Source organism: Poecile atricapillus, chromosome 3 (genome assembly GCF_030490865.1).
Source record: "Poecile atricapillus isolate bPoeAtr1 chromosome 3, bPoeAtr1.hap1, whole genome shotgun sequence".
In the NCBI taxonomy this organism is placed as follows: domain Eukaryota; kingdom Metazoa; phylum Chordata; class Aves; order Passeriformes; family Paridae; genus Poecile; species Poecile atricapillus.
Window position 1 is genome coordinate 13,525,865 of NC_081251.1, and position 144,179 is coordinate 13,670,043.

Genomic DNA, 144,179 nt, shown 5'->3' on the forward strand with positions numbered 1-144,179 from the left:
TTATTTTTGTTTTATTTTCCTCTATATTTTTCAAACTATTTAACATTTACGTTGTTATTATTACACAATTATTGAAACTATAATTGTATCAATGTATTTTATACCAAAATTATTAATTGAAAATAATTTGTTTAATCTGATGGCAGTGATAGGACACAGCTATAGAAATGTGATATTCTTCTCTAATGAGCAAGCAGATTCTGTATCCTTTTGATGTCTTTTTCCTTCATTACCTTTATTGCCACCACTTCTTGTGTTAATCTCATAAGATTTTGGCAAAAGTCAGGCATTTTCCTCAAAATGAATTTTTTGTGTTTGCATGGCAAGCCTCTGGAGGCTCCAGGGGTGGCTTCTATTAGAAGCTGCCTGAAGCTTCTCCCACCTCACAGCCTTTGCCAGGCAGCTCCAGGACAGACCCAACTCTGGCCAAGGACTAGCCCCTCACCAACAGTGGCAGCACCTCTGAGATAACACAGCTAGAGAGAAAAATCTGCTGCAGAAGGACAAGTGGAGAGAGGAGTGAGAATATGTGAAAGCAACAACCCTGCAGACCCCAAGGTCAGTGCCGAAGAGGGGTCAGGATATGCTCCAGGTGCCAGAGCAGAGATGGCCCTGCAGCCTGTGGTTCAGACCATGGTGAGGCAGCTGTGTCCCTGCAGCCCACGATGGTTCACAGGGATGCAGAGATCCTCCTGCAGAAGTCATAAGGTTAACCCTATCACACCAGAAAATGAAACTTTGATACTGACACTATCTGGGGACATAATAAAACAGACTAAAAAAATCCAACCTATTCCAATTTGTAAAATTGTCTTGAAAATTTCCCAAGCATAATTTTTATTTCAATTGATTTTGAGGAAGAAAATTCATTTTGTGTGTTGGTCAGGAGCATTAAGAATTAAAGGTTAATTTCTTCTTGTTTAATATTTTCATACTAAATACCACTTTATTATATTGCCACTTTCATCTCATGGCTGTTAGGCGTCCCCATGTCTATTTCACCTTTTAATTATCACTTATACTATTTTTCCTGTGTAATAGGCTTTCTGTAGATTCTCCATTATCTCCTATCTTCTCCAGTGACCTTTATTACCCCAAATTAAGAAAAATGTTTTATTGTGTGGATGACTGAACACTGAAACATTCTGTTGGTGAAGTTTTGGTGTCTCCATCCATGGAGATTTTCAAAACTCAAAAGAAAATTCCTCTGAACAACCAGTTTGAGTTGACTGCTTTGAGCAGGAGTGAGGTAAAATATTTCAAAGACTGTAAAATAAGGCTGTGAAGCTAGCCTGTGACTGACTGTGACTGGCTGACTAGTTCAAAATTACTACACTAGGAAGAAGAAAGAATCAGGCAGATAAACATAATACAAAAAGTCTTTCTGTAGCAGATTGGTTGGGGACACCTTCAATTAAACACTACTTCCTCTTTCTGCAGGGCCTTCCCTTTAAATCTGGACTTATATCTCCTGTTTAGCAAAAAATAATATGTTTAGTTTCTTTTGTAAATCACTTCTCAATCAGATGATGTAGCAGGCGCAATATTTCAATTCACAGTAGAAAGGAAAAAAAATCAAACTGAGACATAGTCAGAAAAAGATCAGATGGAATTCTGGCTAAAAGGGGCACTGAATAAATTATTTATTCAGATCTACATTAGCACTTAATTCATATACTTCATGTACAATAGTGATAAATTTCTGATAAATTTGGATATGGTAAACAAAATGTGAATACTGTTGAACATTTTTTCTCTGTGACTACACAGCATAATTTTTCCGTATTGACAAATCACAATGCCAACAAAGGCTTTAGGTTAACTAGTTCTGGTGATATAAGTCAGCAAAATGCAGCCATTGCTGATTTCTTCATCTGTAGCTGCTCTCTTTTGCTTTGTATCTCTTTGTCTATTTAGGTAAAGATTTTTAGAGCTTTTGGAACTGCATAAAATGAGTAGAGAATAACCTCGGTGTCCTTTCCATTCATGCTCTCAATATAAAACCAGGTTGCAATTCTACATCTGTGTGTGAACAATTGTTGTAACATAATAGAAGCTCTATTTGCCTAAAGGGCACAGCACTACCCATATTTTAATTCATTACTTTGTAAAACACCTTATAACATCCAACGTCTGAAAAGCAGCATGAACAATTTAATTTTATTATGTGAATGTAAAAGAAGATTAAGCAATTCCAGGTATATTAGTTTTCTTCCATATACTTGTCATGGTAGAAATTTAGAGGTACATGATTAAAGTAGAAGGGCAGAAATAAAATGCTAATTGAGAATAGCCATCACTTTTCTAAACAGTGAAACTAATTATAACTCTAGCCTTGCTCATGTTCAAAACATTGTCGATATTGACAAAGTTCCAAACTGTGGTCCTGAAATCTTATGCTTGGAGTAGAGTTAATTTTCTCCACAGTGGCTGGTACAGGGCTATGTTTTGGATTTATCCAGAAAACAGTGTTTTTTGTAATACAGAGATGTTTTTGTTATTGCTGAGAAATATTGCTTTTCTACTTTTTTACTGCCCTTTGGGCAAGGGGGCTGGGAGTGAATGGGAAGCTGGGAGGAGGCAGAGCTGGGACAGGTGACTCCGATTGACCAAAGGGAAATTTCAGACCACATGACATCATCCTCAGTCCATAGAATGGGGGGAAGAAAGAGGGAGGGGAGATCTTTGGAGTGTTCGTAGTTTCCTTCCCAAGTCACTGTTATGTGTGATGGACTCTGCTCTCCTGGAGATGGCTGAAAAGCTGCTAGACCTTGAGAAGCAGTAAACTAATTCCTTGTTTTGCTTTGCTTGTGTGCACGGCTTTTCTGTCCCTGTTAAATGGTTAATGTATCTCATTAAATGTTAAATGGTCTGTATCTCAACCAATGAGTTTTCCAGCTTTTACTCTTCTGATTCTCTCTCTGATCCTGCTAGTGGGGGAGTGAGAGAGCAGCTCAATTGGCTACTGGATGGGATTAAACACAACAGAGAGTAAGGAAGAAAAGCACACACTTGTCATTAAAATCATTGGACCCATTCAGATCAAAGTTCGAAAACACCACACAAACATCTGGTAATCATAATAACAAGATACTTGAAGTAAAAACCTTTCTAGTATTCATAAAACTGCTTAACTAATTAGCATGGAGGAAGCAAATAGAACACTCCTTCAACACATTTTCAAGCAAAAAATAAGTTTTGAAATGAAATAATTCTTTTTGGAGAATGTGGGAGACTTCATTTCTATGTAAGTCTTCAGAATAAACTTATTGGCTGAATCTGCACTAGCAAGCATGAATATTGAGCTCTCTGAAAGCAGACTACAAGGGTTATTTCCAGACTGCGTATTGGAATTATCTCTGCCCCATTCTGAATTTCAATCCATGCCAAGGAAGTTCTCTGAAGAGTAGGAAGTGATTTAAACCAAAGTTATGCCAGAGGCTTTTTTTAACAATTTAGCTGTACAGAGAAATTGAACTCAACTGCCTAAGAATGTTGCCCAGTAAAGAAATGTTTCCTTGGTATAGGTGAACTCTGTTTCTTGATATTTATGTTGATTGGAATTTATGCTAAATATCTGCATATATCCATCATTTTCGCAATTAAATTTCTCAGTTCTGTTTAATAACAATTTCAAAAATTCATTGATTTCAGGTATGTAAAATTTTTTTTCAGAATGTTTAGTGTTCTTGCTTGCTTATTATCAGCATTACTTAAATGTTTCATTGTTAAGGCATTTTTTTTCTTTTTACATTTAAAGTTGAGGTTTATTTTATACTCTACTATTTCTACATATAATTTATTTAATTATATATTTATACATTCTTATGGAAAAAACAGGTTTTGCACTTTTAAAAGTAAATATTTCTATATTTTTAGACACCCTTTTTTGTCACCCTGTGACACTGCTAGCTCTATAACTGGACTTGATGTTAAAAGTCTTTTCAAACCTAAAAGATTCTGTGTAGTGTTTGTGGCTATGCCTTTTTAAAATATTTTTCTATATTTGTTTTTTCTGTTTTCCAATGGATAAGCAGCTTGACTATATTGATACTTGATTTTATATGAATGTTTAAGTGTCAGGATGAGCCCAGTAGTGAGACAATCTTGTATCTTATGACTACATATTTAAGAGTAGGCTTAAAAAGCAGAGGAAAAATCCAAGAATAACAATAAAGCACAGCTTTGCAAGAACATCTTTTTTTCCCAACGTTAGCTCATTTTTTTCTCCCATCTTAATAATTTGCTTTTGCATTATATTATTCTGTACTTATGTTGACAGATTATTTCTTGTATTTCTCCTCTACCATGTATTAAATTGCATGATTATGTATCTTGTTTCATTTTTTATCCCTAAGGCATATCATACTTACTGAAAATGTAGGTGTTAGTGAACCCTGCTTTGCTTAAACTGCTGAGCTTTGCATATTTCAGCCATGAAAAATGATTTAACATTATTTATGTAATCATTTTATAATCATTAGTGGATGAAGAGTATATTTTTCTTCATATAGCAGAGTTCACCTACATACACTGGAGTATTAAAGAATTCTCGGTTGGCCTATAAGATGCATGAGGACTGTGCCCTTTCTCACACAGACTGTTCATGAAATAATTTACAGCATATCTTATTCTTTTGCTCTTTGGCCCGCATCATTATTGGTTATTAATTGCCAGGTCACTTAGGAATTGAATTATAGCACTAATATATTTCCCTTAGGGTACTGATTATCCACTTCTCTTTCCCCTGGTAGCAATAAAAGTCTCTCATGAAATTACTGACTGCCAGTGCTGTGTTGTTACTACACTTGAACAAACTCATTTTTGTCAAGATATCACACTAAAAAAATTGCTTCTGCATTATTCATGTAATAACTGCATACAAAGTAGAGATAAAAACCTGATAAGAGTAAAGAAGCAAAGCAAGGGTATATATAATTGTATTAATAACAAAATTACTGAACAAAGTAGTAAACAAAGTGAATATATATATAAATACATATATTTATATAAAATGTATATATTGTACATATATAAGCAGTCTAAATTTGCAGAAGGAATTATATATTTCTGAAGATGTATACAATGCAAACTCTAGACTTTTTTCTCTACTATGACAAACAGACTGACTCCTTTTAGAAACATTTTCTTTTAAAATAGGTAAGTTCATACTTTTTCAAAACTTAGTAAAATTCACAGGACATAGGACCTCATTTAAGATAGAAATAATTTTGCTGATAGCCTGAAGTCATCATGCATAGGCAGAACAGAACAATCCTCTCCCTTGACCAGCTGGTGCTGGTCTGTCCAGTGCACCCCAGGACATGTTTGGCCCTCATGGATACCCTGTCTCTGGAAGTGTTCAGGGCCAGGCTGGATGGGGCTGGGAGTCCCTGGTCTAGGGAAAGGTGTCCCTGCCCACAGTAGAAGGGTTTGAACCAGATGACATTTAAAGTGCCTTCCAACCCAAGGCATTCTATCAATCTATTATTGTGTGATCACAGACTAATAGCATTTTTAATAGATGATGATGATGATGATGATGATGATGATGATGATGATGATGATGATGATGATTAATTAATAATAATATTTATTTCTTTATTTTTCCCCTAAAGGAACATTTGCCCCTTTCTGTTTTGTGGAAGCTGGGACATTCCTACTTCCATCAGGAAGCATGCTCCCGGGCTTCAGATTTTTGTGAAGTTCATGGGAGAACTTGATGTTGCCTCAACATGCAACAGATGAAGCAGCCCTGTGGCTGTTGTTGCTCTGTTAGTGTCAGTACTTTCCATCCCAAATGTGATCTTCATAACTAGGTCCAGTAAATCTGTAGGTTTTACCCGTGGAGGAATGTGTTAATATGTAGTTAATAATGTGAAAATACAAATTCAGTATTACATGAAGTATTCTATACTGTCAGGACATTCTGCAATGGTAATAATGACATCTTTACTGAAAATGTATTTCTAGATATTCTAGAAAACCATTTAGTTTTCCTTTTCACAAAATGTTAATGCTGATGTGAAATTGATCCTGTATTTGACTGTCCTACATAGACCTTTCTTTTCTGCAGTAATTTCCAGCCATGGCTTATCGGCACACAACAGAAAAGGAAAGTATATAGAAAATAGTCTCCTTTGGTCTGAGTAATAACCACCTTGTAACTGCACAGAAAATTCTTTACAGAAGTCCTATTAGTTTTATGACTTATGCTATGCTTACAAAATAGGGATAACACATTAATCTATCAGGATCTTTAATAAGCCCTGTTGAACCAAATTTACTTTTGAATTATGTATGTAACAATATTTCTTTTTGATATGTTTTTAGATGTTACTTACTAGTAAAATCAGATTATTTGGACAGATTAAACTCAGACTATTGAGGAAAGCAATATGGTCCTACTCATCACTCATGTCTTGAATCAAGCTTTGATTCAGTGCCCAGGACAGGCACTTAAGTGTAACATTGTAAAGTTTTTTTTGAGAACACAAGGATTGGCTTGTGTTAAATACTGCCTGTATAACATGTGCCATAGCTATCACAAGGCAGAAGAGAATATGAAAATAACCTATAGGTCAGGGAAGAAACAGTTTTGAGGGAACAAGAGTAAACCCCATTTCAACAAATACTATCACCTCCTAGCCTTTAGGAGAGAGCACCACCCTCCAGTTTGAAAACTGTATTAGGAACAAAATTTAAAATTTTTTACTAACTAATCTGAATGTTCTCAGAAACAAAAGTTTCTCTTTAATTCTTGTAATTTCTTTTTGTATCTTAGTCCATTTGATTTATCTGATTCATTAAAAGTTGCTAAATCCCATAGATTAGATTACTAGGCTCTATAGAGGAATAGCTATTTAAGAGTAGGTCATTTCTTCTCTAAGTGGGATAGCAATAACACAAAGAATAATTTATACCCTGAAATTAATCAGGAAAGTGATTTTAAAATCACACTCTTTTAAAAAGACTTATTTTTATTAATGACATTCATCTCTTCCTCTTCAGTAGCCCATATCCTTACCTCAGAACATGGAAAACTAAAGGAGTGCATTTTTTAAAAAAATATTTTTCTTTCATCCTTTATAAATATTATAATTTTATTTAGTTATAACATATATGCAGATTATATAACTCTCCTCATGATAGATGGGTCAGGATATATGCACTCAAGAGGTATTTGAGTTTCCCCCTTCAGCTAGGTTTCTTTGATCAGAGATTCCTAATCTGAATTGTACATCATCTCCCATTGATTTCAATACTTGGCTAGTGACAAGTGAACATAACAGGATTTATCAGAAGGAGCAATTATCCACCCCATTATGTAAATGCCATTAATCACAATGTCAAACTGGATAACCATTGAGTCAAATGATAACTTCTGACCTCTAATCATCTTTATCTCTGGAAAAATGAACAGCTCATTAATATTAATACTTGGGAAGTTTAATTATATATTCATGAAGATTCCATCTATGTATTAAATCTTAAAAATACATAATAAACCAGTATTAGAAACTCACATATTTATTTCTTGTTTGCAATAAAGCAAAAAAATATGAAAGGGTCTCCAGAAATACTTTTTTTGTAGAAATAGTCATTTGGCCTAGAAAAAATAGAAAATAATCCAGTCAATTTAAGTTTCAACATTTTTCAGTATAGATTAATTATTTATATACACAAAATTATCACCTTTTAATGATTTAATGATGCTCCATGAAAAATTATTCTCAAATATAATGGGTTACTATGTCTTTTGTGTTTTCTTGGCATGTGTTCCTTTTAGAGCATATATTCGATTGAAGTGGCAGTGTGGCACATCCTTAAAGGAGCAGTCAATGAAATAATTTTCTGAGGTCCATCTAATGACCAAAAAAACTAAATTAAGCTGATGCCTGATAACAAAGGTCGGTGTCTCAGTTACCAGCTTTTCTCAGAAAGGAAACAAGGGAGCCAACCTTTAAGCATGTATGAGTCAAAAAATTATGTTTTTCCCTGATTTGCACTGTATGATTGAAGTCCAGCCTTAACACTATTAGCATCATCAGAATGCCACCCTTCAAAATTGCAAACAGAGACAAATATTTATGATTTATTCCTACCAGTAGAAGAGTTGCAGCAAAAATAGATTAATAATTTACCTATATTTAGCTATCTATGTTTACAGTCTCATATAACATCTTTGTTTATTTGTCATGCTCTAATTTTGGCCTCTTGCAATATGAGATTAAATAGGGAAAAAAACCCCGAAACAAGCCAACAAAAAAAACATCTCAGAAACAATGTATGCTTCCATATGTAATGTAACACATTACCTCAGTAATTTTTAGGTCAGTATCACATTGTTGGATGATATATTTGGACATGCACAGGAGAATACAAGGGGCAGTACTGGGTCTCCCGTATGAAAAAGGATTAGAGTAACCTAATACAGTGATTTTAGAAAACTCAGCTATTTCAGACAACAGTAAGAGTGAAGAAGATTAAAAAGCAGAAGTTAAATATTTTTTCATATGATTAAATTAGCTATGGTTCTGTGAGATCTTATAAGTTTGGCCATACACTGAAGGACACCATGAAAGAGTGGTGAACACTGGACTGGTGATAACATTATAGCAGTATAGATATATGTGCAAGTGTTTTGTACTGAGATGGAGAATGGTTTTAAACTTGTCAGGTGGTCACACTGCCAATGTGTCTGACTCTGGCTCTACTCTCACTTCAAGGTTATTGATCCATTTTTTAACATAGGGGTAAAAGTCTGCGGTAGTTATTGCAAAGCTAAATCATGGTAAGAGATTTGTCTCATCTAAACACTGCCTAATCCATCAGTTTCACCTCCCACACAAAGCATAGAAAATTTGGTTCTTAGCTTGACTCGTATCAATGAATGGATATGAGAAAAAATTTCTAAGTGTACTTTAAGTATGACATTTAAAATAAAAGTGATCTAAAAATCAAAGTATCAGCTTTTACACTACAGTGGTAGTGAAGGAAGAATGCAGCCCCAAAACTACTTTCATAACCTGAATGAAACGTCTTTTCCTTGGACATGCCCAGTCTTAACATTTATTCTAGTACCCAGTTTACTTACCAGTAATAAAGCTGCACTGTTCTCTCTACTTTCCCTAAGCAGTTCATCTCACTCCATGCTCACCTTGGCATTTCTTTGGCAGTTGCAGTGTCCCTATAAGCCTTATCACTCTTTGAATACTAATCTCTAACCTTAATTTGAAGATAAAATTACATTTCCCCCCCCGCCATATTTTAAGTTTCAACTGACCCTTCTCAATTATTCTGTTATTATTGCATTAAATTTTTCATATAAATTACCAAGCAGAACTACAGATGTGCGACATTTAAGAAAACATGCTGATAAGTCCTTAGGGTTCAAAAATTCATTATTTCAAATATTTTTGAAGGAAATTACATGCATTATGTATTTAAAGTATATGTACAGCATAAATATACTAGTAATTTTCTGCATTTGGTAAGATCAGGTATTGGGTTTTAATTGTTAAATACTTGTAAAAAAAGATTTGAACACTTTTAGATACAGTCTAGCTGAATTAGCTATTTAAGCTGTTGATAAACAGGAATTAGTGTTAACCAGTACATTTCAAAATACTGGAAAAATCTCACTGGGGGCAAAAATTATCCACCTGAGGCTCACTTTCAGTTCATGTACAGAATGATAAAAGGTAATCTAGAAAATAAAAATAACAGATTATGTAGACACTTCAATTTTTAAAAACAGATATTGATTCTTTCTTTTTAATCTTTATAGTCATCAACAGCTGTCCTACTCATTGCTATACACTTTAAATCTCAGAACTGAATCAATAATGACACTTTACACACAAAGGCAATCAGATCATATCCTTGCTGTTATATACATCTGTAACAGTTAGATTGTTTTCAAGAAACTGCTGATCAAGCAATAAATCCAGAGGGTATTCCAATCTGATAAACATGTTCTATTTTCTTGGATATCCTGACTATATTCCCAGAAAATATAATTTACTATAATCCCAGAGTATGAAGAAAATACAAATCTTTTTTTAAGCAGTCATAAACTTTATTTTTCACATGAGGAAAAAAAAAAAAAATCAGCAATAAATTACTGATTACATTGCTGTATCAGTTATAAAAACACAAAGAACAGGGGAAAGAGGAAAAGTGACATTCAGTTAAGAAAGAACTTCCCTCTTTCTTTGGCTCTAAAATTTCTCTTTAAATGACATTCAGTTATTCACCTCCCATATGTCTATGATTTAATTATAATCAAAGCTGTCAAGGAGGTATTTTAAATCACAAGGCTTTGCCAATATTTTCTGGCACAAGCACAGAAATTTTCTGTGCTAATCTTTGCTTTGAATTTATTTATATTAATGGCCATCATTCCTCAGATTGCCTTCCTAAGAAGTACGAGGGATCGTGATTGAAAGAGAAATAAACAATATATTGCCTATAGCAGTGAGCAGCTGGTGTTTAAACTGTCTGAATATAAACTTAAGATAAGCAATTCTGGCTTTATATGACATGGACCTTTATGGCTCAGACACTGACAGCACCTAGTTTGTCCAAGTCAACCATAAAGGTTGACATGAAGAGATGATCGTAAGGCATTAGAAAGAACATCTCATTAAGTGGGAAAGCTCAAGCTAAGGAGGTTCCAAATGGTCACTGAAAAGATTATTTTCTCAAGTAGAGAAATGAAACAATAGAATGTCATCTGTCTTAATGCTTATATAACTTTTAAAATTTCTCAATTAGAACAAAATAAAACTCAACCTAGCCTGTACATATATTGACTATTCAGAGAGTTCTATTTCTGATATACATCACTGAGCTATCAATCTTAAGCCAATATACTTGAAATTTCCTGTTTTACAGCCTCATCTGCTTTCTTCCTCGCAAGCTTCTGAAGCCTCACTCTGTTATGCCTTAGACAAATGGACCCACCATCCATTCACCACCAGGCAGAAGGAGGGGACCTCCGACATGGAGGGGAGTGGAAATGGGTTTCTGCTCAGGGTGGATGGTGAAACCCCTCCTGAGCTCCCTCACCTCCCCAGGTGCCCTTATACAACAGGTATGAGGGCCTGGAATCTGAAAACCAGGGAAATAATGCAAATGAGTGTCAATCTAGGTTGGAGAGATTGTCTAAGGTAAAGTAATCCATTCTGTGATTCTGTCACTCTGTGATACGAAAAAGGGAAAAAATGCTTCTGTTATCACTGTTGTAATTTTTTTTTTCTTTTATATTGGTGCAGATAATGTCTCTTGAGAGCTCTTTCAAAGAAATTGGTAAAATTATGGCAGATTATCTCACCCTTTGTACTTAAATTGTAATGAAATAGCTTTGAACCTCTACAATGATTAATTTTGCAGACATTACAAAATAAAACATCCAAGTGGAAAATTGTAGAAAGACTGAAATGTACATTGCTTTCAGAGGTTTTAGTTGTACTCAGTTCCTGTAAAACTTTATTTCCTTCTTTTGTCTTTCCAAAAGATGAGTTGTATCACATTCTCTTTTAATATCCTCAGGTTTTTGGTCCCATTTTTTGTTAATTATGGCCAGTCTCCTATTTACTTATATTTTCCAGCAGATATTTGCACAAAACATCTTGACAGAGGTACAAATGGTGCTCTGCTGTCTGCAAACTTAGTTCTTTTAAAACTGGACAACTCACTAATCACCATGTAATTGCAGAGCTGCTGCTGTAAGATGTCCATGAGTGCAAAATAACAGTAACTTCTTGTAGGAGGCAGATGCTACCTCCTAGTCCCACAAAATAAAAGCAGCTTGTAGCCTTTTGAAAAAAAAAAAAATCTAATTTTACAGAAAGCTAAAAAATAGTTTTAGTGCATTCATTCTATCTTATCTACTAGGTTCTATTTATGCATTTAAGAATATGATTGACACTTGCAATTTTTTCATCAGAGAGAGAAACACATACAAGTGTATTATTGTTACATTTGAAGCAATATACCCATATATATTTAATGCAAATACTATTTCTGCTGTCATATGTTAGATAAATTAATTTCACATTTTTAATCATCCTTGGCAATCAAAAGGTTTGTAAATGTCACTGCACTTTGTACATCCTTCCAGGTGACTCTGCAACAGTGATGGTTTCACTCAAGTGCTAAATTCTCTTGTTTGACCTCCAAATGCAGCAAACATGAAGAGTAAAGGAAACTGAAAGCTGGCATTTTCACAAAAAAAAGTCTTAATCAAAGTTGTCAAATGTGTTTATATTCTATAAAGATAGGTTACCCAATACATTTTAATGAAAATATTTGACATTTTTCTCTACTTCATATGATTCTACCTTAATAGCATTTTGGGACCAAGGTAAACACTTTGCTGAGTCTTATTGCTAATGAGCATTGTAAACTGTAAGCTGTATCATATTTAGAGACAGACAGAACTGATTTTCTTCCAGAGTACAATATATCATCCTTACCATGGACAAAAGTGAGCTTTATAATTTGAAATTTTTCTTAGCCTTTTTTTTTTTTTTTCCTCTGAGGATTTTTCTTTAAAATGCTTTTTCTACTTTATGTGACCATATTGTGTTAAAAATGACAAAGAAAATTTTAAATATTTTTTTGTTGAGTCACTGCCAGTATTCTATCACATTTCTGCCTTTTCTCAAAAATTATAGATAAAAAAGCAAACATATGTATATACTACCATTTTGGTTTCCCAACAAAACAATATGAAATTTTGCTGGATTATTAATAACAGAAATCAATGTTTTTGTCTACCTTTGCTGAAATTCAATAAAGTGTGGGGTTGAGGCCCAGAAGATGCAAACCAGAAACGTCAGGAGAAAAACAACACCAAAGCAAAAATTCAGAGTACATGTGTGGTGCTGAACTTTGCAGTGAGACTTGTGGTCAGATGTTTAACTACAAGAGATTTCTACTCCAGAACTGACTGTCCAGGCACAGTCCAGACACACTCTCTTATACAGGGAAAAATGGATATGGCCTGGGCAGGATTCTTGTTACCATCTACAACAAAGTTGGTGAGATCAGTCATGTCTCATGAATGTCTGCTTTGTTAATTAGCTAAAAAACAATCTGCCATAATGATATCAAATATATATGCACATATACACATATATATACACAGACATATGTATACATATATATATGCACATATATACACATATGTACACATATACATTATATATTCATACACAAAAACACACACACACACATAAATATATATACACACACATAAATACATACATAGGTACACTGTGGTTGAGTTTAGCTCATTTCACACAGCTGGCAGTCTGCAATTTAAAGAAAATAGCATAGCTGGTTTTGTTTAACTTAGAGGCAATAATGGCCTGTTTGCATAAAAAACATATCAAAACATTGTGTTAGTACTACATAATGACCAAAAAAGCAAACTAAATTTCATCATTGAATTGGAAGTATAAAGAAAGTTGGGATTTTTGGTATGAGTCTATTGTCTGCATGTTTCTTGCTTGATTTTGAAATCTGTCTGGACTTTCTACCTAAAAAATGCAAAAGAATCAGAAAGACAGAGAAGGGCAACAAGAACGGTCAAAATAATGGAATATCTTTGGAGTGATGAATGAGTAATAGACTAGAATGTCATAACCTTGAAAAGACAAAACTGAGATTCTGTAACAGACTTTAAAATGAGTGGCACACAGAAGGTGAGGAGATATGATTATTTACTTCTCATGATATAAAACTTATGCAATTTCACATGAAAATAACACTGATGGGTTTAGAGCAATAAAAAGATAGATGAGAGACACTAGATATTAGACAAAAAGTGCTTAAACAAATTCATAGAAGAAGAAAAAAAGTAATGTGTAAATAGCAAAATTAGTTTTGTCTTTGTTTTAAAGAGCTCATTTATGAATACAGAGTTTGACAGTTTGAGAAAAAGTCTAATAATAATCTTTCCTTTACAGGTGAAAAGCAGGAAACAAATTCAACAACTGGTTCAAACTTGTTCTATAGGACTCCTGAATACAAATCTTTTAATACGAGTCTGAATATGATCTAAAGAGGAAAAAGGTGCAGTACTGGAAGTCTAGTTATGTCTATTCTTAAAGCTTTTGCACATTTTGGTGCCACATTCTCAAGAGTCAAGTGTAAAACTCTAAATTCTGTCAGCTCACAAGAGATACTACTCCTTAGAGGCACTGTTCTAAAATGAGATGCACATATTCAGTGTTTTTACCTACAAATAAGGAGTAACATTTCCATTTCCAAGGCTGAAAACATGAACTAATATACTAAATCACACTGACTATTGCACTGCATTCCTAAAGGAACTGGTAACTTTTTCAGCTTTCACTGCAGAGGCCATACATTATTTATGAGCCAGCCAAGTAGTTTTATCTTCAAAGAAAGACCAGAGATTCTCACTGACATCCCTGAGAGATGGTTTGGTTTTTTTTATTTTCTTTTTTAATTGAGTTTTATTTTAAAACTTCATCATGAATTTAACAATGTCATTTCAAGCATATTGATTGGAACAACCCTGGTTTTCTTCAGCAGATTTTCAGCAAGCAATAGAGTGAAACCTTGTCAGGTAGAAAAGGTGGAGCTGATGTGATATTTCAAAGGAACACATCTTATTATAGAGTTTTTGACAGTTCAGAAGTGTGAGTTTTGGTGTTTCTGTACCAGGATAATTAAGCCCTGACCCTGAAAATCTTATATATATAAATAGCTCTAGGTAGACTTAATATACACTAATTTTAGCCATTAAAAAAATTAGTATTCTGCTAATTATCCAGCCTTTCTATATAGGGACCAAAGTGTGACAGAAGCTTCTTTTGAAACAGTTATCTGGGATTAATTGTCATCTGTAGAATTCTGTTGCTCTCATTGTCTCAAAAGGAAGAGGAGTTATTATTTAGAAGAACATCCATACTGATACTTAGGTGTCCACTCTCTCTAAATCTGATCTAGTCCTGAGGGCTACTTTCTTTAAAATGAATGTCACAAAAACCAATTTCTCAAATATGCAAATGGAAGGTAGCTTAAATGAATTAGCATGTGCAGATGCCTATATGTCTGGTTTGACTGTAAAAGTAACTACTTCAGAACTAAAAATGTACATTTTCCTGTTAAAATTAGGTATGTGCAAGCCATTCATCCTTACCTTTTTATAGCTAAGGTTAAATATATTCAATTAAAGTGCTTCCAAAAAATCTCAACATGCCTCTCTTTGCATCTTATTCTGTCTAAATATATTTTAAAACACGACTTAGCCTCTCTTGTAAAATAAAGGGATTAGGATTTTTCTATCTCTCAAGGATAATGGAATTTAAAATGCACTCAGGATTTTAAGATTCCATTCCTACCAAAAAGGAAAAGAGTCAACATGATAAATCAACAGAATTAAGGTTTTATCATTGTACTCGATATAACACTGGTGAACACAGCAGTTCATTACAGATGTATATACAAGTAATTATAGTGCCTTATTTTTTCATCTGTCTCTCCAAAACTCAGACTATATTCCAGAAAATAAATGAGGGCTGGCTGTACTTTAAGACATATACCAAAGCTGTGTTAATATCTCTTCCACATATGGAAAATCATTCAATTGATTCAAAATGACAGTGACATTATACCTAATAGATATAATGAAATAATGCTCAGTCCCACTTTGATAAATGTTCCACTCTTCAAATTTGTACATTTCTACAGGTTTGTCATTCTGGGGCAGGAAAAAGGACCTTTTAAAAAGAGAAAACACTGTTTTATTTTAGACCACACTTGGTCTAACGAGAGGTGTTCCTACGCATAGCAAGGGGGTTGGAACTAGATGATCTTTAAGGTTCCTTCCAACCCAAGTCATATTCTATTCTGTTGTTTTGGTTTGACACTGGCCAAACACCAGGCACCCACAAGAGTCGCTCATTCACCCTCTCCTGCCACAACTGGTCAGAGGAGAGGAGAGGAAAAATTAACGAAGGGTTCATGAATTGAGATAAAGACCAACAGAAAAGCTGAATTTTTTTGATAGCAAGTAAAAATACAGGCTTTCATTAATTTGTACAGTTGTCACATCTCTATGCATGCTACAATTAGAAGTTTTGGAGTAGAGAATAATAACGCATAACCTATGGAGTTTCCTCATCAGGAGATATTGTACAATGGCAACTGTGAAAGTATTTTAAAGGGGAACACAAAACAACTAAGAATACGATAGTATTGTGTTAGACAACAAAACCTAATTTAATGCACAAAATAAATATAGCCTCCCTAATAACTTTTTTTAGCTTATTTTTGTATTTCAAAGGGTATAGATTTAAATCTCACCATAAACAGACACTCTTTGTTGATTGTGTTCTACTCCTTTCTGGTTCTTTATACCTCTTACCTCTTACCTCTTTCAGTAAACATTTTCTTCCAACTGTGGTAAAAAGGGAACTTTTAACACTATTACTATCACCTATTTGGTTGGCTTTGGTTCCCTGTGATGAAACATAGTGATTTTGCCTGGGATAGAGTTAATTTTCTTCACAGTAGCTGGTATGGTACTGTGTTTTGGATTTGTGCAAGAAAAAGTATTGATAGCAAAAGGATGTTTTCATTTCTACTGAGCAGGGCTCACTCAGCAGCAAGGCTTCTTCTGCTTCTCAGCCCACCCCATGATTGAGATGGTTGGGGGTGCACAAAGAGCTGGGAGGGGACACAGCTAGGACAGCTGACTTTGACTGACCCAATGTATATTCCATACTGTATGGTGCCATGCTCAAAAGATAGAGCTGGGGAAAGAAGAAGGAGGGGACATGTTCAGAGTGATTGAGTTTATTTTTCCAAGTCACATGATGGAACCCTGCTCTCCTGGGGATGACTGAACACCTGCCTGCCCATGGGAACTGGTGAATTAATTCCTTATCTTGCCTTGGTGGCATGCACATCCTTTATTTTACCTACTATCTTTATTAGAATCCATGAATCTTTGGTTTTGCCTTAGTGATTCTCTTCCCCATACCACTGAGACAGGGTGAGTGAGTGTAGAGCTGTCTACTAAACCACAGTGCATAGGTTCCTAACCTTTACTTTGGAAAATAAGCTTTTGCTCACAAGAGTGATTATTCTCTGTGCTGGTTTTGTATTGGTTGACATTTAGTGAAGAGGGAAGAAACCACCCATGAAATGATTTTTCTGAGAGAAGCTGCTGAGAAGCTTTCTCTGTGACTGGAAAAAACCAATAGCTGTCTAGCTCTGAGAACTGACAACCTATTAAACCATTTAGAAGCTGTGTCTACCTCTGTGAAATCAACATTTTAAAAATGGGCAAGCCCAAGAAATCTCTCTCGTTTCCGGCTTTGAAGAGGTATCGGTGCTGGTGGGGCCAGCTCCTCTCTGCCTCAGCCTGCAGAGCCTGGTGGGGCTGGGCTGGGCCCCAGTGGTGGCCAGGGGAAGGAATGGAGTCCATGCGGTCCCGGCTGAGGCTGGGCCATCCCACAGCTGCTAACAACTTGCCAAAACTAAGCCCTGTCCTGGCCCACGCTGAGCCAGGGTCCCTGGGCCCCAGGGGTGGCTCTGGGCTGGAGCAGGCCCCCTCTGCCACAGCCCCACCCCGGCGGCTGGGAGGGGCCCAGCACAGCCTGCAATCCATCAGCCACTGCCCAGCAGAAATCATCAATGACCTTCTGCAGGCATGGGTGAGATATTAACTCTTTCAGTGCACAGATGAGACCTGCAGACCACGATTCTCACCTCGGGTGAGAGAAAAAGATAGAGTGAGGACGTAGAAGACAATGTGAAGACCCTGAGGTCAGTAAGGAAGGAGTCAAGTCGCAGATGGAAGGAGAATGAGGAGATGCCATAGTATTGGGGCTGAAAGTTCTTTTGGTGAGGACATGGAGATGGACAATGATACACTAGAATATCCCCTTTAATTAGTGAGAAAGTATGGGGGGAATGGAGTGTTCAAACTGTAGATGTGAGCAGAGGCATCCATTGATGAAGTAGAGTGGATGCTGAAGTAGCTGTGATCTCATGAGAAGCTTGAACAGAGAGAGGGATGAGAGTGATGAAGACCCTTTGCACCCAAGGAGAGAAGAGGAAGACCTCTGTTCCCAGAAACAATGATGATTGCAGAGATAGATGAAGAAAACCTTTGATTTTGAACAGTTCATCCTTAAAATAATACCCCATAAGTTGACATGGCCCATTAATTCAGCTATGTGACAGCTGTGAAAATGGGAGAAGCATCACGATTGTAGATTTTTTTCCACTGCATCTGCTATTTGTGAAAATGGAAGGCCACGAGAGAACTGTTTCTTGTGAAGAAGTCTCCATGACATGGCCGGAGATGTTCCTCTCCCTACAAGAACTGATGAAAGACTCTTGTGTAGAGGTGGTAACTGATTGAAAATCCCAAGTTTTGTCTGTACATTGTCAACTGGGGAGGAAGTGAAGTCAGGCAGGGGGAGGAAAAGTGTTCTGAAGGTTTTAGTCTGATTTTTCTCATACTTTTAGCTCTGATAATAAAGTTTTCTTTATGCCTTTTAAGTTTTGAGCCTGTTTTGCCCTCCTCGTAATCCATATCTCATATCAGAAGGAAATGAGTAAATGCACTAATTTTAGCCAGTGCTAAAACCCACCACATTGTTTGGTGCATTGCCTGGGAAACTCAAATTGGCAAACCTAAACCACCACAATCTCAATGGCTAATAATTCTGTACATGGTATATGTTGGAATCAACTGGCTTCTTTCAGGCTGAAAAAGAGGGTGTGGTGGTTTCCTAGGAATATCACTTCAAAGACCTGTCAGGGAATGTGATGTCAGAGACAGGACAGGTTGTTGAACTGGGGACTCTAGATACAATTTTTATTCAATCACTTTTCTATCTGCCTGTAGACAGCAGATGACTGTTCTATTGTACTTAAGAGGCCTCATTCCCCATTATGGATGTAATGATAATTGCTAATAATAGGAACTCTTACATTCACTGCTATAAAAATTGGAAAGCATAATCATATTCACTACCAATGATAATCAGCACTAAGAGCAAAAAGTTCTTAACAGGTAGATGTATCTTAGGTGGAATAGCTAAATTATTTCAAAAGCTAAGGAACAAAGACAACTATATCCTTACAATTGACATCACATTAACATTTTCCAGGAGTCTTCCAAAGAGGTTGAAATTAATAGGATGAGTCCTTTGTTAAAAGTAAATAATATGCTTAAATTCTCACCTATCTGGAATGTCATTACAAATCCTTTCACATCTAAATTTCCCGATTTTTCCTACAAAAAAGCAATATAAAGATGGTTTAATACACTGTGAGGGTGTCAATAGGCATATGAAACTAGGTTTGGCATTTTTCTGTGGAAAATAATCAAAGAAACTCTTCAAGAAGATTAAATAAGTAGCTTTCAAACAGAGGTTGCCTAGGATCTTGGACAAATTTTATTTTCATATTACTGCACTCTGAAATTTTGGCATGATAGGTCTTTCATATCAAACAACTTAAGAGGAACAGTACATTTAACAGGAGTTACAAATAACTTTAGGCAAATTCCTATGTTTACAGTGACTTGACAAATTTGTGTCTTGACATCAAGAAAAGAAGTGAACCAGATAAGCTTTGATGTGTAGAGAGGCTTTTGGTAAGCGCAGAGGCATAACAAAGATATGGATGTCAGCAAATCAAAGCACTCCATTGAAATTCCAGAGAAATTCCATTAAATTCAATAGCAGTGGCTTAAGTATCAAGCAATTAGTCATTGCAAGTGAATACCAGGATTTACATTTCTGGTAATAATCAACCATTATGAGATGTTTATTAATTTACCTTTTTGCTTTTTGACTTGACAACAAAACAAATCTAGTCTTTTGAGAATGAAATCTTATTGTCAACTAAGATAGAACTGGTCAGTTCTTGCTTCTGCTTTATTTCAGGCGAAATCACTGCCAATTCATGGCAAGTTTGGGGTTTTTTTCCAGTAAAAATATGTATGTGCTGAATCTGCAGGAAGATGTGGCAGTAACTGAAATAAATTTAACTTTTTAACTTTTAGCTGCTAAGTTAAAAAAAACAGTTGACTATGACTGCCTTTTTTCTTTTCTTTTTTTTTTTTTTTTCAGCATGAAACTTGTTTACTCAAACCTGGCAGAAATTCTGTTTTACGGGTCAAAAATGTATTTCACTCCCTACAGAGCTTAATCCATTGCCATAGAATCCTCAAGCAGGTTATGCTTTTGTGAACTTGTTCCTTATCAGCTCTTTCTTTTTAGTTCAAATGCAAAATGCTCTTTTCTCAACAAATGCTGCGTTTTGTAGGTATATTTATTTCTTTATATTTCCTTGTATAACAGCCTTGGCTACACTCTTAAATTATTCTCATATAGATATGTTCAGTAATTACAAATGTCATGTATGTACCTAAACAGCAATCATAATCAACCTTCATCTTAGAGGTTAACTGGATAATGCCAAATCATTCTACACTTTTTCACGCTTCCGAATGAAAGCTTGTGTTAATCTAATCTCATCAAGCTTCTGAGAACTTAATTATTTATCAGTGCAACAGGAAAATATGATCAGACATATTAACCTTCTTATTAGGTTCTGAAATAGTTATTGATGGAGAATAAATATTTCTTTTTGATTAAGTAAACAGCATCACATAGTGTCCTTTAGTCATAGAATTATTATTTTTTTATGTAATGTAGCTGCATTTGTTTCAGGAGTTTGTAGGTTTTCCACCCCTGGGACTAGAGTGTGAATTCTATCTCTGAGCCTTGGTTGAATCAATATGAGGTATGGGTTTACTCATTGCAACCGTTCCCAAAATACTGGTCTTGGCAATTGCAAAGGTCAATAAACTTTCAGCACTTTCTTTCATCCTGCACTCATTCCTCTGTGTGCAGCACAGTTCCCTGCCTCACAGTTCTTTAAAGTTAAAACTATCTCCATTCACTCAACATCTTCCTGATGCAGAAACAGAAGAGAAAATTTTCTTCATGGGTTTTTCATGTACTCACTGAAATGGAAACAAAGTGGAAGGGAACCTCTGGAAGCTCTAATTAATCTTACCTGCAAAAGAGCACTTCTTTCTAGCTTCAGCATGTAATTTATCCATATACACATGTCAAATTATTTATACAATTTCTCTACAATAGTCTTTATTCCTATCTATGTCGAACATCACTCCTTAATAATTTTTTAGTCAGTCTTATAATTAATGACAAACAAAATTTAGTCATTCCTCTATGAATTACTTTTAAGTTCCAACAGCACCCTATCAAAACAGCCAAATTACATAGAATTAACAGAAAAATTGCTGACCATGACTAATGACTGGCAGCTACTACACAAGTCACTTCCTACTACTGAGGAACAGTGGAAGGAAATCTGGAGTCTCATTTAAAATTGGAATGCAACAAAAGTCTTACTGGTCTTTTTGTAATACAAACCCTATTGTGTATTATAGTGCTTCTCTTGGATATGTGACAGTATATGGACTGGAAAAAGGTACTTGATTCCTGCTTTTTTTGTTTGTTTGTTTCGGTTTTTGGTTTTGGTTTGGTTTTGGTTTTGGTTTGTTTTTTTTGTTTTGTTTTCTCTGGTTTCCAAAACCTTTTTCCACACAGACATTTATCTGTATTTGGTTTTCATCATCTTTCCTCCTCAGGTTTATTATATGTCAATGCAGATTGACATTGTTCTTTGTTAATTATAAACTATACTAATTATTTAACTACACTAATTTGGGAGTATGCCAAAGTTTGCGTTCCCAACATAACATGCATGTTGGGTGTTAGCAAGGGCTATTATCAAATCAATCTTTTCAACATTTTGGATGAAGCTACCCTTTTTGTGGGATAGAACATCTCAGCTGTGTGGATGTATAGCACATATTATATATATGTTGTACTGTCTTTCTTGAGGTTTTGACTGGAATAGATGCAGGCTCATTGGTTCTTTAATTTTATTCAATTTCTTGGCATTCCAGTGTTGGATTGTCTACCAGCCCTGTCCAAGAAGCCTGAAGCTGAACTTCTCTGTTGCTTAAGCACAGTTAAATTTTTATATCTCAGGAACATAGGGGAAAAAGTATTTTTGATTATATTCTTAAGAATTTCCAGTAGTAACACAATAATTCTTCCTGATCCACTTCTATAAGTAGAATGCCCAAGAAAATCAAACTGAAAGGACTCTATGGGTTGCATTTTGCCCCAGTTTTGTCCTTCATCTCAACTACTTTGGTTCCTAACATTTGCATTAAAATGCCTATATTTAATCTGAATATTGATGAAAGATTATTGCAGAAGAAAATATTTCCTTGTAAGTTTGAAAATACCAGATACTTTTTTCTCTCTTCTGTTTACCTCTTTTTATTTGCTTGCTATTCATAGTTAAGCTCCAACAGTTAAGAAAACAAGATAGCAATAAGAGAAATAAGATAACATCTGTGACTCAGTTTTAGTATTTATAATAATCCCTTGTAGAACAGCAAAAGTTGATCTGTTTAGAACCATAAATTGTGTAATGGATAGTGATGTCACTATGTAACACCATATAAGAAGCAAAAACTACTGTACAGTACAGGTCTATAAAGCAGTGCATGATGTACAAACAAAACAAAACCTACCATGTCATGTCTTGTAGGTTAACAAAGTTGAAGACAGAAAAAAAACACCTATTATTTCTTCCTTCCTGGCAAAGTGAGACATTTCCCCACAGTGTAATTTTCTAGTGTTTTGCCCAGCCTCATTCTAAATTATTCTAACAATTGGGCTTCCACTGCTTCCCATAGGAAGTAGTACCATAGATGAGAAGTTGGCATTAACTTTACACTCTAGTCCCCAGATGACACAGTTCATGCAATGTGACATGAGATATATTGTGATGGACTCCAACATTTAACAGGCTTCAGTGCAGTGCAGTGTGCTGTGAATTGTTGATTTAAACAATGTTTAACAAAACTACTATAGCTATAATGTAAAGGTGGTTGAAAATCTTGGAAAAGGAAAAAATGGAAATCAAACCAAATCAAATAAAATCAATCAAATCAAATAAAAAAAAAACTCTCTGAGTGTTAATTTTAACCATAGTACATAGTACAACTATATATATTGCAGGACACTTACACATTTTGTCTCATAGGCTGTAGGCAGAATGAACAGAAGATGCAAAAGTCAAAGATTAAACTTTGAATATTAAGAGACTAAAGTCTGGATTATGAAATAAGATTAATCTTAGAGAGACAAAAAAAGGATCTAATAACATTTTTAAAAGATGCCCGCATCTAACTGTATGTTCAGTTTTTCACTACCTTTAAAAACTCATGTCATAGATTTTAACATGAGGTATTTGTACAGATTTTAACTGCTGGCTCTACAAAGCTTTGTGTCAGCAGTAGGAAGGGGATGAGGAGATGGACGAAGAAAAATCACTTAACTTCTGACAGTAGTGCTGGTAAGGCATTAGTACGAATCAGAGGTTTAGATATGATTGTATTGTAAACAAAGACTGCAAACAAATAATAAATAGGTGAGCAAGAGGAACTGTGCAGGAAACCAATGGAGAGAAAACAGGAATATGATTGGCACCAGTGTACTAGTGTAACAAATGTACTAATTAAAATTAAACAGCTTTACAGGACCATCAAGTCTGCCTCATGTAGGGTCTAATGAAGAAGACAATCATGCTCAAACATACAGCTAAGAAGCTACAATTTGGAAGCCAACTGGTTTTGTCAGAGGAGTGTTTTTATGATACATGACAGCTCTTGAAATCATCTAATCTAATTCTTAGCAAAACATGCTTTCCTCTCCAGCCTACTCTGCTGTTATGTCTCTTTTACCTTGGTAGCCAATCCTCTGCTGTGTCTGAGGGGCTTGCAGTCATCACCCACAAAGTCTTTGAAGTTAGACACTATAAATAGAATATGTCTTTTCCTTATGGTCTGTGAATCCCTTCTTCCACTCGAGCAACTCATTCATCTTCACTTGAAAGTAAATCATTTTGACTTCTTACAGAAAATGAAACATATGACGTTCTTTACAGGTCACAGTCACTGTGAGATTAGGCACAGACACCAGCGGTTCAATCATTTATCAGAATATGTATTCTTGCAATGTAATGGTACTGCATCTAAGCTCTTCCACAGTGGCCAGAAGGTGAAAGGCTCTCCTGATTTTATTTGCCCCTTTAGACCATGACAGTAGACAAATGTCAGTTCCAACAGCCAAAGACACTAAAGAGAATGAGGCTTCAGAGCATTATGTACTCTTGGTTTATCCCCTCAGGTGAGAGGGTGAGTTATTAATTTTAAACAAAGTCAAATGGAAGACTTATTTGCCACCAGAAAAAAAGCAAAGTACAAATCTAAATCAACAGAAAAACCTCTTTTCTCTTTCTGCTTCTGCAATACTTAAGAATTCAGGTGATATTTAGGATTATTTTTATTGTGTTTAAAGTGATAGTAATATAATTTTCTTTTTATTTTTTTAAGTTTTATATACACAAAGCATTCACAGTGAGAATTCTAAGAGGTGTACCTTTTGCTGACTAGAAAGAGAGCAGATTTACAGAGAACCTGAAACTCGGCAAATATTTGCATTTAAACTGTATATCATTACTCTTTACATTTTATTTTGAAGATTGTGCCCAAGTGTTAACTATTGTAATATGACTTTGAAAAAAATATTGAATGGATGATTTTCAAAGCAAGTAGTAAGCCCTATAAATGTCAGACAGTAAATCTGAAGAGCACTGACTGAAAAAATGAATACATAATACATTTATTTTTTTCAAAACAGAATGCTGTGCACTTTTGAAAAATGTCTTTTGTTAAAGACTACACTACAGCTCAAGCAATATGTTCCAAAGTATCTACTTTAGGAAGAAGTTTTGTCTTTAAAGCTGTGAAAATATTAGCCTCAGAAATAAGAAGGAATCCAGAAGTATTCTGTCACCATCATAAAAATACACTGTAAAACCAGTTTGTGTTCACTTGCTTCCTTTTGCAAGGAGAAAGAATTTTTTAATTTTTATTTCTTACTATTTCTTTTTATTGAAACCACCTATCTTTTATAAATCCTCAAAAGTCCTAAAAATTGAAAGAAATATACTAAGGACTCAAAAATTTTTTCAGAAGATGTAATTAGTTTTTGTTCAGTTTCTCTCACTATTTAAAACAGCTGCTTAGTTCTCACATAGTGAGATTAGTTATTTTCTGGAAATCATTTACATTGTTTTAAAAGAACCCTTATATAAATTTATAAAAACTGGTATATGCCTTACTTATGACAATGTCAGAATATTTCAAAATCAAGCCTGAGAACTTATGTATCAATATCACAATATCACTAGCAATATAACACACACTGGAGATTTCTTTCATTTGTATTTCATCATCCTTACATCATGATGTAATTACATCATCAAATGTAGAAAAAACAGAGTAGTTTTAAAGATAGAAAATAACAGAAGAGATTATATCTTTATTTTTCAAGTTTTGAAACTCTTTTCAAAAATTAAATTTAAAAGAACTTTAAAAAAAATGAAGTAATCTATTTAGTATAAATAAATGCTTTCTGAACCTAACTACTTGCAACTAAGTTTCAACGCTTCAGCTTTGGCTAGGAAGAAAGATCTCAGAAATATTTAAAGAGTATGAAAGACAAAAAAACCCTCAGCCTTTTTGTATCAAAAAATAATTTTTGGTCACTAGAAAAGAGCTATTAGTTATTTACAGCATATTGATGAATAAAATTTGTATTAAAACATTGAGATATTAATACAAAGACTAGTTAACCAAGGCAATGAATTGATGAAAGAATAACATTCTCAATTCAGCTAGTCTTGGGAAAATATGGGTTGTTTATTGATAAGCAAATAAGACAGAAATAAAATATAACTAATGACCACCACTGGAACATTTTAATTACCTGATGTGCTTTCATTTCATGAAGGAAACAATAAAATAGCAAAGCAATGAACTGAATGAAGCAGCATTGCTTCTTCATCATGAATGGAATAAGTCTTGCAGCCTGTGTTGCTAGAGGCTATGTCAGAAAAATGATAATTTGTCACTTCTTTCAAAAGCTGACATACCTGGCCCTTGGTCAGAAACAGCTCAGTCATTTCTGTGTTCCAACACTGCACATAGAAATATATCAGTAATTCCATATTATCTTGTACTTTCATATTAAAAAGACACGGTAGCTTGAAAACATTAATAATTTCCTTCAAGCAATAAAATAAATGTAAGCTCCATCACTGAAGAGGCAAAATATGATAGTCCTGGTAAACAAAAGGGAAAAGCACAACTGAAGTTTCATATAAGATGGTTCTCATTAATTTGTCTGTTTCCAAAGAGTTTCTCTGACTTCATAGAATAGGATTTTGTGTTGTCATATGGTTTGTCTAAGATTGTTCACTTAAATGAATTTTGGAACTATTGATATAAGTTTTATTCACTGTTTCTTAAAATGCAGCCTTTCATCTTTAGGGCTAAGAAACACTTCGAAAAATAATTTCTGATTTACCCTAATATTATACCTTAATGTAGAAAATAAAACTATATTTTAATTTTTTAAAAGATAAATTAATTGAAAATCAGTAGGAGTTCTACTACTCACAGTTAAAATAGGTGTAGAGCTGTATATATATATAAAGTGAACTTTTCTACTTTCTTCCACAAATTACAGTGCTGTGTTGGTGTTTTTCTCTGCACGCCAATTTATAAACCAGCAAAGGTCAAAATGAAACTTAATTACAATAGTGACATGGGAATTTGAGCTTTCTAAACCTGGATATTTGTAGATAAAAAGACTCCTTCATACCTGGGAAATTTCATGCAATCTTTTTTGAAATCTTTGTGTATAAACTGCAGGTAAATTGTTGCTTAAGAAAACGGGCAAAGCTTATTCTCAAAGAGTTGCTGCTTCAGAAACACACAGCTTGGCCTTCTAACCTTCACAGAGATGATTGAGGATCTAAGAACATAAAATTGGGTTAAAAATCAGGCATTCTCATTGTAATAGTCCGATTTCAGCACACAAATCTCTCGTTGTAGGCTGTCCAATGTGACACAAGTTGAGCAGATGTCTTGGTTGTGTCTGTCTACAAAATATTGAGTGAATTCCAGTTTCTTCTTCTCCAGGGCAGAAACTGCAGGCTCTCTCTATAATGTACTGCCAGTCACAAGAGTAACAGGAAGTTTATAAAAAATACACCAGTGCATAGATAACAATATAAGTCCTTCATGAAAGGCAAACATGGATGCAAGGTAAAACACGAGTTTAAAATTTGTTTTTGAATTTGGATAAGGACAAGAAGATATTATAATAAATTATAGCCCTTGGATACCCATTCTACTGTCATGGAGCCAGTGTTCTTCATTCTAGTTTTACTATGTCAAAGGTTACTGATTATCTGCATTAGGACTAATGGAGAATCTTAATGTTTTATTTTAATTAATTGCTTTTTTGCAGTATCATTTAATTATTGACTTGAAAGGGAACACAATATTGTATTTCTCTCATCCCCACCCGCTTATGTAGATTGTCTTTTTGCACCCTTTGACCTCATTTAAATTGCTGCATACAAATTTATTTCCTTCACTAATCATATTTCTGACTGTTCGTGCCTTGCTTAGAACTTTCTTTTTTACCTGAATAATCATATGAGGATAGAATCATTGCTTGGAGCTTGCCTAAGGCATCACATCTCAATACAGAGGCTTGCCTGAGCTCTAGTTTCACTGAAGTAGGCATTCTCACTGCAGAACTGACTATACATTTGCTCAACCAGATCCCTCCACTCAGTCACTGCAGTGTTCAGAAAACCAGAGAGCATTTTCTTTGCTTTCAGTCACTTTCTTTCCAATATCTATGAGGGGTTTTTTCACACATTCTCTCATTTCATTTTGCTCTTGAGCCATGCTGTGGCCAAACCATCTAGGAGTTCACTAGATGTAAGTATACCTATTGTTTTAAATAATGCTTTTCACTGTTGTTCAGCTCTATTTACAATGATGCAGCAAGGGCCTGTGCACTGCCCATTTTTCTTTTTTTTAGTCACAACACAATATCTTTCAGTATTATTAGCTCCGTGAAAAAAATAAATTCATTGAGCTTCAAAATAGAATTTACAATCTGACTAAATTTGGATTAAAAAATAAATGACCATTTGCTGTCCACCTTTTGTTTTACTTATCTTTAACCTAAGAATTTACTTACATGATTACTCCACCTAATACTATGAGAGAAGAGGAATTAACCAGGACAAAAACAGAAAACAAAAATATAGTCTTTCTTGGTCTCTGAATAAATTCAAACTTGGTAAGCATCAAATTTTCCCTTAGATTTTTTTTTCTATTTATTGAATTTTGCTTATATGACCCTTTAATTTTCAGATAGTTATCAGAGATTATTTTGTAGAAGTAGGATAAAATGCATGTGAAAATCAAATTGTGTGACTGCCATGACTAGCATGAACAGTCAGTTGCACAAAACCTGATGATGCTCCCAGTAAAATGGATTTTCTGCTGATAGCAGTGATTTTCTTTGTACAGTAGTTGTTTTCTCATGGAAGCACGGCAGATTTGTCCACAAATGTGCATTCAAATTCATGGCCTTTTTATCCCTGAAAAATTTCGCGAAGTTTAACTTAGATAACTTTTACCTTATGTGTCTCTCAGAAGCAATTAACGAGATCATGAGTATACTCCTGACTGCAGAAGAGAGTACTGTAATCTGTGCAGATAATCTTTTGGTTGAAGATCTCTTTGTCTATCAAAGACAGTCTACATGATTCAAGTAAAGTTAAGAACAGTATACAGAAATACCTTAGCACATAAACTTATTTTAAGGCAAGACACCAAAAAAAGAACTTTTTCTAAAAGAGAGTTCATGCAATCTGGCAGCCGAACTCCCTCCCTGGAGAAGAGACCCAGGAGTCTCATCCAAGGTTCTGAATTACTGCTGATATGAAGCTATTAAGAGAAAGTGTTTCAAATGTCAATGTAAACTTAACTGAGTCTTTCCATAACCATATGCAACATAACCATTTGCTGCTAAAGAAAATACATTATTGAATGACAAAAATAGATGTGTTTCCTGGCATGTCAAACATTCCTTCAAATTTGAAAGAAAAGCAACAAACCTAAGACCTAAATGCCAGGTTTTGATATTTTTAGGAAGTCTATCAGTTAGATTATTGACAGAAAATGTAGATTGCACACTTCAAGTGGGGAGGATTTAAATAAGGGGAGAGATACAGTGGTTATTTTCTATGATAAAGGGAGCAAGATATTTTATAGCATAAAGCAAAGAGAAAGATGCAGAGCATAGGGTAGGATGAGAAAGTGCAAGAAAAAGGTTACGGTACGTCACAAACCCATAAGTTTATCAAGGCCATGACTTGGCATCCACAGGAGTGATGGGTTTGAGTTCCCAGGCTCACCTTCTCAAGGTTTTTGTAGCTCTCTCTGAGAGTGAGAGATCTAGGTTGAGCAGTTATTTTTCAATATGTACTTTTCTACTGAAAAATGACTGATCCTTTGATTGCTTGTGTAAACATGTCAGACCCAGCCAGAGTGAAGCCCCAATCCCAGCACCCTCTGATTTTGGCAGCTGGGGCCAGCCCCTTGGCTGCACAGCTGTGTTTTGTCTTCAGCTCTTATCTCCACACCTAGGCACATCCTTCTCCTAGGAGAGGTTCCAGTTGAAAATACGTCTTTTTTTTCCCCACCACAGCAGATGGCTTTGCAAATAATACCAGAACTTTCCCTATTTAAATTCTTAGATAACCAAGACCCTAAAAGTGGGGGCAGATAACATAATTTCTTTAGATGTTTATCTCATAATTACATCACATTACCTAATCAGTTCTGCAGGATTTTTCTATCTTCTTTTTTTATTAATATTTAAATACCAACCTTTGCCTTGAAGTCTCTGTAGACAATGTTCTCCCACTGGAGAGTTTCTAATCAGGTCCCTGGTCTTCTTTACCCTGAACTCAGACTCTCAAGTCATTGCTGTCTTTTTGCTCCACTGAGCCATAGGTATCAGGAAAGGCCATCAAAGCCTAACCTGAGATGTCTCCATGTCATTCTTAAGTCTGTGAACATTCCTCTGAATTTAACAGTCAGTCTCCAGCCACCTGTTGTATTTTGCCTGATTACTGACCCAATCACAAACTGCACCATAATAGGCACCACCTAAAGAACAGAGTTAGAACTTAGTCTTCAAAGAATACTTTGGGCCAAATTAATTCGCAAATCTACTTGCACTGAATTCAATATATATTTTAGGGCTAAATTTGTTTCTATCACTCAGTGACTAGTTAAGAAGACAATTTACAGCTCCCCTGAGATATTGTATTGAAGAAAGTTGCCCAAGAATTCTCCTGGATGTCATTTCTACACTTCAGCAGGAATGATCTCTTGAGAGTAAGATCCATACACTTATGGACTAGCAAACCAAGGTCATTATTTAAACATGACCTACTACTACTATTCTGTTAAAATTGACATCCATGAGGCATATTTTACATGACTAGCCAATCTCTCAAAACATACTATTGGAAATAAACCAAACAAACTGGAAATGGCATATATCAGGATAGGGAACAGAGCTCATTGGGAATGAGTCATAAAGTTGAAGATTTGAGACTTGATGTAAATACCCTGAAAATCTGCAATGTACTTAAGTACATGAAAAAGTGGTCTGTGCCAGCAAGCACATTATTTCAGAAATTGACAGAAAGGAGTCATAAAGCTTGCAAAGTGCTTCTGAAATGGAAAGCAGCCCCTGGTGTTAATGCCTTAATAAGAAGGCTTCTGCTTCTGAAACAACTGAAAAAACATAGATTGATGAAGATGAAAACATGTTTTAAATGATTCCTCTTCTGTGCCTAAAGAGCTGTTAATAATAATAATTATTCTTCTTTTCATGATAGCCAACTGTGCAAAGCATTACTATTGTTAGATATTTACTGTTGTTAGATAGTTATCTATTATTAAATATCTATTATTAGTCGATATTTTGAATAGAGACTCGACAAGGTAGAGGTCTTTTCAAGCCTCTAAAGTGGGGGAATGAAGCCTTAACTTTTAGCTTTCATATTTTTCACATTCTGTACTGCATTGGTATATAACTCTGAACTTCATACAAAGTGTTAGAAAGTTCTCCTCTCAGTTTTTGGTTAGACAAAATAATCCTTTTTCAGCCCAAGAACCAAGGACACCATTGCAGCTTCAGGCCCAAAAAGTATGAACAACAGCAAATTGAGGAGAGCAATCTGGGAGGATGGGACTTCATAACCTGAAGCTGTAATTGCACAATTATCTCCAATATGTAAATGGACCAAAACTTATAAAAGTGTGAAGACTCATGACTCGTTGTCCATCTTGGGTGTAGCCACGGTCGAGCTCTTGTACTGCCCAAGGTGTATCCTCTGAATGCCTTTTAAATAAATACTTACTTCATTCCTTTAACACTGTCTAGCCTCTGTTCTAGGCAGCCTCTCAAAGCATCAGTGCCAAGCAGATAACTGATTCTTAAACAGCTGCTAGATGTTTATGTTCTAGACTTCAGCCCTAATAGAGAATTTGCCACCTAGAGATTGTTAATAATAAAAAAAAATTTAGATGTTTATACATTCTTTCAGCTAAGAATCTCTGTTTTATGCACACTATGCAATGGAGCTTCAAAATTCATTGGCAATACATATGAGTAATTTAATAATTATCATATAGACAGAGAAATTTTATAAAATGCTCAAATTTGAGGTTACAGAACAAATACTAAAAAAATATGGGATCAAATTCCTTGATTATCTATATTTTATTCCAAAGCAACAAGCAAAAAATGACTGCAAAGTATTATCCAAACAAAAGCACTAGTCAGATGAAATGTGGTAGAAAACTTCCCCTTGAAAGAATGACATTTACCCACTGGGTATAAGATTTTCAGCTTCAGATGTATTTTAATCCTGATTTTTTTCAAAGCATCTTGTTTTCTTGTCTATCCTCTCTGTCAGGTTATTTTAATGGACAGTTCTTCTAATTGTCTTTGTATATATTTGTTGCAGTTGTCTTTTAGTGGTGCAACAACAATAATCATAACACTCAGGGTAGACTTAAGCAGTTTTTTTTCTTCCTAGCTGAACACTGGGCTCCATGAATGGCTTCCAAAAAAATATTTAAACACCATTAATTCTGTCTGGGATACTCTGTTAATTGCTTACGAGGACAAGAAGAGTGATATGTTATTTATATTACTGGTCCTTGAGTTACAAATTCTCTTCTCCTATCCATGACATCCATCAGACAGGGCTTTACCAGAAAATTAGTTAAGCTAGGCACAGACACTTCCTTGTCAAGAAAGAGAATAATGTCTTTCCACAGAAGTCATGCCACCTACCTGTACTTCCACCTCTCAGGCCCAAGTCTGTCTATGATTGCAGAGAAATCTTAAATAGACCATGTAAATTAAATTTCCAGGTCATTATGAAAAGATAAATCCTGCATTAATTTTCCAATTAATTTGTAGCAAAATGAAGCACATTCTAACTTTTTTTCCTCAAATGACATCACAAGAGATGATAATATAAATAATGAGAAAAAAATTTGGAATGGAACTAAGAACTGTGCAATTATATTAGGGCTTGTAGAATTACTGTATCAGAAAATTTAGTTGGCTAAGATTTCACTTACAGAAATGAATTACTACAAATTCACTTTACAGTGATCACATTTCAAGGCACCACTGCTAAGATCTTATTCTTTGGTTGCATACAAGGAGAATTTTTAAAATTTACGGAACGGCCTTGTAGACCCATACTCTGATTTTAACAGCTGCAGAAGTGATTTTATTTTGCCTCTATCATAAAAAAGGGGTCACCTGTGATGACCTTTGAACTGCATCCTCCCATTTGGCAAAGTGATAATTTTTTTAGGCCTTCATTCAAGATCAAGCTCAGTCTTTCTAATCCTTCAAATTATTCTGCTTTGTTGTGGACATGGAGGACTGTCACCACAGGTGGCAGTGTAAACAGAACCATGCTTCCTTTATCAAAGTACAAGAAAACCAACTGAACATTTTCCCTTTTCGTTATAATTTTTAGGTCAAGAAATCTCCCATGTTCTGGAATTTTCCCTCTGGTTTCTCTAGGCTTATATAGCGTAATGTGTCTTATCAAGTGCATGCATGCATAAAATATCATTTTTTAGACAAAAGACAATTTTATAAATAACACAACATAGAAACATAAATATATGTTTATACTAGTGTATCAAGAGGGATCAATGCTAACAGAAAATCCACATGAATGGAATATTAGGGTGGGTTCAGTACAACTTCTTTCTAATTAGATATGTCCTATATGTGTACACATGGACTTTGTAAATGGCTTGAGAATACCAAATATTGATGTTTTAATTATAGTAAATAAAAGTAATGTTTAAAGAGTGAACCTTTAATATTAAATTCAATTTAATAGTAAAATTAAATCAGTAAGAGACACTGGATATTTCTTTGTGAAAAGTAAGTGGAATATTATGTACTGTAAAAGTGCAGAGTAAACAATGGAATTCTAAAGTCTGTCCAGAACATCAGAAGAAAAAAAAAATTTTGAAAAGAAACAAAGCACAGTTTAACATGAATATTCAAAGGTGAAGGTTTTATTTTCTAGTTCCTTTTCTGACCTGATTATCTCATCACTGCAAATCCTGTATTCAGGGAATTACAAAAAGTATGGTTTCTAATGCAATTCTAAATTAATTCTGTCGTACATTTTCCAAGCATATAATTTAAAATTTATACTAATATCATAGATCACATCATATATATATAGCAGTAGTGTTGAGCTTTGGTTGTATAATAACTTCCACATAAAGGTCTTTTTCAATATTAACGTTATATATAACTCGAAAAACCTACCTTTTTTCCAGGATTTAATTTTCTATATGTGATCTCATCTTGTCATGACCCTTTAACCTTTCTTTTCCTCTTTGTGATCTGGTTAAATTTTTGTTTTGTTTTGTCTTTGCTGTGGGTTTTTTTTTGGTTTTTTTTGTTTGTCTGTTTGTTTGCATGACCTAGTTTTTGGTAGCAGGGGGACAACGGAGGTGACTTCTGGAATCTTCTCCCACGTCTGGGAGATCAAATCCCTGATGGCTCCATTGATACATGTGCCACTGATGGCCAAGGCTGAGCCAACTGGAAATGGTGGTAACACCTTTGTGATAACATGTTTAAGATGAAATCAAAACAAAAGTTATGGTGCAGTTTTATTTCCAGTCAGAGAAGAGAAAGAATATGTGAGATTAATCACTCTGCAGACACCAAGGTCAGTGGAGATGGTGCTCCAGGTGCTGGGTCCAAGATTCCTCTGCAGGCCATGGTGAGACCATGGTGAAGCAGCTGAGCCCTGCAGCCCATGGGGATCACAGGGGATGCAGGGATCCACCCACAGCCCATGGGGATCCACAGGGGATCCAGAGATCCACCCATAGCCCATGGGGATCCCAGGGGATACAGAGATCCACCCATAGCCCATGGGGATCCCAGGGGATCCAGAGATCCACCCATAGCCCATGGGGATCACAGGGGATACAGAGATCCACCCATAGCCCATGGGGATCACAGGGGATACAGAGATCCACCCATAGCCCATGGGGATCCCAGGGGATGCAGAGATCCACCCACAGCTCATGGGGGAGGTGCCCACACTGGAGCAGGTGGATGCCTGGAGGAGGCTGTGATCCAGTGGGAGACCTGGTAGAGAGAGGAAGCCCTGCTTCCAGGCTGGAGCAGCCTGTCCTTGGAGGACAGACCCTGTGGAAGAGTGACTCACGTCTCAGCAGTTTTGGGAGGACTGTGTGCCTGTGGGGGGGACTCACATTGCAGCAGTTTTGGTGAGGATTCTGTGCCTATGGGGTGGACTCACGTTGTAGAACTTGCATAGAGCTGTTGCTAACGAGATGGACTCACAGAAGTTCTTGAAGAAGTGTCTCCGATGGGAGCGACCCCTGAGCAGCAGGAGAAGCCTGGGTGATGAACGGACCGTAACTCCCATTCCCTGTCCCCTTGCACTGCTGGGAAGGAGGGAGGGGTGGGGGGAATTTGTTTTTTAAGGGCTTATTTTCTTCTCATTATCCTGCTCTGATTTTCTTAGCAATAAATTCGCCTTATATCTCTAAGTTGAGCCTGTTTTGCCTGTGATGGTATTTTATGAGTGATCTCTCTCCCAGTCCTTATCTCAATTCAGAAATCCTCTGTTAATTTTTCATCTTCTTGTCCAGCTGCAGAGGGGAGTGAGAAGATTTCATGGCTGCCTAGCATCCTGCCACTGTCAACACATGACAGTTTTGAGCAAGTTTTTACAATACTTTTCTGAAGAGAAAATGAGGAATTAATTAAAGCTGAAAAGTTTGAAGTCTTTTCTTCATTTTTTCTTCTTCTTTTTTAAAGTTACTTTGTCTTATTATTTTCTAAAATAAATGCATTTTTCTAATCTGGGTAAAAGCATTTAAACTTTTGAAATAATTTTGCCATGATTTTAGATCACATAACCGTTGAAGATGTAGCTACAAAACAGGAGATATAATTGAAACACAGGACAGTATTTTTGTTTAAGATCATTCAGAATTTCTTGTCCATGAATATGTTCATTCCCATTTTGTTTTCTTTAACAGGAAACTTCCTTTGTTTAGATAAAATGGTTCTCTCAAAAGAGATAATAACCAGTTTTTAATCCAACAAAGATGAGGATGGTGAGGGTACATAGTAAAATTATGTCTTTACTTTCTGGAAATAAAAGTGAAGAAATTTTGATCCAATATGTCCTGACAACTAGAAAAGTTGGCAGCTGCCCAGTCTTGACTGGTTTATCTAGAAGTGTAGTGGCCCATTACAGTCAGTCTCTACACTGGGCCCTGGAATGATTTTCCAGGCACTAGTATTTGGTACACACCTCTTCCGTGCTGTGGAATTGTCTTGGGATGCATCCCAGCTACATTTATCTGTCCCTGCCCTGCACCCATGTCCTTGCATATCTCAAATAAACTCAGGCACTCAGATTGAAAGGCAGCTATGACATAGCTATGACAGCTATAAGTGTCTGTCCTAGTCCAGATGACCACAATAATGGAATGGATGTTGAAAAGGAATTGTTCTACATATAGAAGCAACCATAGAAATGAAAGAGCTGTTGTATTTTGTCTATAAAATCTATTTTTATAACTCAAGAAACGATGCAATGAATGAGACCTTATATACAAGGTATTTATATTATTCTGTAGAGCTGCACAATGTGGACATACTGAATTCTGGAGTAGAGTTAAAAATTAATTTAAATTCTCCAGGTGCATTCCCTCAGAATATATAACCAATCTCCTTTGTAATTCAGAAAATGCAGTGTTCCCAAATGCATTGAAAATGTTGATTGAGATTTTCTATGGGAGAAATCTCAAATTTATCTTCCTCCTCATTGTTACTCCAGAGTCCATCAAAGCCCTAAGAGGGAAAATTGCCAAAGTTTGCAAGCCACAAAGGGACAGGTTTTACTGATAGATAGTAAATGCAAAGTCCTCATTCCCATCCATAATGACTACAGAGGGCCATTCAATTAGTCATAGTTTTTAATTACTCCAGCACTAAGATGAGCTGCAGCTTTGCCACTGAATGATGCTCCTCCCTTTATGTTCTGCTGATGGGACAGAGCAGAGAAAGCCATTACCCCTCAGCATGGGGTAAGTCCTGGGAATTTGTGAGCAAAGGATAGATACCCTGTTGTGTGACGATCACTGAGCACAATGCCTGTGATCCTGAAAGAGTGTGAATCATTGAAAACAGTCTCTCTGTCAACATGTCATGTAATTAATTGAAAGTATTTTCTTATCTCGGTTTTAAATCCCAATCTCTTAAATTTAGCACAACTGCAATACATTTTATGAATGGTAAAAAACACTATGAAGTATTTTCATGAACTGTATCGCAAATTTACAAAAAGCAAACAGCTTGGAACATTTTTTTTTTTTTTTTTAAATTGATGAATAAGTGTGAACACCCATGCCCATTGGCTCTTCCCAGGATAGTTTAGCAGAACTGAGGTAACATACCTGCACCCCTGCCCTCTTTGGTTACTAATACAGGTAGTTCTGAACTACAGCCCACATTTTCCCATTAATATAAACTATGGTTTTAAACCAATAGTCAATAACCTTGGTTTTTTGTCAAGAGAAAAAGTATTTCTGATTTCCCAAGAAGCTGAATCATTCTCCTAAGTATTTATAAGGGCATCATCCTGAAAGATTTCTGACAATATCTAAGGTATTTTTATGAGGGATTCAATATAAGTAATTTCAGCTGCTGCTGAATCTTCCCTTGAACTGATGTATAGTGCAGTTAAGTTTATTAAAATGAAGACTATGATTATTTGCCGAATACTGCAGAGCAAAGTTTGGTCTTATTTTCTCAAATGTCCTCTTAGGAATAAGTAAAATTAAGAATAAGTGTATGATGGAGGAACTCTTGAATGATGCTAATAAAAACATTTTTAATGATAAAGTTTATTTATTTTTAATAAGTATTTTTAAGTATTTTTAATACTTCTGTGGACCCTTAAAGTTCAGGGTTTTATTTACTAAGTAATAAGCTATCTATTAAAGCAATACAGGCATTACTTTACAGACCAGTGTAAAATGAGCTACAGTTTAGCTGTAGGTTAATAACGTAGACAGTGTATTATGTATCCTGTATAGCAGTAGAGTGAAGAAGAGAAAGAAGAACAGATGAAATGGAAAGAAATCCAGGAAATTTATATGGAAGGGAAATATATATGAGGAAAGTACACAATAGTAAAATCCTCAAATGCATACCTGAACCAGAATCAAGTCTTATACCACCACACACTGGAGTTGTAGAGCAGTTTGTATTTGTGCTGATTTGATTTGAAATAAATGCTTTGCTTTATTCCTTGACTATTTCCCTAGAGACACTGAATGTATTTATTTTAAGCAAAAGCACATTAATAAACTGCAAGTATGCCATATGGATGGTTTTAATTGTTCTCCAAGTGTGAGAGCACCCTGTTGAACTACTTGTGGTGTTTTAAGTACGACAAAGCTATGAACTACAAGGATACAGCACAAAACAATATCAAAACACACTTGAATTGTAGGGTTTTTTGTTGGCTTCAGGACTCTAGATTTTATATTTTTCTAAAGAGGTCTTAGCACATGGCTCCCAAATGCACCTTCAGAAATGTTCTACTGAATGCAGTCCAGTGACAATATTATCTTATGGTTTGAAAATTGTAATTCTGCATTTCTTCAGGAGGCTTTATTGTGAAGGATCCCAGCTCTTTCAGAAGTAGCTTAGAGGTCCCCCATGGAGCATTTTGTCCACAGACTTGCACCTAAAATGGAAATGAGACAGAATGCTGATGTCTAAAGACAAGCGATTTTTCCAGAAAATGCAGCTCTAGTATTTATTGTCTGCTATGACATCCTCAGAAACTTCTAAGTTGCTGCAAATTCCCAGTAACATAGTTCTCACTCACTGTTTTCCAAAGATTAAGTAAAATTGTGTGTGAGCATTCGACACATAGCCCTGGTAAAGGCATTGTGTGCTGACAGCTGCTTTTATCTGAGGCAGTGCTGATGCCCCTATTCAATCCCTTACAAAGTCCTGTTGGCAGATTTAAAAGCTTGGGAAGCTGGAGGGAGAGGTTTGGTGCCTTCCTCCTCACAGAACTTTGGTCCATGGTGCCCATTGCACAAAATGTTTCTCCACTCACGGGGTAGAGCTTGGTCTGCACCCATGCCGCTTCCTCCACTGCTTCTGACGACACTAGGAGAAACAGAGTATAGATCTCTTTGCTATCTACAGGGCTAAAAAAAAAACCTGTACGTTGGTTAAAACTGTAAAGAAATAACCAAAAAATTCCATCTTTTTTTGTGTAAGTTCTTGTGTGTAAGTTCTGTTATGAATATGCATTTGTCTTTTGCATTATCTCCTTTTCAACAGAAGAATATGAAATTAATCATTGTTTAGATACAATGCTGTGGATGGGGGATTGTACAAGACAACATAAAATATAGATATAGATAAGGATATCACACTGTGATGCCACAAAAAAGTTAAAAAGTAAATAAACCCCAATTTTATCTGATTTCTTCCACAATGACAGGTTTTTTTAATCACTTGGATGTGATTAATAACATAATTTGAAATCAAACTTCTGGTGAAAAGTGAGTTTAACCTTGCTTGTGCTCCTTTTACTGCTGCATAAGGAAGAATTCAAGCACTATCATTCTGGCTACAGAAATCACCATTCAATTACAAAGCGAGACCTGTTCAGAAGTGTTGTGAGCAAGAAATACCACTTCTTATTTTTCAGTTTATTCTGGAAATAAATCAATCACAGAAAGCACAGAACTCTCTAACCAACTGAACTAATCAGAGGGTCCCATGTCTGATATGACTGGAATTTCTGGATTCTCTTTTATTGCTGATGGTTCATCAAAAATGGTTTTGTAGCTAGGTACTCTTTTATGAGGAAACATGCCTGAATATATAGGAGCTTAAATTTACAACTTTGTTCTTAGTATCTTCTTTCTTAGCTTCTTGTGAAGCTAATTGCCTTTGAATGCCCTTTGAAAACTTATTTAGAGATGTTCAAGTAGTAGAAATTATAATGCTCTAACACAAGCAATATAAAGTATAAGAAAACTCAGTCATGATTTCTTACTTGCCTATAGACAAGGAGATAGCAATATTCTGTACATGAAATGCCAGAGACAAGTCATTATCAAGACAATTTATCCAGGGACTTAATGAACTCAGGGGTATCTTATTCCTGTAAAGTTTATTGGTTAAAATTCTGTTCAAATATTTTGGATTATATAAACATATTCCAAGATTAAGATGCTACTTATTGCTTCCCAGAATAACTTCTTTAAGCAGCACATATACCAAGATTAATATTTTTTTTAAGTTTTGAAGACAATGTGGAAAAAGATTCTGAAAGATTTTTAGGTATACAGAAATGTCTGAAATTTTGGAAGGGTCTTACAAGGATCATCAACATCCAACTCCTGACCCTGCACTGGACAGCCCCAAGAATCACACCACATACCTCAGAGAATTTTGAAACCACTTCTTGAACTCTAACAGAATAAGTGCCCTGAACACAATTCCCTGGGAACGCTGTTCTAGTAACCTAAAATCAGTTCAGGGTGAATCTTTCATTTCATGACAGACAGAGTTTGTGATCCTGAGTAAATCACCAAATTCAAGGCGGAAAATCTGAAGCACAAGTAGAATCTACTCATCCAGTAATAACTGTAGAAATTATAGAAAGGTAGCAGTCAATAAATCAACACATTATTATAGTAATACTTCAATACCACAGCTATTAGAAAACTTAGGTAAATAAAGATTGTTCTCACAAGCTACCTCCCAAGTTTAGAACTTGTAATTTATTAAAGCTTAGAAAAGACCATATAAAATGCCTGAACATTTTATTATTTTCCACATAGAACTTTAGATAAAAATAACCAAAAATCAAAACCAAAACCAAAACCTACTAAAGAAAGAAATATATTCTCTACTTATTTGCAAGGGTTGAAAAAGAAGAAGAAATGATGGCTTAGATCCTGATCAAATAAAACATGTTTCTGGTGGCACTTCACTTGCTAATACAGAGGTGCTGCCTAATTTATTCTCAATCTTTTTACAAAATCTAGGGGGTTTTTTTAAGCCATGATGAAAATTCCAGTATTTAATTGCCTGACAGTAAACCTGAAGATACACCTGGTATTATTCTGTTCAAGGCAAAATGGAGAATTCTGTGAACCTGGATTAGAATAACTGTGGTTTCAGAAAAAAAAAAAAATGTTACAGTGCATATATTTGCAAGAGCAAATCAGTTTAATTGTTGGTTTTCATAACTGATCAAATACTCTGTAATACTCTACTAAACCCATTATGATTCTACATGTGATTGTAGATTTTTTCTATAGCAATAGAATGTATGTTATGGAGGATGAAGAAAAAACAGAACGTGCATTAAGTGTCCTGTGACTTTATCCAAAAACACTAAGCAGTGAAAAAATAAGATGTTCTGCAAAAAAGCAGCAGAAACCCCACTTTGTCATTCTTCCCCACAGCTGATATATACAGCTTACATACAGATAAAATCAGGAAGCTAAGATTTTCCTGGAGTAATTTTTTGAAATAAGTCTCGGTTTGTGCCAAAGAATGAAAAGGATATGGACTTTAGTCAGTAGGTTTTGAAGTTTGGTTTTTGTTTTGTTTTTAAACAGTGCTACTGATTCAACAACTGTGTAAGAAAATACTTGCCTCTATAGCTGAACTTTTCTGATAAAACAGTTCTTAGTTTTATTGCACAGAATAAAAGTGTTGTGACTTTGGATCAAAAAGAGTGTGCTTATGAGCATGTGTTTATGAATTATATTCTTTCCAATTACTTGCAAAAGTAACTTTATAAACAGATTTATCATCATCTGCTTACAAAAATGGATCACCTGGTATATGATTCTGGCACTTAAATATTCTGAATTAACATGCAGAGGTATAGTAATTTCTTCTGAAAGTTAAGGGAGAAAGAGCTGCATATTTTTATGTGAATATATGGTCTGTTTGATGAACATTTGTGATCAAATACAATAGAATTCTATCTCCATCTTTGTGGTTCAATGCTGCCATATTGTGCTGCTTGATTCTAATGAAGTAATTAAAAGAAAAGTTTCAGCAAGAAGAATCAGAAGAGTCTTTTTTTTTTTTTCAGAAAATTAATACAATTCTGTGTGGAGGAAACACCTGTAGCACAGGTATGACAGACTCCCATGTGTGCTAAATACAGCTTTATCTTGACAAGAAGAAAAGCACAGAGTACAGAAAGCTACATATGCGTAAATAACTCATGATTTTGAGTACACCCGCTTCTAGATATGAAAATATTCTGACTATGTCTTATTAAAATGGTCACAGGTACTCATGTGAGTTGGAATGTAATTGATGCTGTACTGCATTTGGGAACTTCAAGCTGTAGAACAGACTTTCTTAAAGCACACAATGATTCTGTTAAACTGGGATAAATTTATTCTCCTTAATATTCCATTTGTTAATTTATTTTTGTTCTCCATATTTATTACACAGATAATCTTTCTATTACTACTATTTGGCTTGATAGTTTTCATTAAAAGAAGATGTCTCTCTGTGCTGTGTCCAGAGGCTGAGTAGAATGAGATTTTAGACAGTGATAGTTGACCATTATAAACTAAATACAAAATGGAAAAAGCAAAATTTAGCTAAAAAACTCCAAACATTCCAAATAGTCTCTCTTTCCCCCAAAGCCTTCATTAATACTTCCAAGGTGGTACAAATCAAGCCACTTTGACAGGTTTTCAGTAATGCAAAATGCTCCACACTTCCCACTTGATTCTTTTTCAAACTGCTTCTGCAATGTTTTTGTTCATCAGCTCTTGAGTCAACACAATGTTATGCAGATGAGGATAAAGTAAATAAACCAACAAAAAAACCCTTTGGATGCAATTATGCCATAGCCGTGTGTAAGAGCTGGTGGAGAGATGGGGACTTCAGATGGCACTTCTTTATAATGCTAATATAAATATAATATATTTATATATATATTATATATATATGGAATATAATATTCCATAAATTACACCATGGGTATTCCTACAGCTGCTGGCTATAGGCAAGCCATGTGTCCTACAGCCCATTTAGTTGTGGTTACAATGTATTATATCTCCTTCATTTGCTGTGCATATTATTATATCACAACCAATCAGCATCATACACAATACCTTTACATTTACATATGTCCTATCAAAACTGCTTGAATGACCATACTATGTTAGTGACTAAACAATCATCTGAGTTAGTAATAACATGTTGAACTTTGAAACGTGTTTTGCTGTGGAAAATTCTTTTTGCTTTGGTAAAAAACATCTTTCTGTCTGCCTATGCTTTTTTACTTGCTTTGAAGACCACTTAACCTGTTGGACTTTATCCATAAAACATCCTTCTAACTGACTAAACCTTTGTTCTAAAACCTCCAACTCGACTAAACCTTTGTTCTCTCAGCTGTTTCAGCAACAACTGGCCCTAAAAACATCTTTTTACATATCAAAGCTTGCTTTCATTTCTAGAGAACCTTCTGCTAAGCATTCATATCTGTAAAACTTTTCTGTTAAATTCTCATCCTTCCCAGCAGCCATGGAGAAAGTCCTTAGAAAGGAAGTTCTTGATAGTTTACAGGCCTCTGCAAAAGGGTAGGAGTTGACGCTCATGAAAATGGTTTCTAAGCAAGAAAACCTAAAGGAATAAAAAACCCAGCAGCACATGTTTAGAGAGATTCTAAAATATTTTACAATCAAGAGAGGAAAAAAAGGATTTTAAAACAGCAAAGAATAAAATTTTCATAAAATCACTGGTTCTTTGATGTTAAAGGAAGATTTAAAATACTACTTGTGGATAATTTCATTTCACTTGTTACAGAAAATTTACAAAAATTCATTCTTTCCCCTATGCCCTCCCAGCCTGCAAGTAGGACAGAGCCCACTGCTTCCATTAACAGAGAAAATATGAGTTTTTCCCTGTAAAATAAGTGTTAACATCAGTGTACAAGAGGTAGGAGTACTCTACATAAACAAAAGGTAAGAGCAGAAATGTGGGTTGGTTATATGGCTTATTTACCGCTCCCAGAATACAGTTTTATGTTCCTAAAACCCTATTGCCAGTTATGGATATAGTTGAAAAAAACTAAAAAGTAAAATAATTCTATCACTGAGTGTGAAAAGAATTTTAATCCTCAATCATTAATAGTGCATAAATATTTCCCTACTAAGTGACTGGTAACATCAATACTGCAACAATGACCCTTGATTTTAATGTTGTTACTTTTTTTCAGTTTTCATTCTAAATCAGTCTCTAGGTATCTTTTCTTGCAATACAGAAAAAGAAACAGAAATTCATTCTTTTTACTACTAGCCATATTTAACTAAAATTAATTTAAAAAAGGATGTAAAAAAGACAAGCCTTAGTTTGTGAAATTATGTTTGCATTGAATTTCATAAAATAAATAGCAAAATATAAATGAAATGTATCTAGAAAATTGCATAGGGAAAAATAATATGGAGGAAAAAGTAACTCAGAATGAAATGCATAAACAACTAAAAATTTGATATAAACAGGGAGATATCAACAACATGTAGAGAATAAAGAGAATGAAAACAAGTTTACATTTAAAAAAAAACAAAAAACAAATCAGAGTTTCAATAGAATAGCAGAACTCCTTTTAACTTGGCCTAAAGGTAAGACAATCTTTGACTTTTTAAGTTGGCTTCTTCTATACTGGTGCACCTTAATAATTTTTCATTTACCAAAACTGTTGATGCCATAAAAAACTCTGATGCACATAACCTTTGAAAGTGAGTCTATTTTTTATTCAGGAACTTCAATAAAACTTATGGATTTTTGCCACTAGGCAATCCAGTTTGAAGTTTTGGGCACATGCAAGGCTTTGTTTGCATATAAATCATTACTATTTACAAAGATTTATGGAAATAATTAAACAAAACTTTCAAACACTGAGAACTAACTAACTGCATATATTCACAAAATATGTATAAGTCATAAACTTACCTTCCTTACCACAGAAGAGTGTATTTTAATTTCTTTAGGCATATTGATTATGTTGATACAGTTGTGACTGCTCACTCTTGGAAGAACTGGTAACTTTCAAAAGATACTGTGCAGTTCTCTTTTGTGAATGACTGAGACAGATGTTCCTGCAAATGAACAACTTCAGTTCTCACTGTAATTTTTGGAGGAAACACTAGTCTATTTCACAAACTGAAAGCTTCCCTTTTCTTTTCAACTTACACTGACTAAAAGGCATCAAACTAAATGTTAATGTTTCTTGAAGTACCTCTCACTCCTTAGATTGAAATAATGTAACATTTTAGACTGTTGCCAAAATGCTTGTGGTGTCAGAGCTCCTCCAAACAGCTGCAATGACACTATAATTGTGGTAGCACACAAAACTTGACAGAGAGGAGTAGTGACATTCTACCTAACACAAAAAAGAGAGACATCCATGTTCAAAGTAAAAAGACCAGTAACTCAGAATTACTTCTGCTGTGTCTATTCTTTGGTGGAACTTGAACAAATCATGAACATCAAAGGTACTCCTTTGGTAAAGAAACACAGATATATATTTGCTAGCACACACTGAAAGGCTAATTTGAAACTCCTGGGATCATTTAGGGGAAGTACTCATAAAGCTCAGCTCAAACCTAGCCTAAACTGCCTCTGTACTCAATTTTAATCAATGGAGAGGAGTCTAATTTAAAGTGGTTTTTTGTTTTGTTTTTTTCCCTGACTAATTCCTAAATTTGTGAAAAATTTTGTGGTGCATTTAATATAACTACTGATAGAGAAAGACAGGTGTCTTCATAGGTTTACAGGACACATCCTAAGCAACTTATCTAAAATGGGTGATCTGGCTTGCCTCAAGGCTGTCATGAAGGAGTGAATTGGTGTCCCAGCACACAATAAACCTGTGGAAGTGCTTGGTTTGCCAGAGGCATTGGAGACAGCCAGCATATTCTGACTGAACAAATTTGCCTGTTTCAAGACCATTTTTAACCATTCCAGATGTGATTTATTAGAAGGTGTCTTTTTCTAATGAGTATAATGGAAGTCCAGCCTCACTGGACTAAATGTATAAACACCTGTTTGAGACTCTTTCTACTAGCACTAGTTCCTCTAGAATAAAGCATAGTGTAGTGTAAGACTTTAGAGCACCACTGCCTTCTCTTTCCCTGTCCCTTCTCTTTCTCTCTCCTATACATAATAAAGTTATTATTAAAAGAATTCAATTTCCAGTAATTATCTGGACCCCCATGTGAACAGCTAATAAGTGGAAACAAAAGTAAAAAACAGTAAACCCTACAAATGTAAAATTAGAAGCATTCATTTCAGGAAAGTTCAGATATTTCACAACTTGACCTAATTTACTGATAAAAAGTGCAGTAGATACCAAGGTTACCTTAGAATAGGGCAACAAATAATACCTGTAAAAAAACTTAGAGTAACTAGAGGAAATAACATTATTCCCTTTGATATTTACCTTATGTTTAATAGTGAAGATAAAATAATTTTATATTAATATTATGTATCATTAATAGAATTTGAAGGATTATTACTCACAATTAAATACCTTAGAAACGTAGGAACACAAATCAAGGCTGGAAGGGACGCTGCCCTCTAGCGATGTCATGCAAAGTTAATCAAATCATATATCAAAAAAAATTCTGGTGGTGTTAAAGAGAAATAAACACAATTCTCAAACAAGACCTAGTGCATTAAACTTCAAGAGATCCTTAATTTGGGAGGCTGATTTTCTCATCCATTTAAAAAGTAATCCTATCAATGATATTGTGCTTCAGTAGGAGATAATCTGCTTATACAGAGACAGACATATATCTCAAAGCAACTGTAATATTCTCTTAGAAAAAAAGCCTTGCTGAACATAAATATACTTATTTTTTCTACAAAAAAATCAGGCAAATATAAAAGAAAATTAATCAGGCTAAACTAATAACAATTATACATAATTGCTTCACTGTTTGCTCTGGACTCTAGCATCTGTGCTACTGTGTTTTGCTGTTATGATATTATTGCACACAAACAATGCTGAAATGCTCATCAGGATATGGTGTTATACCTGTTAATCTGACTCCACTCCAGGGCAAATCATCTCTGCTGCTCTATAAAAAGAATGCATGGATGAGCTGCTAACCAGAGCACTCTTTTACTTTTCACAAAAACAAACTATCAGGAATCTTAGGTAATGCTATGTGGTGCAGGCATATATTTCTTATTTAAAGAATGTAACCTGATGGATCAAGTAGAACATCTCTAGAGAGTTCAATACCTGTATAATAATGACACTTTTTAGTTTTGGTTGCTTCACTGCTGGTGAATACAATGGATACATACAATTTTTATGTATTCACCAGTAGTGAAGCAGTTAAAACTCAAATTATATAATATAGTTCTGAGGTCACTCTTTGATTAAATAAGATTCAGAACTTATTAGGAATGTTGTACTAGATCGATTGAGAATTCATTCTATGAAAGTATTAGCGCTACTGAAAGAGTTAACTACTATTTACCTGAGAAAGGAGAGGATTTGAGATTAAAATTAACTAGGGAAAAGCAAGGATGTCTAGAACAAAAACAAATATGCTGCACAATAGCATAGGTTTTAGATATTATTTTATGCCTAATAGAAAAAGAGGAAAAAAAATAAAACAAGACACAAGGAGCGAGGGAATAAATATTGATATTGCTGCAGCAATTGACTTGACATCATAATCTCTTGTCAAGCTGCACAGTGTCTCTTGCTCTTGTATTGAAATGCAGCAGCTCCAAATGTCATCCTAATTATACTGGTGGAGCAAAATGTCCTTAGGGAAATACAAAATGGAAATAAACAAACAGTTTTCCCATGCTGTGGGAATGGCACTAACACTTCCATATTAGTGTCAAGGAATATCATGTTCCACTTGGATTTAAAACATTAGCTATTGTTTATTTGGCTGCTTTTGTCTTTATTATACTTTATAGATGTTTTCATCTGTGATGATGATGATGTTTCTCTGAAATAAAGATTTGCTATTTTTCAGAATCTATATTCTAAACAAACTATATGCCCTATTAAGTTCCAGATGAATTACTTAAAAAAAAAAAAAAGTACGTCATTATAATTCTCAGGGTTTTTTTTCCCCCCTTACTGAATATGAAGCCCTGTTTTCATGACCAGTAATTTTTTTTTTTCTAATATGAGTCTTATGAATCAGGAACATATGGTCCACTCCTTCAAACAGATAAAGAAAAGAGGCCCAGAAAGAAAAAGGCTGGAGTTTCAGAAAATAGCCATTACAAGAGCAAAATAGCTCTTACAACATGAGAGAAATGCAACACAATTTCTCCTGGAATGAGGATACACATAAATAGATATAAATTTCCTTACAGAGGTCTAAAAGGACACATTTCCAAATGGGGCAGTGCTATAAAACCAATGTATTTTTCACCTTTAGAGAAAAGAAAATGCAGTAGTCATAAAAATAGAAGCAGCAGCAGTAGTAGTAGTAGTATTACTAGTAGTAGTAGAAACAATAGTGATAACAGCAGTAATAGTAAAGATTGTGACTTCAAATATTCCCTGGAGCAGCTCTTCCTTGATTGGAAAGAATTGCAGTGCTATAGCATAGTTCGCTGAACAGAAATTTGCTGGAAGGGACATTTTGATGTTGACAAGCATGCAGAGCAGATCATCATGTTTTTCTTTGCTAAATTCTTGCAGAGGAAGTTTCTATACCTGGGACTCACAGATGCTCGTTTTCATACATTGAGCCACCACACAAGCTTTTATCTTTATTCTAGCAGGGCAGTTATTTTTTATTCTAGGGGAAGTTTTCCACAGAAGATGACTGTCCTCTCCATATTATGTACAACCTATCATGCTTTATAGAGTAGTTCACATTCACTTTCATCATAAAGCTTTCAAATCACACAGGAAGGAAAGTTGTTCTCAAAAGTGGAACAAGAAGGTTATGTCAAAAGATGCTATCTCCATATGTCAAAATTATTTCCTTAGTGGAAAAGTTGGGAACAAATGAAAGGTTGGGCTGGAGCCAGGGGATGCACAACATCCTCTTTTCCTTACAGAAATTGCATAGTGTGGTTTGGATCAACAATATTTTTCCTACAAAATCTCCTGAACAATAAGAAACATTTTTACATGGTTGCAGTAACTTCACAGATGTGCAGACCTGGGTTTTTTGAATTTATTTTGTTGGTGAGCTTTATTTTTCTCTTATGACTTACACTCTCATTCTTACAAGATTTTATCAGACCAAGAAGCATGAAAAGAATTTTTAGGTTACCTTGACTTCTATGACATAGCCTCAAACCCATGTTTATAGTTTTCAGTTCTGCTTTGTTTCACTCTTCTCTTAGTGCTCAGAATAACCTGAGCCAAAAGAAACCTGTGTGTTGGGAAATATATGTAAAATATAAACCTTAAAACCATTACCATGTGTTCTGGTTTTGTATTAATTTATTTTTTGGTGAGGAATTTTCTAAGAGAAGTCGCTAACAGCTTCCTCCATGCCCAGCAAAACCAATTGCTGTCTAGTTTTGAACACTGACACACTGTTAAACCACTAAGAAAGCCAGGAACGCCTTTGTGGAGATCCATGTAAAATGAGCAAAGCCCGGGAATCTCTCTGTGTTTCCAGCCTTGAAGAGATAACTAAACGCGGCCAGGCCCTTCTCCACCATGGCCTGGTGAGGCCTGACAGGACCGGGCCGAGCCCCAGTGGCTGCTGGGCAGGGGCTGGGGAGGCCATGGGCCACTGAGTCGTAGCTTGGCTGCTGAGATCCCGGCCGCCCCACAGCGCGGCGGCTGAAGGATCCTCCACCACAAACAGCTCTGACTGCAGGGCCTGTCCTGGCGCTGCAGAGATCATGCGGCTGACAGCAGGGGTGGCTCTGCAGACCATGCAGAGAGCGGTCCTGCGGCTGGAATTGAACGCAGCAGGGGCCAGAGACCAGCCATGTGGCCAGAGCGGCCACTGCCATTCCGGCCCAGGCCCCTGAGATCCTGGCACAGCCCCCAGCACAGCCTGAAGTCTGTCACCCTGACTGCTTCTGTCACTGCCCGGCAGAGAGGACAGGGCCATCCACAGGCCCAGGCGAGATATTAACCCCTCTAGTGTACAGATGAGATCTGAAAAGATCAACTTTCTCTCAACTGAGACAAGAGGAAAGGGTGAAGATATATATAGAAAACAATATGAGATATGAAGGCCAGACAGGAAGAGAATGAGGAGATGCATTAGTCTTGGGCTGAAATTCTTTGTAAGGCCATGGTGACAGGCATGGCCTAATATACATTATTATAATATACATTAGATTATTCCTGTAATTCATGAAACAGGGGGGGATGGAGCGTTCAAACTGTAGACATGAGCAAAAGCATCCATGAAGTAAGACGATGTTGAAGTAGTTGTGATCAAAATGAGAAGCTTGAACAGAGAGATATAAGAGTGATGAAGACCCTCTGCTGCCAGGGAAGAAGAAGAAGAAGACCTCTGTTTCCAAAGATGAAGATGATCTCAGAGATACATGAAGAGAACCTTCGCTTCTGAACAACTCATCCTTAAAATAATATTTCATAAGTTGACATTGCCCATGAAAGCAGCTATGAGACGGCTGAAAAGCATGGGAAGGATTTTAACCCTACAAACAGATTTTTCCTTTCCCGGGTGGCTGGTTTGCTGTGGTATTGAATTAATGAGAGAACTCTTTCTTGTGGATAAGTGTCTATGGCGTGGTGAGGGAGACTCCTCTCCCTCAAAGAACTGAAGAAAGACTATTTTAGAAATGGTAAAATGACTGAAAGTCCCAGGTTTTGTCTCTTTACATTGTCAGTGGGAAAGAAAAGAGGCTGTGGTGGGGGGAGGAGAAGTGTTCTGAAAGTTATTTTGATTTCTTATTAGTTTTCTTTTAGTCCTGTTAATAAAGTTCTCTTTATACCCTTTAAAGTTTGACACTGCTTTGATCTTCTCCTAAATCATATCTCACAGCAGAGAAATGAGTAAATAATTATAGTAGGTGCACTGGCATTTGGCCAGTGCTAAAGACACTACATAAATTTGTGCATTGTCCAGGAAATTCAAATTGGCAAACCAAAAGCACTACACTAAAATGGTGTTTCTGGCCAGTTTGAACTGAAACTGCCACACCATGCAACAAAATGATCAGCTGAGAAGCCAGTAAATATGAGCCACATGATTGTTATTTTACCTCAGTTAGGAAAGTTTTGAACTACATCTAAGAAAAATATTGGTATAATATTATATTAGAAGAATAATATTGAAAGTAGCAAATAACTTCTAACTTTGCCTTGCATTCACTGATAATAAACTATGGACAGTGGTTTATGATATATCATTACATATTTCCTTTGGAATGGAGGATTATTTTATTTTAAAGGTCATTGAACCTTCTTCTATATGTTTGCGAGGACCATTATAGACCATTGATATGATGAATCTTGTATTCCCTAGTTTTATAGAGAAACAAAGAAAATTTCAACAAGTGTAACTCATTTCCAACCAAGCTCTTGTGTATAGAACAGTTATAAATGAGGTGTTTTGGGACTGGAAACCCCACAGAATTTTTTAAAGAAATTGAATTGTCCAAAAACATGAGAGCCATCATACAAAAGTAACAATTCTATCTCAGGAGCTAGCTGACATATATACTTCTACTAGTTCTCCTACTGTGTCTCTTTATTTTAAATATTTTCTGCCTTATGAACTAGACTAAAATAACATGTGCCTGTTCCAGTAATGACTGGAACTGACATTGAGTACATCTTCACACTGTGTTCCTGATGATAGTAGCCTATAAGCCCATGGTGTGAGTCAGGTTTATACCTCTATGCTCTTACACAAGTACAACAGAGTAGCCCTTCTAGGTCCAGTAATGGACTTGTGCATGCCTGGCATCTTGAAAATGCACCATGTTCAAGCTGGCACACTTGAAATGAGACTTTGCTAATGCATCTCTGGGTCATTGAACTTCTGATCATTGGTATTTCATTTCATGCTAACTGGTATTTGAAGCATGATCAAAAGTTGTGAACAGCTACAATAAATCTGCCATCTCCTGTTCTATTTCTTTTTTTAGGTATATATTTTCAGAGTATTTTTTAAAGTAAAAGTCGAGCACAAGAGATGAAGTGGACATTTTTCCTTGCAATTATGCCCTCTCAAACAATAACATTTAGCCCCCAAAATGCTGTAAAGATTTTACTCTCTACCTTTGGAAATCTGCAGGGAAAATACAAATGCTGTATTTGAAGATTTAAACCCTATTTGTGGCAAACAAATCCAACAACTTATTGTCAGAATGAGGAGTTCATACCCTCATGTTCAGTCTACTCTTAGTTGCACCCATTCCTTTTGCTAGGGAGCCAATTACACTTACATGACCCAGGAAAAATAAACCAGCTAAAAAAGCTTCCTTTTTGGTTACAATGGAACTGAAGCCTTAAGGAAATGGATTTCATATTCAAGATGCTGAAAGGAGGTAAGGGGCTGAAACAGTGAGCTGTTGAGTCAGCTGCCCCCTGGAGCAGGTCTCTTTAGACTGCAGTATATCATGGCCCATATTATTTTCACTGAAGCATTTAATGAATTATTTGTATTATATTACATGAATCACATTCATGAAAGTGTAACTGAAATCCTTTCACACTCTCAAATCTAAATGCCCAAGCTTGAGATATTGAGACTTGCCTCTTCCTTTTTAGAAGTCACAATCCTGAGTTGTTCTCCCTGCCACTTGACCAAAAGTCAAAATGTGTCAACCATTTAAAGTGTGTCCTGAAAGAGATTTTTTTTTAATTTATTTATTTTTATTTTTTTCTTTGTAAAGTATCACTTAAAAGGCTGATGTCAAAATTTCTTTATTTTACTTCTTTCTGAGATATCAACCCAAATCTACTGGTAGCATACTCTTCCTACTGGGCTGTGGAGGAGTCTCTTTCATTCAGGTAAAGTCCTGTTAGTTTATGCAGCATAACCAGTAGCCTTTCTGGTCTAGGTTGCAGAACTGCCTCTATGCCTGGTTGTTAGTATTTATTCTTTTAGTATTTTTTTTCTATATGTTGTTGTTTTAAATGTTTCTAATATTTGACAGCAGGTAAGTGTAGAATCAGAGGATCCAAAATGTGGCTTAAAAATTATAGGCATCTTATATATAAGCATTTATGGAGATGTTTGATAAAATTAAAAGATAAGAAAGAAACACTTTCTTTAGGAAAAAAAAAAGAGAAAAGGAGAAAATGGAGGGATTTCAGATATCCCAGATGTTCCTTGTGGGCTATGGTAGCAATGACAAATTGATAGTTGGGAAAAAGGAGAAAAAAAAAATCACATAATTGTTTTCATATTTAACAACACCAAAAAAATATAGTTTTCTTCTCTTTGTAGATAGTGTTTCCTTAAACTATTCAAGAACTAAATATATATATATATTATTGGCAACATTGGAATCGGGTAAATCTTTATCTGTCATACCTCAGAAAAGCCAAATTCTGTCTAAGCAAGAATTGAGCAAGAATTGAGCACTTTTTGTTTGGTACTTCTAAGCCACTATGTTCCTGAACAGCAGCATTATTTAAAGAGAAAGCCAAATATAGGATTTTTAGGCCAAATGACAATTGAAGAAATAGGCCATCTTACAAGGTTTCATAACCTTCTTCAATCTTTTGTATTCTCAGTGCCTCCTTGTAAAAGCCCTGCACATATTCATACTCTGCAACCTTAAACACATCAAAGGCAGTGAAAGTTGTCAGTCTTCCCATCCATAATCATTTGTCTGACTAACAGATGAATGCAATATGACAAGGGTCTGAGGTTTTTTTTTCAGATCCTGTCAACAGCAATTTAAAATCAGTGAAGCTGGTTAACATTTTTATTTCCTGAGGTAGCCAAAATTATGTCTGTCATCTAGAGTGTCTTTAACCTTGAAGTCTGACAAGTGAACCCCTGTACTTTTGATGGCCTAATTAGCAACCTGTTCAAAATGTCCAAAGTGAGTCTTAGGAGGAAAGGTTAACATAGTGGTTGCTGTGTTTCAGCCTCTTTGGGCAAACTTAAGGAAACCTTTAGTTTATTAGGTATTTTTACATTACCAATTAATCGCATGCTCTGGCATTGTGATTTTAAATGTCACCCAAATGGTCTGAAAATTATATTTGGAAATACTAAAGAGCAGTTGGTTATGAAATTAGATGAAAGGTTATGAAACATTGCCTGAAGTTTTTTTTTTATTAATGAATTCCTTGACAGTGTTAAAACAATTGACAGGCAGCAGGCAAAGTACTTTGCAGAAACCAAATATAGCCAAACTAGAATCAGACAAATAGGAAATGGGCTGGGCATGCTTAGAAGTTCATCTATTTACTTACTGTTTATATGTAATAAAAAATGATAGAATACTTTGAGGGAAGGAACCTTGAAGATCATTTAGTCCAACCCCCTGTCATGGGCAGGGACATCTAGCACTAGAATAGTTTTCTCAGAGCTTCATCCAAGCTGGCCTTGAACTCTTCCAAGTGTGGGGGATCCCCAGCTCCTCTGGGGATTTTATTCCAGTGCATCATCGTCCTCCCACTAAAGAATTTCTTCCTTATTATTTCTTCCTTTTATCTATATTTCTTCCTTATATCTAATCCAAAACTTCTCTCCTTCAGTTTGAAGTCATTCCCCCTTGCCCTGTCCCTGCATTGTAAAAAGTTCTTGCCACCTTTCTTGTAGGCTTCTTTCAGGTACTGGAAGGCTGCAATTACATCACCCTGATTTCTTATCTTTTCGAGGCTGAAAAATCCCAGTTCTCTCAGCCTTTACTCACAGGAAAGATGGTCCATCCCTCAAATCATCTTAGGGATTTGACATCTCAGGAGTCACTCCAACAGGTCCATGTCCTTCCTGTGTTGGATGCAGCCCTGCAGGTGGGGTCTCACCAGGGCAGAGCAGAGGGGCAGAATCCTCTCCCTCACCTGCTGCCCACGCTGCTTTGGGTGCAGCCCAGGGCACCTTTGGCTTTCTGGGCTGCAAAGACACATGGTTGGCTCATGTCCAGCCTCTGCATCCCCAAGTCCTTCTCAGCTAGGGTGCTCTGGGTCTGTTCATCCCCCAGCCTGGATTGATACTGGGGTTTTCTGTGCCCCAGTTGCAGACTTTGCACTTGGTCTTGAGATCTTGCACTGGTCTCTCATGAGATTCCCATGGGACCAATTCTCAAGCTTATCCAGGTCCCTTTGGATGGCATCCCATCCTTCAGATGTGTGAACAGCAGCACTCAGCTTGGTGTCATCTGTAAGTCTGCTGAGGGGGCACTCAATCCCTTTATCTACATCACCAATGAAGATATTAAACAACACTGGTCTCAATACGGATCCCTGAGGGACATCTTGTCACTGATGTTTACTGGGACTCTGAACTGTTGACCATTGCCCTGTGGATCTGACCTTCAAACCACTTTCTTATCCATGTAACAATCCACCCATACTATATATAGTGGATAAGGTGATCTTCATGGATTACTACCTAAAGACATTGACAGTCTCTCTAATATGTTGTCGTGGTTTTGAACCAGTAATTAACAAAAAGGGGAAAAAAGGATTATTTATGTCTTGCTGTGAGATATGGATTAAAATAAGAGCAAACCAGGCATAAAACTTAAAAGGAATAAAGAAAAGTTTATTGACAAACTACAAGAATAAGAACACCAGAATAAACTTTTAGAAAAACCTTTTCATTTCTCACTGCTCACTATTTTTTCATTCATATGACAACAGAGACAAAAACTTTATAATTTTGATGGTTTAAACAGTTTTAATTCTTTCTATAGTCTTTTCCTCAGTTTCTGTAGAGAAACAGAAGTTCCTTTCTGTTAATTTATGGAGTTTCTTACAAGAAAGCTATTTTGTTATAGTTTTCTGTCTCTCTGATATCAGCTGCTCAGAGCTACTGTTATTAAAGCCCACCCCTCCCATTCCACATCACTCTGAAATGTGTTATGGGTCATGAGTTTGAGGATAGCATTTTTAAGGATAAGTTAGTCAAAGGCAAAAAAGTATTCTTCATCTGCTTCTGTGAGCTTCACTAAGAAACAGTTTTCTCATTGCCTCTCAAGGCTTCAAATCTCTCAGCACTTCACTATACCACAATTACTTCACTTTTTACTCAAATTTACACTTTGAACACCTTATTCCTCTCCATACTCTATTATGAATTAAAAGGGTTTTTTTCAGGACTTCATTGTCCATCTCCATAGTTTTAACAGAAAGATATTTCAGCTTAATTAAAGCATCTCCTTAATTCTCTACCTTTCTTGAAGTCTCTTTTCTTTCTTGCCACTAGTAGTTTATAAAGTCTCTTTTCATGTTGATTACTCTCCTTTTCTCTCTCTGGATGAAAAGATTAATCCGCAAGTTTCATCTGGATAAGAAAGAGTTAAAATCTTGCCCATGCTTTTGTAGATGGTTCTGTGATCTCTGCCGGAGCAGCAGCTGGAGCTGTCTTCGATAGAAGATTCTTCATGGCTGCTCTGCAGTGTGGTTGCTGTCTCAGCCTGCCGCAGGTCCAGAGCTTTTCTTCTTTACTCGGCAGTTTTCTGGTAAATTCTATCACAGCAAAACCTGCAGCTAAGCCAGGAACCGGCCTGGCCCGGCTCAGCCCGGGGCAAGCCCCCACCGGCCCCCATCTCCCGGCCGGGAGAACGGCAGGCCCAGCTCGGCCCCCCACCCAGGCCGCATGGCCTGGGCAGGGAACGGGAGGCCAGCCGGAGCTCCGCCACTCTTCACAGCCAGGAAACAAAGAACAACTACAGACTTCTGGGTGTACACTTTAAGGTGGGGTTCACAAGTTGATTCTACTTTTCAATGGCTAAAACTGCTGTCAATTCTCAGCAATGACCGATAATTGGTCAGGAGAAAAGACTCCCAGGAGACCCCAGCAACTTTAACTTTCTTAAAGGTAAAGGAACTCCATGACATATGTACTGCATATAATGTACATAATGTGAACAGTAGGGAAAGAAATATGTAAATGTAAAATGCTCAGAAGAGAAGATAGAAGATGAGTAAAAATATAAAGACAAAAAAATAATCTCAAACAGCAGAATTCAGGTCCCATCATCAACTGCCATTGAATATAACTTGACAACTACAGAGCTGCAGAGTTATATCTCTCTTTTAAATTTAACTCTCCATACTCACTATGATTTTGTCTATCTAGTGGACAGTTTAGTGGAAAGAGTAAAAATAACAATATAAATGTATTTATATTAGTAAATATAATTTACGAAAAAGAAAATAAATCAGTCAACAAAGTTGCTCAGCTATGGCCAAAGTCATATCAGTATAGAATTATACCCTCCTAATTAGTTCCATAAGCATGACATGGAAAATAAGTTTAAGTTTTGAGATTAGATTGTGGTACCACATGTAAGAAATTATTCACATACATGTAATGTGTCAGGCAGAAATGTCAGTTGCAGAAGAGTCATGCTGAGAAAACTGAAGAACAAAGGGCAGCTATGAAGACTTATAAAGGGGAAGAAGACATTGAAAGTGCATGGAAGAAATAAAGCAATGTAACTATAACATAAGCAAATGTTGGTCTGGTTTAGAGGCAGAAGGGTCATGCTGTGCCTGGTGCTATTCCTCTCCCATTTCTCTTCAGAAATTATGATTAATTTGGAGCAAAAGTGAATAGAACTGTTCCAGCAGAAGGCTGGATTAAACAATCATAAATTGTATTCTTTTACTGAAATTAATGGACCTATCTGAGGCTTTTATCTGGACCAATGAATAGAAACATGTGAAGACTTTGACAGCTGACAAGGGTGTTAGAATGAATCTGTTTTCTTTTATAAAAGGAATATATTAATGAGCTTGAACTCTGAATACCTATCTGATACAGTGAAGTCTGGTATTTTCTAGTTTGTTAGTCTTCAAAAACAGACTGCAAGAATACAGAAAATCATGTGTCTATCTTGTCAAGTTTCTGGTTTAGTGATTAGCTATTAAAAATCTTTTACAATTTGAAAGCTGTACCTGTCAATTCCTGGTCTCCCTCTCCCCATCAGCATAAAAAATTGTGTACATTTAAAAATTTTCAAATGACAAAGGTAACAATAGCATTAACTGCATAGAGCATGTTTTTAATTTCATTTATATAGAGTTGTCCAATTGCTGCTGTTTTATTTTAATATATCTGTATATGTTTTTTCCTGTATGCTAAAGACCGTCACTCCATAAGTCATATATTCTCAATGGAATTTTTTTCTTAGTTACAGGGACAATCCTAGACATATATTAATGCAATTTAATAAAAAAACCACATCTAATTTCTGCATGGCCTGATATTTGTTCTTCCACCCATTCTGTTGGAACTGGATGACCAGCCTCACCACAGTCCTTTCCTCTTCTTCCCTTCCTACAATGAATACTTGGACACTGAATTCCAGCTCCTCCATGAAGGTGGGAAAAACACTGCTTCTAGAGTGGTTTTGAGTGCTCCAGCCATGCTCCCAAATTCCCCAAGTTTTCCTGAATCTTCTGCTATTCAAATAGTAGTACACTGAGCACGAAAAGAATTTTCATTCCCATTTAATAAAGCAATCAAATATAGCCCCTCTTGAATGAAGGAAGCAATGCACAAGGTAATGACTTCAAGGTGAAAATAGCTCAAACATTAAACTGCATGAGCCAAACACACTCCCATAATAATTCCAATTAAGACAGAACTCAGTTCAGCTTCATATATGGAATTTCTAGGCCATACAAAATGCGATTATATTTAGTAATGTATTTAAATGAATACTGCTTATAGTAATACATTTCAAGTGAATACTGTCTGCAGATTTTTAAGAGATGGATGCTTATAGACATGGTCTTATTGTCACAATTTTCACTACTCAAATTTTGTGTAAATTGTTCATTTATTCTGCAGAATGGTTGCTAAACTTGTATATCTTAGAAACAGGCTGTCCTTTTTATTTGGACTCTCTTCACAAATAATGCACACAGAAAAAAAATGCTGGTTGCTAAATAAACAATTCACAAAGAAATGTTACTTCTTCCAGTCCTTTTACTTATAACCCTTGCTTCCAGTATATTTTTTTTTTCAGTATTGCAGGGAAAAATATCCAGATATTGTTTGGAATAGATTATGTATAGTTTCATGTGACTCAGGCTGGCTCTTTTTGTGCTGCATATACTCCCAGACTTTTTAATTCATGTACAACACAATTTGTCATTAATTTTATATCATGAGATAAGAAGTAGATGTATTAGGAATGCCGGTTGAGTAAGATGCCTTAGAAGGAAACTAATAGATGTGATAATGTGCATACAAAACCATCTGCAAGGCTAAAGTTTATAGGATTTAGCAGTGATGAAATGGCAAGATAAAGAAAGACAAGTAACAGAACAGAATGATTAGTGAAACACTATTCCATGAAATCATGGCAATAAGAGTGTCACATGAAAAATCAAATAAAACCTTTAAGGTAAAATGGAAGGGCATTTGATAACGCTATTGGGTTGGTAATATAGACAGCACAAAAAAAAAATAGTATCCTCAGTATATTTAGTAGACATTAACCAATCTAGAGAGATCTTTGTTCCTTATCAGAGTTAAATTTTTCCCTAGTTTCTGTAAAGAGATTCTGCCTGGATTTTAATCATCCTAGAGCGTGATGAACTGATTTTATTGCATGAACTATTTTCTTCTGCAGTGGAATGGAGATGATAAACTTTTCAAAATGCAATGGAAAGGTAGTTTCTCTTTATTCAGGATCTGATAAAGCTGCCTGAACACCCAGTTCAGAATAGTAATTTCAAACCCATTCCTTACATCAATTACTGAACTGTTTTCAAGAACATTCTGGATTCTAAGTATGAATCCTTGCAAATTTTAAATATATGCCAAACGAATCTATAGAAAAATGTGTGGATTTTTAGCAAAATATTACGCCCTTGGTTATCCAAACCAAAGTAATTTTGGCCCAGCCCCTAAAGGCGAGGGTAACTGAGGTTCTTGTTAATAGATCCCTTAGGGCAGATAAGAGTGAAACAACACTGAGTGACAGGGGATATATAGATGATAGACAGATAGATAGATAGATAGATAGATAGATAGATAGATAGATAGATAGATAGATAGATGATAGATAGATAGATAGATAGATAGATAGATAGATAGATAGACAAGGTTTCTTTTAGCACAATTTTCCCACAATGGAAAGAGGTGTGTAGTCTGATTATAATTATCCATAACAATATAACAACATAAAAGTAGAAAGATATCACTACACATGGGTCCAGTGACAAGACTTGATTGTTGTAATTTCATTGTCTGCTCGTTGAAGTGATGGTGGCCTCTTGATCCCTTCGGGGTGGGAAAGCCCATGGAGCACAAAGGTCAATGGTTTAATACAGGGTTAGGGTCAGGTGGAATGCCCAGGTGTGCAAGGGATCTTTGGTGGCTTATGACACCTTCGGGACATGACAGCTCCTTCTCACCCAGCTTAGTTGAGCTGGTTATGACCCATTAGAAGGAATGAATATCTTCAGACCTTCATGTGAATGTATAGAACCCTTCCCTGATGGGGACTTTTACACCTGATTCAGTTGTGTAAGAGACAGCTTTAGCATGATAAAGTATTATTCCACCTTCACAGGATCTGCCTCTTCACTTCTCTGCCTCAAAACTCAGCAAGTAACCTCCAGTCGTGTTTGCATAATCCTTCTGTACTTGGGCTTTTACCTTGCACATCATCAGCAAAACACCCTCTGGTTTTGCAAATGGCCAATTATTTGAGTCATTAACCCTTAACATTTCAGTCTCTCACACTGTCATTGCATCAAATGCAAAAAGCTGTGTCTCATCTATCATGTCAGATTGTGTCTCTGAGCTAGAACTTGGTCAGCACAAAAGTTAGCCTAATTCTCCTATTCATGCTCTTTTAAACTACTACTTCCTTGTGAGGGGCGGGATACAAAAGGCACCAAGGGATCTCAAGGCACAAAAATCTATTATGATTTTAAATCATAGTCAAAAATTCATATAATGTCAAAATCTTCTAAATTAGAGGCCACAGATGGAAGAATTTGTAATTGATTGTCTGACAGAAATTAAGATACAGTTTATTTACATTCTTGTAGCAAATATGAAGACAAGAAATGTTGCAAAAAATCCACAATTCTGAAGAAAAGGTTGCTATCCAAAAACATACTAAAAAAGTGGAGGTACTTATTGTTCTACTAGCAGGGATCATTTAACTTCAACTATGAAGGTAGACATAAAGAAACACCACATGCCCAGACTGCAATGCAATTTTCCCAGGGTAATTTTGGGGCTTGCTAACTGATTCTGACCAAAGGGTGCCAACAGAGCTGATAGGCACTAGGAATTGCTAAGGTTAAAAGGACTAGGCCTGACAGCAATTTTAAAAAGGAGTCTTTCATGAAAAAAAGTGAACAAATAACACTTGGCTGCAAATATACTGGGTTTTTTAAACTGATTTGAGTAATTGTAATCAACTCCTCATTGCTTTTAATGTCACTAATGCTGTCTGCATCACAGATAGGTGCCTATATTTCAAGTAAAGTAGCTGAACAGCTTGAGATACATTAAAATCATGGGTTTGCAGTCTTTAACTCCAAGACAAACACACAGGTTTTAATACTGAAAGCAAAATAAATGCAGTGTCCTCCAGGACCTTGTTTCAGTGTTCTCTGCCTTGTTTTGGAAATATTTTCACCCCCTCTTAACAATGGTCCTGTAAGATTTGAAAATATTCAGTTCAAATAAAAAATCAATTGAAGCCAACAGAGCAAACCTTGGAAGTTCCTCCATCACCAGCGAGTGAGGATGTGAAGAGGCAGTAGGCTGGGGGCCAGGACCCTTCTTAAATTGTCTGTCTGCAGTGCTGATTGCAGTCCAGATATAAGTCAGATTTTGTGTGTGATGTTTTTTTCTGGAGGCCAGAAACAAGAAATCAATATCTGAATATTTCTTTGCTAAACCAAATCAGAAAATAACAGTGATTCCAAGTACAGAATGATAAGTGCAAATGCAGCTAATCTCCCCACTCTTCCGTGAAACCATGCTGTCCTGTTCAAGCTAGCAGCTGGGAAAGCTGTTGGTTAACAGTAATTATAGAGGTATTTAAAAGACATGTATTAATGGTGCTTAGGAACATGATTTGGTGATGGTGGGTTTGGGAGTGCAGGGGTAATGACTGGACATGATGATTTTAAAAGTATTTTCCAACCAAAGAAATTCTGTTATTCTATGATTCTGTGATCAGACATAGGGTGAGGGGGAGTTTGTTTGTCCAAGCCAAAACCAGCCATTTTTTGATTAGTAGCTCAGTGATAAGGAAAACCACATACCACTCCTTAACCCGGTATCTTGCTTTTTCACAAGTGTAGATGAAGTCCAAGGCCCTGAACATCCTCTGGAATACAGTCTGAAGAAATGTTTCTAATGTAAATTTGGATGTTTAAAATGTGGATGTTAGGAGAGTTTTGCTGTTGAGGGGAGTCTTGAACTCCAGTTTAATAGATGGTGTATCCCACTGAATTCAGTAGGTGATTAAACAAACCTGTGGAGAAGTAAAACAGAAATTAATTCACATGAACTTGAATATAACTTCCTCAGAAAAGGTTTGATCCACCTCTTTGCAAAAGCCTTTAAGGAGATGTTTTAAAATTACTGAACTGTGGTAAAACAGTAAATATATTTTGTATACCTACACAGAGATATATATGCTCACACCAAAATTATATACACACACACACAGACACACACGCACAGACACACACACACACACACGCACATATATATATATATATATATATATATATTTAAAATATTTAGTCAGATCAATACTATTAGAAAGCATTTAACATGCTGGCCTTTGTATTTCCAATAATAACATTTGTCTAATTACAGATTTGGCACTTTACCAAATGAAAAATCTTTTCTTCTAGAGGTACCCTGTCATAGTTTATCATGTGAGAAACTAACCTAATTGTAAAGTTGAAAAGTATTCCTGAATCCAGGAATACTTGCTGTTTCTGTCCAGGCATCTGTTATTGTATCACAGTTATTTAATTTTTTTAAACAGTGGTATTTTCAATGTACATACAAATCATGTGTACTTATTTGGAAAAGAAAACCTACAGGCAGTAAACAGAAAGACAGTAAACTGATATTTTTTTGTTTGAGAATGTAAAAGCCATAACAACAATTATGTACATTAAAAACATAAAACAACTGCTTTTAAACATGCTTCAAAACAACATTAAAAAACAGCTACTTGGGCTAATATTAAAATTAATCTAGAAAAAAATCTATTTAATACTGTGGTTTTCAATTCCAAAATACTTGAGATTGGAATGAATTCTTGCAATTAAAAAAAAAAAATAAACAAGGTATTTTCCTATTGTAGCTTAAAGAATGCAGACTTTCTTGGGGACACGGGAATGTAGTTGTAAGAACAGACCCTTGTCCGTTAATGTAGCTACAGCCATATTTACAGATATTTCTGCATGTTCTTCAAGAAGAATTTGTGATGAAATTCTATAAAATATCTGATTATGTACCAATAAAAAGTCCAGAAACTACTGGGAATGCATTTACTCAAAGAAGTAACTATTTTACAGTCACCTGAAATGTGAATGAAAAGCTGGTGTTGTATCAGTTGTTCATAGAAATTATAATAGTAGTTCATATTTGATAGTTTGTCCAACTAGCCAAAAAATGGGTGACTCATTTCAACAGGTAGCTAAATTACAGCTGCAGATGGAGTAGCAAGATCAAAAATTTATTTTTCTATTTAAGGTCCTTAATATAAAGGAATGATAATGGATCATTTTGGTACTAAAGATGCATTTCCACTTCTACACCAGTTCCTTTTAAGCTGTTTTATCAGCCTGATGCAAGGACAAATGTGCAATCTCTCTTTAGGTTGTAGCAACAACACAGTTTGGACATTTGGCTTCTTTAAGTGATTCTTGCAAAGTGACAGTTTTGCCTGCTTCAAAATATGACCATAATATGCAGGACAATTTGATCTCTTATCTATGTTATCAACACTTTGGGGAGAGATGATTTTTTCACTTAAATGGGTTATTGAAAAGCAAACTTCCTGAGGCCATTAAAACTGATAACAAACCTTGATCTACTGCTAAAATTAATTTAAAAAAGATCATCTATGAAGAAGTGGGAAGGGGATTTAAGAATATAGCTGTAATATTCAACTATATGAAAGTTAATCTTACATATACAAAACAAATAGTACAAATATGTCTTCATATCCACCAATGGTATATGTGCACAATAAAAATAATAAAAAAGCCTAAAATAATTTAAAATACTTGATATAGATTAGAAAATCATCATTAAATACATTACCTATGAAGATTGTACAATTTGTATTAGACTTTATTTTGAACTGGCATCTTCAGATAATACCAGCCAAAAGCATTCTGTTAGACTGTGTCCAGACTCCTTTGGTTATGCTCCTGACCAGGGATACAGACCAAATCATCATCTCCTCAAGGCACTTTGAAGCATGTGCTTCTATTCAAAAAAATGACAACTTGTGTACAAATTGTGCAATGTAATGGAACATTTATTAATACTTTTCTGAAGCAATTTTTTGAGAAAGAAATATTATCTAAAGTTTTATCTGCTTTTCTAAGACAAAAAAAAAAGGCAAGATGGTTCTGAACACTGTTAATTATTTCTGCTGGTGGCTCTCACATTAGTAACATTCAATATTGCACTGAGACTATATTTTCCCTTGCAGAAATGGTTCTTCTTGTGCTGGGTTTTGGATTTTTCACTTGTTTTATTAATTCTTGTTTATAGTAAGTCTTAAATCACCTTTTCCTTAGCGTTGCTGTCCATTATTACCTATTGCATTTGTGGACAAAATAAAGAATTCTAAGCCTTTGCTTTTCATATACCTCTATAACATGCTGTATTGAATGCTTTATGCTTTACCTACAAAAAAATAATGATGGAACTAGTCGTGGTATTGGCAATATAAAAAGAAAAAAAAATTAATCATTCTAGAAAGCAAGGTGATTTTCCTTTGGTCTGAGTAACACTAATTATTTCTGCCTGAAATACATTCAAGGCTGCTGTGTAGGAGTCAAGTTGTTTCGACTTCACAGTTTGTTTTTTGGGGTTTTTTTTCTCCTATTACTTATGAGACTGTTTGATTGCTTTTAAATCAGTTGCAGAAAGCCAAACCATAAGCTTATGGCTATCACTTAAAGATACACAAGCAAATATGATGAAATTAAAATAACACCCTTTAGCAGAATGGAAGACATAGTGTGAGCAGAACTAGCCCATGAATACATTTTACAGTTCTAGAGGGTTCTCCAAAAAACAACAAAATTGGTTTTAAAAATGTCATCAATGAGAAAAAGTAGAAAAGCATGGATTCCTTTTGTTAGTTATTAGAAAAAGCCCAACAAAACTACAATCTCTTCATAACCATAGTTCAGATTTTTCAAGAAGTATCCTTAGTATCTGAATTAGTAGCAGCTTGACATATTTAAGGAAACTTGAGCTTTTGCAAGATATGCCAGTGTGCTGTACATTCTAATGATTAACCCTTCACATAGAAAATCAAATGGTAAAATGCTTTGCATCATTATGGCTTCGTCTAATATTTGTGTCATCCCACTGCTGTATTTTAGCAGTGCAATGCTGTGCAGTGAGAACTGCCCATAACTGAGTGAGTTTTGGTACTGAAAACAGTGATGCTGAATTGAGCTGCCTTCTTGCAAGTCCCAGTATGTGCATCAGGAGGACACATTGGACCCTCAGGCTGACAGCCAGAGCAGGAAAAATGCCCTCAGTTCAAGGGAAGGCCCTCCAGAATGAAATAAAGTGCAGAGAAATAGATGCTCATTTAAGTAGCTTTTTATGGAATGAAGCTGAGGATATCAAAGCTATGACATACATTGTGAGAGTGTGCAAAGGCAATTGAACATTCAGAGCCTCCTAGGGTAGATAGAGAGCGGCAAGTGTAGAGAAGCACTGAGAATGGCTACATATCAACTCTACTGCTTCTCTAAAAGGTCCAGAAATTCCACATAGCTCTGAATTCTGTCAAAAAAATCAGCCTCTTTTTCGTTACTGAGGAATTCTACTTTTCCAAACCTGGAGTGTTAGACCTATGCATGGATGTATATGGATTTGCAAGAAAATAAGAAGTGTTTGAGTTCTGATATCTGTTTTTCCTTATTCTTGTGGAATGAAGATGGAACCTTTTGGGAAGGAAAAAGTAAGTGACAAGCACAACTTTGAACTAATAGCTCTAATGGAAAAATAATATTAAAAAGTCATATGGTTTATTTTTCTAATAAAATAGTTTATTCTATAAAATTACTGAGTCCTGAAAATTTGTTTCCAGATATATGTTCTCCTGTTTACTATTTGATTATCTTAAAAAATAGAAGTAGCTTTGGAATCAACATTCCCCATTTGAAAATCTAATTTATGCTACTTTGTTTAAATTAAATTAAATTGTCCATATATCTTTCTGAACATGCTCATTTGTTTCCCTACATTCTTTGTGGGGAAACAAATTGTTCCCTAATTGTCCCCTAATTATTTGAACTAATTTAATGCAGTTTTTTCTCAAGGTTTTCATTTGGATTTCAGTAAGACAGTCGGTTTTCCTCAACCCTCAATCCCTGAATTCCAAAAAAGCCTCAACTCTGACCTATCTGTGTTTACATAACTCCCTGGATTATGCTGTCTTAACATCTCAAAAATTTGATGACAATTTCCTCCTTAACACCCTGCCATGTAGGTGGAAGGCACTATTTCACCTTAAACATTTTGTAATAATTTATGCCCGATGTTTTAGAAAAAAATATTGTAAATTTTAATATAGCAGTATCTACCTAGAAATATGTTGATCTGGCTTGTCTAGTGTACAAACCCAGTGCAGTTACTCAATACAGAAGGCAGTTTCTGGTTCTGTATAAACTGAGTAGATACAATCACCCCTGTGAAAAACTGCTGTCCACATTTTGCTGATTGGAAGAGTTATAAACAGGAGCTAGACAAATAGGAATACCTCACAGAAGAATCCTGCTATGAAGCCAAATCACTTGTTTTAACCTTAGGCTATGGATTTAAGCGGGGGATTTATTTGTCTCTAACCAAGACTTTTATACTTTGAGCTGTTTTTTCTGAAATTGACAGCAATCTATGTTCACAGTCACTTATATGCATGAGCTACATCTGCAGAAAAAGTTCTTATTACCAAAAAAAAAAAAAAAAAAAAGAAAGAAACAGAAATGAAAATGCATGTCATAATAATATAAAGTTTAATTATCTATGGAAAGAAACAAGAGATTAATTTATTTTCTTTTGTGCAATTGTAAAACGATAATGAGAAGTTCAAGAGGTTTTCTATTAATATACAATGGTCTTCACTTACAACACACAGCATATTTTTCATTTCCTGAGTTTTTAAATCTTTAATTTTATTCAGTCTTCAAGATTAAATAGTTAAATTACACCTCAGAAGACAATTGAGCCTCTATTTCACATTGATTTTGACAAATCACTTACGACTGCATTACTAGTTCCAGACATAACACAGGACCTATATAACACAGATGTACATAAATAAATGTGATGGCAGAATTGCATAGCAGAGTGGTTAGGCAGCATGAATCAGTGGGAAGTTACACAGCTCTAGTGACTCCAACAGTATTTGGATGCAAGTTGAAAAGGATTCAAAGGGTTATTTTTTCACAAGTACTTTCTACAGACAATTTTGTAATATTTGGACGTCTATGAGGTATGGTAAACAACAGCTCTGTACACCTGAGATAACATACTAGGACTTTAAATTAAAATCTCACTAGACTTTTTGATTTCTCTCACCTATATTTTCAGTTCCTTCTCTCATCTACTGACATTTTGTACTTTGGTCACCATCAACAATACTCTTATGACATGGTTATGTCCATCTTATCTTTCTTAATTGTTGCGGAATAGTTAAGGATACACAGAAACTGCCTGCCACTGTATTGATAAAAGTCATCTTAGTGCCACAAATATACTAGAGAAGTTTCAGTAACACTTTTAGAAATTTGGGTACATATCTCATGGTTTTAAATAAATGTTGAACTTTTTGATATATCACGTTAATTGAATTTTGTATTTTAAGTCTTTTTTGTTATATTTTATTGCATACATTTTCTAGCTCTCATTTATTTCTTAACTAAAATGGAGAATAGTAATGTTACAATGTTCTTTCATGTGTCAGATGAAAAACAACAATAGACGTAACTACATGTGATGGTTTAATCACAGTCAGCAGCTAAACACCACACAGCTGTTCACTCACTCACTCCCCTCCCCTGTGGGACTGGGGAGAGAATCAGAATTGCAAAAGTGAGAAAGCTCATGGGCTGAGATAAAAAGAGTTTAATAGCTGAGGGGAAAAATTAAATAAAATAATAATAAATTGTAAGGGAAAGGAAAATAGCAGATGGAGAGAAATAAATTGACAAGGAATGCAATTGAAAATAATTGCTCATAATCAAGAAACTGATGCTCAGCCAGTCCCCTAGCAGTGGCCTCCCTGCCAAGCCCCCATCTAGTTTTTGTGCTGAGCATGATGCCATACAGTAGGGAAGGTCCATTTGGGTTGGGGTCAGGTGTCCTGACTGTGTCACCTCCCAGCCTTTTGTGCACATCCACATACTCACTCATATCCCAACACTGGGATAAGGGAAAAGGCCTTGGCTCTGTGTAGCTTTGTGCTATAAATACACTTTACTGCACAAAACCAAAACATAGCTAGGAAGCAAATTAATTCTATCCTATCCAAAATCCACAGAAAGAAAAAAAAATAAACAAATTCACAAATGGCAACATAAAAAATATTTAAACACTGAACTTAATAATTAGCACGTATGTTAGATGAAAAAATCTTTGTCTTCAGTGCAGATCCTGAGTAGTATTTGAGGAAGATCGCAATTTAATCCTGAAATTTTATTATTCTTTCATTTTTATTTTTCTAATAATATTTTCTACTGTTACTGAAACTTCTTCAAACTTTTCCTAGGGATCCTCTCTAATAGCTAATAACTCTGGTGAAGGAACCTCCCTGAAAACATCTATCATGAGAATACTAGTGCAAAAAATAATCTTAAATAACTTTGTCTATGATACACTTCTTATATATTTTATGCTGATTCAAAACTTTTTACAGTAAAACAACATTATACTTCCAATAGGACATATTTTTGCACACTATCAAAAATATTATATGCAATATGCTGTTGAACTTTTCAATTTCTGCCCATTAAACTAATTGGAAGAATAGTAACAAATTTTGTGGTTAGTCTAGTAAGGAACCTTTTCTATAATTATAATTAATTCCGTGGTGAGAGGTCTGTTTTTATACAGGACAGCTGACATAACATATTGGAAAGCAATCAAAGTAGAGTCTGATATTATCATTGCACCTTGAAAACACATTGTAGTTTTTTCATCTTATCTTTTTTGATCTTAGGGAAATTGTGCATAAATATCCTGGAAAGAGAGACAAGATAATAAGCCAAAGCCACCTGTCCGGAAGATGAACTCCAGACTTTCTTCAGACTGTGATCTGATATTTTGTATTCAGTAAATTTTAAATATTTCTTCTGTGCATTTATGTTTAAAAGACCATAAAAGACCTTGCAACTACTGCTCATTACAAAATTAGAAAGAGCAAATGATAGAATTCAAGCTTTAACTGTACATGGAATTATGAGCTGTATTAAAATCACCTAGTTGGATTTTGTATTTTGATATCACTGTTCTTTCAAAGGACTTTATAGGAAGTATGTTCTGGATAGAAAGTTTCTGATATTACTCATAAGTTTTTGAATAAAGATGCTTTAGCAGTTGTAGTATTAAGTTAGTAGAATTTAGAAAACTCTTTGAAAGCCATCCTTTATCACTACCTAAATGTCAGTGTAATATTTCTTAATAGAACTTTGTAAAACAAGTTTTCAAAATGAAATAATATTTTGAATTCATCAAGGTCTGACAATATAGAACAGTCCATATATTCCCTGTTATTCCAGTATGCACCATTTTGGAAGTATTCAATAAAAATATCAAAATAATTTTAATTCTTTTGTAGTAAGGTAAAGTAAAGCAAGGTAAAATTCCTTCTGATGTTCAAAGTTTACTAAGAACAATGCCAAAAGGGTTGGTATCTCATATTGTAAAATTTGTCAGCAATGTTACTGGCATTTGGATTTTTATGTAATCTAATTATGTCATTGTAATCTTTATTGACATATTGACATATATAAATAAATTCATTTATGTGAATGTTTGTGCATGTATAAACACATACAGAAGAGAATGCTTATGGAAATTGTATGTTTTTCTTCTGTATTATCTCAGAGATGGCAGGGATCATATTCTTTTTCTATAATGGAACAAGCCATAAAAGCCTGCATGAGTTTTCTGGGAATATAATATTTTAAAGAATTATTAAATGTTTATACAAGAATGGTGTGGGGTTTTTGTTTTGGTTTATTTTTTTGTTTGTGATTTTTTTGGTTTTTTGTTGTGCTGGATATGCAGAGATGGGGGGACAAAGAAATAGGAGTAGCTCCCGGAGGGTGGTAGAGAAAAGATTCTAGAACTCACTAATGAATGTTATTTTTTATCTTTAAATCATTCTTATGCAAATTTTATGTAAATTTTATGAAATCTTGTCTGTGCATGAAAAGAATTGGTATCTGTAGAAGAACATATTATCTATGAAAACAATGAAATTAAATCCTTTTTGTTTTCAATTCCTAACAACACAGAGTTACTGATTTTGCTTCCCTATACCCTGTTTCATATCAATGCAAATTACTTGTAAAATTCACAGACTTACTATTTTTAGTTACTCAGAAGTTTGTATAATCTCTAACCTGGTTTTCCTTTATTACTTGTACAACAACCACCTCATACAACCTCATGAAGTTGCAGTAGGGTTAAGTTTGACTTGGTTGTTCATAGCAAGGATTTGCTGCCAACAATATTTAACATGGTTTGAAAGCATTTTTTAGTGCCCAAATTGAGCTATATATATTTCATACTGGAGTTTGGCAATGTACATGAGCTTTAATCAGGGTCAATTTCACTAGTATATGTACCCAAATATTTCATTTTTATGCTTTTCAGATGTATCAAACTACAGGAAAATTATGTTCTTGACATGTTTAAAATTTTCTTTAAACTCATGTGTCTGAAAAAAGATTAAAAAAAATCTCTAAACATGTTTTCATCCACCATTAAAAATATGCATACTATTAATGTAAGTTTCAGTACTGGTAAAGTTCTAAAAAGAGAATGAAATTCTTCTGTAGGTAACAAAAATGAATATTCACCATTAGAACCCATTTGTGTTTTCTACACAAATCATGAAAGAAGAGAAAATTGTAATAGTTGTAAAGATGAGACATCTAGTAAAAAATTATCATAATAAAATACATTTTAAAACAGCACAATCTTTGTGAGCTAAGAAATGCATATTCAATCCCAGAAATAACCTATGGAATTTTTTATTCAGTATATTTTTCTACTGCTTGTAATTTTTTCACTGCCTGAATCTTCCACACTCCCTTCTTCCAGACAAGTTTAAGACTTTCTAGCTGCTATACTCTAACAGTGCACATACTTCAGAACACAGGAAAAAAAAAAAACACTAAAACAAATAATACATAACTACAAAGACAAAAGAAGTTCTGGCCTGCCATTTCTTGTGTTTTTTTTTACATGTGGTTCAATAGCTAAAAGATATATCAGTAATCTCTACTACCTTAAAGCACATGCAAACAGTAAATAGATTTTCTCATCAAGAAAGTGCTGCTGTTGCAAAATTGATGCTTGACCTCACTGAGTTCATATCAAGCTGTGCAGCCACACTGGAAACTTTCCACACCTTCACTTTGTTTCCTCACTTTTAGGTTTGTAGTTTGGTGTTAATGGATTAACCGTATTTCAGCCATATTTTAGTATATATATCACAGTCTGCAGGGTTTCTTTGTCATTGGCTGCATTTTTGTCTATATTCTGTGGGTTTTCTTCTTGATTTAGTTTGCTTTGGTTTTTGACAGCGTAAAATGGTCTTATTTTGTCACGGCATACATACCATGGTTTATGCATGTTCTGTGAAGCCATGGCCATCTGCATCAGAAATGGAGCACAGCACGTTGCCTGTAAATGTCCCACTGCACATACTCCTCACAGGAGAGTAAAACCTGCTTCAACTGAAAGATCACAGGGCCAGACATACGCTGGCTGTGACATTTTGGTCAACAGACCATGGATCAGCAAAAGCAACTGCCTCCCATTCCTGTAGGCTTGTGAGAATACACAGAAAATATAGTTATGAACTGGAAGGGGAAGGGGAAGGGGAAGGGGAAGGGGAAGGGGAAGGGGAAGGGGAAGGGGAAGGGGAAGGGGAAGGGGAAGGGGAAGGGGAAGGGGAAGGGGAAGGGGAAGAAAAAGTGACCATCAAGACTGTGACAGAAGTTCAGGACTTCTTTGTTGAATTTATGTTCCATAACAAATTGAATAGAACTTACAACAGTGGTAGCTAGTGTTAAAGAAAACATCTCTGTGAGAGGAGAAAAAAAATACTAGCAAGGTCATGAGGATTGCACACGGATCTGTGAAATGGGGTCACAAAAGATTGGTTGCTAAGCTTTTGGAAAGGAACCATAAATCATCATTAAGGATCTTGTATCTTCAATAAGCAACTCTTAAGGGAAAGAGATGAGTTTGAAAAACTATTGCAAGTGTAGATAACTGGTAAAAAATATATGTGGAACATGAGTGCATATCATAGGGGTGCAGCTATGCATGAAAAGTCAGATTGTGAAAGTAAGTGTAGCACAACTGTGTGCCATACTGCCTAGGGAATTAGGTCACATACAACAAAATCAGTAATGAGAAAACACTGCTTTAGGGAAAGGAAAGCTGCTTCCATTTTTTCCTGAGAAAAAGGGAAAACTGACTCTTTGAAGAATAGTAAATACATGCATAAATTAAAAAACCTTTCTTATGTTTAATTTTACATTTTTCTCTGACCTCTAAAATTTTTTGTGTTGACTAGTGTTTAGTTGTCTTCATGTCCAAGGAGAAAAAAAAAGGATAAAACAGCTGTACTTGCTAACAAAGACTATAGATTTGTGCTTCCTTTCAGTCCTGTTCAAGTGGCTCAAAGAAAAAAGGTTGATCTTAACAATCTGTGCTGCACAGTAATTGCAGTAGATGAACAAAGGGAATGAAGCTGAAGGACCCCTCAAAAGAGGAGAATAAATAATGCTGGTTCTTTATTGTTGGTTACAATGACATTGATCTCTGGCAATGTAAAGGTAAAGCCAAGGTTCAGGTAACATTCACAGAAATATTTCCTAAATTAAATAGGGGCAAAGTTGGAGAAGGTTTAATAACCTGATTTAAACAAAAAAACAACTTATTTTTCTCTGTGATATTCTTTTGTATTCTTCAGCTAGAGGAAGGTACTTGCTTCTAAATAGCTAAAATTAAGCAATTGATTAATCAATGTCTCATTATTATACACCTATATAATAACAAAATATATTATAATAACATAATATAATAAAATATATATAATAACAAAAACCACAAGTATGTTTTCCTTCATTGTAATTTGTTGCAGTTATTAAACAGGAAATATCAACACATATCTGAGTAATTTCAAGAAAGACAATGCCTTTTAAATGGTATTCATTCATGAGACAGGAAAGAAATAGCATTCAAAATGAAGTTATTAGAATGTTCATGTGGATCATTCACCATGCATGTTTTGTGGGTTTCAAGGTTATATTTGTTTAGTTCCAGCCAGAAAACTCAGCAGTACTAAATGTTCTAACAGCTTAATTGCTTCAAAATGCACTTAAGTCTGGTTTCCATGGCTCTCCCACTCACAGTGCAGAAAATACTAAAAGTGACAGTACTTGGAGCATTGTAAGGAAAAAATAAAAAAAAAAAAAAAGATCATTTCAGGTAACTGCATTACAGAGGAGAAGGTAGGCACTGCCAGCTAGTTTTTCCAGTCTTTTAAAATTTACCTTGATTTTTAATTGCTCTTTCATGATGGTTTGGACTTCTTTTTAGCATCATAAAATTAGGTAATAATTTAGGTTAGAAAAGACCTCAAGAGGTCTCCAGCTCAATCACCTGCTTAAAGCAGGGTCATTTATGAGATTAGACCTGGCTGCTCAGGGCTTTATCTGGATGGGTCTTGAAGCTTTCAAGGCAGAGGACTGAAAATCTTGTCAGGGTGAGATCATACCATCATAGATCATTGAATCATAGAGTGGTTTCAGTTGGAAAAAAATTCTTAAAGTTCCCCTAGTTGCAAACCCCCTGCCATTGGTAAGGACACTTCTCACTAGACCAGATTACTCAAGGCCCCATTGAATCTTCTTTGAACACTTCCAGGGATTGGGCATTCACAGCTTGTTGGGTAAAATTATCCAGTGCCTCACTACCCTGACTGTAAAGAATTTCTTCCTTATTTATAATAAAAACCTGCCTTCTTTCAGTTTGATGCCATAACCTCTTCTCCTCTTGCTGCACTACTACTAATGTTTTGTGAAAAGTTGCTCTCCAGCTCTCTTCCAGACTCCCTTAAGTTACTGGAAGATGCTATGAGGCCTTCTCTGGGCCTTCTCTTCTCCAGGCTGACCGGACCCAACTCCCCCAGCCTGTCTCCATAGCAGAGATGCTCCAGCTCTTTGATCATCTTCAGAGTTCTTCCTGGGACTCGCCCCAATGGATCTGTGTCCTTATGTTCAGGGTCCCCAGACCTGGACGCAGAACTTCAGGTGGGCTCTCACAAGAGAAGAGGGTTAGAATCACCTCCCTCAACCTGCTGGCCATGCTTCTTTTGATACAGCCAAAGGTGGATCTGACTTTCTGGGCTGAGTGCACATTGCTGGCTCAAGTAAACTTTATTTTCTGCCAACAGCCCCACATCCTTCTCCTCAGGGACTGCTCTCAATCTATTCTCCACCCAGACTGCATTTGTGCTTGGAATTGCCCTAATCCAGGCTCAGGACCTTGCACTTGGCCTTGTTGAACTTCATGAGATTATCATGGCCCAATTCTTCAGCTTGTCCAGGTCTCTCTAGACAGCATCCCTTCCCTCCAGTGTGTTACTGCATCACACACCTTGGTGGTATCAGTGAACTTGCTGAGGGCACCCTCAGTCCCACTGTCCATGTTCCTGACTAAAATGTTAAACAGCTTTTAAGAAATGTCTTGGGACATTGCTATAAAATCTTTCTTGCGCCTTGTGCTGAAAGCTGATCCTGTTAATTCTTTAGCAATATTTAACATAGTGCGATGTAAACAGTCAGATTTTCTGATTCTAATTCTAAAGATTCTGTTTTTACATTTTTTTCACTAACAGATAAACATGCAATAAGTGTTAAAGTAATATTACCAATTAAAAGTTTGACAAGCCAAAATACAATGTATTCAGCCCAGAAAGCATGGGTAGAATTAAGTAAACCTAGGAAGAAGGCATTAGGAAACAGAAGCTTCCTCAGAAGCAAGTCCTCCAGTATTTCTTTGTAACTGAATGAACTTTTATTACATTTTCATGTTCTTTTTGAGTACATAGTCTATGAATTAAAAGTTTGATAGGTAGACATGATAAGAAATCTATAGCTTCATATTAAAAGGAACCATACTTTGAAACTATGGAATTGTGCAGATGTGAAGATGCCTGCTTAGATGCAAGACAGGGATGTGGTTTAGTGGTGGACTTAGCAGCATTAGATTACTGTTTAGACTTAATGATCTTAAAAGATCTTTTCCAACCTAAATAATTATATGATTCTATGTAGTCCTGAGTTGTTTGAAAAATCAAGTTTCAATTATTTCATAGTGGACATCTGTAGATAACATTATTATTCAAAGTTAAAATTCTAATTGTTCAACTTTGTACAAAGGAAAATTTTCCTGAGGTCTTCTAGAAGCTGTTTCTTCCTACACCCTTGAGAGGAAGTCTTCCTACACCCTTCTTCCTCATAGCAGTGTCATGGAAGCATATATGTTCACAAGCATGAGTGTTATATTGATATTTCAGTATAACTTGGGGTTTGTAATTCTATATTAAAAGCATGATTTGAATAAGATGCATGAAAAAAAGATACAAAAGAATCATTGAAACAAACTTCATTTTAAAGGGATCAGCAGGAGCATGACTTGTCCATGAGGGAGATGCACAAGGAGCTAAAGGTGACTGGCAGGGCAGTGTCCTGGGCAGTTTTGCATGATCTGAGCTGTACCAGGTTGGTGACAGTGACATGTTCTACCTACAGTCACAGAGAAGGCATGGAAATGAGCCATGTCTTGAGGCCATCCATCAGGCAGGTCCAGAGACTGAAAATGATGTGACGTATTGCACTGGTCCAAGATCCATTTTGGAAGATCAGCTGGGACAGCAGAAAGCCAGACTGGGCACAGTCCAGAATACAGCATATGCTTGCTATGGTCAAGCCTATCCTTTCAGTAAAGAAAGAAAAAGTCCCAGGGAGATGGTCAGGGACAGTAAGGTTTGGAAGGCCATCAGCTCCCTAGCAGATGGTTGTTTTGTGAGTGCATATTATATCGGCTGAAAAATAACTGTCATATCTGGCCAAGTGAGAAAGTGGTCTTATTAAAATATATTCATATTACTACAGAGTTTTTCAAAATTTACAAAAACACTGGAATAAAGATGAAGATGAATAGTGATGCTAATTATTACATTTCTTTATTTTGGAATACCCAACTTGTAAATATTTTTCCCTGGCATTGATTTCTGAAGATGATATTTAAATCAAAGTCAAGTTTCTTTTTCTTCTTTCCATCTTTCTTTTTTTTACCACCTCATTTCTCTGCAGCCTTCTCTTCCCCATCCTCCCTCCCCAACCTTGCATTCCATAGGCAATTAAGTTTTGAAACTGAAAAACAAGGGAAAGGAAATTATAGCCTCTAGGAACCAGCTGTGATCTTCACATCATCTGAAAATACAAGATGAGAAACGTGTCCAAGGAGGAGGTATTTGATTTTGTAAAATCTCTGATTCTTGTTTTTAAAGAAACTACTAAAACTTCACACCTTTATTCTGTTTTATGTGTCCCTTTATATGGGGCTGAGGAGTGTCAGATGAGAGGAAGATAACTTCTTTAATCTTCAGTATAGGAGAGAAGATGCAGAGAGGGAGGGTGGTAGATTGACCTTCCAAGTGCCCACCATCCCACTCTGTCACATTTCCTCCTCAAAAGGATGGAAGGGAAAAATGATGAAACATTTGAGGGTCAAGATAAGGACAGGGAGAGCACTTAGCAATTACCGTCACAGGCAAAACAAAATTGACTTGGGGAAATCAATTTCTTACCAATCAAACAGAACAAGCTATGGAGAAATAAAAACAAATTTTAAAAATTGCACCTTACCCTTGCGTTCTTCATAAGCTCAACTTCCCTCTTTATTCCCTCTGAGCCTTACTTGCTTTAGAGCAATAATGATCACCAAAAAAAAAAAAAAGTGTTCTCATATCATGGTTCTTCTAAAATCTCAAGGCTTATTACAGCTCATCAGCAGATTAAGAGGATGCTTTCTTAAAGCGTCAGTTCTATGAATAACTGGATTCATAAACATTTAAGAGTACCTAACAGTTGAAAACCTTAGTGCATATTTCAACTTGTTTTCCCTTGTTCAGACAAATCTTCTTGACTACATATCCATTTCTTGCTATGTTGATGGTTCCAAACCGGAAGTTTGGTATTTCTCTTTCTCCCAACTTAGAGTCTTTGTCATTTGTCTAACAAGCTTTCTGTTTCTGATATAATTTCTATAATTTCCTTTTTTGTTCTCTCTTATCCATCAGTTGTTAGTGAGACATCCTTATTTTACAAAAATACTGCAAAACTCCTCAAAAAGAAAACCCCAGAAAACCTATCTGCTTTATCAGAAAAGCACAAGTATTGTTATTATCTATTAAAGGATAGATATTTTTACTATAGAATTATAGAATCACAGAACCGTTTAGGTTAGAAAAGACCTCTAAGATCATTGGTTCCAACCTTTGACCAATCACCACCATTTAAGTGTCACATCCAGTCAGTTCTTGAACACCCCCAGGGATGGTGACTCCACCACCTCCCTGAGCAGTCGGTTCCAAATCTTGGCAAGCCTTTTAGTGAAGGAATTCTTCCTAATGTCCAAGTTGAACCTCCCTTGGTACAACTTGAGGTCATTTACTCTTGTGCTGTCACTTGTTGCCTGGGAGAAGAGCCCTACCTCCACCCAGGTCCAACCTCCTTTCAGGAAGTTGCAGAGTGATAAGGTGTCCCCTGGGCCTCCTTTTCTCCAGGTTAAACGTCCCTAACTATGACCTGTGCTCCAGACCCTTCACCAGCTCTTTTGGTGGGCTTTCTCCAACACCTCAATGTCTCTCATCATGAGGGGCCCAGAACTGGGCACAGGACTCGAGGTGTGGCCTCACAGTGCCAAGTACAGGAGGATGGTCCTGCCCTGGTTCTGCTGGCCACTCTACTGCTGATCCAGGCCAGGATGCCACTGGCCTTCTTGGCAACTTGGGCACTCACTGGCTTGTGTTCATCTGCTGTTGACCAGCACCCCCAGCTCCTTTTCCCCTGAGTCACTTTCCAAACACTCTTCCCCAAACCTGCGGGGGGTTGTTGAGACTAATAATCATGGAGGGGGTTTGTTAAATAAAACAAGGGCTGTCAAATCTGGTTAAGTACTAGGTATACAAAGATTTTGTCTGTTTCACATTCAAAATACAATGTATAGTCTAAAGTATAAAAAGATAATGCCCCTGAATCTGAAATACAAATTATGCATCTGAAATGATTCTCAAAATCATGCCAATGGAGGCTGCTGGCTGCTTTTTTTCTTTTTAGTTTTCTTTTCTTTTTTTTTTTCCTTTTAAAACAAATTAAATTAGAATATGAAAACCCTTGTAGATTTTACTTGGCTCATAAATTTCTGTTTCATCAGTTGGCCAAAGGTGAAAATATCATATTTCTCCTACTCATCAAAGGTTTACAGGTGAAACATTTTAAAGAAAATTTGTATTTTCAAAATGTCATTTAGGATCGCAGAAATTAAACTCATTCTGAGGAAGGGCTATCTCAGAACCTTTAGTGTTATCTTTACCCATTTTGGGTAAAATTATTATGATTTTTCTGCCCTCAGAAGTAAAATAGAGAAATATTTCTTCTCACAGGCTCACCTAATCATGCAACTTTTGTTTATCTCAGCTAAGTCTCTATTCTTTACTTCAGCTACTGAATTAAATGTGTCACTGTGACATAATCGTTCACTCTTTTAAGTTGTTTTAATAATTTAATGTTTGATTTTTCCGACCCTAGAAATAGTTATTGCTTTTGAGGCAAAAAATGAGCATGTCCATGTTTTAATGATTTAATTTAAATGCAAATTAAAATTTTGAGTATAAATGTTTTTACTTCCTAGGCTTGATCAAGTCCACATAAAAAAAAAAGTGAAAGGGAGTATGTTTATCCTTGGATAAAGAAATCTGCAAAACTAAAAAGTAAACTTTCTAACAATCTGTATATTTTTTTAGACTTATTTAAGAAAATTGTTAATAAAATAGGTCATAAGGACAAACCCATTACTGGTTACTATTTCTGTCAACTTTAGAAATATTCCAGTTCAGACCATTTGAAATATGTTTAAAGTATTTATTTAATTCTACAAATATAAGTATTTTTTACTTGTAGTGAACCATTCAAAACCCACAGAACTCTTGGAGGGTATGGACTAAGGCTTACTTTTGTTATTGTGAATTGGTACATTGTATCTCAAACTGGGATTTTTTTTTTTGTGCTTCTAAGCATCCAGGAATTATACTTGTGTCAGAAAGCACAATGATTTGTCCAAAACGGCCTTTTAATTTGTGATAAGATATAGAATGAAAAAAAAAAAAATCATAATGACAACCACCTAAATACTTTGGCCATTCTAATCAAAACCATTAGGAAGAAAATGTGAAAACAGACAGAAATGTAAAATTCACACTTTACAACCCTTTTAATGTATAAGAAATATATATTTATGTAAAGTGCTAAAGCACAAACAAAGCATCTGAAGGAATATTTTCCTAGATAACAATTGTCAATATAGCTAGAAGGCTATTTTTTTAAGCTTTGTATATCTGATATTACTAGATGACTAAATATTGATTAGAATGCATCCTTTTTAAAATCCTTTTCATATCTGAAATAGTTTTTCCTGGAGGTTTCTGTTTCCTTAGAATCTCCTTGAAAAATCAGTATTGCAATACTGGTTAGAGTGACATTATAATCTGGAAAGTGACTGTCACCTTCTTAATCAATAAATCTACTCTTCAACTCTTATCTGCTTAGTGACAAGAATGAATTTTTAGAACTTTTTTAGCCATGCTGTGCTAACAGACTTTATGTGTGATGGAGTAGATTTTTGTCTTGTGGTGTCCATCAGCTCAATTATTTCCTAAGTTTTGCCTCCAAAAACAAGCTTCAGCTGACTATACCCTTGCAAGCCAAACTACTTCAATTAATAGGGTTCTGGATGGACTCTGACAGAATTCTTAAAAATGCACTTTTCACAGAGTACCTGATTTTTTCTAATGGAAAATTTTGTGCTGGTTGTAGATTTCCAAGAGATGTATTATGTATCCATATAAATTTCATTTTGGGCTTAGCTTATTATCCTTGTAGTATCATGAGCATTCCTATCTACCAGAAAAAAAAGCCTGCTAATATCCAATGGAAAAAAAATGTAATTGTCATTTCTAAATTAATTTTAAGGTTCAAAAGAGAGTAAACATCTGCTTAAATAGTTTAAAAGTCTGAATGGTTACTTCACCACCACTACTACTACTGCTAGTAGTAGTAGTAGTAGTATTGATTTTTTTAGTTCCTTCCTTCCTTCCTTCCTTCCTTCCTTCCTTCCTTCCTTCCTTCCTTCCTTCCTTCCTTCCTTCCTTCCTTCCTTCCTTCCTTCCTTCCTTCCTTCCTTCCTTCCTTCCTTCCTTCCTTCCTTCCTTCCTTCCTTCCTTCCTTCCTTCCTTCCTTCCTTCCTTCCTTCCTTCCTTCCTTCCTTCCTTCCTTCCTTCCTTCCTTCCTTCCTTCCTTCCTTCCTTCCTTCCTTCCTTCCTTCCTTCCTTCCTTCCTTCCTTCCTGCCTTCCTGCCTTCCTGCCTTCCTGCCTTCCTTCCTTCCTTCCTTCCTTCCTGCCTTCCTGCCTTCCTTCCTGCCTTCCTTCCTGCCTTCCTCCCTCCCTCCCTCCGTCCCTTCTCAACCTTGCTAGTGCTTGAAAGTGCAAACAAAAACATGAGGCAGGAAAACATCCATGCCCAGATGGGCTCCAGCACACAGGCAGAAGGAATAGCCAGGTCCAGGTGTCTGAGGAATTTGGCAGCTCCCCATAATGTTTTTCATGGTGTCAAGTTCTCTCTGCCGCGATAAAAATTTGGGAGGAGAGTTTGAACTAAGCTTTCTGATAGAGTCAGAAGTATGGAGAGAGCAAGAACATGTGTGACTCACACTCAGAAGCTGTTACATATAAACTTAGGGCTAAAAAAATAGTAACTTTCAAAAGAAAGAGTTTTTAAAAGTCCAATTTTTTTCTGGTTGTTTTGCAAGGTTTTAAAAATGATCTGTTACTGTGTGGTTACAGTACTGTTTTATGGTTTTTATTGCAAGTTGTCAAGAGTGTAAGAGGTCTACTTTAAGACCACCAATTCCAGTGCTGAGAGAGATTTACAGCAGCCTTTTATTTCCACGATAAAACTGCAGTTTCTAAATGAAGGGGTCTAAATTCTCTGTTTAGAAATGAGTGCCTTGTTTTTGGTGATCAAAAACTCATTAATTTTCTCTCTAATTCAAATTTTACTTTACAAAGTATATTTTTTTTTTTAATCTTCTTCAAATGTTCATATGTAAAAAAGAGGAGGAAAGCAACACAGACATAAAGATATACAGTAATATCAGGGAAATGGTCTAAAAATAATTTGACAATTTTGCTCCGTTTCTAGCTTGCAACTTGCATTGTCAGTGTGCATTGTTTCACCTAGGAAAGTATATGAACCTTGGAGATACTGAGCAGGATGCTAAAACTGAGTCCAGTGTTTGGCAGGGAACAAAATAGAAAAAAAAACCCAACCTTATTTTAAAAAAACACAGATCAGAATTTTTTTAAAAAAGGTATTATGGAGTCTTTCAGACTAATGAGATGGCTGAACCAGCTTGTTTTCTGTTGCCAGGTAATTGGAGAGCAAGAATGGGACAAAGGACTGCACTGTTCAGATGAATGAGAAAACATTCTCATTGAAAACACCTTCATCCTGAGAATTATAAAATGGCAGGCTTGCCATAGATGAAAAACCATCATCTAAGAATTATATTGAACCTGGATTGCCTTGAGGGAAATTCATTCTAATACTGACAGCAGAGTCTTCAGAACAAAACTCTTCATCTGATAAAATTTTATTAATTTGATTATTTGTGTGTTTCTTTGTTTAATTAAAAGTAGTTAGTAGAATAAATTTCTGTTTTTCTTTCTCTGTAATAATGCTAGTTTCAAAATCTGGTACAGAACCCTGAGACAAATGTGGGGGTTGTTACAAACTTATCGGTGAACTATAACAGCAAGACCTTTGCAGTCATTATAATAATATAGACACAACAGTTACTTGATATGATAGCATGTGGAAAAACAGTTATCTAAGACACACGTGTTCTGGAAACTGAAAGCACATCTTTATATTTATCTAGGAGGACTTTTGCCTTCTTTGAAATGCACACAATATATTATGGGTTGTTCTTAGAGTGAGATTGGCTGAAATATGAGTGAGGTCACAATAATTAAATATAAGCATCTAAGAAATTCTGATTTACGTCATTCTTTTTTCATCAAAATGTGTGTATATGTGTGAGCAGAAGTACCACATAAATGTTGGTTCAATACCTAGTAAAAATGTAAATTCATGAAAGAGGTGTTAAATTTATAAATGCATATAACACCTCCACTCAAAATTTGAACATATCTTTTAATCTCTCCATTGAAAAGCAAACTAATAATCAGTATTTTATTTTTAGGATTTCTGCACACCTATAGTCATTTCCCACGACAGTGCCTTTTCAATGCACTAACTCTGAGACTCATGTTTTTGCAAAGGAAAAGGTTGATTACAGGAAATATCAATGCTTCTCAGAAGCTGGAATAGTAAAATTGACTTATTATTTCCTGCTCTGCTGTGAATGCCTCTGAACCCAGCATAGACTAACACAATCATGTATAATTTTCAGTAGACTTTTTCAGCTGTTGCATTTTGGATTCTCCTTAATCAAAGACTTCTAGTTTTTGACATTTTGTCATTGGCCCTGATTGGCAGCGATTGATTTTATAGTAAGCAGAATTGCTTTTTCCAAAATGGCAAGAGTTCAGAATTTAAAGGACAGAGGAGACATGGATACATTTATTCTTTTCTCCTGGCCAATACAACCTGCAAAGACAATTTATCACAAACAGTTATCAAGTTATGCCTTATCTACAGAATGAATAGCATTATGCTGTTCCTTCTTGTCAGGATCCATAAAAAGTAAGCTGCAACACTAACAGCAACCATGTTTACTACAACAGACTCAATAATCTATTAGCTTATTTCCCCATGCCCAAGACTACATGAGTTGCTGTCCAGAGTATGTATCCCTCTCCTTGAAAGAGAAAGGGAGTATGCATTAAATATCTCATTTTTCAGAGTTAAATTTGGGTATGATGAATCATCATTCAATACTTTTGAGAAAATCCATATGGAAAAATTGTTTTAGAAACAAAACCAGAATCCTAAATGTCATGTTTGCCAAAGTTAAGAATTATAATTATTTTCACAACCCTTTCTGTAAAGTCTAACAATTATTTCACATACACTGCTGTGATGCCCTATTTTATATTGTCTTTTTAACATTAAGAAAGTAAAGATGAACATTTTTGTGACTAATATCCAAACCTGAATATAAGTAATTGGTTTTTGCCTTGATATAGCATGTTTAAATTTAGACAGATATGTACAGTAGTGTTGAAAAACTATAAACTGCTGTAGCATGTTTTTAATGTAGCCAGAACAATTGCTCCATCAGAGAGAATAAGAAAATCTATTTCTTTTATAGAGGGAACACATTTTGAATCTGAAAATGCTAACCCAGCTAGCTGTCTTGCAGTTGTACAGCTGAAATTAGAAAATAAATCAATATATCATCCTTCATCTGGCAAGTGTATTGTAGACATTTATAATGAGCATCTACTCAAAAGAACAATATTATTCTACTTCATTTCTATTAATGACATTTACTTTGGCAGTAAAATAAGCATTGCAAAGCTTCGGTCAAACACAGAAATAAAGGATTGTGATCTACATTGAAAACATATTAGACAAAGTCCAGGAAATGCATCTTTGACCTTACAAATTAACATACTGGATACACCCAATGTCCAAAATGAGTCTTGAAATCTATCTTTATCAGACTAGCTCCCAAGACCAAAAATCAATCCACCAAAGAGATGAACATTGTGTTTTGCAAGTGATGCTCTGCCACTTTGAGCCATGGCAAATCATAAAGTTCTCACAACTTAGAGAAAATAAGTCTGTTCAGAAGCACAGGTGGGGTGAACCTGGAAGGAAACGCTTTCCTTTAATAAATCAATCAATCAATCAATCAATCAATCTAGTCATAGATGTTTACCAATGCATTTTTTCACAACTTTGACATTTATTTTCATTGGGGCTTGGGGTTGTGTTTTTAGTTCATTTTGGTCTGGTTCTAGTTTTAAGGTGTTACCTCTGTCTCTCTTTTCTCTGCCTCCTTTGGGCTCTGTTCTCTGTGGATATATCTTTTCTCTAGTCTCCCAGCCTTCTCTGGGCTGATTCTCTGTGAATACAGCTCTCTATAGTCTCCCAGCCTCCTGTGGGCTGAATTTTCTGTAGATACAGCCTTTCTATAGTTCCCCAGCCTTCTCTGGGCTGAATTCTCTGTGAATACAGTTCTTCTCTAATTCCCCAGCCTCCTCTGGGCTGAATTCTCCCGGGATCCTCCCTCGTGGGGAGTTCCACTTATCTCAGTTCTCATTATTCGAAGTAAACTCGCGAGCTCGTTAGAATCTTGTTTCTCGTGTTTATTGCAGAATCCTTACAAAAGTTAACAGGTCTCTCCAGGCTGGTTACAAGGTTAATCTTTGCAATTTGGTACATTTCTTTCTTCTGATGGTACAAACAAGGCCTTGTGGCACACTTCATGTCTGATACACAAAATGGCCCCGAATTACGCAGTTCTTTTATCTTTATACCTATTTTTACCCAATTAACAATAGACACGTATATTATTTTTCTTAATGACCCAATGACCCATCACCTCTGTGATGCACTGCGGCATTTTCTATCCAATTACTAACTATTACCCAAAAACCTCCAGGAGCAGAACATGAAGAAGAAAGAAGAAGGACAAGGGACAACACCCTAAATCCTCCATATTGTCTCCTGTTCTCTAAACTACTTTTTCACCCAGTGATTTAAGAAACTTTCTAATCTACACACCTACCTTTCTTATCTAACTTTAGCATTTGTTTTCATGTATCACTATGAAAACATGATCATGAATTTCATGTTATATGAAATTCAGTGTTTTCTTGAATCTCAGAACTAAACATTAAAAGCAAGGGCACACAGTTTATATTTCAGACTCCAACATAAGGTTTTTTTTTTTTGTATAGTATCTGGGATAAGGAGATGGCAGTTAATTTAAAGGGGGATAATTTATCTGGGCCTGATCTATGAAATTCCCTACACAATTTATGTACACACGGCACATACAAATTAATGCAGAGGTAAGAGGAAGCTGAATGTCTTTTTGAGAGGTGAGAGCTGATCTAGCTGCATCCATGGTGTAATTCCACGTGTATGTTGTGGTTTGACCTGGCAGGCAGCTAAAAACCACAGTGCTGTTCATTAACACTCTCATGGTGGGACAGGGGAGGGAATTGGATAAAAAGCAAAACAGGTAGCTGCAATAAATAAAATTAAACAGGGCAGAAAATGAAGAAAAAATAATGACAAAATAATCTGGAAAACAAGAGATGCACAATGCAATTGCCCAGCACAGGCTGCCAGATGCTCAGTCCAGCCTTGAGCAGTGGCTGCCACACCCTGGTGTTTTTGTTCAGCTGACAGCACACAGAATGGAACATCCCTTTGGCAAGTCAGGGTCAGCTGGTCCCAACTGCATCCCCTCCCAGATGCTTGTGGATGTCTAACAGGACAGCTGGCAGCATGAGAAGCTGAAAACACCTTGAAGCTGAAAACATAGTGGAAGTTAAACATCACTATATTATCAATATATTCACATCCTAAATCCAAAGCACAGCACTATACTAGAGCTACTAGGATGATATTTAACTCTAACATAGTTTAAGTCAAAACACAATACAGTATACTTCCAAATTTCTGTTCATAGAAAAGAGTGAAGTGTCCTTCAAAGCTCCTCTCAAGCTCAGATTTTTCAGATCCTTAGGGAGCTGGACAGAAAGAAAGTAGAGATTGTGTAAACAGCTACACAGAATACCTCTGAACAAAGGAGAAATGGTTGTGGGTTTTGGTTTGGGTGGGTTTTTTTCTCATTGAGTGCTTCTTTATTCTGATTGTCATTAAAAGCACTAGTATTCTACAAGAGTCACCCAAAGGAGGATCCTACAATATTTATTTTGCTAAAGATCTAGAAGAATTTCTTCTGCCAATACTATTACTAGAAACATATCAAAGAAGTTGTTTCTTGGATCAGGATTCCACCTTTGTTCTGACTAAGGATTTCTCCTTCACCATTTTCTCACTGAGGCAAATACAGTCAAGTTGGCATGCCCACCTGTGTATTTTTTTTCTGAAGTATCCAAATCCTTAGAAGTCCCAGTTCTGGATGAGGAGTTGTGTTTTCCTCTGAAATTACCTAGATCTTCCAGTATAAAAGGAAAAAAATACACACCATGCTCAGGAGGGTTTCATCTTCAGGTTTCAGTGACACGTCTTCATCAATCAGTCATTCTCTGTTGCATATAGGTAATGCCTTATAAAATGAGGGCCTTGTTCCCCCTGTAAAATCATGGCTCAGGTCTGCTACTTTGGGAAAGCAGAAAAGGACTGTGGGAAAGTAACTCAGCTGAATTGGAGGTAGAAAAACAAGTTATACAACCATTACATGCTCACATCATGGTTTATGGTGGTTGGTTGAATTATATTTGTTATACTTAAATGAAATGTAATTGATAATGGGCTAACTGCTTAAAAAGGCCTGGTTTTGCAATAAAGCAGCTCTCCTTTGCACCTGCCTGGGGACTCTGCATTGCTTTGCCTCATACAATTCTCCTTGGGCATGTGGGTTAAACACAAATTTGACAAACCTTGGTAAAAGGTTTTATGCATCGCAGATAGGTGAGTTGCTGTGCTTTGAAGAAAACACCACCACTGGTGAAAAACAAAGTGCTTGAAATCCATGAGATGTATTGGAGACATACAGCAAATAATAGAAGAAAAAATATCTGGAACGAAAAAGCACAAAAAAACCCTAAAAATCCTCACCAGATATCAAAACAAGAAACCAACAAAAACAAAACCAGAATACAGGCCACCTAAAAATAAGACAAAAAATCCCCAAACACCACAACACTTTCAAGATGCAAAATAATTGGTGTAAATAAAAAACCCAAAAACATCATAATTAACTCACCATGAATGAAAGATGGTCTCCCTTGTGGTGGCTGTGAAGAAGTCAGACACACTGGAATGCCCTGGTTGCATGCAAACAGATGCTGAGGTAGAAAACACCTCGTAATCCTACAGATAAACTGCTGAACGATTCTCCACTTCCAGAATGTTTAAAGCCATGAATTCAAACCTGTAGCAAGAGATAGATATAGGTATGCAAATAAACACATTTAGTTTGGGTTACAGTCCTCCACATGGTAAGTGAAGCTGATATACTTGATATATTTGTACTAAAACCTCTGTGTCATTATCCCATAACAGTTTTTTTTGTCTTCAAGAGCACATTCTTTTTGATTTCTAAATATGAATTTCAGAAGACTTGCAGATGATTGTTTTTCACAAACTTTAGAGAATAGAAATATTTTATCAAGTGACACCAGTAATAATCTGACAGAAAAAGAAACTCAGAATTTACTCAGATTTATACATATGGAGGTAGAATAACAATAACAATAACAATAACAATAATTTCAATAATATCAATTTCAATAATATTTTTAATATTAATAATGATAATAATAACAATAATAATCATTTCCAGACACATTGGCAAGGAGTTCTGTTGGGCTGCCACATTGCTAAGGGTCCAAATATATATTTTTACAAACCTTGACTTGGGTGTCATTTGTTTTTCTAGCATGCATAAATAGAAAATAACCTTTGATTGCATTCAAAAGAATAGGACAAAACAGATGCTGACAGAAGCAAAAACAAATTTTAATAAAATGGAGGCAGAGAGCTGACAAAGCATCTAACTGCAGAAACATCTGAGATTAAAATAGAGTGATAATGGAAAGAAAGAGAAGACAACCTCAAAAGATTTCAATTTGCGTGTTTACTTGTACAGTTTTATGGTAACTAAATTTGGAGAGTCAAAGGTGTTGGTTTAAAATTTCACTAGTCATCACACATTTTATTTGCATCTTAAGTAGTTTGAACTGCAGAAATATGTGCAGGCTAAACATAAATGATTAAATGTAATGTAAAAACTATTTAAAATGTAGATAGATTGTAATTGAAAATATTCTTTCCCCTCAGACTGTTGCAGTTTAAGAGATTATTATAAAGTTTCCCCTAAATTATGTCATTTGTCATGAATGTACAAATGCAATACCGTACAGCACCACATCTTACTACATTATCCATTACTTCTAATCAGAATTCTCTTTTCTGAGTTTTTGCATATTTACAATCTTTCTTTTTTCTCCACTGTGTTCTTCATTTTTAACCATGTAAGTTTAATTTTAAAGAGGTGTCTTTTATGTGTTCTGATGAATTTGTTGTATTGCTACAATAATCTAATTCACTAATATTTATAAGTTTCTTCAGCAGAAAGGCTTTCCTTAATTTAATTCACTACTTTTATGGCAACTTTAATTTTTACTCTGCTTCTCAAAGCTGATAAGAAGAAAATTCTTTAATAACCCCAGGTACTTAGCTCATATTAAAGAAAAGTCTTCTCTTTCCCTGCAGGGACATTCAATATTTATTACTTCACTGACACTTCATGTGCAGTAAGTATAATGTCCACTTTTTCTGAGCCACAACAGAGTTCAACAGCAGTTCAGAGAATTCTCTGCATCATTTTACTATTACTAACATTACACTTCTTTTATTTGCATGTCATGGGGTGACTTTAAGATAGCTTTGGGAGATAAGGAAGTTGAAGCTGCTGGTGGCTGATGGGAGTCTTTTCTCCTGACCAATTATCGGTCATTTCTAAGAATTTACAGCAGTTTTGACCATTGAAAAGTGAGATCAACTTGTGAACACCACCTTAAGATGTAAAGCCAGAGTTCTCTTGCTCTCTTTGTGTTTCCGGCTTCTGAAAAGGTAACAAGGCTCTGTCTCGGCCTCCTCCCCCCACTCCAGGCCGGACAAGGCCACAGAAAATGGAGGCGGGGCGGGGTGGGGAGAGGAGAGAAACGGAGCCGGCCAGCCTGACTTGGTTTGTAGTTTCTGCTGCTGGACTGAAACCTGATACTATGAACATCTGCAGCTTTTCCAAGACTTTAATTCTTTTACTACGTGGATAAAATGTACAGATTACTCCTTTTTCCCAGAGACAGAGCGACAATCAACATGAAGAAGGCATCATAAAACCATCAAAGACAATGAGGGAAAGAGTTAAGTTTTAGATGGGGAAAAGAGAATAGGGAGGTGCTTTATAAGCTGAAATGTTTTTCTGTTAAAGCTATGGAGATGGACAATAGCGTTTTGAAAAAACTCCTTTAATTCATGACAGAGTATATTGGGAGGAATGGAGTGTTCAAAGTGTGGATTTTAAGCAAAACAGAGAGAGTAATTGTGATACAGTGAGGTGCTGGAACAGAGTGAAGAGAAGATTTGAGGCCTTGAGAGTCAATGAGGAAACTGTTTCCAGAGAAGCTCACAGAGACAGATGAAGAGAACTTTTGCCTTTGAATAACTCATCCTTAAAAATGACATCCCTAGACTCATGGCCCATACACACCTCAGAGCGATGTGAAATAAGAGGAGTGAACTGATGACAGATTTCCAGCCAGCTGGCATCAGAGAAATAGAAAACTATAACAGAAATAGTTTTCTCATTAAAAACTCCATAGATTAGCAGAAGAAGGCTTCTGTTTCTCTACAGAGACTGATGAAAAGACTCTAGCAGAAATTGGGACTGTTTTAAACACCAAAGTTCCAAAGTTTTTTGTCTCTATGTTGTCATGTGAACGAGGGAATGGTTAAGTAGTGGGAGATAAAGGCGTTTTCTGGAAGTTTATTCTGGTGTTCTTATACTTGTAGTTTTGTTAATAAACTTTCTTTATTCCTTTTAAGTTTTAAGCCTGTTTAGCTCTTGTTCTAATCCATATCTCACAGCAAGAAATAAGTAAGTTTTCTAGTAATTTTTTTAGTTACTGCTTTAAAACCACGACATTGCATTACAAATAATTTGAACTGTAGAAATTAACGGACGCTGAACATAAATTATTAAACTTGATGTAACAACTCTATTTAAAATGTAGATTGTGAATTGATAATATTCTTTCCTGTCAAATGGTTGCAGTTTAAGAGATTGTTATAAAGTTTCCCCAGATTTAAGTCATTTGTCATTATTTGAATTTACAAGTGAATTTACCTGACAGCACCACATCCTATTACATTATGGATTATTTCTAATCAAAATTCATTTTACTGCATTTTCATTATATTTTCATTACATTTACATTACATTTCATTACATTTTCCAAACTAAACCACCTGGTTCAAATTTTCCATTCTGAGCCTGCACCTCAGTTTTTTTGAACTGTTTATGTGTCAGTACATGTTTTTATTTTCTGAAATCACAGGCAAACAAACAAACCTGAAAGCCAAAAACAGACATCTCAAAAATTCATGCTGAAGATTTTTTTTTTTTAAACAGATTGCTCACTACTAAAAAGGATTTTCAATTTGGCATGGTTAAGTTATTTAACAAGCTATAAAAGTACACTCATTTTCATGTTGTGGTGTTCTTTAAAGGGGGTTATGTGGGCTTGATTTATTTTACTTTTTTCTTTTGCCACAAAAACCTTTCAATATCTGATTGAGGTACACTAATTGAAATTTATCATTAAAATTAGAAATGCTGTGTTGCAGATGTTCTGCAAACATTCATTTAAATGGATTAAGTCTCCAAATATGATTTTTTTTCTTCTATAAGTATGCTAAGTATGCATCATGCCACCCCTGCAGCATTGGGTGCAATATGGGAGAAAGCACAAGTCAAAACTGTGTTAAAAACTTAACTGCTTGGATGGCTGCAGACTAGTGTTGTACCTGTGCCACAGCTTTGTGTCATCAGCTAATAGAGAATAGAGATGTCACATTTGGATGGCACAATATGGATGGCACATTGTATACAAATGTCTTGAAATGTTTTGTATGAAGGTATCTTGATATGAACACAGAACAGAGAAGAGGAAATTTAGGAAAGAAAAGGAGCAACAGGTTTCAAGATGTTACAGAAAGATTGTCCTAGGTTTCCTCAATGCTTGGTGGAAGGAAATGGTTGCAGACCACCAGTGTCTTCTTAGGAGAGTTATCTGGGTTGATGGAATGTACTGCACTGTCTACAAATTCCATACCACTTCGGAAGACAATTCCCAGCCATATAAGAAGCTTGACTATCAGTCTTCTAAGTGGCTAAAATTTGATAAAATAAATCGTGCCTATCAGGGTATGAACACAACACAGACTCACAAACAGGTATATTTTAGAATACAGTATACAGGACATTCAAAATATTTACTTTTCTCTATATCTACAAACCTTAGTCTTATATTATTACCTGAAATATGTAAATAATAAATCAGTCTCTGAGCTTGTTTTCTGAAGCCTTGCCACTTCAATATATCTCATTTTTAGTTGTAATATTTTTAACAAAAAATTGATCTGGACTCAACTTGGCCTTTTCTTTCGTTTTGTCAAAAAAATGAAGAAAGTCCTGGCAGGAATTTTCTTCTCAAATTTGTTATCAGCATGTGTAAAAGCTCTTCTTTAAAAGGATAACATAGGAATCATACCTACAGAGCACTGTTCTGCAAGTCAAAAACAACAAATTATTTGTGCATCTCTTCTCTATTTTGTCTCTATTTCACTTCAGATGGCATGTCTGTTTCAGTCATGCTGGGAGAACAGCCTTAAATCTGTTTTCAAAATTACAGCTCAGACCTGTAATCTATGCTAAAATATACAGAAACTATAGTGTCCCACCGTACTGTTCCTTGCTGCACATTCCAATGACGGTCACGCACCGGCAGTTTGAAGCCTGAGGAGAGGGTTTGTAATTCCTGTAGTGTTTATCCCACTATGGAGTGCCTGTCAGTTAATAGTAACTATAGTTCTGACCTTTCTCCAGTGCTTGTCAATAATTTTTCAGATTTTTCTTTCCAAAATGGATAAAGAATCCCACACAGCATCATGGAATGTAGTCTTTAAGTTCAGATCTTCAAGAAATATTTTACTATTTTTTTCTTTTAAAAGGTAATAAAAGATGATCAAAAAGAACCCTTGAGAAGTTTAGCCAGAGACTGAGTAACAAGTTTATTATATAAAGCATTTAGTGAAGGCATTTTAAAATTGTATTAAAGTTTTGGCTAGAAGTTGGTAAAAATTATGGATTAGAATGTTTTACTCCTCTGCTATTCAGGAAGTAAGGCTTCACATGTATGGTTTGCAAGTAAATAGAAAACGACTTTATTTTTAAACAGAACAATGTTATTCATCTTTCCTTGGGCCATTTTGGAGAGGTGTGAGGAATCCAGTTCTTGCAGTACTTCTCTCTCATTATTGATTACAGAGAGCAGCCACACTGTTGGCTACCAGTTGATGCTTTCATAGTCAGTAAAATTAATTTAGGTGTTAATTTCCAAGGTGTCATGTATTCTAACCACAGAAATCCATCTTATTAATACTTCTGCTTAGTACTGTTGCAGCAGGTGTGAAACTGTAGTGCTTTATTTGCTGATAATCTAGTTTTGAATTAATACTCCAGAGAAGAATATATTCTGAATCTCTATAGACCAATGGATTAAATAACCTGGCAACTTGAAGGTAGAAAAACACAAGCATCGCCTTGGAATGTATCATAGCAAAAAACAATGCATTTCTATTTTAAAAGCTTATTCTGCAAAGTCCTGTTTAAGGACAGTAACATTATATTTCATTTTTCATTATTAAAAATGCTGAGGCTTATATGACACTCGAGTATTAGTTCATCCTTGTTTTATTTCCTCTTTTATTGAACTCATTAAAAACTACTAAGCAGATCATAATTTTTCTCAAGTTTTCTTGTGTTCACTATAACAGTTTTTCTACCCAATTCCTTTATATAAAAACCTGCTCAGAATACATATGAACTTGTGAATAGAGAGGAAAAAAAAGAATATTAAAAAAAAGAAGAAAAAATTATTCTTGATCAGAGCTTGGAGCTTCTCATAAAAAGTGTATCATTTCTCATAAAAAAAGTAGTTTCTGGAACCAGTAAGACTTCCATGTGATACCTCAGAACTTCAGTTTCTTTACGGCAACTGCAACAGCCAGTGGTCCATCCTTCACACAGGGAACTTATTTAAACCATACTAGTCCTGTGAGAGTTATCAGCTTCTCCTCTTTTCTCCACATTCATAAAGACAGCCATTCTATCTTTGAGTTTTGTCAGACACAGTTTTCCTACAATAAATCCATGTCAATCCATCACCTTCTTGTGTTTCAGTATTTTCTCTCTTCCTTGTTGTTTAGACCAGCTGTCATGTGTAAGTTCAGGCAATAAACAGATATTTCTAAATTGTTCCCCAAAATGTCACCATCGTATTTGTTTACAATCTTATGCAATAAAGTCAATTCATCAGTTTATGTTAAATCTTTTGTCCAAATTATATTTGCACTTCTTATAATAAAGATATGAACGAGATGTGATAAACACTTAAGACCAAAAATATTACTGAGAACAGCTCTAAGTGTTATTCATGTGGATTTGCTGATAAACTATGCACAAGACAGAGAACAACCCGTTAAAAAGAATTAAATTAAATTTTGCTCAGTTACTTCATTCACAATTCTCTGTGCACTGTGAATGAATCTTGTGAAAATAAATGTATGATAATGCTATTAAATACATCACAGCAAATGCACATTAGGGACAAAAGTATGCTCAGGCATGTATAACTGATGTTCCTTGATATTGTAACCTTGTTTACTTATGCAAGGTAAATTGCAACACTCAAAACATAAATAAAAGTAGGATTGTTAACTTTCTACTCACTGTGTTTTCTGCCTCTCATTTCTGTATTTTCTATAGGTCCCATTCCTACAACTAGTTTCATAAATAGATTTCTGCATCTTGCAGAGCCCTATTCACCAAGATGCATAAAGGCAAAGCACAATAAAGAACACCAGGAATTCTGTCTCTCCTCCTCTGTATATTACATGCCATAGAATTTGCCATTTTTTTGGTCTAAAGCATATCCATTGGAAATAAATCCTGTTCTTGAGGCATCAAAGTATAGCGAGGATCTAACAATTTCCTTGCTAATTTATTGTAATTATCTATTATGCTTGTGTTTTAAAAAGATCATCATCAACCTCTCTATTTCAGAATACTCAGTTTAAGTTTCTGGTATTTATTTCCTCTTTCCTAATAGAGGTTACAGCCCTTGTTATGTAATATTCTTTTATGAGTCAGGTTATTTACATTCAGTCATGATGTTATCCCACGGTCTTTTAAAGTCTTTTTAGTCTGATAAAAGGTCAGTATAGATCATCATGTCGACTTTGGTAGATTTATCCCTGAAACACCTTTTTGACACCTTTACAGTTTCCACCATCCTGAATTTTCTCTCAGAAAATGAGATGCAGAATGTCCAAACCACTATGTCATGTAGCACAATGAATTTCAGAATTTTTGATGCACAATATAATTCAATATATTTTTTCATGTTTATTTTCACATTATTATTTAATCTCTTTAAAAAATTAATTTCTTCTCTGAAGATTATTTGATTTATAAACTAATTAACAAGCAGAAAAGTGTATTATATTCATATCTGAACTTGTTACTCAATATGAGTTTGCTTGTTCAGTTATACTGCATATCACTAATTACTAGAATGTGCTAATTTAAAACAAAGATGTAAAATGAGAAGATTTTGACATTGATGCTAATTTTATTTCTGAACAAGATTTTAATATCATTTACTACTAACTTGGCAATAAATATACTTTGGATAGTTCTAAAAAAGCACACAGAGTAGTAATATTTGCAGATGTATTTCTATCAGATGCAATGAGAATAGTTGTTTCAAAACAAATGAAGAGTCACTAGAGCAGGAGAGGAAAGTCCAACAGATGGGGAAAAATTGCTTTTTATTCTTCTATTTTAGGGTCTGTAGGTTAGAATTTGTTAACTCATTGGAGCATAGAATAAATCTCTGTATATAATTATTGTTAGAGTGCTTTGTCACTGAGGCGTAAGAGCCAACATTGTGGAGCATTATTCTTGTGATGTTTTTGTATTTATAGTCCATTGGTAACATTTCCATTTGTACTACTGACAGGCCTTAATTGAACCTCTGTGAGGACAGCATCATGGAATACAGTATTTGTGTTTCTCCCAAATAGTAGTAATAATGGAGTGAAAGCCTTCAAGGAACATATATGGGCAAGCTAAAACTGGTAAGACAAAAAATAGTTTGAAAATGCAAAATGAAATTGTGACTTTACCTTTGGGAGAAATTGGAGGGTGTTTTATGCCCCATTTATTAGGCATAGACTGTACATTGCTAACTGATATTAATACTGGCAACTATGAGAAAAAGTCTGTGGAAAAGATGATAACAACAGTGGTGAGGGGTCATTAGATTCCTAAGAGAAGTGGGTCTGGAAGCATGGAATTCATCAAACACAAGCTGCAGTCCTGAGTGTTTCCCAGTGAGATGCATGGGACACTGAATTAGAACCCAGCTCCATGGGGATTTGTCTGCCTGTGCTCCAGGATGGAGATGCAGGGTGGTGCCCCAAAGCTGGGGTCAGGATGAAATGAGATGAGCTGTGTGAGCCAGCGTGGTGAGGTGTCCACAGGGCCATCCTCCATCTGGGAACTGTGTTTCAGCTCTGGCCCTTACCCCTGCATCTGTCCATGCCCTTTATTCAGGCATGGCCATGATCTTCCAGATGGACCTGATTATAACTCCAGTTCTGAGGCTGAGCTTCAGTTCTGGTTTTAGACACAGTGACTGATTGTCTGCAGATTTGCAGTGAAATGCTGGGGAAAGCTCAGCAGGGAAAATGGAAAGACAAGGAGTGGGTTTCATCTGACAGTGTCAAGTGACCAAAGGATTCCTCAAAAAGCAGCTGGGGGGGAAATAGACACACTAGAGAAATTTATCCTGTCTGAAAAGAGGCTTTGAAATACAAGTCAGATTAATGACTTATTTGTCTCTGAAGACAACTGGAACATGGAGAGATGAGCAGACAGCTGAGTAAAATAGAAATGGACAACTCAGGCTGTCCCAATGTGAGTGAACGCTGTTATAGGACCCTAGAAAAGGGGGAAAAGCCTAGAACAGAAAACTAAATTCTTAGACTTAAGTATTGTCAGACTAAGACACAAAGCAGTACATCAAAAATAAATTTTCACTATATTAAGACTATGATCAGGAAAAATAATTTCTGTTCTTCTAAGAAGTAGCATTACATGGAACTGTCTCTTCATTGTACTACCTTGCCAGTAACTAGCATAACCTAATGGACAAAGAATTTTTGGTCAAAGAAGTCAAAATGGAAGACCAAATGTGCCTAAGCCAATAAAAATAAATATTTTCTGTGAACCAGGTCATACAAAATAGAAATATTAAAAAAAAAATACTATAAATACTTCATAGGAAGCTTTATTTAATATGGGATATTTCAAAAACGTTAACTGCTCTTTGAGTGCAGTGCTCTAAGTTAGCAGCAAAACAAGAATGTTGTAAGCATATCTTAAATGAGCATACATCTGAACCTAAGAGAAGAAATTAAACAAAAAACCCAAACCAAAAACATCAAATAACCCAGCCAAGGTCCTTGGTTTCAGACCACCTAAAAATCAATACAAATTTATTTAAGTGTGATACTCTTACCCTCAGATCAGAAGCCTAAAGAGCAGGGCAAATGATAGTCATTACCTTGCTTTTATTCATGTCTTAGACAAAAATTCTATTGAGATCAGTAAGGGAATTTTATATAAGACATAAAAATTAGATGAAAAGTTATTTTATTTCTTGGTAGCTTGTGTAATAAAAAGGAAGCCATAAGAGGGGAAAAATATTATTAAAATAAAATGAGTGTAAAGTAGCTTTTGGTGTAAGTAGCATGTGTGTTTGCCTGTAACACAAATAATGGTGAAAGGAATCTCATCTCTTGTAAAGTGCAGTGATCAAGTATTGCTAAGTAGGGGAGCCAGTCATTTTATTGAGCATGAGAGCTCCTCCTTTTCATTTGCTTAGTATCAGTGTAATGTTGATTACATTGATAAAGTGATTTAGAGTATTGCAAATTCAGTCATTATTCTGGAGATAAACTTGAAGAGTTCAGGGTGCAGTTTGCTGTATTCAGTAGGGTTCCTTTCATGGTTAGAAGTATTTTATCTAATTTATCTATCTTGAAGCTTTAGTTCTTTCTGATGAGAATAATTACAGAAATATTATGTATTGGAAAATGTCAATGCAAGTTTATACTACAGTTTCCATGATAAATTGTTCTATACTATAAGGCTGAACATTTGCAGAGCTTTGTTGCATCACAAGACCTTTGTATGTGTCCTTCTGTACCACAATTCTGAGTATTAGAGAGTTGTCTGCACAGTGGTTTAAAAGGAAAGGTTTTAAAACCTGATCTCCTGTCAGTTCCGTCTTGTAACTTGGAATTCATTAGGAGGATTTGTGGAATAAAAAAATACAACATTGTTCTCCTAGATAATTTGGGACACCTTTTGTATTCAATGCAAATTCCTAAGGAAGTAAGGATTTTAGAATTTCTAGAATCATCTAATAACCTAGGGTTGATAAGACCTTTAAGATGATCAAGTCCAATCCTAAACTAACACTGCTAAGGCCACCATTAAGCCATCCCGAAGTGCCACATCTACACATCTTTAAAATACCTCCAGAGACCACGATTTGGGCAGCCTTTTCCAAAGCCTGACAAACTATTCAATGTAGAAATGTTTCCTAATATCCAGTTTAAATCTCCTCTGGCACAACTTGAGTCTGCTTCCTCTCTTCCTATTTACTCATTACTTTGGGAAAGGGACCACCTCTCATCTCCCTCAGCTGCTCCTCCATAAGACTTCTGCTCCAGACCACCCTTCACCAGCTCTGTTTCTGTTCTCTGGACTTCATCCAGCTCCTCAGTATCACAGCCCCAAAACTGAACACAGGGCTCAAGGTGCAGCCTCATGAATGCTAAGTGCACAGGGACAATTTTTTCCATAGTCCCTAGTTGGCCACACTATTGCTGATACAGGCCAGGATTGCACTGGTCTTCTTGGTTACCTGGCACATTCTGACTCAGGTTCAGCTGCTGCTGATGAGCACATCCAGCTCCTTTTCAGCTGGGAAACTTTACAGTCACTCTTCCCCAGCCCATAGCACTACAGGGGTTGTTGTGACCCAAGGGCAGGATCTGGCATTTGGCTTTGCTGAACCTTATATGACTGGCCTCAGTAGATTGATCCAGCCTGTCCAGATCCTTCTGCAGAGCCTTCCTACCTTCCAGCAGAACAACATTCCTTCCCAACTTGGCTTAGTCTGCAAACTGACTGAGGGTGCACTTGGTGCTTTCCAACTCCTGCTTACTGCCCAAACTACATGTATTGCTGTTAGGTGCGCTTCAGCTGGGTGACAGACCCCACCACCTGTTTAGGGGAAGAAGCCCTCATTCCTATGTGACTGTTCTCAGCCATTTCCATGGTTTCTAATAGATAAATAACTCTTTCATATTTTCCTCCATCTGACATTTCTGTGATTTTGTAATTCTGTAATTATACCTCACAGGCATCTTTTTGTAGAAAGATATAGTATGGTCTTTGATTGCTACATCGAGGGTGGCCATGGAGCCTTACCTCACCAAAGGTGAATCAAAATGCGTGAAAAGAACATGTTATAGACCTGAAGGCTGTAATGTTGTGCAGAGCAGCAATAATGTCTGAGAAAATAATTACAGAAGTTAAAATCAAATCATATCCATACTAACACTTCATTAGAAAACCAGAGAGAACTACCACAGGGATTGCTCATAATAAAAAGCTAAATTATGTGCACTACTGGATAAAAACCAATGCATCAAAACCAATTTTTGTTATTTCCCATTCTAAAACATAAAAACACTACAGATAATAAAAAAATTAAAAATAAAAATAGAACTTCTTTTTAAAGTAGCACTAGCTTAAAAACTTAAACAGAAAACTTCCACTCATTTTCTAAGCTCCAGTAAGTTCACAAGTCTAACTTTTGACAAATGTTCTCTATCACACTAATGTTTTATCAATTAAACTGTGTCTTCTGGGAGACTAGAAATTGTTTCTAATGATGTGAGGCAGCAGTGTCTCTTCACTCCCAATAAAAATAGCTTTTATTGGCCTTTGCTAATACCAGTGAGATTTCTCTAAGTTAGAAAAGAGGAAAACATTCCATGAACATTATTGTGGTAAATGCCTGAAAAGGAGACTTCAACAGCTCCTAAACTTTTAATTTCACTTATACAATCTGGTATCATTTTTCCAAGTCCTCTTTCATATGTTGTTTTTTAAAAGCTAATTTGGTTTATTTATCTTCTTCATTTATGTATTCAAATTATATTTTTTTTATTTAAATACATGTAATCAGCAACACCAACTGGATTTAACAAAATAATAATTAGTCTTGTTTTTCTTTCACCCAACAAGGTAGACATACAAAATCTTAAAATGATACATTAACATACCATGAATTACCAACAGTAACGACTTTTGTAAAATCAGTAGTGGCAATGAGGAGAAATTGGTAGAAACCTACCAATCTATCCAGTCCAACTTGTTAGAGCCCAGAGAAAATCAATAGTCTTGGAAGAGTTTCTACATTACAATTAGGTCCCATTAACCTCTCTGTTCTAAACTGTTCTACTTGTGGTCTAGTCTATCATGAATGGATTTTTTTATATATTATAAAGGCAAAAATTAATCAGTTGTTTAGATGTGACCAAAATTTCTTTTCCGATAACTCGCATATAGCAATACATGTAAGATGATGCACTTAGTGCTCTGGTTTGCAATCTCATTATATACTCCTTCAACATAGGTGACTGCAAAGCAGTTGAGGATTATATTCAATGAATAATTCTGGAGGAGACAGTGATAAGGCAATTGGGAATAATTGCAAGATCACAGTTGTTTAAACTTTCACAATAAGGCAAGTTAAGAATAATCAAGATGAATTTTCCTGAAATAAACATCCAAAGGACTCACTGGGAGAATTTATGCCTCTTTACATTTTATTTAGAGTTTCTACTATTGAACACAGAACACAAAAATTGTAAAACATAGGCAAATATTGGTTTCAGAAATATAAACTTATTCCTTTTCACTCTTTCCAAAATCATTGATCAAAGATTTTGCAGTATTCACAGTTCCTACTGCTGTTTTTTTTTTTTTTAATTAATAGATCATTTAATGCTTTGAAGAGATGGAAAAAATGGTGTAGTCTATGCCTGAAAGCTGAAGCCACTAGGAAACAAAAATACCCTTAAGATTTATTCATTTTTGTGCATATCTTTGTATTAGCCAGAAAATCCACCCTCTCTCCTTTCTAACTTACAGTTGGTAGTGCATGTACTGTAACTGCAGTGCTTAATTTGGGTGTCACTGGGAGCTTTAGTTCCACTTTCCCTAAATGTAAGCCATGAAATCTAGACTGATGGGGTCAAGAAATTTTTTTTTCATGTAGATAAGCTGAGATGGATAAGTTGAATCTCCTAACTTGGGAAGTTCAAAATACCACAGCTAAAATAGTTAAGAAAAGATAATTACAACTTTAATTTTCTTAGAGTCAAAAAATAATTGCTTTGGACTATAATATCATATTTGAACATATTACTAATTAGGAACATATTCTATTCCAGATTTAATGACAGATAATAAGCTGCAGTTAGAAAGTTCAAAAGTGCAATAAACATTTTATGGAACGTAACTAGCAATACATACCTGCTCAGAATAACTAGTTAATCCCAAACCAGACTTTAAATTTCATTTCCTAAATTAATAAAACTTACAAAATAACTCTGTCTTTTGGTCCATCTCTTTCTCTCCACATCTGTCAGTTTCCTTTAATAAATTTTGACCTCACTGGGATTTTTGAATCAAATTTGATAGGTGAGTTAAGGTCTCAAAGATACTAAATTTCTATAAAATATTAAGTTTCTTGTAATGTGGTAAATTGCTAGGACTGAGGATCCAAACAAATATCTTCATAAAGCAAATAAAATTGGTGGAACAGTTATCTGTCTTTTTGGTCTGCCAACCAGTCTGCCATCATATTAATATCTCCCAGGCAGGTGCAAGACTTCCTACTTTCCTACATTTTGCTTTGGATAAGCAGGGGATGAAAGAAAATCAAAGGGAAAAAAAAGAAAGGTAAGAAAATGCAAAGGGAGATGAAAATACTTGTAAATAACTTTTTTTGCTTTTTTTTTTTTTTTTTTTTTTTTACAAGAAAGACACTGGAAGAACAGCAGGAATGGGAAAATTGTAGAAGATATGTTGAGTAACTGGGGGTTTTGGGAGAAGGGAAATAAACAGTAGATTTCTTGGAAGAAAAATAGTTTTCTTTCTGTCCATTGTTCACATCTGCTGCATGTATTGGTGTATTTTCTTATGCACTGTAGAGTACATATACTGTTATTCGACTTTGACTGTACTAAATTTCATATGGAGTTATACTTTTGATACTTCCACAGGATATACTAAAAGGTACATATTTTTCCTCCTTAAGAAATATGCATTGCCCAATTTTGATTATATATATGAACAATTTTTTCTCTTTTTGAATGGAAGATATCCCTCCCAAAGTGTAGGTAGTAAAGAACACAAATAAGATCTTAGCAAGCCTCTCATATTTTTGAGAATATCAGTGCACAAAATTATAAAAATGTTGTGGAAAGAGAACAGGGTAGATGCATTAATCGATTATTTCAATACTTTTTGATATAATTTTTGCTTCAAATAATCATAATACAGTTGTGGCACTTTATGATCTTTGAAAATATATACTTATTCAGAATTATGTCCTTGTTAATTATAATGCATCAGCATTATTACAATATAAGACTATTTCCACTATATATATAGGTAATTCTAGTTTACCCTTTTAGATAATTTAATTAATTACAAAATTTGCACCTCTTCCTTCCGTAACCAGTTTATTTACTGGTGGTGCAACAACTGCTTCAGGCTGGGCTTGACCACTACTAGGTTCTCTGATCTCTGGAGACCAAAATCTGAACAAGTGTGATGACACTTTTTAAACGTAACAGGAATCCTCTCACATTTGATAGCAATTATACGTAAATACACCATTAAGCAAGAAAATTAAATATTACAGAATATTGGTTTGGGTGGTTTTCAATTTCACTGAAGTGCTGCTTGAATGTAATACACATATTTGAAGATCATGCATGCTGCACACAGAACTAGATTCATTTCAGTACTAGAGCTTTTCAGGTTTATACTTCTCCTTAATCTTACTGTATTTTGTCTTTCTAGCTCTCTTTATAATATAATTTATAATGTCCTAGTCTTGAACATTAGGGGGTGCAACTTGGCGCCATGTGGTCTCACCTAGGTTGTTATTCTGAAATGTTTGCATAAACTATTCTGGCCACTCTAAACTCTTCTGGAAGTGGTGAAATGCCTTCATCAACTGTCACATAAGGGCACACACAATAATTTGCTTATATAACAAAAAAAAGTTTTCAAACTTTCACTTGAAAAAATCTTGATGTAGACTCTTAAAATTTGAAAAGTTTTGCCAGTTTAGGAGGTGATGCCTTTTGAACAGGCTGTGATGTATTAGGACATAATCCCAACAAAGAATAAAGGCATATACAGAAACCAGTGATGAATGAAAAAAAAGGAAATGTCATGAAGATGCTGTGTGTGGACCAAACATGATTCAAAGTTGTTTCAGAGCTTTATAAAAAGAAAACCATGCAGACATTCCTTCTCTTAGAAGTCGTTTTATTTACTGGAGCTAGAGTAAAGATTTTATTTTTTAAATGGTTGTTATTATAATGCAGACACTTTTCTTTGTATGCTCCAATCCCAAGAGAGTTATTGCTGGACCAATCACATTTTGCAAGCAAAGCAAAACCTCGAAACCAAAAGACCCTTAAACATGTTGTAACTTCCTAGAGGTATTTAAAATAGTCATGTTAGTTTGAATGGATTAATTAGTAGTTATTGATTAGCAAGGGTAATTACTACGTTAGGTGTATCTAATTTACTGACAGCTGCAGTACAATGTTTATAAAGTAATTTTTCATAGTTTAAAAATCATCTGATGTAATTATATTCAAATATAAGTTTAATTATCTTGCTATCATGATAATAAAATTTTTTTTCCACAAGCTGAAGACATGAAAATATGGTCAAAAATATACTTATGTGAACTGAACAGCCATTTAATTTACATATGTATGTATAGGAACGGACAGTGTCCTGTAGACAACACTTTTGACTTTGCATTGTAAGGCCAAGAACCTATTTTTTATCATATCCAGTGATATGGATGAGTTTAGCTAATTAATGAAGTTCAGGCAGGGCAGAGCTAAGGCGTGTTCAGGGCCTTTTCTTTCATTTCTCTCTATTATGGATACTCCTAGAAGGAAGAAGCCAACCAGCCAGGCTACCTTTGAAGCCTATCTTTGCCAGGCTCTCCTAATAAATGTTAGAAGGTAGAAAAATGACTATTGATAAACTAGACGATTGTCATATTAAAACAAAGCTACAGAGAATCAAACTAAAGGACAGAAAAGAGAAAGAGCTTCTACGTTTACAAAATACAACTACAGTATGGCTTAAAGTCAGGTCAAATGTATAGATATGTGAACTTGGGCTGTCTGATTTGAAGAGTGCTTACCCTTAGTAGTATGGGCATGATCATTCTGCATCACCTGGGCAGTTACCCTTAATGGTACAGTGTAGATGATGTAATTGTATTTTTCTTAATAATTTTCCATATTTTTATATACAATGTGTGACAGTCTTAAGACCAAAAGAAATAATGACTAGCTTTTCTGGGATTTTTCAGGCCCAAGGCTTGAAATCATGTGTGAACTTTCAATCTACCAGAATGACATTTTTATACTACAGTAAAAGTGATACAAGTTAGATGTGTTAGGAAATATCACGAGGGTATGTGAGTGGGAGAACTGCAAAAGACCTGGTGGAATTGTGTGATAAAATATATGGATGAATGGCATCACTCTGGGTGTGAGAACTTGCATATTACCCTTAAGGGCAGTGTCAGGAGTGAACTATCACCAATATAGCATATGTTCCTTTGAAAATTGATCCACTTAAAAATAATTCCTGTGTGTTTATATGCTTCATCCAGGAAGATCAAGAATGCAAGACTGTGGAAGAAATAAAGTAGACAATTTGACATTGCAGTTTATATATTGACACTTCATATGGCATACTGTAGAACACAAGGGAAAAACCCCAAAACTATGTATGAAAGAACCAATCCAATTAATGGGTTGTTTTTTTCTAAGTAGTTTAATTTTAAGAATAGGAATCATGGCCTAATTGAAATGTATTTAAAAGCAGTTTAGTCTGAAAACATCACAGTACTACCTCCAAAATTCTGAAGGTAACTCATATTTGAACCTGGAATCATAGAATCATAGAATGGTTTGGGCTGAAAGGTACTTTAAAGATATCTAGTCCAACCACCCTTCCATGGGCAGGGACACCTTCTACTAGATCTGTTTGCTCAAAGCCCCTTCCAACCTGGCCTTGAAGACTGCCACAGGTGAGACATTCACAGCTTCTCTAGGAAAGCTGTTCCACTGACTCACGATCCTCACAGCAAAGAATGTGCTCCTAATATCTAATCTAAACCTGCTCTTAAGTTTGAAGGCATTCCCCCTTGTCCTTTCACTATAGTTCCTGATGAAGACTCCCTCTCCAGCTTCTCCATGGACCCTCTGCAGATAATGTAAGGTTGCTCTCAGGTCTCCACAAATCCTTCTCTTCTATGGGCTGAGCAAGTCCCAACTTTCTCAGTCTGTCTTTATAGGGGAGGTGCTCTACTCCCTTCATCAATTTTCTGGCCCATCTCAGTGGTTTCTCCAGCAGTTCCATGTCCTTCAAACTGAAAATTAAGAACATATCCATCCATGGTTCTGAACAAAATACCTTGGAAGTAAGGGAAAATTTGAAGGCAGTCAAGTAGAGAAATAATCTCACCCTTAGCAGCAGTGAGAAAATTTTTACAGGAGTGAAAAGGCATTAGTCAATCCTTTTTAAAGAACCAAGAAAGGAAGAGATGGATAAAGCAAATTAAACTATTAAAGTTCTATAATTATAAGATTTGGTTATTAATTGCAAATTATTCATTTGTGTGATAGTGTTTAATATATGTGATCATTTTGAGTGCATTTTTAAATGGGGCAATTTTAATGAAGCTCTTCTGGGAATCTGTACTACTGAGGCAATTAAGAGTGTTTCTAATATACTTATTTTTTCTTTTGAAACATCTGTAGTATGCTTCAAACACGTCCATGGTCCACACTGAAGATATAGATAATGCCAGATGATCTAGTGAAAGATTACTGCACTGTTACAGAGGTAAAAATCCCAGCAGGAAAACTAATGTTGCCCCTGTTGTCTGAGCCAAATTCAGATTAGCATAATTGAATTCCGCCTACCTAAATTTGTCCTGCAGGGTGTAAAGCAGGCAGCTCAATCTTCAGAGTCACGTAGGCTACAACCTCTTTGAGAAAAGCAGTAAAGGTGCCAACAAAGCTAGTTATGAGGGAATCTGAAAAAAAAACAAAAACCACAATACTGCTCAGAGTGGTTTGACGTGTCAATATAATTCATTTATCAAACTGATGACTATGATGCTATTAAAAATTAATTATCTTAGAAGGTCAAACAGAAGGATGTCTGGAGATTGAAAATGGTCACATAGTAATTGTACTGACCTTGAATCATGTGTCTGTGTTCTGCAATTTTGCTGTTATTGTTACATGATTTTTCCATTTCACTCTTAAAACCCAGACGTTTTGATTTGCTTTCCTGGCAGGAGGAATCAAAATAGTATGCAGGAGAACACATTTCCTCAGGGAAGCCTGAGGCTCTACTGAAGTGGGAATCTGGGTTATGATCCTCTCCAGAAGGGTGTGAGCCTTGAAGCTAAGTTTCGTCTTATAAACTAGCTAAAGGTTTTATTCTCTGCTCCTGAGGTCAACTACTTGGTCTGTTCAAATCTACAGCCAAGAACGCTCCCTAATCCTCCAGTGCAGGGAAACTGGATCCACACTGCTTATGGGACATGCCACCCGGTCAGTGCTGTGTCTGGGAATTTTGTGAATTAATTTGGTATGTCTCAAGCCAAAACTGAACCAGGCACCATTTTAACAGTAGCACAGAACAAGGAATATAATTTCCTGCTCTCAGTCATTGATTTAGAGTAATTTGCTACAACTAGCATAGCCTAAGAGATTAGAGCAAAGAAAGACATGAAGAAACTACTCAATAATTCAGCTTCCCTTTCAAAACAAGTGAGAGAACTCTGAAATTGGAATATTCTTATTCAGATATTACACTGACATGTCCAGGTGGGGTTTTATGTCTCCAGAGGGAGAGACAGTCCACACCCTCCCTGGACAGCCTGTTTTAGTGCTATGCCACCCTCAGTGTAAAGTTCTTCCTCATGGTGAGGTGGATTTCCTGTGATTGAGTTTATGGCTCAGTGTCCTGTCACTGGGCATTGCTGGAAAGAGTCTAGCACCATCCTCTTTGTACCCTGTCTTTGAGATATTTACATGCATTAATGAAATCCCCTCTCAGTCTTCTCTTTCCTATACTAAACAGGTCCACATCTCACATTATCTCCTCATAATGCAGATGCTCCAGACTTTCAATTATCTCTGAGGTCTCTTCTGGACCCTCTTCCATATCTTCTTGTCTTTCTCGTACTGAGGAGCCCCCAGCCTGTGCTGGTACTTTGGGTTACTCCTCCTCAGGTGCAGTACCTTACACTTGCCATTGAACCTCATTTGATTTCTCTCTGCCCAGCTCTCCAGCCCATCAAGGTCCTGCTAAAGGCACATCAGCGGCTCCTGCAGTTTTGTATCATAAGCAAACTTGCTGAGGGTGCACTGTACCCCTACATCCTTGATGGGCTGAAAAAGGCTGAACCCAGAAATGTTCCCTGAGGATCACCCCTGACTGCAGGCTTCCTAATGGATTTTACTCTGCTGATTATGACCTTCTGAGATCTGCCATTCTGCCAGTTCTTGATCCATCTCACTGTCCATTCACCCAACCCACATTTCCTGAGCCTACCTATGAGGATGTTTATGGGAGACATTGTCAAAATCTTTGCAGAAGACAAGGCAGAAAATATCCACTGCTCTTCCCTTATCAACCCTCCCTGCCATGACATTATAGAAAGCTATCAGACTGGTCAAGTGTGATTTCCTCTTGATGAATCCAATAATAAATTAAAACTGATCTCTTTTCTCTGGTGACTAGCAACAGCACCTGAAGGAACATCATGAAGATGAGCCAGGGAAGATTAAGGCTGAATCTTAGGAAAAGGTTCTTCACCCAAAATGTGGTTGGGCACAGGAAAAGGCTGCCCAGTAAAGTGGCCATGGCACTGACAGAGTTTAAGAAGCACGTGACAAACACTCAAGCACATCCTGTGACTCCTGGGGATAGTGCTGTGCAGGACCAGGAGCTGGGTTCAATGGTCCTTGTGTGTCCCCTTGAAGTCAAGGTATTTTATAAATCTATGATACTATCATTGTTTATTTCCAATTATAAGTTACATGATCTATAGTAGCTCTACTCAAAACAAACATAAAACTGATTTCTACTTAGGAATCCTGCAAGATCAAGAAAGACCCAGCAGCAGAAGAAAGCCTATCTTAAGAGTCACCAGAATGGTTCAGAAAGCACTGATATATATTGCAATAAACATCAAAAATATTAATCATTTATTGACTATATCAAATATAAAATATAAAAATATTAATCATTTATTGGCTAAATCAAGACTTTGAGCTAATCAGAACATCAAAATTATCAAACTTTTTCATAATTAAAATGTGATAAGTCTGATTGATAATTACTTGATACTTATAAATCTGAAACTTATGAAAAAGAAATCACTCTCAGTCACATATATGTCAAAAAAACAGTAAAAAGAATAGTCAGTACAAATAAATTCCAGCTGTTGGGACTGCTTATTTGAAGTTTTCCACCTCTTTTTTCTCTCTCTTATGTACAATCTAATAAGAATAACTTTAAAACATTACATAAAGATATAGTGTAAAACATGTTAGATAGAACTATCTTTCATTTTAATTATTTCTAAATTATATTTTTAGATTAGGAAAAAAACTACAATTTTAAATTATTTACTATAGTATAATATAGAAGTCTTCAAAACAATAAATGATTAAATAACTCTTATTTTGAAAAGTGCTAAAAAAATTAAATAGGACTTAAGGGCAAAAGTAATATAATAATGTTGCTTGCTAGTGGGAAATTTCCTTAAGATGGAACTCTTATCAGAAAACAAATCTTATTTGAAATACATTATTGGCAAAAAATATTTTGTCTAATTGCAAAAATAATAATTATTATTGTTTTTCAGTCTTGCTTCCTCTCCTTTGTACTGGTGCAAACTTGGGGAAATGCCAGTAAAGTCAATGGACTTGAACTTGTACAAAACCCAGATATAAAACTGGGATGAGTAAGAGCAGTGTCTCTTGTGAAATATATAAACTTTATAGTCCATGCAAAAGTGATGCTTCAGTGATTATGTTTAAGATGTATTCTTGCAACAATGTGGCAATTTGCAAAGATCATGAACTGGATATTTTATGTTCATATTTATTTCAAGCTTCATTTGTGGTAAAGGATCATTAGGATTGGAGATGATTAAAAAAGAAGTAAGAGGAAAAAAAGGACGACATAACTTTTACTCATAAAAGTATCATTTAACTTTTACCAACAGACTTTGTGAAAGTGGATTGGATTCAGTGAAATTTCATTAGGAAGATTCCTTACATCAAAAATAACATTTCTCTCTAAGGGAAAAAGAAACAAATGACAGGACATGTAGGATTCATATTCAAGCCCTTTAGTGTGTTTTCAACACCTGTGTAGTCATTTAGGGCAAGCAGAGAGGTTTTTCTTTCCAGACCTTTGTTCCACAAAGGACATTCTATTTGGAATTGTCTCACTCATCATATCAGCAGGGATGAGAGGAGAAGATAACTATCAAAGTTGTCAGAAAATGATGTTCCTGTTTTCCATCTTGCCTCATTGAGGATGAATGCGCAAGTGAAAAGGTTTTGCTGATAACAAAGCACTGACTCTAAGCTAACTAGCTGCTCATTAAAATGATATAGTCAATGTTCTTGTGGGCCTTGACATTAGTATTTCTGTTTGTTCAGCTTCATCTCACTAACTCTTTTATCTCATGTTTAGATTTACTTTAAAGGAACAATTTTGTTCACAGTAGCATGTGTTTGTATTGCCAAGAATACTTCAAACATTGCAAATTAGTACCCCTCAGAAAACAAAGCAGAATACTATCTAAAGAATTAATATCTTAAATGTGAGAAGAATGTGAAAAGACCATATTAATGTTTCTTGTAATTTGATCGCTATTGTATCATTTCAAAAATTTCTCAATCAGAAATTTCAATAGGAGATTTCACAATCTCACTTATTGAAAATATGGATTTAAATAAAATAAAAGGCAAATAAAATCTTTGCCTCTAGAATCACTGGAAGGATTTCTGTTTCTGAAAATCAACTGGAGTTTTGGCAAAGGTTCATTTCTGTCACGAAGCAAGACTGTTGTAGCATCTTAATTCTATTGTAGGTAGTGGAAGTTTGCATTACATCTATAAACATCTAAACTTTTTAAAAACATGGTAAAAGTTGGCCCAAGCAGTAATTGTGGCATTCCTTACTCCACGATGGCTGTGAATTTTATATAATATATTGTCTTTTAGCATTATGTTTGTTGTGTATCAATTCTGCTGCACAAGTCCTAGTTCTTGCAGTATGAAAAGTAACACAAGAGAGCCAGTTTATAGATTCCAGAGCATATGTTGCTTCATGAGCCTCTGCCACGTCCTTTTTTACTCAAATCCTTCTATCTTGGACAAGCCCACACTTTTTAAAGATACATCTTCAGTAGTTTTTCACTAGCTGTTTCTGAATGCATCATTTTAAAACCTGCTAACAATTTATCTAGAAAATAATCACAGTAAGTTGTTTTAAGCCATCCTTTTCCTACAAGTAATACAGTAATACTGATACCAAATCAAACCACCAATCAGGTCTAGATACATGCATCAGAGCAACTATATGAAAGAATGATATTTTTCTGTTTAATGTTCAAAAGCGCATTCTTCAAATTTTATATCTTTCTATAAAACTTCAAGGTAATTCATGGCTATATGGTGAGACAATGGTGTATTGATTTCCTGAAATATATTCAATTGTTTGATAAGGTTACTGCTCTGGGGTTGTCTGTAGTCACTATTAATCCTTCCAATTATAAACTTGTTTCTCCCAATTATTTGGGGAAAGTTATGACCTGATAAACCAGTCTCATCCATGTGTACTTACATTCATATGGATTCCATACTATAACACTACGACATTTTTAGGTATATTGTACCACCTTAGTTCTAAAATCTTGTTTCTCTTAAATCAGTTGAATTAGCTGAATTACTCAATTGCAATATAGGGAGATACATCCAAAGTTAGTGATTTGTGTGTAACAAATCTGAACTAGTTTTTTAATGTTCTCCTGGCCTCCATCCTGTCCATGGAACATAGTTTATTAATTAAATCTCTAATTGAATCAATTCAAGCTGGTCCAGGCATGCAAATAGGGACAAGAGAGTCAAACATGTTTAGTTAGACACCATATAACTGCTTAGAAAACTTTCTAATAGAAAAAAAATGTTGTTGGTTAAGTATAAACAGTGTACAAGAGGGAATATTACTCCAATAGTTGAGAAAAATAAAACAGAGGATTTGCACAGCAATTCAATTAGAAATTCAGGGCTTTTCTTGCTATTCTGGAAACTGTATAGTTCTGACATTCCAGTTTACAGGACTGGGGTTTTCATCAAAACTCTATTTTACTGATTTCAGTTGAAGAGAAATGTAAATTCATGTCAGCATCTTCACATTCATAAAAATAATTTTAATACTATGAGTTCTTTTCAAAGGTTATTCATGTGGTGAATCTGAAGTATATTCAGATATCATTTATAAAAAAACATACAGGTTGTAGCATTTCAACCACATATTTACAGAGCTGATATTTATATTGTAATACAGAATTTTCTATATACCTTGAAGATGGAAAAACCAAACCAACCAAAAGTCCTTTATAGGAAGCAGAATATAGTTTCCTATTTAAGATTTATATGGCTCAGCATAAGGTACTAACATTTCAATTATTGATATTATTATAGGAAAAGAAGGGACTGAGGTATGTGTTTCCTACATCATGCTGAAAATCTCCTTCCTCTATATAGCACGTATTTTCCAATTGAATAGATAAAGGAAAAATTGCTCTCTGTATTTCCCAACAGGCAGACATAATCTACATGCACTTACAACTATTGACAGACACATGATCTTGCCTGGAAACTGAATTAGACCTAGAGAGTGCTGTATGAAGTCCTTTCTTTCCTATGCTTCTCTTACTTATTCCAGTCTGCTAACTATTTTACCCAGGTTGGAATTTAACTTTCAAAACTGTATCCAACAGAATAGAAGCACTTCTTATACTGGAACTGTAGATCCCCCAACTCATTTAATGACAGGTTCTTTCTACAGCAAACTTACTTTAAAGCATATACAGACTTTATGAGTGGGTCAGAAGAGCATTCTCTTCTCTTTTCTTCCAAATTAGGGAATCCAGTTTTGAGTCAGAGAAAGATTAATTTGATATATTTAAAATGTATTCATGCAAGCCAAATGGGATGACAAATCAGCTTCTTTTTAAACTCTTGGAATCAATCTTACTCCACTATAATGTCTGTTTGCAGCAGAGTAATAGCAGTACAGAGATATTAGACAGGACTGCAGAGCAGGACAAAATACTGGAGCAACCTTGTCATTTCAGATTTTTCAGGTTTTCCATCTCCCTTGTCCATTTTACTATGATTATTTACTAATGAACTTTTCCCCTTTCTCAAAGCTTAGACTGTCACCATGGAAGACAGCTTGGCATAAACCTCGCATTGAATAAAAGTTTGGGCAGGGTTTATTCAATAAAAAGTGTTTGAAGGCTGACTACATTCCAATGAGAAATGTGTCAAAGTAAGAACTTCAGTTTGTTCACTGGAAAACAATAACATCAAGAGTTTGCTCCTCCTAAAACATTCTTCAGTTTAGTATTCATCTAATACCTTGAAATATCTATCTATCTATCTATCTATCTATCTATCTATCTATCTATCTATCTATCTATCTATCTATCTATCTCAAGTATTCAAATGGATTTCAATGGGATCAGAGAATAATTTTTGAATGAGATGAAGCCACAGAACACTGAGCTTCACCTACCTGTGGGTGGAGAACACTTCCTGGATACTGAGAGTATAGGAAAGTATGTGCTGAGATACAGCGAGATGAGACCAACATACCCATGAATATAAGGAAGAATTTAGGTAAAAAGCATATGGCAACTGATAATTTCCCTTCATATTTCAAATATATAGCATATCTCCTTTTCGTAAAATCTGCATCTGAAAAGGACCTCCTTAATCAGAGCTTGATCTGAAATTTGAACAGACTTATATAGGTTTTCTCTTTCTTTATTATTTTTAAAATACAAGCTCTTAAAACTTGTGGCATCCACAACACCTTGTGGCACTCATTTCTACACTTTAATGGTCTATAAGATAATTAATGTCTTCAGATATTTTGGTGAAACTGCTTGAGTTTTTTCTTCTGGTGCCTATTGTAGTGTTTTAGGTGAAGTAGCAAAAAAGCAATAGCCACTTAATTTTTCCAAGGAACTAAATTTTTATCTCCCTTTTCCACATGCCCTCCCTATACACCTCTTCTTTCACAGAAGTTGTTTTCATCATTTAAGTAATCTCCCTGTATGTTTATGGTATTTTTTTTGAGAACAACCAATTTGGTTAGGGTCAACAATCAATTTCCTAGAAAGATGAGGAGTTATTTGAGTAATCAAATATTTTTTTAATTTTTTTTCTTGTGGATGCTATGTTCAAGAATATAATAGAACTGTGCAGAACCCTGAAAATAAAGGTAACTATTCAGAAGCTTACAGTGTAGAAGAAGGAAATAAAATGAGATCTGTAAAGGAGAGTTGTAATCACACTATTTCATGGACATGATGACTGGTGACCCTGCCTAAGTGTGTGTCTTGAAAATCTATTTTCTATTGATTAGGTCAGTGCCTGCCTGGTAGTTGCAAGATTTGCTGAGGTATCTTAATAAGACTGTGAGTGAGAAAGACATCACAAATTGTTTGTGTTCTTATCCCTACTACAAGCAGGGACAAAACTTAGTGTGCTGTCAGTACTGTTCCCTCCCCTATTCTCCTTCTCATCCACATTTCTCCATGAATACAAACAGTGAGGTCAGCAGCAAACTGATGTTATAAGTCAGTGGTGTGGGCTGCTGGGACAGGACACAATCACACAGATGCATTTACAGTGGTCCAATTCAAAATGAATGAAACTAAAGAGAGCAGAGGGATAAACTGGCTCATGAGTACTGCTTGCCACAGAATGCATCTATTTCTCCACTTTTCAGAGGACTTTGCTCTGCACAGCTGTACCGCATGCCAGGCATGACTTTTCACATCATGTAACTATAAACTTGCAGTTAGAATGGATCACTTGATCCACAGAACATTTATTTTCACATGAGGAATTCCATTCCATCATGGAAGTCAGACTTCATACCTGCTTGAAGAGCATAACAATATGAAGTTAGCTGTTAAAACCTTGGGAGCCCAGCCAAGGTGCACAAGACAGCTCCTGTCCCTAAGTGCCACATCTACACATGTTTAAGATACCTCTAGGGCTGGTGGATCACCCAGTTCCCTGGGCATTCCAGTACCTGACAACACTTTCCATGCAGAAGTTATTCCTAACATGCAATCTAAACCTCCCCTGGCTCAGCTTGAGGCCATTTCCTCTCATCCCATCACTTTATTTGGGAGAAGAGGCTGATTCTCACCTGGATACAACCTTCTTTCAGGTAGTTGTAGAGAGTGAGAAGACCCCTCCCAGAGCCTCATTTTTCCACCTTGGCTACTCTTCATCAGATTTGTGCTCCAAATCCTTCCTTATGTATTTTTTTTTTTTTTAATGGATACTTAGTAAATGGTAATAATATGCCAGCCATTCCTTTAAGTTGTAGACTTCCATCACCTGAACAGTTTCCATTAACACTCTTAGAACAAACCCCTTTCAAGCAAACCTCTTTTTCCAGTATTTGATAGTACTACTCCTTCAAACTGATTCTTGTAGTTAGGGAATATAGCCAAGCTTCTGACAATTCCAAACTTTTCTGGTTTCCAAAGAGTTTTCAGGTGAACACCATTTTGTTTGGATTTGTTATGTCTATGGAAAGATAAGAACTAGCTCTTTGTTAGAAACATCTGAATCCACTTTAAAATTGAGAGGTTGGTATAAGATGAAAATAAACAAGAAGACATAAAATGAAAATAAGTTTTATCTGAGTGAAGCCAACATGTCAACTCATAAGTTTTTCATTTCCAGAGTATGGTTTTTTAAAAAGTCCCCAAATAAACCTAGAGCTTATAAAGTAATTTTTGACTAAAAATGAAATATGGAAACTTTTTTTTTTACTTTTCCTTTATCTTCTACTTTCAGTTTATTGTAAGGGAATATATTTGAGCTTTGGCTACACTGGTTGTTTATGAAAATGTAAGTAGAATGGTCTTTAAATATATCAGGTTTAAAGAGCTATCAATATAGCCTAGTGCTCTCTCAGTAACTAAAATTACATAAAATATCATGTAACTCTTCCCTTCCTGGACAACAGATCTGCCATTATAAAAGTATTTGGGCTTAGCTAAGCATTCCAGGGAAACCTTAATTTTAAAATTCCATCCAAGAAACTGGATTCATTGTGTAAAAGTCATAATCTTAAAATTCACATTAAACTACTGGTTTTTATAGACATCATACATAGTATATGTCCGTATCTTCTGCCAGTTTGAAGCTTGTGTCAAAAAGATTTTGTCAGAAAAAGTTTTAATAAGAGTCCTCAGTGTCCTCTAAGAGAAATGAAAACATTACTTCAGACTTTGTAAACCTTAATCAGGAACCCATGAGTTTGAGGCATACAACCCAAGTTAAAGAAATGAAAGAATGGACAAGCCATTTCAAGGGAAAGAAGTGTATTGCTCTCTACCATAATATTTCTGTCACAGAATCACAGAATAATTTAGCCTTAAAAAGACCTCCAAGATCATCAAGACCAAGGCTGATCCCCACCTGGCTATAGCTTCTTTTGGCTAGTGGCAGACTGTGATAAGGTCACCCCAGAACCTCCTTTTCTCCCAGCTAAACACTCCCAGCTCCCTCAGCTGCTTCTCAAAGGGCTCACTGGAACACCCACCAGCTTTGCTACCCTTCTCTGAACACACTCCAGCACCTTACTGTCTTTCTGGACATCTGAGCAGTAGTGTTAAAAGCTTATGTGTGATACCTGAACAGCACACTGTGCTATATAATTCAGTATACATGTGTCATCTCAAAGCAAAGCAAACAGATTTTGAAAATTTTTCCCAATTAATGCCACAGAAAACTTCAGGAACATTATAATAGTTTATATGGGAACTGTAGAAAACAGAACATGGAAAATATCTCAAAAAAAGATTTTTGAACATTTTTATTTTATAAAAAAAATTTATATTTTTTAAACTTTATTTTTCAAACTTATTTTAAAGTTTGATTTTATTTTTTATCAAATTATTTTTTTAATCAACATTCATATTTATATTTAACAAGAAAAAGAGCTACTACAGAGCTTTAAAACCAGAGTTACAAAGTGTTTTGTCTGTCCATCGTAGCGATGAAATAAATACAGCACAATAATTGCTCTGAGTCACCTCTGGCTGAATTTCTATGATGAGTTTAATGGCCCATACTACAAACATCATGTCATCATCCATCTCCAGGGTTTCAAATTGACATTTTCACATTCTGTGATACACCATGTTTAAGCATTGTTACTTAGAAGTGATTTATTCTTCATTTCACCCCCCGAAACTGAGTCACCTCAAGATGATGTAACTAGGTTTAGATATATGGGGAAGATTGACTAATCTGTCAGATTGCAGCACTGCAGGAAGAACCCCACTGCTAGGCTGGCAGCACCCAAATTTCTGCAATTCCAAACCTGGGATAAAAACACAATTGGCAGCAATTTCCTTTAATATATTGTACCAGGCTTGTAGTGTGTGGCTGTTTTACAGCTACAATGGCACAACAGAACCGTCCTTGCAGTAGAGGTACAGACAGCTGGATCTGGGTTGAAAGACTCTGCACATATTCAAGAGTGAGGATATGCATCAGAACTGTACAATTTATTACTCTAAGATTAGTGGGAAATTAAAAAAAAAAAAAAAAAAGAAAAAAAACCCAAAACTAAAAGAAAAATTAAAAAAAAAAAAAAAAAGTTTGTTTCAGGTGTCCAGGAATCTTAGAGGCTTAGATTAGTAAAACAGGGATACAAAGGAAGAAAACAAAACACAAACCAACAAAAACTGACACAACACTCACACACACATCCAACCCTATGACCTATGAGTAAGCCTGTCTGGTCATTTGGGGGAGCAGAAAAATATGGTTGGGGGAGGCATAATTGTGATCTTTTTAAACAAACTCAAATATTATATGATAGCATCTCTGAATCCCATATTCTGGGATATATTTTTCATATGCACACATAATTTCTCCTGTCAACCTGAAAACAGTCATCACAAGAGCTTAGGAGTCTGGATTTTGAAAAGGAATTTCTCTGACAGACACAAAGCATTGTTCCTCTTGTGGAAGCAGAGAGGATACATACACAGAAGAAGCCAGCTCATACATTAGGAAACTGCAGAGTGCCAGTGCAGGTGTCCAAGAACTGGAACTGTATCAGCTGGACAATTAAATTGTGAGAGTGGTCCCTGGCAGGCACTTGGACAGTTCAAGTAGCTCTCCTCGATTCAATGGTTTAACCTTAGTCTGGAAGCAGCCATCCCCTTTAAAAGACAAGACTTGACACTTTTCAGGTTGTTGGTCTTTATTGGACTATAAAAAGTCTTTCTAATGCAGAGAAAACCCTTATTTCTCCTGTTTCGTTATTTGAAAATCAAGTTTAATCTTTATTTTGTTGGGGTTTTTTTGCCCCCAATGACTTTTTTCTTATCTTTAGTTTCTGATGTATTTGAAGAGAATACTGATGTACATTTGTAATGATGAGATTACTCAGATCAAGCAATAAGTGAAGTATTAATCAATAAATTTATAGTATTGCATATATTGCAGAAGATAGTCTGTCAAAACTATTGTTCATGCAGTCACAAATTTATCTTAAAAAAATTCTTATACAGAATTTCCAAAGGAAATTTCTTATCCTTCTATCTCTCCTGTGTTTTGAAGGGTAGGAAGTAGAGAAATAGCATTCTTTTCTCAATTTAGACTCCCTTTGATTTTTTATACAGTAATAAAACATGCATTAATTAATTAGAGAAGGAGGAAATGAATCATGAGGAGAAAATTAATCATGTTCAAATGTACAGGAAATGTTCCTTTCTTCAATATGACAACAAGAGATAAATATTTTGCAGTGTTTCATCAGCAGAGCTAATAAGTATTCTTAGACAAACATGTAAAAATAAATGTTTTGATTTTATATGGATAAAATCTTGGAGAATTTCAATGTCAGTATGTCTATGCATCATTCTGGAGGTAATTTACTAACAAAATTCTACAAAGAAAACCACTTATAAAAAGAAATGATAAATCAAATTACATCAAATCTGTGTAGTCCTTTGACAATCACAATGTTCTGAAAAAGGTATCAGTGAATTGATAAAGTTTCAAAGCACAAATGAAACCTCAGAGGCACAACTAAGAACAAACCAAGAGATTTCCAATAGTTTCAGAGTGATTGGTGACTGTGACACTTTTGTTTTAAAGATGCAGTCCATGCCAGACAAAATAGAAGTTTTATAAAAAATTTCTCCTGCACTAGCCTTATTGGAAGTGTCTTTTCCTGTCCTTGGCTTTTCTTGTATTAAAAAAACCAAAAATAAACAAACAAAAAAGTATGTATGAGCAATTATAGTATTGCATAGAGACACAAAAATCATTATGAGCTTCGTTTGAAGCTTTGTGTGCTATATCTTACAACAGGGAATCATGGGCATCCACTTCTTAATGGAACATTTATTAAATTACTTGAGGGATGGATGGCTCAGAGAAACAGCACTGGGAGGCAGAAGCTGCCTTTTCCCTGCTGCTTGTCGCTGCAGTAGCTCCTGATGTTGTACAAATTAATGTACTACCAGCATTTCAAACATACACAAAATGTGTAAGTCTGTAAAGGGAACGTGGAATACATACAATATACACATAGAATACGTACATGGAACGCAATTTCTTCATCAACAACAACAACAAAAAAGGAAAAAACTGGAATATAAGAGATCTATAAGAAGGAGCATACGTAAGTACAACCAGCAGCCTAAAGACCAATTGAATAGTTATGAAAGAGCTGCATAGTTCTTGCTTTGTAAAAGAAATGAACATACATCATTCTTTTCAAACAGGCTGTTTTAGCACAAACATACTAAAACATTAAGAATGTTAATTTACTGCGCAAATATGTAATTTCTTATCACCAACTGCATCATAACGGGCAAACAAGCTAAATTATCTGTCTGATAAAAATTCTTAAATATGTAATTCAGAGTGCCTGCAGAATACTTCTTAAAGGACTTTTTTATTGAATTGTAATTCACAGCAAAAAAAAAAGTGTGAACCTTTGAATACTAAAGGGAAATGGGTGAGTAAAAAAATAAATTGCACTAGACAGCTACACTGGGGTTGGGATGACTGGAAGTAGACATATGCCTGCGAGCTAATCACACTAACTGTTCTTATGGTTAATTGAGAGAAATTGGCACTTCCAAAGGAAGATTGATATCTTCCTGAAATAAGGATTTAAACAAGGTCAAATAAAAAACCTTTTGAGCTGATTTTACTCCCTCATTGATTTTAAAGGGAGCTTAAGGTGATTATGTGTAGAGTGGGATGACTAAAATTTAAACATACAATAACTAGAGAGACAAAGTTCAAATTTTCACAATTATTTCAGAGAATGAAGATGTGCTGTACTAAACCTTTAGAAAATATGCAAAATATCTTTAATATCTGTTGTGATGATTACAGTAGAGAAATGAAGTTTCACTCTGAATAGATCACAACGGCAACCTAAAATATTAATAAACAGTGGACAAGAATTGTCAGACTGTCAGGAAAAAGAAGTGAATTTGTTTTAAAAACAGTGTTCAAGGCATTCAGAATTTGAATTACATTTACAGATTCTTCTGAGTGTGAACATAGGAACACTGCTATACTGAGATACATACATTTTTATATAAACATGATATATATAATTACTAGATGATTAGATGGGGAACAGATATCCACTATGTTTTAGGTAAAAAATTATGACATCAGACATGCTTTGAATGAATCATGAAACTATTCATAAGTAGTACAAGAACTCCAACAATAAATACATGCATCATATTTGAGACACCATACTTTTCACATACAATTCACAGCACATGGATATTTAAACTCCCTTTCTTCATTGAAATGAATACAGCAGTGAGCATCAGATGCCTTCCCCCAGTAATAGAGGAGCATGAGCAGAGAAAGGATGCAATTCACCCATGTTCTCCCATGCATGTTCTCCCACCCTGAATTCTTGGTACAATTTAGAATTTATATGTATTCAACAATTTCCACTTGGGGATTCAGATCTACTCCAATCACTTCTTTATATTGGCACCTGCAATTTGGACTAAGACCTTAAAATTGAAATTATTCATAGTAAACCAATAGAATTAGTCATCTGTATACATTTATTTTTTTTAATGAAAAGGCTCACACAGAAGAATATCAATTTAGAAGACATTATTAGATTTTTCTGCATTCAGTAGAAATTACACTTTGAAATTACATCCAAAAGATACGATTCAAATTAGACATATTTTCCAAATTTCAGGAGCTGAATTTGAATTAATCTGCCTTCAGATGGACCCTAAATTTGCATTAAAATCAAATGAAGGTATAAAAATGTGCCCCCAAATATTGAAGATATATCTTTAAAATATGTTGCAGATCATATCTAATTAATAAAAGGTAAGCATAAATTAATTTCATATGCTATAAAGCATAGGGAGTCTTGACAATTTTTCTAAGTAAAAATAAATAGGAAGATTTATCTTGACAAAACCATTCAGAAGAGGAGTTAGATGAAAGGCAAATGATAGATTGCTGAAATTAAGCCTATTTAAACAAAGCTGGAAAACATCCTTTTATTCAGGGTTCTTATGTACTCTCATTAGAAAGCAAGACAGTGATCCCTGTAGACTTTAGAATTAATTACATTCTGATAGCTCAGATGTTTCATCTAGATTTGTCCAGACAATTTGATAATTCAGGACTGAGGGGAACAAAGAAGGAAGGACAAATACAGGAGAGTGTAGATTTCTCAACACACTTTAAGTGTCTGTGTTAAGATTGGGTCAATATAAAGGCAACAAAAAAAAAAAAATGTTTATATGCAATTAGCTATATCTGTGCAAAGCACATGTGAGTCTACACTGGACTCACAGATGTTGTAGTGCATCTAAAAATCTTGGTACCTCCCAAGGGTAAAACTCACCTCTGGGTTGTGTAATGTTGGTTCCTACCCGAGAACCTTCTTTCCCTTCCCCCTTCCCATTGGCTGTGACCTCCCTGTATCCCCTAATCACCCCTGCCCCCTGGTATAAGAGATAAGACCCTGAGCATTTCGCACTCTCTCTTGCCCTGGATGGAACACAGACAATAAACCCGGGATTATTCCAGCAAGTTTGAGCCTCCTGTGTCTAGATACTTTGAGTCCGTGTTGTATCCACTCCAGGACCCCCTCTGCTGCCTGTGCCTTGAGACGAGCAGGCTCTCACCACGGGGGGTGGGACAGAGGGGTCCCTTCGGGGAGAAGGATAACAACCGAGTGGCGCCCGAACAGGGACTGCACAAGCCCACGTTGAAGGATTACAACAGGCAGATACAACTCAACATCCGTGGAACATCCATGGAACATAGATGTCTCATTGGAGGACATTTCAAATGAAATTTTATGCTTTTGAATTGATAACTGAATTGCACTTTGAATGAAAAGTCAGTCATGTCCTAGAACAGATATTCAGCTGCTCTCCATCAGAGATATGATTCAGTTTCTTAAAATAAACATTTAGATGCGCTGGGTTTGGCTCAGGTAGAGTTAATTTTCTTAAAGTGCCTGGTACGGGGCTGTGTTTTGGATTTGTGCTGAACACAGGATTGATATTATAGAGATGTTTTTGTCAGTGCTGAGCAGGGCTTGCACAGAGCCAAAGCTCTTTCTCTTTTCTTACTCTCACACTAATGAGGAAGTTGGGGATACATGGGAGGCTGGGAGGAGAGACAGCCAGGACAGGTGACCCGAAATGACCAAGGGAAATTCCAGACCACATGATGTCAATGCTCAGAATAGAACACTGGGGGAAGAAGGAAGAAGTGAGGGGTGCTTGGACTGATGGTGTTTGTCTTCTCAAGGCACTGTTTTCCATGATGGGTCTTGCTCTTCTGGAGGTGCTGAGCGCCTGCCTGCCCATGGAAAGCAGTGAATTTATTGCCTCTTTTCCTTTGCTTGTGTTTGTAGCTTTTGTTTTCCCTGTTAATTCTCCTCACCTCAGCCCAAAAGTTTTCTGGTTTTCACTCTCCCACTTCTCTCCCTGATGCTGCTGATGGGGGAATGAGAGTGGCTGTGTGGTACCTGGCTGTTGGCTTGGGTGAAACCACAACATTGATGTAATTTTACTGGTCTTGGATAACCAATGTAATTTCTACTTGTGATTACTTGAGGTTTTAGTTCTCCTATGATTTCTATTACATTTGTGGATTCTATGTGAATATCCTGGAAAACTCATGGCATCACATGTAACACTAAAGAATTCCTTTAGCACACACTAATTAGTCTGTAAAAGTCTCCTTTATAATAAGATGGAATATTTTCCAATCCCCATTCAGAGAACCAATGACACCTCCATTGCTGAGAGTGGGAGACTGATAGCACACCTGTGTGCAGGCATAAAAAGATGAGCTTCTTAACATTAGACAGTTCCAAAAAAATCTGAGTTTTTAATCTTTTAAGGATGGGTTCTTAAAAGCATGCATGCAGGAACAGTCTCAGAATAAATTATATCTTACAAGGCAAAGAGAGAAATGTTTGAAACATTTTATGGCACTGTTGATAGGATTCCAAGAAAAAGTTAGCACTTAAGTCATTTTCTATCAAAAGCTTCCTATAAAGCCTTAGAAAGTAACTTTTTCTTTTCATCCTAGTACAAATGAATTTTTATTTCTATACATTATAGTGACTTTCTAAAGACAACTGTTAAGAACTTCACTATAAACACATGGGAAAAGATATTGTAACATATGGATTTAATAGCACATGAAATAAAAGGCTAGAATAATTATTGCATTACATTTTTATTTTTCCCCTTCATTTTAATGAAGAAAGTATTCAAGGGAAATAAGTGCATTTTAACTGTAAAAGCTGCAAAATAGAAGAATGTTTTAGAGACTGTTTTTGCAAAAAATCCCCTGTCCATACCAAGATGTCTTCAAACCTGTCAAAAGTGTTTTCAGAGATTGCAACTGAGGAAGTCAAATAACCCACATTTTTTTCTTTTTTTTAAACCATGGAAAATTGTTTTATGCATTGTATGGTTTAGAAGTTTCATTTAAATAACCTGAGCAATATTAAATATGTTCCTAGTAATTACTTGCTGAAGAGATAAAGGCATTGAGTCTGCATTCCATTTTCTTTCTATAAATCACAAAACCTTTTTATTTTATGTGATTACTTGAGGTTCTTTACATTAAGCAAGACAATTTTAAGGCTAATATTATATTGCCTATGAATTAATTTGTTTTAATAGATTTGTGAAGATATTTACCGTGTTTTTATACTCTATAACTTTCCCTCCCTCCCAATTTCACTCAGTGACAACCAGTTATACTCCAGAAAAGGGAAAATATGTTATTGGTTTATTGTTTTTCTTACTAAAACAAGATTAGCTATCAATTAAATTGTGAGAAATACACAAAGATGCTGTAAACCCTTCTTCTGAATAAATATTTACATAGGCAATCCCCAAACCAATTTGTGTGTACAAGGCCAGGTAAGTGAATACCAAAGACAGCATAAAATTTATTTTACAATTAAATGGTGCACACATATGTGTGAAATATATATTTTTAATGTGTGCAATGGAAAATTTTACTTTGCAGATTTATTAATAGTATAAATGGTTTATAATTATACTTTCCATTGTTCTAAACTTTTTAATAGCATCAAGTTAAAAAAGACTGCATTAGAATCACAAGAGCTGTAAAGGTTTAGGAAAAGGAAGCATCCAAAAGAGAAACACTGTCACTTTGAAAAGGAAATTAATTCCATCATAACCAGCTGTTTAAGATAACGAGGATACGTAACTCCCCAGCTCTGTGTCTTTATTAGATTTAAAGAGATAACTTGCATAGACCAATCTTCTGACTTGCAGTTTGCTAAAATTTGTATAACAAATCTCAGCCTCCAGATAGAAAATATAAGATTTTTTTTCAAAAAGTTTGAGAAATAAAGTTTAAAAAGCATTTCAAAGTGTTAGTCCTTGCACTCTATAGCAGACATTTCCTTTGCTCTTTTTCATAAAAACTCTCCCTCATTTATCTTGGCTTCAAAATAAATTTGACTTCTGGACCTGAAGGACAATAGAAAACTTAAAAGAAAGATTGAGTCTCTTTAGAAATTACTAGTATATTACTTAATTGTAGTAAATTCCTCTCTGAAGTCTTTCCCCCACTTTGCACAGTCTTTCTACACCATTGTCATTCCAACCATTTGTTTCAACTGATAGCTTAGAAAAGGATTGTTACTTAGCTAGTATACTTAAACAATGCATTAAAGACATCTTTTCTGTGATACTGAGAATTGTTTGAACTTTGCCTGATTGGCAAACAATTGGCACACTTTTCCAAAATGTGTTTTTTTCACACTTTGGAAATGCTCAAACTATATAGTCCTTTCTCTATAATGTGTGCAAATCTCACAGCTGCCATAAAATTGGCTCGGTTTAGTAGTTACCCAGTGAGTTTAGCTATTTCTAGACTTGTATTACAACATAATTTCCTCTAACTGAAATCTATTTTTCTAAATTTATTTTGAATTCAGTCACTAACTTTCAAATTGTTTGAGTATAGGGTGTAAGTTATCTAGGGTGATAGATTTTTTTTCATATTTTCACATTGTCAACTTAATAGGCCCGGTTACAAAGGCACAAAATGTCTATTCTTCCCATTTGATTAAACTGGTCTGAAAGGTAAACTATGAGAATAAAAAACACACTGGATGCCAGAGGGACTGACAAAACATTGGCACCCTCATTCTTTTATGAATAGAAAAAGAAATTACAATACCAAATACTTCAGGATTACAAGAGCTGTGTCTGATTAGCCAGGTTCAGGAATTTACCATTTGTGTGTTACAGGGGCAATACGGCCAGAGAAAGTCTGTGGCTCACCAAGCTGAGCATTCTTTGTACATGAGGCCCACTGTCAGCATATCCATAACCCATTTTGGCAATGTGGATCCTAAATCCTCAGAGCACTGACATTTTCTAGGCCTCAGACTGCCCTGCCTCCTTCAGCCTTCCCTTATCTTGGTCCTGAGCTGCAACGCTCCTCCATGGGAGCAAGAAGATTGTCCGTACACTGCTCTGTCTCCTCCCTACACCAGAAATTTGTTGGCCCTTAAATTTATCCAAAAGACAATTACAGCAAGCCTAAGTCATCTCAGGACAGAAAAACTTCTCCTGGGGTCAGAAAACATAGCAAATGTAGGTGTTTTCCCAAGCAAGATTTGTCCTCCTCTCTTCCAAATTAATCTGGTATGTGCTGACTTTCCAAACTGATATGGCCTGATTGTCATTCCTGTCCATGTAATGTGTAAATTCAGTTTCCCAGGAAGGCACAGGGATCCTAAACATTTTTAGGACCAGGATACTGATATGTTCATGAGGTGATTGAAAAGTAGAAGCAGAGAGCAGGCATTTTAGTAAGGTGGTTGTGACACCTTTCTGTTACAAAACTATTTTCAGCCCCATTGTTTAACCTTATTTTAAAAAAATAGACCAAGAGCCACTGAGTAAAAAGACTCCCTATTCCTTAAATACTTTTTATAGACTACAATTATATCTTCATTTCCATCTTCTTTCCCTGGATGCACAGTGTTAAATAACTATATGTTGTAAAAGTTAAATATAAAATTACCAGATTTAGTAACCTGAACTTTCACTAAAAATCTGTGCTGAGCTGAAGTTTCATAATCATCTGTGCCATTGTAAGAATCCATGATAGTCAAAGAAGGTACATTGCACTCTCTTCTCGCATTCCCATCTCACTCTTGTCTTCCTGCTCTTCTGTTCTTTCCTCTCTCTCTGCTCCCAGGAGCACTTTGCTGCGTATTCTTAGGGTTGTCTCAGATTATTAAACACATAAGTTCCTCAAATCACATAGAGGAAATAAACATTAGTAAACTGAAACAAGCTATGGCTTGCGCAGCAAGCTGGCATGATTTTTCAACTTCCACATTACTGAGCACTTTTATTAGCCAAAACAAAGTGGTGCATCCAAATCACTTTTCTGAAATGGTCCCTGCCAAATCATCCTTACTAATTCACAAATTAGACCTGGGAAATGTTGGTATAGCTCTAATCCACATTGCCCAAACCCATGCCAGGGATCTCTCTAACAAATTAACAGTATAGGCAAACCAATTTACCATTTTGTGCAATTTACTATTGCAGGTATATTCCATTTATTTCTAGTTTTTCTGATTGCAGAGCTCAGTAGCTTGGCCAATATGTAAGAGAGAATCAAGTAAGCACCAATGAGCTGAATGAAACAGTTTGGACAAACAAAATATTAAGTGATTCCGAAGACATCTGAATGACATTCCTTTCAGACATTTATTTTTCAACGGTTTTGTATTTGTATTTGTATTTTGTGTTTGTATTTTTCAGCTAAATCTGTTGTATGGGGATAGATGTTGTATTTTGAAGCTATACGACATTACCTGTAATGGATATTTGCTGGGTCTTCATACTGTAGCCCTATATTGCCTAAAATGCTTTCCAAAATCTTTCTAATTCTGCAAACACGATTAGATTTGATTCTTTTCATGGGTATTTCTCAAAGCCACATGGTTTCAAACACATAATTAAGAGCTGTGTGTCTGATTCTCCTCTTCTGTCCAAAAGTAACCCAGAATTGTTGTCTGACCAGTCAAAATGAAGCAATACTTGTTTTACCAGATTTTGGATAAGACTAAAAGCTTGCCTTTAAAACCTATGAAGCTGCTGAAAGAGTAATTTATTTTTTTCTTGGAATAATTATTTTAATGTTGCTGGAATAGCTCTGTATCATACAGCAAATGTGTATAAACACTGTTAATACAGACCTGGAGAGGAGTTTATAATTTTAAATTATACAAATGAGTTGAATATAATATCTTTCTTTGAGAAAAATATCTCAGCATAAAGATCACAATTTACATAAAGTGCAGAAATTTATTGATTTAATAAGGTGGCAAACAACACCTAAAGTAGTACGCTAAATACGACTTTTTTCTCTTCTGAAGTAAAATGTTATTATAAAATCAAGACTTATAATATAAAACTATGGATATATTAAACAAAAAACTCCAAAAAACCTAATAGAAAATCCAAAAGACAACACCCCCCACAACAAATAGAAAACAACTATGCCCTAAGCCCAGTATATTTTCATTTATAGTGAAGAAACATTTTCTAGAGGTTAAACTCAGCTGTTCAATTAAGTTCTACTGCATTTTAAATGTTTTATTCTAATTGGACATTGGCTTTTTTCTGATTATTTGATACTTTTTAAATGTGAAAAATACTATAACTTCAAATATGTAGAAGTGGATAGTTTATATTCTTATAAACTACAATAGTTGAAAAGCTCAGCAAAATTAATTTTAGCTTTGGACATACTGGAAGATGTTTGCATTCCTTATTCATCAAATGTAGGAAAATGACACAAGAAATCCTAAAGCATTTTATTGAAACAACACTTGAAAGCAGCATGTTTGGACACAAAATGACAAAAGTGCAGAAAAGCCAGAAACAAACTTTGTGCATTAAGTGTGTTTGTGAGAGTTTATATGAAGTTTTAATGCATTACTAAAGAATCATGTAAATGGATTTCAAATAGACAGCGATTAAGAAAAATGGAAAAGTAATCATTGAAGTTTGAATGGATAAGATTCATCTTCCTTAACAGCCACCTGAAATTGAAATGATGTGTCTAGATTGTCTAGATTCCCTCAAGACAGTGGCAGGAAATGGTGGCTTTCAAATGACATTTTAACAATTTATCCTGCTCTGAAAAACCTGTCAATGGGCTTTGAGATGAAGCACCTTAAGGAGGTGCTGACTTCCCTCCACTGACTGCAGAGGAATCTTCCTCTGCTAGGTGACACTATAACTGACATACTTTTATCAGTAGGGTGGGATTCTTCTACTAAACTTTACAGTATAAATTCCCATATCTCAGCTAACCATCCTAGAGTTTTATTACTCATGAAGATAGAGAAACACTTCTGGAGTTCTTTCAACTAATCTATCTTAGTAGATTACCTTAGATTTTAAATAATCAGATGCGTATGTAATAAATAGTAGCCACTTTCAGAAATGGTTCTTTGTCTTCATTATCTGTAACAAAATGAAATGGCAAGTTAAATATAAGTATCACACTTTAAAATTCTAATTTTTTCCTGGTGAGTTCCTCTAAAGGTTCTATATCAGAAGTAATTTCATTTTGATGGCATATATTGGAAATTTGATATAAATCAAACAAAGAAAAAAACAACCTAGTTACCCACAGAGGACATATCTATATTTATCCAATCCAACTTCTTTCTGATACAAAAGGAAAATTCACTGGGATTTGGATCTGGCAAAATTAAAAACAGACATTAGATCTGTCAGATGTCAAGATAAAGATTTTAAGAAGCCATTGTTTATTACAGCTAGAATAATGAAAATATCTGTGTAGTGTCTCTACATTTTCATGGGATCTTATGTAGTTTCTTGGGATCTTATGTAGGAAGTTAGTGAATACATTTCTAAAAGATGTGGTCAGGGTTAGGTAGTCAGAGCGAGGAACGTGAATTCCTCAGAATCAGAAGACATCTAACACCAGAATATGTGAAAGGAGAGAGATACTTTTCTGAGTGAGCCTCTACAAGAAGAATGCTTCATCAGCTTTGTGTTTTATTCAGAGGTCTGAAACAATACAACAGCAAGTGGAAATCAGATGGATAAATTTCTTATTGCCCTAGCCAACTTCATCATTCATTCACATACGTTATTGCTCAGACATACAGATGTCTGAGTTATTTGTGCAACAGGTCCTGCATCACTTAAGTTTTCAGTTTCCTAAATATAAAATAGAGTTATTTTAATTGAATATGTTAAGCCTATTTCTTCTTGCCATGCCAGTTTATAAATTTTCCTCCAGAACATCAGGCATTCTGCTCATGGCAGAATCTATCAGAAGGACAATGTGGGAGATTGGTGGCTGGAGCTGCCTCAGCTGTCTAATTTTAATACTCTGTCATAGGTCTGCTGGAGTCTTTAATGAGATAAAGCACTGCCAAGGGTCAGACAGACTATTAGTGAAACAGATCTTAATTAAGAGTATTGACATATTGTGAATTTAGGCCTATAGGTTTTTCTCCTATTCCACCTTGAAAATCCAAGGACAAAATATTTCTCAGGGGGAAGGTTAGGTGACTTAGGTAAAACAATAAACAAGTACTATTTTTATTTAGCTTCCACAAAAAGTTAATACTGGTTTCTACCCAGCACCACACATTAAATTGCACTAAGGTACTAGATGAATTACAAGATCTTGAGTACCTTTCCTGAATAGCTTTTCTAAGTTAAGAAATATATTCCAATAAGCAAAACATATTTAATGTTTGTATTAAAATTATTGAAATTGAAGCTCCACAGAATGTCAGGTTCACTGTTCCATACACCGTCCTACTACAAGAAGCTTCTAATCTATATATCAAATCAGGGTGATTAAAACCTAAAAGTAATGAAAACTGGCAAGAAAAATGTGGCAAACTCACTTCTTTCCAAGTTCATATTACAAATCCTGTCTTACAGATTACCAAATTAAATAAATTTAAAATTATATAATTAATTATCCATTGAACATCCAATAAATTTATGATAGCTGAGGAAAATCATGTAAAGACTATATATATATATGTATATATATATATAGCCCATATATAGACTATATATACTATTACTTCTCTGTAAAACCCAGAAATAATTAATTCCTGAAAACCTCTATTCTTATTTCTAGAGAGGCATCATTTCTGTAAAAAGTCTTTTGCAGAAAATGTATACAAAAAGCATATTGTGAGAAACTTTTGGAATAGAAAAAATATCTGACTTGATCTTACGGACTTATGAATATACCAAATACAACATACAATACATACAATATAGGGAAACAGCTCTTTGATAGCCTTTATGTATAGTAAACACTGCCGCATGAAGAAAAAGAAGGAAGTTTTTGTATAGGATACAATATTATATGCTATTATTCAGTTTTCACAGAGACTGAAAATTTTATTAGGAAAAATGCAGCCAAGAATTATGGTATTTATTTGTTTATGTTTATTAAAACTAGGAAAGAGTTGTATAAGATGAATCGGTAATAGCCTATTGTGTTCATAGTATTAGAAACTTTATTTCCAATAGCCATAATTGAGTGTGCATGGTTTCTAATTCTAATGAATTTGCAGTTCACTGAGGAAGTGGGGGCAAATGTAGATGAGAAAATTTTACTATTTTACTTTAACAATACTTCTCTAATGCTCTCTAAAATTTGATAGTTGAGACCGGTCAGTATGGATGTTTTTATATTACTTTTGAACATTGAAAGATAACATTATGTTCTTTCTCCATAACACAGCTAACCTTACCTGTTGTGTAGAACTACTTTGGCAAAAATTAATATTTGCCATTGCACAGTTTTGGAAGCACATCTTGACATCCGTGGTACAGTCACAGATGAATACAGCTTGCTTGCTTTTAATTTGAGCAATATAGAATTTTTCTTTGTGTGTCCTGTCCTGAAGAGTTATCAGTTCTTTTATGCATACCATAACAGTTCTGCTTTATTATCTTGCTCTTTATCAGATTTATCCTGTAGTGCAGTTGTCCCTAATCAGCCATGTGAACCCACACATGAAGGTAGCTGTATGGATGACTAAGGACACAAAGCATAACCATCACATAACTAGAGCCAGGCAAGAGTTTCTGAGAGCATTTAAGAAAGGGAAAATTTTAACAGCTTCTGCTTCTCCCACTGCACTGTGGGATTGGGCTGCTTTGTTCCAGAGAGGGAACCAGGTCACCCACCTATTAATCTTTACACAACTCCATTAGTGGCATGATGCAGGTCTGAAAAACCCAATTTTAACCCTCATTTAGTGAGCAACGTGGGGCTCAAAATCAACTCAAAACCAAAAAGTTTTGTAGAAGACTGGTGTCTTCTCCAAACAAGCATTCACAAACAAGCAAAATAGTCAATTTAGTCTATTTTTTTTCATACAGAAGGTGAAATACAACCAGAAGAAAACTTAGAAAGAGAGGAAATTTACTCAGAATAAGATGATTTGTCTAGGCCCAAATATTTGTCAGATATGTTCCATATATATAAAGCTAAATTCTTACTGATGGAGTTCTACTAATTCTACTACTCTGGTAGTACATAGGAAATGCTATAAATGGAATATGAGTGGATTTCTCCCTAAGACATACCTTCAAGCCATGTTCAATTACCCTTGCATTTGTAGCTGCAAGATGCAGGAAACATGTCATTACACTACATTACATCATCTATCATATCTATAGCTTTCAGTGCTGGTTTCCAGAGATCCAGACTCCCACTTAAAGTTCTGTGGAGTAAGCCAAAAGCATCCAGACTTGTTTTTTGGAAGGAGCCTTAACAGTTACGAAAATTATCCTTCTCAATGAGCCAGAATAAACCCAACTCATCAAACATAATTTTGATAATGAACATCACCATTTTACATTCAAATACTCCCAAAATGGTGGCAATTTATTAATGTCACATTAAAGGGCTCAATTCATTATTCTGTTTCAGTCAAGAGGCAGTTAATGAGTGATGCATGCACGTGGACAAGCTTCTAATTAGAGCCTCTCTGTGTGTTGAAAGCTTGGTGCTGGGATACTGAGTGACTGCCAGCAGACTATTGACTTTTTTCCCTCTTTGCTGAACATGCCTATTTATACAGCTTATTGCTAATGAGATGCTAATTGAGTCTGCTATATCTAAATAAAAAAAACCCTTGAGTTTATTGCTGAATTCACTAAATGGAGCTCCATTTCAGAATGTTCTCCCCTGATTCATTTTCCTCTGCTCTCTCTGTGCTTGATTGAAAAATAATTTTGAGCAGTAGGAACAGGATGTCAATTAAAAAAGCCCCAAAACAAACACCATCACATTATTTCTAATATTTGCTTAGAAGAGAACCTAGTAAATTTATGCCCAGGTATTTACATTTAATTTTACTTAAAATAATGCCAAAATGTGCTCAAGTATGTGATGAATACTGTGCAAAAATTTATAAATGCAAGTTTCAATGCCCTGGAGGTGTTCCAATATAATCATTTTGCATGGAATGCAAGCAGCTTAAATGATCATCACACAAACAAGAAAGCACATTAAGAGAAGTAGAATGAAGGCAAGGTTTAGAGCAGTTAAATCATTTGGTTAGCTAGTTAAGGTTTGCACAGGAATGAAAGCAAATCTAATGTGAAGATAAAGCCATGCTTCTATGACCTTCAGCTTGTTATTCATCCAACACTAAATTCAGTTGAGTGCATATCTTTTTCTGTATAAAGTTTTATATTTTTAGAATAAATTTTGGAAAAATTTTTAGCACTGATTTTGGGAAAAAATTCTAAAAATGTTTGATGTTTTTCAGGTATCAGTGGCTGCAAACTTATTGAACAATGTCTTTGGGATAAAATTCTTTCTAGGCATGCCATCTAAAACAAGACTGCAAAACCCTTCATTGTATCATTAATCATAATTTTTTTCTAGTGGCAGCAGTTCACTGTGATTTGTCTTGTGATTTTGTTTGAATGCTTCTCCAAGGTTTGTGAATTCTCCTGGGCTATCTGAGTAAAGGCTAATCACAAAGACTTGGCAAGGAGCAGAGGACAATGACAGGTGAAAAGACTACAGTGACCTCTTAAGGAGAACAGTGGATAAGCTCCTCCAGAAACAAACATCGGAAGAGAATAATCAGATCACTGCCCCTGCTGTGAAAGACACTAAGATCCATCCAAAAGAGACTGCCTTTGGAAAGCCATCAAATCTAGAGGGATATTATCAAAAGAGTTATAGAACTTATCTTGGAGTCCAGTGGGGAAAAAAACCATGCAAATTGTGTAAAACTTATGAGCTGTCTTAAGGGAAGTGGTAGAACATGTGAAATGTTTGGGGAAAGGACCAATAGGGGAAAGAGATTGGTCAGTAAACTGATCTGGAAAGCTCTGCACCTGTTCACTGCAGTCTATTTTACACTTCTATGGAATCCTTTTTCTGTCTTGGGGTTGACTGCATTTCCTATCTGAAGCCTGTGTAAATGCTAGGGAACTCACAGCCAAATAAGCTGAGTCCTGGGAGAAGAGTGCTATTGAACAAGCTCCTGGAGAGAAATGTTGATGTGTGAGGGGCCCAGTGCTGGATGACAGCAGCTAGGGGAGACTGGGGTGTGTGCTTGTGAAGGGGATGTGCTCATTCCCACTGCTGGCAGGGGCTGAGAGCATGAAAATTCAGTGGCCTTGAAAATATGGGGCTGTGACAGGAGAAAAGAGCCAGGGCCCAAATTTATCTGTCTCAAAATACTTTATTAGAAATCTCAGTCTCTGAGCCAGATAAGCTAGAGAGCTCTCACCACTGGAGATGTTTAGATTAGAGAAATATCTGTCAAGAATGGTATAGATGCAATTGATCTTACTTGGGCCAGAATGGACAAGCTAAATGAGGTCACTTCCAGCCTTATGATCTCATTAATCTCCATCATTGGACCATTATTCACACTCTTGGAAATAAAAACAGCCATTGACAGAGCTGGACTTGTTCTGTCTGAAAACAAGGAGGCGACAGGGTGAGTTTGTGTCCTGGAGGAGACTCAAAAGGTGAGCTGCAGTTACCTGAAAAGCAGTTACAGACCAGAATTTCACTCTTGTCAGTAAGTAAATGATGAGAAGAATAAAGGGAATGAGAACAAACTGTGGATCAGATCAGACATTTAGGAAAATATTCAGCATTAGAAAAGCAATATAGCTCTGCAGGATTACCAGAGCAATTTAAGAAAACCTTAATCCTTTGAGTGGTATTTAAAGCTCAGTAGGACAAATTTGCAGGTGCCCTGATATATTATTGTCAATGGTCCTGCTTCAAGTGGGAGCTGAACTGTATGACCTGCAGCAATCCCTTACAAGCATCAGTTCTGTGATTCTGTGACCTCTTTGACAGCTGCTTTGAATGACACAGTTTGGGCAGGTCATGTTCCAGCAGTTTGTTGGCAGGGTGGACATGGGCTGTCATGACTCAGCTGGGTAACCGATACGAGCATGACTGGAGTTTTAACTTCTGTGTGATCAGTGCTGAACCTTTCTGTTTCATCTTGAAGATAACCCCTTTCACAGCATTAAAAAATGACATGGTACTACTTCACAGCTGTTATATCTGAATCAGAAATGTCAAGTTTTCCTTAGAATACCATTTTCAAAGGGAACAGCCTATGCTGTGGACTACCCATGCCTTGTAACAAATGATCAACTTAATATTTTTTATTGCAATGAAGCTTTTAATAGGACTTCAAACAAATGTGTTTGTGCAAAGGAAGTCCATGGCAGTTCAAAGCAGTTTAATGCAAGAACAAAATGCCAGTTAAGAGTCTTCAGATATTAAAATTAAATACAAAATATTTTTTTATAAATCATCTTTCTCTACTGGTTATGGGTTAATCAGAAAACATTCAGATGTATAGAATGAAGTAAGCTCTCTTTACAGACAATAGAGAGACTTAAGCATTGTGAAGGTCTCACACACCCTAAAGTTAATATTTAAAAAGACAAAAAGGAATTGTATCCATTATTTCCATTTTCCATAAAATGTCATTAAGGAAAGTAGCTTAGATGCATATTGTAGGTGTCTCTGTATGCATAGATGCAAGATAAAGCAGAAGCCTTTGAAGCATTACAAAGCAGACAAAACCAGCATAGTGTGTGCAATAAAAAGAAACTTATGATGGACTTCAGAATCCTGTGTTCTTAAGAACTGAGCTAGTAAAAAAAAACTTCCTGGCAATTTTCCCCACTCTTTTATAGTTAAGAGGTACCAGACAAGTTCTACAGAGGATTTTTGTTACTCACTGGTACTCCTGGGTTTCCTGATCCATGATGCATGAAGCTTTCTTTAGCTGATGATGAGTTAAAAAATGCTAGGGATTTCCCCAGAACTTTTTTCTTTTTTTTCTTTCTTTCTTTTTTTTTGGGTGGGGGGATGTGTTTTGACAGCAAAATGGTGCAATTCTACCATTTCATATCCATTTTACCAGGCCATACCTTTCTGTTTCTTGAAACAGAAAAAAAGGTTAGTCTGATTTCCAAGGAGCTGCCTATTGAAATGAGATGACTATTTAGATAGGATACCAAGTAAGTAAGTGTTCCAGAGCTTCAGTAGCAGTTATGTACAGCATTCCAAAAGAGCCTTTCAATGTTTTTTACACAGCATTTTCCCTCCACCTCCACCACCATCACAAACCCACCAGTCAAAATACGGAAAGGGTTGCTAGCTAGAAGACTTGGATAATGCTAGGTGCAGTGAAAATGGATCTCCTCTCAACATGTCTAGAAGCTGAAGCTTAGATATATGGAGAATTTTGATACCAAAAGCTTAAACTTGTCCTGAAACTGTTTTAATGTGTCTTTGTTTATGTAACAGTCTGGCACATAGTTTGAACTAGTCATCTGCTCAGAATAGAAAGAGACAGATGGCAATTCATCACACCTATCTTAGACATATACATTTGGACAGGATGAAAAACCTTCTGGAAATGCTTAACTCTTCACTGGATCTAACTCCTATTTATGTTCTTAATTCTGACTTTGGAATTTGTCATTGAAATTGTGCCTGATATAATGACATGTCCACACCATAAAATGCAACATGGTTTAACGTAGTCTGCCTTCCTGAGGTGGATATAGATCATATTATGTAGTGTTCTTCCATGGAAACAAAATGCTTCAGGATACAAAATAGACAACCTGTGGAAATTATTTGTTCAAAGATGATAATATTACTTTTTGATGTATGATACCACATTTGTATAATTCATCATTGCTCTGTGATGTGAATACTTGTCAGCTGGACCATATGTTAGGGAACTTTGCTTCATGCCTCCCAGTGCTTCTGAAACTTACAGAAGTCCAAAAAATGTTTCATTTAAAGCTATAGGGTTGGATTGCCACAGGTGCCATGGAAAATAATAAGGATTTATGTATTTCAATTTCTTTTGAAAAAGTTGTTTTATAGTTGTCAGTATCTGTGACATAGTTTTATCTGTTATATCTGTATAGTAGTCATCATCTAACTACATATCTAATATCATGAAACATTGCCTCTGCAAGCAATGAGATACACCTTTGGAAATAAGGCAGACAAGATCAACAACAGGTGAGATAAATTGTCCCACAAGTTATATCCGGACATCTAAATTTAGCTAAAATAAAACCCACCCTCATAACTTTAACAGAAGTAGCCAAATAGATTTTAAATTTATAATGGCAGAAAAGGCATCAAAAGGTAGTAAGAAATCCTATGTTGAATCATTTTTTGTACACGGCTCCCTATCTTTATTTGAACAGGAGAAAGACCTCTAATTGACTGTAAGGCATAGTCTGATGTCCTTTCCAGAATGATAGCACAGTAAAAAAGGCAAGATGAATCATGTCACATGACATGCACATTATAAAAGATACCTCCAGTTTGGAAGAGGTGGAAGGTACTGATGAGAACTCATCTGAATTGCTATACATTCTTCATAATTTACTATCGAAACCAATGGATCTGCACTAAAAGAGGAAGAAAAATTGATTATCAAGATGATCAGGAACAACAAATGTCTTTGTGTGAGAGGACAAAGAAAACATGTAGGTGGTGATGTCTCGAGAGGCGACCTGGAACAGAGGCTAGACAGTGTTAAAGGAATAAAGTAGAAATTTATGAAAAGGCCTTCAAAGGATACACCTTGGGCAGGACAAGAGCCTGGCCAAGGCTACACCCAAGATGGATGACCAGTCATGAGTCTTCACACTTTTATAAGTTTTGGTCCATTTACATATTTGGGTTAATTGTCCAATTACAGCTTCAGGATATGAAGTCCCATCCTCCCAAATTGCTCTCCTGAATTTCCTGTTTATACTGTTTGGGCCTGAAGCTGCAACAGTGTCCTTGGTTCTTGGGCTTGAAAAGGATTGTTTTGTCTAACTAAACTGAGGAGAACTTGCTAACACTTTATATGAAGTTCAGAGTTACATACTAATGCAGTACAGGACCTGGAAAATATGAAAGCTAAAACTTCAGGCATCAGTGGAAGCAAATGTTAATGCCCACACCAGGAAGATTTCTCTTAGCAATGCACAGCATCTCTGCATGACATCATGTGTTGAAAGAGCCAAAGTGCTACTAAAATCCCTCAGTGCCCACCAGCACTTGTCTCAGGGATCGCCACAGCACACATGCACAGCATCTCACATTGCAGTTGGCTTGCAGAGGACATATTGAACAAAAATGCACTGCAGGGATTGTTACAACCTCTGTTACCTCTGTCTCTGGGATGCCTCTCAGTCTGGCTGTGTAAATAGATGTCACTTTCAGACTACGTTGAATAAACTATGCTTTTTCTTTGCTTGGATACCTGGGGAGGGGAAAAATAGTGAATCATTGTAAGGAACCTGATGAACAGCAGCTGCTCACCTGTGTGTCCTTGGCTGCAATGAGAGGAAATACATTTCAGCTCATTTACACCAAATTTGATGCTTCAAATAAAAAACAAGCAAACAAACACCAAAAAACCACACCACAAGAAAACAACAAAACAAGGTTTTCTATAGACTATGAGAAAGCAAATATATTTTAAGATTAATATTACAATCTTAAGTGTTGTAAATATAATAAATATGATAGTAAAAAATGGCTTTGGAAAGGAACTGGATATATTAAGCAGTCAGCCTTAAAAGAGACTTCTAATAGATAAGTTTATCAGCATGTGTTGTTATCTAAGGTTTCCTCTTCCTACTACTGGGATACCTGCAAACAGTGAGATAATGCACTTGGTATCTAGCTAATTTTTATCTGCTGAAAACACACTACTTCTTTGGGGTCATAACTTTATATAACAGGTCATGCAAATATAGCATATGTGTGCATGTAAACATATATATATATATAGATATTTAAAATATGTTTTTCATACCTCTTTGTGCATTTTTACACACAGCAAAAAAAACATGTAATAGCTAATCAAGTATAATTTAATATTGTTTGATTGGTGTATTTTTAGTCCTAACTTTGTGTTCACCTTGTTTTTCATAGCTAGTGGTTCCACATCTGTTTTCCAGTATGATGTCTTATGGTAAAAGACATTTTTCCAATTAGATTTTCTGCACAAAACTACGCTCTCAATAGTTTATGATTTAAATGTGAATTCTCTTGAAGTACAGTGCCATTATTTGCAGTATACAATTACATTTAGAAGAACTAAATATTATTACATTGTATTTACTTAATTATGTTTAGGATGTTTTCTTACATATTTGATGTGAGTTTCAGAGAATTTAATATTCCTCACTTTTTCTTTTTAAAAATTGCTCATTATTTAAAAGCTTAATTATCTGGGCGCTAATTATGATAATCTTTATTTATTTATTTATTTATTTATGGTAATAGAGGAACTTTATTTACAGAGGCTGAATACATCATATTATCTGAAAATAAGGCTCATTCTATGGTCAGTCTTGTTTTTATGTGGTAATATTCCAAAAACACACGCTATTTTCACAAAGTCTTTGAAAATTTAGTGTGATATTTAACATGATTCTTTAATCTTAGTATCCATATTGTTTGACTGCAAAGCTAAAATATTTTTACAAAACAGTGAAAGGGACACTCACGTGATCCATTTTATGCAGCTGTAGGCTTCTACCTCACAGGTGGTTCAGAACAGCAGGTTTTTATGACTCAACTACTTACAACACAATAAAGGAATTTTCCATACTTATATGTTCACAGAACAATGTAACTTTTGACAATGTTTTCAGATTAAAATTTCTGCTGGAATCAATGAAATATGAGTTATGAAAAACAAAATAGCATTTCACCTAGCAGTTGACCTAATAAATATTTACATCACTTTACATTAACACTTTCAGTTATTTATGTTGTAGGGAATATGTGGATAGTTTCAGAATATCTTTTATCTTCACCCCAGACTAACCATGTTTTTTAGTTTGTTTTTTATTGGTTACATAATTGCATAAAATACTTATATTTTCAGTTCATGTCTGTACTTCATAAAGTTCTGGATGGCATTTTAGAAACTCTTAGAAAACATTAATAACTAAATATAGTGAAGCAATCTTGATTACAGAAATTTACCCAAAAGGAGTTTTGTTCACAGCAAAACCATGAAAATTTGGTCTTCAGACATTCAGACAATCAGACATTGATTGGTGCATAAAGAAAAAACAAAGCCAGTTATAAAATGAAGTTTAACACTTATTTAGTAACACATGTAAAAGAAATTAATACACAGAATACTGTGTAATGTGATAAGTAAAACTCTATTCAAAATCACTTACATTTGTAATTTGATTAGCAAATTCTAAACACACATAAATATACCAGTGATCCAGAGTGTATTTTTATGTACAATATTAATTTGTAGAAAATTAAAGTCATCAGTATTTAAAACATGATCTCTGATGGAAAATTAAAAAAAGAAAATCAAAGCAAAACCAACTATTGCATTCAGTTTCATATAATGAAGTTGATACAGTCTTTGCACATCATAACACCCATTCTTTCACTGTTCTCAGGCTTTATAAATTGAATTTATTCAGTCCATCAGTCAGTCTGACTGATGTTTTGTTTTTTCAGACCACAGTGTACACGACCAACAAAACCACAACTATCTGTAGATCTGGAGAGCTCAAACATATTCAGTACAACAGACAATTCATGTGGATGTCAAATAAAGGGTACTTAAAATAATATAGAATATTCATCTCCTAATTGCATTTGCATATGTATAGGCTTTAAGAGTGAATTGTTCTCATTTTAACAATTTATTCTTTCAAGAGTGTCTGCATTTCTGAAAAATTGACAACTTTCTAACAGCATGATCTAGTCTGTTTAAAGTTGTAAGCTCTCTCCACAGCCCTTGTAAGTATATCCAGCTCTTTTTTATATAACTTCTGCTGATATAAGTTGGACTACTCTGAATTAAAAGCAAGGAGAATTTATCTTACTGATAATCTAGGTATTCCAGCCTTGTGCATGAGCTGTTGTACTGAAGAAAGTTACCTCATTAGGGAAGTAATAACAATTCTGCCTTTGAAGTTAATTTGTCAAGAAACAAAAAAAGTCTTAATAGCTCTTGAGGATGGTGGTCGTATTTTTTCTACATTTATTAAAGCAACAGTAAGAAATTTAAAAATAGAAATTATAATTTTTTTTAATTTATTTTGTATGGTTATAGCACTGAGAATTCACAGTGATAAAGCAGGGACCATTTTCACTATCTTTGTGCAAATATAAAGTGCATATATATAAATTAAAGTTTAACTTTAATAAGCTTTTAAAATGTGTTTGGTTCTGGAATTTATAGAGTATTTATACAATGTTTTTCATACTGACACTTTCTAATTTTTTCCATATTAGGATCATAAATTTAAAAAGTCTTTTCTTTCTTGTAGAGAAATAAACAACCTTAATGGATGATTCATCTACTTTTTGCTTTATAAACCTAGTAATAAAAGTTATCTTTTCTAGATCATTTGGGTTAAAAATGACTGTTTAGGTCCAAAAGACATGGATCATTATTGTAAATCCTAATCACAACTCCCTCTTTGTATGACGTATAAGAAAAGTTCAGTATCTCACAAAGTGAGAAGACACCAAAACTGGAAAGAACAAATGTAAATCACACTTCCTGGGGGGAAATTGGATATTTTCTTTCACTTGAGGATTGTAATCTTTAAATTGTTTTGGTTTAGAGTACTTGAACTGGGTTAGTCAAAACATGGGGGGATTTGCAGCTGCTTCCAGTGTTATGAGCAGCACCTCTCCCTGTTCGAGCTGGGTGTCCTGCATTCTGTTCCCTTCTCCACCCCACACCTACAGCCATCATTCACTCTCTACTTCACCCTTGACCAGTGAGATATTGTTTATTAAGGGCTATAGCTTTTCCAGTCTTTTTTGTTTTGATGTATTCTAACAGTATAGAGTAATCCAGTCTCTGCCAAACTCAAAAAAAAAAAAAAAAAAAAAAAAAAAAAAAACCAAAAAAAAACCAAACACCCATTAAGAACTGGAATGCACAAGAATCCTACCAATGCAGAAAATATTATACTGAAAACATATTTATATTGAAAAAGGAGATGCTTCCAGTTTCCAAGTAAAGAAGCCTAAAGTAATAAATAAAACCACACTGGTAGGAAATATAAACTCTAATCTCAGCCCAGATTAATTAAAATAAGTGTTGGAATCTGTTTCCTCAAATTTAGGTTAAACCCCTCACCAATGAGCTATTTCTGTGTTTTAATGAGGTTTAAATGATATCTGTGCTCTGAGAACTGCTGCTCCACAAGTAATATCAACTTTCTGATGCTGAGCACATTGGTGCTATTAGGATTGTACCTAGAAGCATAAATTTAAGCTACATCTATTCTAGTACATTGCAAAGTGTCGAGGCCCATTCCCAGCACTGTGATCCAATCATCTCAAGAGTTCAGTTTTTAGTGTCATCCTTAAAAAAGCTGTGGCTTGGGCCAATTCCTACTTCTAACAAGCCTTTTTTTGAAGTTTTCCTCTTTCAAAATCTGAGAGACTTTAATAGCATGGATTTAGGTCATTAAGCACCTAAGTCCAGTAATGGGCACCAGCAGTGGACTTGTATATACTGTACACTGCAATTTAGTGGCTAATGCTGCAGCTCAGGTGACTGGGGAGCTTTAGGAAACACAATTTAAATAATTACGGAATTAAGCAGCTTCACAAACAGGTTAGAGTTTGAGGAATGAGCACATCCAGACTCATATCATCTAAGTCTCATTTTCTTCACGAAGACTCCTGAAATTAGGATAAAAGTAATGTCAAGTTTTTGGTTTTTTTTCCTCCACTGCAATAGGAAACTATATTTTTGAGGTTAAACATGGAAGTCTCCCTTTAAAAACTGAATGAATTTGTGATATTCTATTTAACAACAGTAAGGTCCCTATTAACCTTCCTCTTATGTGGATTGCAAGTCTGAAAAGATTAATGTAATCTTATTTCAATTCATGGCTTCTCATTGAGCATTATCAGTAGATTTTGTTTTTGCATTTGTCTGCCGGGCATTATGTCATAATTCAATCTTCAACTTTAAGGCTATTTTCAGTTGTCTTTGCTTCTTTTTAGCCATTTATTTTTTATGTTTCTAGCACATTTCTTCTACCACCTCAGGAAGTCAGGTTGTTATTTCACTATTATCTTTATGTTCTATCAAGAAGCTAAATAGCTGTTATAAAGAAAATGAACCCATATATATAACAAAATTAGTGCATCACACTGACACTCTGTTTAAGACACAAAGCTGATAATCCAGCATTTCCTGCAGGAGCAAAAATCACTTGCAAGCAAGTATTAGCACAAGAAACAGAGGACCCCCAGGACCTAGAAGTTCTGCTGTGCTGCTGTTTCAGTGTTCTTGAACTCATCTGCCATAAGAACTACACAGTTTCAGAATTCATTATTATTATTTTCTCATTTGTTATTTTCCATGTCATTTGGCACAGGATGTAATTTAAAAATACTGAAAGCATTTAGAGTTTTGTTCATTTGTTCATTTTGTGAGGGTTTCTTATTTCAGCAATTTCATATTTCACCTTATAAACAACGAAGTTGGCATAAATTTGATCTTAAATTTGTGCTAAGCATGGGCACTTTACAAAGAATAGGAGTTTTGAAGAAAAAATTAAACCCTGTGATCTTTGCTTGGAATATTTTCTAATTAGTTTCTAATTTTCTAATTAGAAATTCTAATTATTTTCTAATAATTTTCTAAGTATTGAAAAATAAGAATATTTGGGTGAGAGTCTGAAAATTTTTTACACATATATTTTGAGGGGCAAAACATTACTTGGAAAAGCTCTGTCTATAATTTTATTCATAGTAAGACTCTCTTCATGACACTGGAAAAGTTTGTGTTTAATTCCTTTTAAAATTTGCCCTGTGCTGCTGAGATAGTTTATGTACTGATCAGACCAGGTTATTAAAAGGGTGAAGGCTGAACAAAAAAGTCAGGGTTCTACTACACAAACTTAAATTATAGATTCCTTAGCCATGAAAAATGTAAGAAACTCCTAGAAAACAAGGACATAAATATCTTTCCCTCCAGAAATTTTAAGAAACAGAAACTTCATATGAATTATAGTTTATTTCTGTACTGTTGAACTTCCATTTAAAATTACAGCCCAAATCTCTTCCATACATAACCTCCACTTACAGAAAGGTATGAGAGGAACAAGAAAACCAAGGTGTATCAGTGGAAGGCAAATCAGCCATGGCTTATAAAACAAACATGTGGAAAGAAGCTTCCTCTCTTTCCAAATTCCAAGGTAACTATACCAATGATAATTTTTCCTGAAGTAGTTTCCTATCTGTTGTTGAACCAGCGCTGGCTTAAAGCTTAAAAAACCCCAAACTTGTTTTTCCATTTCCATATGTCCCACTTCAGATGCCTATACATATATTAAAAATAGACCTCGAATAATGAAAATACAAACAGCATGCTACAGCTGTCACAAAACCTTCTGGCAGCAGTAAGGCATTCTTACAATCAATAATTTCATATTTATCTTTTGCAAAATATGTAACAGTATTTATTTTAAAATTTGTTCCTGAAGCATATCTAATCACTGTGTATAAAAAAAAAAAA